Source organism: Protopterus annectens, chromosome 2.part1, assembly GCF_019279795.1.
Source record: "Protopterus annectens isolate FY-2018-M chromosome 2.part1, PAN1.0, whole genome shotgun sequence".
Lineage (NCBI taxonomy): Eukaryota > Metazoa > Chordata > Ceratodontiformes > Protopteridae > Protopterus > Protopterus annectens.
Window position 1 is genome coordinate 968600779 of NC_056729.1, and position 144179 is coordinate 968744957.

Sequence of the window (144179 nt, forward strand, 5' to 3'; positions counted from 1 at the left end):
CTTTACAAAAAGGGAGGGTATGAATAGCTAGTAGTAACAATAAACATCTTTTCAAAATGGGTAAAAGCAATTCCTACTACAACTTTGACAGTATAGGCAAATGCAAAAGCTTTATAAAAATATTTTCTGTTTTTGAAAATGGCCAAAAAATGAGCAAATGTGTAAGACCAAAGTGTCACAGTCTAGGTAACCGCCAAAAGGGCAAGCATACATTCAATTCTCACAGCATAAAGCAAATAAACAATACTGCAATAAAATAATGCATACTACAGGGGGAAAGGGCATGCTTTCAATTTTACATTAACTGTGCAAGCAGTACTGCAAAAGGTACTAAAATAAAGGTCCAAAGTGTTAATACCAAAAACGCATTTTAATGTTTCAAGTAATGAAATTAGCAGGCTTCAGTTTAATGCTCAAGTTTGAAAACTGGACTGAGTGTACATTACAGCCATGTATGTACGAATGCAAAAACAATCTGTACAAGCAAGTGCATTCTGTACAGTATATAGTAAATGGTTTATCTATTTAAATAGAGTAACAAGTCAAAGCCTGACATTTGTGACGTGTTTTTTTTAAAACAAAACTGCACTGCACTGCCTTTGCAATATAGGACATCACTGTATAAAGTCATATTCAGCAACTGCAAATACAGCTCATAACTGGTAATGCTTGTTATCATTGTGTTGACAATATAAAACTGTGTTAACTTGCTGTATCAAAAGAAAACTGAAGGTTTTGTTTTCCAATGTGTTTCTAGTTAATAGCGATATAACTTGACTAAAATGTACATACTAATATAGACAGTTTTGTATTTAAAATAAAACAGAGGGAATTTATAGAGTGATAAATATGTTTAAAAAATGTATAAATGCATATGCACATCTATTTGCTAGTTAGATGCATATACACATCTGTTGCCATAATATATGCAGAAAAAATATAGTTAGTTAAATACATGTATTTCTGTTTGCTAGCATACATATGTCCTGGTACAGCTTGAGACTAGCTGAATGTTCAGTGTCTGGAACATGCTTCAAGGACTATAGATAAAAATGCAGCTGCGAGATAAGGCACGCAGCATTCAACACAGACATCTGCATTTCATTTGCATCATTCTGAACATCAAAACAGAGGGAATTACAATAGACAAAATAGAACACAAGACAATTTCAGCTGTAAAAAGCATACAGCATGTACCTTTGGAAGGATAACATTTAACACAAATATAACAGCATGGTTAGCTAAACAAGGTCAGGCATACATAAACGTAGAGAAAAAAAATCAAAGACTGACATAAACATTTCAGTAAACAGCTCTATCTCTATTAGATGTTGTACATTACCTCAAAAATGTAACAGTTCTGACAAGGGATGACATCGTGCAAAAATGTCACAGTGTGTAGACAGTAACACAAACTGACAAGGGAAGACATCATGCAAAAATGTCACAGTGCATAGACAATAACACAAAAATAAGAATAAACTCAACAGGGGAAGAAAAAGGTATGATTTCTACCAATACACAAGCTTTGGGAATTTGCCATAGAGAGCTGACAGCACCTGTGTTACATGCTTGTAGATCCGAAAGGAAAATGTAATAGTAAATGTGTATTAACTGAAGCAGTTTGTCTCCGTGTATTTATTGTACTTAGTACAATACAAGTAGACAAAATTGCCAGCACCAAATACAGTGTAAATCAACAAAATAGGCTAATAAGTTAAATACATAAGTATTTATTTAATATAACAAACAACCTAGACCGGTTTCAGCCAACAGGCTTTCCTCAGTGGGAATGAAAGTAATAGCAAATAAGAAGTGACAAACATATATATATATATATATATATATATATATATATACACACACACACACACACACACACACACACACACAGATATATATATATATATATATATATATATATATATATATATATATATATACATATAGCATGAGTCATCCAATAGGATTCTTCCCAAAGTGATCTTCCCAACATTCAAATTGTTTCCTGTATGGAAAATAAAAAGAGAATATAAAAGTTATACAATAAATCAACCGCATAATTACTATCCATTGTAATTAGTAAAAATTAAAATAAACATATAATATTGTTATAAATGATCATTTAAACCAGGTGAAAACAAAGCACCCAGTTTAATGATCCAATACTTCTCTTTTTTAGTGAGAATTGAATGCCATCCTTGTTTATTGGATCTATCACCAAGAATTCTATCTATGATGCTGAACTGGAATCTGGCAGAGTTGTGTTGTATACAGTGTCTAAATAAGACATTGGTCTCCCTCTTGGTTCGTATGTCGCTACAGTGCTCCGACATGTGTAATCAGGGTGGTCGTGATGTCTGTCCAACATAAAATGAACCACATATACATGTTGCAAGGTACACCACTCCATCACGGTTACAATTGTCAAAGAATTTCATGTCAAAAATCCTGTCAGTGTTTTTGCTGGTAAAGTGTTTCAATGTAAAAATATATGGACATAATGAACAGTGACCACATTGGTAGGTACCGCATAGTTTGTCACCTGTCATGGTTAGTTGATGGTGCATTTCTCCAGCTGAACTGACCCTTTTAAAATATGAAAAAAATAATCCAAGTGTCCTCCCCCTCCTGTATCCATACTTACATGCATCACATATCCAGGGTGTAAGCTCCTCATTGGCAGTAAAAATGTTCCAGTGTTTGGACATAACATTCTTAATTAGGTTGATGTTGCATCCAAATGTTGTGATACTTAACTTTCTGGATGTGACTATAACCAGAAATCCAGATGACACTCTACAAAGTAAAACTTTTCGTAAATACCCCCAGTACAACAACTTACTACATGCAACAAGCATGCATCCAAAGCACATCATCCGAAACATACCCAATTCTCAGTTCCTCCAGATTCGTAGAATTTGCTCCTCAGAAAAAGATTATGAAAAATCCCAACAGGATCTGGCCAACAGGTTTAGAGCTAGGGGTTACAAGGAGCATGACATCCGGGGTGCCCAACAAATTGCTACCAATTCTACCAGAACCACCCTTCTTAGATACCGTGATAAGACTCACATTGAACAGGATGAATCTATCCGGTTTATCACAAGATTTGGACACAACATCAACCTAATTAGGAATGTTATGTCCAAACACTGGAACATTCTTACTACCAATGAGGAGCTTACACCCTGGATTGGTATTGCATGTAAGTATGGATACAGAAGGGGGAGGACACTTGGATCATTTTTTTCACATTTTAAAATGGTCAGTTCGGCTGGAGCAATACACCATCAACTAACCATGATAGGTGACAAACTATGGGGTACCTACCAATGTAGTCACTGTTCATCATGTCCATATATTTTTACATCAAAACACTTTACCAGCAAAAACACTGACAGGATTTTTGACATGAAGTTCTTTGGCAATTGTAACAGTGATTGGGTGGTGTACCTTGTAACAGGGGCATGCACGAGAGCTGCTAAAGCTACTCTTGCATGGACAGCATCATGGTATGCAAATTACTTCATTTGTTGCTGAAAGCTAAGCAAATGAGGTACATTTGCAATTCAGGAAACACTAACCTGTCCGTGGAAAATTAGTGTTATCTGCAGAAATGTACTCCATTGGTAACGGAGTACCGTTCTGCAAATAGCTAAAAGGAGCTATGACAGCTCCAAATAAAGGATGCATACAGTTGAGGAAGCATGCCAATGGCCAAATATAAATCCATTGGCATTTATAAATGTTTAAAAATATTAAAATCTAACTTTTTTGTCCCCGATCTCCAATGTTGAAGCATAGCACAGCACTGTGCAAACGTGCAGCACTTAAAAAAACAAGAAAATAATTTAAAAATAGCCAAAAATAGGCATTTTCACTAAAAAGCTTATCCTGCCATGCAGGTGAATGGCAGGCTGAAGACAACATGGCCACTGAGTAGTGGTTGCTAAGGGAGGAAGCTCAGTGTGAGAGATGTAACCATGCATTAGTAGGCAATCCTATGCAAATGAGGATAAGGATAGTGAATCCCAATTTTCCCCAGCATGTGAGCCATGTCCCAGAGCCATGTCCCAAGAGTGTAAGAGTAGGAGTAGGTGAGTAGTAGAGTAGGATATAGGTGACATCATGAGGGTGTGTGTCAGAAAGGCTGTAAACTAATTGGAGCACAGTGGCTTGTGTTTGCCCTGAGTTGCTCAGGATTGCAAGAGGTGTGCCTACAGATGTCCTATTTGAAAACCTGAAACCAAAGGTGCACACTGTTAAAAGATCAGAAATTTCTTGCAAACATGCACACAACATGTGCGCTAGTGTGTGCACGTGTGCACGTGTGTGTGCTTGTTTGCACTTGTTTGCACGGCGCTGCCCCGGGCGGAAACAGAAAGGGAAAAGGAAGGAAAAGAAGTAGTAAGAAGTTAACCAAGGAGAACTAGCAGAGCTGCCAGTTGAAATATATCAGAATCAGCCAATTACACAGGCAGCAGACTATCCCAGCCCAGCACTTTAAACTCTGCAAACAGCATTCCCACCTGTTTTTCCCAAGAACTCTGCAACACTGCAGTATACAAAGAGGGAAAGCTTAAAAAGCTTAAGTCAGACAAAATGTTAGGGGCTGCTCTTGCTATCATAAACCAACATGTGCAAGGTGCTGAGGGTGGTGATGTTGTGAATGCTGCTGAGCAACCCACAGTGAGGAGACGGAGAAGAGTGTACAGACCCAGAGTAACCTACCAGGGGCTACATGAGCTGGAGATAGTGGAGCACTATAGGGTGGACAGATACCTCCTGCAGCAAATTGTTCAGCTGTGCCGGCCACGCCTCACACGCAGAACCAACAGAGGGGAACCCATCCCAGTGGACACCAAGGTATGTGTTGGCATAAGAATACTAGCTACAGGTACCTTCCAGAGAGCAACTGGTGATATGATGGGGATTTCACAGGCATCAGCATCCAGGGTTCTCCACCAGTTCCTGGATGCCATGTCAGCACATGTCGGTGACCACATATATTTCCCCAATTCCCGTGAGGCATTGGCCAGCAATATGTGTCTTTTCCACCAAATAGCAGAATACCCTGAGGTAGTGGGTGCAATAGACTGCATGCACATATGCATCAAAGCACCACCCGGTGAGTGGGGTAGGGCCTACATCAACCATAAGGCCTTCCCCTCCATCAACTGCCAGGTCATATGTGATGCCCAGGACATAATAATGAATGTGTGTGCTGGTTGTCCTGGAAGCTATCACGATTCCCACATCTGATGCAGCTGTACCAGAGATTTGCCAATGGGGACATCCCTAATGGTCACCTAGTGGGGGATTCTGGATACACACTGGAGCCGTAGCTGATGACACCCATCAGAAATGCACACACACCTGAACAAGAACTCCATAATGAGGCACACGAACAAACAAGAAACATAATTGATCGTGTGTTTGGGATGCTCAAGTCACGGTTCCGGTGCCTGGACATATCTGGTGGAGCCTTGCAGTACTCATCAACTACATGTACCCAAATTGTTATGGTATGTGCCATGCTACACAATATGATCCTGTGGAAACAGCTGCAGCAGGAACAGCATGGGGCCAAACAGCCCCCCACCATTGCCAAGGCCTGCACAGGCACAGCGTGACTTGTAAGAGGAACAACCTGAGCCTGCCCCAGTAGGCAGAAGGAGACATGCCCAGTATGCCGTGGCCTTGGCAAAAAGGCAATGCATAGCACATACACTGACTCAGTAGGAACCCTGGAAATGACACCTCTCTCTGACTCGCACATACAGTAAAAGGGATGCCTAACTTGACACTATCTGTTTTCAAACATGTATAGGGAGTGTACTATGTGCATCCAACATAGGCAGCCCTGCAGCACAACCTGAGGCATGAGTGCCCTATTTTAAGCAATATAAAGTACTGCTAAGCACATTTTACCAGTATTGAGCATATTTAAATACAATTGCGCGTAGCTGCGTACCGCTCTAACCAGAGCAACGTCGGGCAATGTTGGGCAAAGTCGGGCAAAGTTGAGCAAAGTCGGGTAAACACACTCACACCTGCTTTACTGTTCCTTAACCAGTCCAGTCTGCCCAGCAGAAAAATAAAAAGCAGTGACAGGGCTCGAACTCAGGATACTGTGCACTACAGTCACAATACTGAACCACAAAGCCATTACAGCATTTCACTGGTGCAGACACAACTTAAATCACTCACACATACCAGTTGGGGGGGGGGTTACATACCTAACAGTTACAGCCAGCAGGACAATTGTAGACAAACGCAAACACAAACAAATGCTGTATCATGACCTCTGAAGAGGCATATGAGTAACCTCCCCCCAGGCCTATGCAGACAGATAACAGAAGGCCAGGCAGTGTGATGTGGGTTGGGTAGGCTATGAAGTCACAAACTAATATGCATATAATTGGAAGCTAAGGTCTGTAGTACAGTGGTATGCCTCAAGCGAGTATGATAGGCAACAGTACAGACTGAAATGGAGTACCTGACATATGTAGGGGGAACACAGTATAATAAGCCAAAGATGGATGGGCAAAGATGTGTATAAGAGGGTGACCATGACAGGGAGCCATCCAGGACTGTTCCACCCAGCACACATCCCAATGGCACAAAAGACATGAGGTGCACATCTCACCCACTGTACATAACATCCGCCAGTATCTGTAAGCATTACAGTGTATGTGGTCCATGTGCCTGCTGTACAACATGACTGTACAATGAAGTACACATCTACTATCTGTAGACATGTACCTGTCACATAGGTTCATAGGTATGTAGTAGACTATCTTCACGAAGGCATATATTAGCCTAGGCAAGTTGTGCAGCTTTCAACACCCCATTGGGTAGTTTCCTAAGCCTTAGTTCTAATAGTTAGCACCCTAAGCCCCTTTCTAGTGAGGCTGCTGATGTGATGCCTAGCATGAATTGTCTGTTTCCCATCCACTCATCAAGGTTCCTATTGAAGAGTGTCAGCAAGGGGCTCTGTCTGATGTACATTGGGACTCTGTTCCACAGTAAGGCAAGTGTCTGGGATGGTACTCTATCCCACCAGCAGGTTGTATTCATTGTTGTGATGAGGTTCATATCCCTGGAGTGTGTAGTGTGACTCAATTTTGTTATCCGCAGATGGAGCATGTTCAACAGTTATGTGTTGGACATGGGTCTGTATATTAGGCTGAGTGTTCCTCTGAGTAGGCAGTACGCAAAGGAGAACAGATTTAGTTTTACCAGTTGTGTTGCATAACACAACTGTTTGAGGTCAGTAATCCTCTTGGTGAGGTACCTCTGTGGTCTCTACAGCTGCTGGATATGCTTAGTTGAGTACATCCAAAATGGTGCATTGTACTCAATGATGGGTCTGATGACTTAAGAGTAGAGGGCCATCACTACCTCTTCTGATCCTGATGCAAACCCTTTGTTGATTAGCTGGGCAGCATAGGATTTCCTAATTACTTTGGCAACATGGTTGTCAAAGGAAAGATGATTATCTACTTGTGTCCCCAGATCCCTTATTACCTTGTCAGTTTTTAGGGGGTAACACCTATGTGGTACTTTGTGGGTACTTTGTTTTCACCAAAGGGGATTACTATGCATTCTTCCACATTGAGCTTGAGGCCATGATTCTGACACCACACATCTGTCTCATAGAGTCCCTTCTGGAGAATATTTGTGTCATCCGGGGAATCTATTATGGCAAACACTTTACAGTTCCCAACAAACTTAGTCAACCACAACCCTCCTGTGTTGGCATGTACTTTTGAGAAGTCTATACCAAACAGGAGGGACCCCAGGACTGAACCCTGGGGAACACCAGCTGTTACCGGTGTAGAGTCTGACATGTAGCCAGCAACTCTTAATTTGTGGGATCTATCTGTGAGCCAGTTTGCAATCCATCGTGTGATGTATGGATGCATGCCCAGGTTGGTGAGTTCATCTATGATACCTGACTGGGGAATGGTGTCAAAGGCCTTAGCAAGGTATAGGTAGGCTGTGTGGAGCTCATTTCAATCATCTGTAGCCTGGGTAACTGTCTCAAAGAAATCCACCCAGTTCAGGAGGCGTGATCTGCATTTGATGAAGCCAAACTGGGTGTGCTCAACTGTGTGAAGGTTCCCAATGTCTTTATTGGTGACTTCCATTATGATTGGCTCCATTGCCTTACAGATCAGACTCATCAGGCTCATAGAGCATGAATGCCAAGGGTCTTTTGTGGCCCCACCCCTGTGGAGTGGGAAGAATGTTGCTGTGCAACATTCTATGGGTACATATCCTGTAGAGAGGCTGTAGAGAGAGGTGTAGGTATCCTTGATGAATATGGATACATCCCCACTCTATGTGCTATGATCCAGGTTCTGATGCTAGAATGTATGGAATGAGTAGTATCCTGGTAGTGCTGCTGTGCTCTCTTGAGCCTTGAACTAGGTTTCTGTTACTGCACAGATATCAAAATTCTCCATACTGAGAAGTGCCTCGAGTGTGTGCATTTGGAGGCTGAGACTTCTGGCAATGAGTAGCATTTAGATCACTATGTGGTTATTTGTGTTGGTTATGGGGTTTGGTTTGTCCTGAGTGACCAGTGTTCCACACCTGAAGTCAATGCCTCATTGGTCTGATCTGACCATAAGCTAATTACCCTACATATCCACATTCTGCCCTCACCCCCATTAAGGAAACCATGTTAAACAAATTTCTCCAAAGCCAACTTCATGCTTCTTAAAACAGAAGTGGTGAACTTCAGGATACCCATGCAGATGGACAATACAGTTACAACTACTGAATCCTACACAATTGCATCTTATGAGCACTTACATGAGTGCATGGATCGTGCTATCCCAAACAGAACCAAGACGCTATCCTCCAAGAAAATGAAGCCAATCTGGTGGTCCCCTGCCATAAACAAACTGTACAACAGAAGGAAGAGACTGTTGCAAAAGAGTGTAAAATCCCATGAGTGGAGGAGCTCCCTGGTCAGCCTCAGTAAGAAGCTGCAATCCCTGATAAAATTCTCCAAAGCTAGTTATGAAAACAAAATCGCCACTGATTCTAAAGATAACCAAAAAACATTCTATAGCTATGTCAAGAATCTCAATGGCAACACTCAGATCTGCTCTGAGTTACAGCACAATGGCACTAAATATACAGACCCAACTGATATTGCCAACATCCAGGCAGATAACTGTACCCCCCTCTCACCCATGAAAGAGCCCATCTCTATACCGGAAGAATGCAAAGTTGCTGTTATCATGGCTGCACAGGTAAAAACCACACTCTCTAAAGCCAGGAACACAGCATCCATGGGACCAGACAACATCCCAGGCTGCATTCTACATGAACTACAGAACGAACTGGCACCACACCTAAGTACCATGTTCAATCATAGCCTCACCTCAGGCTTTGTGCCTGCTGAATGGCGCACAGTGACGGTTATCCCACTACACAAGGGGGAGCCACCACGGACCCCGGGAACTAGTGCCCCATTAGCCTGATGAGCCTGGTCTGCAAGGCCATGGAATGTATCGTCATTATTTATTTATTTTTTTATTTATTTAACATTTGTTGACCGGGAATGTCCGACTAGGTTCCACAGAGCCTGTTTTCAGTGGAGGCCTGGGGAGAAATGCTCCAGATGTCATGGAACTTATAAACAAAGACATTGGTAATCTCCAAACTCTGGACCACAACCAGTTTGGGTTTTTAAAAGGCAGATCATGTCTCCTAAACCTGATAGACTTCTTTGAAGCAGTCACCAAAGCCATAAACAAGGGTAAGGTGGTTCACACAGCCTATCTACATCTTGCCAAGGCTTTTGACACCATCCCCCACTCTGGAATTATAGATAAATTCACTAAACTAGGTATAAATCCATATGTCACAAGATGGGTTGCCAAATGGCTCACTGACAAAACCCACACTGTGAAAGTAGCAGACTCCAAATCCGACTTCAGACCAGTGACAAGTGGAGTCCTGTGTCCTGTCCTGACTGGTATATACTTCCCTGAAGTACAGGCTAACACAGAAGGTCTTTGGCTAATGAAGTTCCCAGATGACTGCAAACTAATTGCCATAATCGAAACTACTAACGATGTGGACATCCTACAAAAGGGCCTTACTGAGACAGATGCCTGGTGTCAAAACCATGGCTTCAAGCTCAGTGCCAAAAAGTGAATTGTCATCCCCTTTGGTAAAAACTCTGTACCCATGAACTACAACATAGGCGGTAGTATACTTAACACTGAAAGTGTGATGAGACACCTTGGGACACAGGTGGACAGTAGTCTCTCCTTTGATAATCACATTGCCACAGTAGTCAGGAAATCATTCTACATGGCACACCTCATCACAAAAGGTTTCTCATGCAGAAAAAAGAGGCCATTGTTCCCCTCTACTCATCACTCATTAGATCAATTACAGAGTACAATGCCCCTTTTGGTATGTACCTCACAAGACATCTGCAACAACTGGAAAGCCCGCAGAAATACCTCACAAAGAGGATTACAGGCCTCAAATACATGCCCTACACAGACCATCTCAAAGCACTCCAGCTTTACTCTGTCGCATATCGCCTACTCAGAGGTGATCCCTGCCTAACATACAAAGCTATGTCAAACATAGAGCTGTTGGACATGCTCCACTTAAAGTAATCCCAATCCCTCTGAGCTTCGGCTCCAAAACCCAGACCAAAATACAAAAGGAGGGGGTGTATCCATTTTCATAAAGGATACCCACACCTCCATGTTAGTGATGCAGCACAAGGCCTTGGAGACCATCCAAGTGCAACTAACAGTGGGCAAAGCTGCTTATCAGATCGTAGCCTGCTACAGATCACCTACCTTGTCTCAGGACCCTCACTCAGCATTCCTGAGAACACTGGAAAATATAAAGGTCCTACCAGCACCATGATATTAGGAGATTTCAACTACACAAACATTGACTGGGAGAATTACTCAAGTACAAACTCCTTTGCCCAATGCTTCCTAGAGTTTATAAACTCAAAAGCCCTGGAACAGCTGGTCACCATGCCCACTAGAGGTGACAACATACTGGACCTGATCATCACCAACATGGGGGATCAGTGTTCCACACCAGAGATAAACCCCTCGCTGGTAAGATCAGATCATAAAGTAATCACACTGGACATCCACATCCCGACCCCACCCCCAGTCAAGGAAACCACTGTGAAAAACTTTTCAAAAGCAAACTTCACACTTCTCAAGACCAAAGTGGAAAGTTTCAAAGCCCCCTTGCTAAAGTATAATGCTATGCAATCCGCAGAATCCTTTACAAGTGCATGCTATGAGCATCTACAGGGATGCATGGATCGAGCCATCCCAAGTAAAACCAAGACTCACTCCTCCAAAAAGAGGAAACCAGTCTGGTGGTCCCCGGCCATAAATAAGCTATACAACAGAAGGAGGAAACTACTACATGATAGAGCAAAATTCCAAAAAGGAAAGGCATCACTGATCAATATTAGCAAGAAACTACGATCGCTCATAAAATCATCCAAGGCCAGTTTCAAAAGAAAAATTGCCAAGGAATCTAAAGATAACCACAAAGCCTTCTTTAGCTATATCAAAAATGTAGGTGGCAACTCTCAGATATGCTCTGAGCTACTGCAAAATGGCAAAAAAGACACTGAACCAACTGACATTGCCAACATCCTGGCAGACAAGTTCAGTACAAACTTCACCCCCCCTCACCCCCAAAAGGGCCCGTGTCCATCCCAGAAGAATGCAGAGCCCCAGACATCATGGACATGCAGGTAAAAACAGCCCTCTCCAAAGCTAAGAGGACAGCACCAGTGGGGCCGGATGGTGTCCCAGGCCACATCTTACACAACTCTAAAAGGAACTAAACCCTCACCTAAATTCACTGTTCAGACTCAGCCGTACCACAGGCTATATACCCAAAGAATGGCATACAGCAACAGTCATCCCACTCCACAAAGGTGGTGCCACAACAGAACCTGGGAATTATGGCCCTATAAGCCTGACCAGCCTGGTCTGCAAAGCTATGGAGCGAATTATCATGGAACTCATAAACAGAGACATTGGAAACCTCCAGACACTGGACCCTACCCAATTTGGCTTTGTTAAAGGCAGATCCTGCCTCCTAAACCTAGTTGACTTCTTTGAAACAGTTACCAAGGCCATAGATGAAGGGAAGGTAGTCCACACAGCCTACCTGGACCTCACTAAGGCCTTCAACACCATTCCCCACTCTGGCATCATAAACAAGCTTACCAGCTTGAACATTAACCCCTATGTCACGAGATGGGTGGCCAACTGGCTCATGGATAGAACACACATGGTCAGAGTTGCGGGTGCCATGTCTGACTCTAAACCAGACACAAGTGGCATCCCACAGGGCTCAGTCCTGGGACCCCTCCTGTTTGGTATATACTTATCTGAGGTACAGGCAAGCATGGGAGGACTATGGCTGACCAAGTTCACAGATGACTGCAAACTGGGGGCCATAATCAACTCTCCGGCTGACACAGACATCCTCCAGAAGGGTCTTACAGGGACAGATACCTGGTGTAAAAACCATGGCCTCAAGCTGAATGCCAAAAAATGCATAGTCATCACCTTTGGAAAAAACAAAGTGCCCACAAATTATCACATAGGTGGTAATCCACTAGGTACGGAAAATGTAATTAGGGACCTGGGGACCCAGGTAGATAGTAACCTCTCCTTTGATAATCACATTGCCAAAGTGGTTAGAAATTCCTTCTATGTAGCCCACCTAATCATGAAAGGGTTCAGCTCTAGATCAAGAGAGGTCATTGTGCCCCTCTACTCATCACTCATTAGGCCCATAATAGAGTACAATGCCCCATTTGGTATGTACCTTAATCGGCACATGCAACAGCTGGAAAGACCACAGAAGTACCTCACCAAGAGGATCATGGGCCTCAAAGAGATGCCCTATGTAGCATGACTAAAGAAACTCCAGCTCTACTTGGTTGCTTACTGCCTGCTCAGAGGTGATCTATGCCTGACGTATAGGGCCATGTCCAAACCAGATTTAATGGACATGCTCCACCTCAAGAAAACCAAATCTCTTAGAGCCACATGCTCCAGTGAATTAACCTCAGCACAGCAATAAACAGGACATGCTGGAGGGAAAGATTCCTGTCCCAGAGACTTCCCTCTCTCTGGAATGGAATCCCAGTTTATGTTAGGCAGAGCCCCTCTCTGACTCTCTTCAAGAGGAATCTTGATGAGTGGATGGGAAATCGTAAATTTACCCCTGGGATCACTTCAGTGGCCCTGCTAGACAGAGGCCCAGGAAACTAATTTAAAAGGGAGTTGAAAGTCAACACATTCTGGCTAGGCTTATAAATGCCCTTGGGCAGATAGCCTAGTGCCTACCTATGAACCTATGAACCTACACGCTCTAGGGACCTAAACCTTGTCACCACAATAAACAGAACATGCTGGAGGGATAGATTCCTGTCCCAGAGACTTCCCATACTCTGGAATAAACTACCTATCTATATCAAACAAAGCTCCTCATTAGCACTCTTCAAGAAAAATCTTGATGATTGGATGGGAAATAGGAAATTCACCCCGGGGATCACTTCTGTGTCTCTGCTCGACAGTGGTACAGGAAAATAAATTTCTTGGGTGGCAAAAGCCAGGGTACTTTTTTGGCTGGGCTTGTATAGGCTCCAGGGCCGATAGCCTAGTACCTACCTATGAACCTATGAACCTTTGAGCCTTGCGTACAAAAGGTAATATGGGGACAGCAAGAGCCTTGGCCAGTATTCAGAAGCATAGGGGTGACAGGTGCAAACCATCTGTAGCGAAGCAACGAGGCTTGTCTATCATGTCATCACAAGCAGACAGAGACTGGATCCCCTTTGAATGACACCAGAAGCTCAGACAATTGTTGAAGTTTATCGCATTTCTGTTATATTGCAGTATCATGTAGGTGATGCTAAGATGCTACTCAAGGTCAGGGTCATACCAGCCTGGGCTACATGATCATAGAGCTACTATATATCTCTTGTCATGTTGCCCTGGGAGATATGTCTCAGATCATTCACACTGACATGGACAAAGAACACGTCATATATGTAAATGTTCTGGAGTGATGTAAGTGCTTGTGTTATGTGGTGGATCATAGCACCTGACAGACAACTGACAGTAACCTTCCCCTTCTCCAGCCGAGTGAGTGGAACATCTGTGTGCCTGACTATGAAGTCACCTATTACTAGTGTGTTGTGTATGTTGTTTTGCCTTAGGGGCTGTTGTGAGGCACACTACTTTGGTGTATTATGTGTTTTCTGGTGTGTGCTTGGAGGTGCACATTGCTTGCTTGTCTGTTTAGGAGGACACTCTCTCTTTTTCAGATTAATATTTGTAGTCTCCAAGTATGGTAATGTGTATTTATGTGTGTGTTTTGCTGGTGCTTATATTGTAGGCCTATGTGAGACAGTTGGTGTTGTGGTTGCATGACCCTACTCCTCCTGACTGTATTGTACAGTATTGGGTTGACAGAGCTTAGCCACCGGTTTGGCCCTGTGTGTGCCAGCATATTGTGCATCAACCCATATATGATATGGACATGGCCTATGCATACAATACACTCACAATACACCTAGTATGATAAGCCTGCTGAGGTTAGCAAATGTGAAAAAAACCTTTGGGCAAACTGTCAGCAAGTAATGTCTGTATTGCACCCTGAAACTCCATATTGCTTGCTGAAGTGTAAAGACTTACTTAGTTTGAACCCTGCACTTGCCAACTGTGTGTGTGTGTGTGTGTGTGTGTGTGTGTGTGTGTGTGTGTGTGTGTGTGTGTGTGTGTGTGTGTGTGTGTGTGTCTGTCTGTCTCTCCCTGGGGATAGAGCAACCTTTTTGGTGACAACTCACACCCCTTAAAAGTGGTATACTCATCTTTGTCAAGTCTGATGATGTCACCATCCTACAAATATACCTGTGGAAAGGTGAGATCCCAGTAATGTGTATAGTGCGTCATGTAAATACGTACTGCTGTAGTATCATAATGTAGTTAGGTAGGGGTTTGAATCCTGTACTCGCCGAGTGTGTGTGTGTCTCCCTGAGGAGGAGCAACCTTTCTGGAGACTACTCACACCCCTTAAAAGTGGTATACCCATCTTTGTCAAGTCTGATGATGTCACCATCCTACAAATATACCTGTGGAAAGGTGAAATCCCAGTAATGTGTATAGTGCGATGTGTACTGTTGCAGTATCATAATGTAGTTAGGTAGTTTTTTGAATCCTGTACTTGCCAACTGTGTGAGTGTGTGTGTCTTCCTGGGGAGGAGCAACCTTTTTGGAGAATACTCACACCCCTTAAAAGTAGTATACTCATCTTTGTCAAGTCTGATGATGTCACCATCCTACAAATATACCTGTGGAAAGGTGAAATCCCAGTAATATGTATAGCGCATTGTGTAAATGTGTACTGACAAAAAGCAATATTTCTGCCACCTCCAAGACAACCACCAGCATAATCCTAAAAAATTCTGGGCTGGGTTTAATCGCCTCCTTCACCCAGGAAAATCCACCACCCCCATCCCTGAAAAACTTCTGGGTAATGATCCAGGACATATAGCCAACACCTTCAATTTATTTTTCACTGAGACCATCCAGTCCCTCGCCAATCAGCTTACCACTTCTCCCTCGGCCACAACCTTAACTAAAGACCCAACTCAACCCTCATTTAACCTACAACCTACATCTACCTCCTATATTAGAACCCTATTGAAAAAACTAAAACCAACCACCTTAGCGGCTGACTTACTCCCAGCCAATTACCTGCAATTGGCATCTGACGCCATTGCCTACCCTGTTTCAATACTGATTAACCGGTCCATTTCTGAAGCTTCTATTCCTTCAATCTGGAAAATCTCCTATATTATTCCTCTGCATAAAGGTGGGTCCTCTACTGACACATCTAACTACAGACCAATAGCTATACTATCTCCGCTAGCTAAGATCTTGGAACGCCATGCTCACAAACAACTTATTTCCATCTTCACGTAACAACCTTCTCTCTAACACCCAGCATGGCTTTCGCCCCCATCACAGTACAACCTCTGCCCTTCTCTCCTTTGTTGACTCAGTCAACCTAAACCACAACAATAATCTTATAACCTCTGTGTTATTTCTAGATCTATCAAAAGCTTTCGATATGGTCAATCACAAGCAGTTGATTCACACGCTGGAAAACTTTCAACTTAGCAAACCAACCATAAACTGGTTTACTGACTACCTCTCTTGTAGGCAACAGGCAGTCCAGTGGCAAAACACTCTATCAGACCTACTTCCAACTAACATTGGCGTTCCCCAAGGATCTATCCTTGGTCCCCTCCTCTTTTCCCTATTTATAAATGGTCTACACTCGATCATTCCCAAAGCCACATGTATTCAATACGCAGACGATTCCACCCTAATCTGCTCGGATGCTTCCTCCCAAAACTACAAATTGCTACCCAAAATTGCTTCTCCATAGTCGAACAGTGGTTCTCAGAACTAAAGCTTTTACTTAACCCAACCAAAACCAAATTACTTCTAATTTTCCCCACATCAATTCCCTCCCAAGGAAAAGAACCACCTAGTTCCAACAGCCCACCCTTCCATGTATCTTCTTACAATGGGACCATAATCGAACCTGTCTCCCACACTAAACTATTAGGGGTGACCATTGATAACAAGCTTAAATTTGATACCCATGTTAGTTTGACTATCAAGTCAGTCAACATGAAACTTGGGTCTATGTACAGAATTAAGAACTTCCTAACCCCACACACCAAACTAACTATTGCCAGGACCCATCTTCTCTCCACACTCCTTTATGCATCCCCAGTATTTTCCTTCCTTAACAAGAGAGAACTCAACAAACTATCTACAACCTACAACCATATAGCCAGATTCATTACAGGTATGCCCTATCGCACCCATCACTGCCAAAATCTAAGGGCATTAGAATGGCTAGAGCTGCCCAACATTTTCAAACTAAACCAACTTACTGAGGTTTTCAAAACGATCAACCACCCAGAAAGAATCCGCTCACTAAATAAAATATTCACCCCTACTCCAACCTTATATCCCCTGCGGTCATCAAACAGCCTACTTGTTCAGACCATTAAATCCCACAACTCGGGAGGTGAAGCACTCTATGCTAATTCCATTGGCAAATCCTGGAATGCCCTCCCAAACAACCTAAGGCATATGACCTCTCCTCACCAATTTAAAAAACACCTCAAAGATTTCCTAAAGTCCCAATGGCTATGCCCCTGCTCTAATCCAGACTAATAGCAATCCCCCTATACCCACCTAATCCTCTACCTATAATGAAGCTAAGCTTGATCTCCTTTTCCTAGTTTGCAACATTTCTAACCAACATGTTTAACCTGTTCGATTGCTTTATTCTTGATTGTAATAACAACCATTTAATCTCCATATGTTTACTGTTAAACTTCCTCTGACTATATCTTGTATGTTATAATAATTTGTGCCTTTCTTATGTCTCTGTTTTAATTCCTCTGATTTGAGTTTTTGGACTCCCCGGGCCTCTACTGAAAATGGACATATATCCAGCTAGACTAGCCCGGTCAACAAATGTAAAATAAAATAAAATAAAATACTGCTATAGTAGCATAATGTAATTAGGTAGGGGATTGAATCCTGCACTTGCCAACTGTGTGTGTGTCTGGAGCAACCTATTTTGGAGAATACTCACATTCCTTAAAAGTGGTATACTCATCTTTGACAAGTCTGATGATGTCACCATCCTACAAATATACCTGTGGAAAAGTAAAATCTCAGTAATGTGTATAGCACGTCGTGTAAATGCATACTGCTGTAGTATCCTAATGTACTTGCTGACTTTGTGTGTATGACACTGTTGTTCAATGTTGAGGGGGTTTTGATTTTTCTAGTGTATGACATATCACAATGACAACTGTATGTGCATTACACATGTAAGGTAGCTGTGGGGCAAAGCCACATACATACACGTGACCTCAATTATTTCATAGGTGGGTACTCTGCTTTCTCCATGAATGCATCTGTTATCTTTGCCAGAGCATGCTGGCACTTTCCAGACCTTAGGTCACTTCTGTATGCTAGTGACAAGCTTAGCCACTGCAGTGATCCCTGGGCTACATCTTCTGTTTCACATCCACTCAGCATGGTTTCTGTTGAAGAGTGTGAGTGAGGGTTTATGCTTGAGGTATATTTGAATCCTGTTCCAAAGCAAGCAAAGTCTGGCAAAGATGACTAATCATTATAGGTGTGCAACAACCTCTGTGGATCTGCATGCAAACCCTTTATTGCTTATGTGCTCCACAGAGGGATTTCCAAAACCCTTTGGTAATGTGATTATCAAAGGAGAGATGACTAAACACATGGCTCTATGTTATCATTAGTACCTGTTCCACATTTTGAGGGCTACTACATATGTTGTGCTCTGAGGATACTTTGTTTTCTAAAAGTGGATAACTATGCTTTCTTTGGCTTATAGCTTTACAGCATGAATTTGACACCAGGTATCTGTCTCTATGATACCCTTTTGGTGGATGTGTGTGTCATCTGGAGAATAAAGTATAGCTCACAGTATGCATTTTCATCAAACGTGGGCAGACATATCCCTACTGTGTTTGCTTGTACCTAAGAAAGCTTATGCCAAACAGGAGTGGTCCCAGGACTGAGTGCAGGTGAATATCACTTGTTACTGGCATATAATTGTACATGGAGGCTGCAAATGTTAGTGTGTATCCTACATCTGTGTGTCAGTTGTCAATGCATCATCTAACAATCGTTTATGGTCAGTCTGTTGAGGATATGTATAATACCAGAATGTGGGATGGGTATGAGTTGCTGGTGAGCTATAGCTTGGCTCTGTGGACCTCCCCTCCCTCACCTATAGCCTTGTTAACTGGCTTGAAGTCTACTAGGTGAAGGAGCCATGATCTGGCCTTTAGAGAACCTAAGTGGGTTTGGAGTAGTGTTTGCAGGTTCATAATGTCTCTGTTAATGAGTTCCATAATGCTGTGCTCCATAGCCTTCCCGATAATATTTGTCTGGCTTATAGGGCGAGAGTTTCCTGTTGTAGTTCTACCCTTAATCAATTTATGTTAACATTTGCACTGGGTGTGACGAGGGTGGACAGATTTAGGAATAAGTATATTAGTGGGTCAGCCCAGGTTTGAAGGTTAGTAGACCAAGCCAGATAGGCAGGATTAAGTTGGTTTGTACATGTGCTGAGGTGGGATGCAGAGTACATTGTGAAATAGATGCTAAGGATAAAGTCGCCAGGTAACAGGAAAAGAGGAATGCCTAAGATGAGGTTTATGGATGTGGTGAGAGAGGACATGCAGGTGCATGGTGTGACAGTGCAAGATGCAGAGGGCAGGAAGAAATGGAAACAGATGATTTACTGTGGCGACCCCTAATGGGAGCATCCGAAAGGAGAAGAAGAAGATGTTGTAGCTCAACCCTTGTGGACTGTGAACACCATTACTGTGTGTCATTCCAGAAGTATGTGACCTGTATAGAGGCTGCATCTGGACAGAGTGCTTAGGTGAGTGGTGACTTCATATGTCAGCTTGTGTATGACACAGCCAGGGACACTGTCCAGTACCATTGCCACTGTGGTTTGGACTTTGGTAAAGAGATGTTTTAACTAGAGTGACTGAGATTCACCAGGTTTTACATTCTTCAGGTCTGGAAATGTGGCCCTTGTGTAACGACAGGGTGGTGAAATCCGCATTCAAACTGTCTGACAAGAAATTGGTAATGTCAGTCAGATAAGTGTACTTTGTGACCATTTACATTAACTGTGACCCAATCTGAGATTTCCCCTGTAGATTATACACAACACTATAGAAAGCTTTAGTGTTGTCTTTGGAATCCTTGCCATTTTGTATTTTGAAGCTTGCCTTGTATGTTTATTGAGGGATTGTATTTCCCAATGATACTGACCAGAGAGGTTATTTCTTCTTGGTATGCAACTCTTTTTTGGTACAACTTTACACCTTCTATTATATATTTAGTTTATGGCAGGGGTCGATAAGACTAATGCACTTTTACTGTATAAGTGAGAATTTCTTGTGTTTGTGATAGCACGGTCCAGGCAACCCTGTAGGTGAACAGTGTGCATTACTAAAGGACTATGCAGCTGGGACAGTGTTAACCTTAGTAATGCAAACCAATGACAGCAACAACAGCATCACCCACAGCACAGTGTCAACCCATGTCATACACACACATGCGTACTCAAGTTCCAAAATGTGTATAGTACAATGCATACTGGCCACCAATAGAAACTATGGAGTGTTAACACCAGCCAATACAGGGCATGTCATCCTGCTCAATTGTCCAATATGCATGTAGATGCAGACAGTGCACCTCCACCATGTTCACAAATGGACACCTGCAAACCTGTGTTGCACACACCCCATACTTACTGTCCACTGTATAACGCATGCTGACACAACTACACACATCAGCCAAGTGGCACATGGGCAAACAAAACACAATTGGAATAAACACTGGTGAAAACAATACAACATTGCTAATTACAGTTTAATGCATCATGCCTGCTCAGCTACACCTTCAGTGATATAGTTACACTTTACTGCTGACAACATGCTACACATCCAACCATTGCTATACTTTATTAAAGTCACCCTGTGCATCAGCACCATGTTAGCCTGTTCCTGCATCAATGTTACAGATGACAGGAGGTGGCACAGGTTTTATCAAATGCACAGGGTGTGTTGTTGGTTTGCCAGAGGCCTACACTGAGCCATACAATTGACATGTGTGTGTGAGTGAGTGTGTGTGAGGGCCATGAGTACTGTTATGGGCCAATGTTGATGTAATGTGTGCGGGTATGTGTTTGCCCTAGGTTTCTAGTTTATGTGTGTATGTCTGCATGCACACAGTTCCACCATCTGGCTGCCATATATGGGGATTTGTGAGACAGCTACAGACTGTACCTGACAGGCTTTACAGATTACCGTCTCTGGCCACTGATACAGAACCTGTGCCTGGCAGGGGTGCTACAGACAGTATCAGGTACTAATCCAGATTGGGTACTATCCGAAGAGGTTGACATATGTCCACTGGATCCAGGTCCCTGCTGGGACTGGCCAAAGCCACGTGCATGTGATCTGCTAGGACGGTCTATGGACAGCCCCCCCAACATTGCTGGGGCTGGTACTGGCACTACTGGAGCGGCTGTGACTTGCTGGATGTCCACGTGACCTCCAGCTGCTGATGTTGCTGGCATACATCCACATTGACGTCTCAACCATCCCGCATTGTCCTAACACATGGACATGACATTGTGGAGGACATCCAATTTCTCACCCCAACGTCTATCAATGACCTCAGTGTAGTTATGTATGGCACCTGCTAGGTAACGGATACTGTCATTTACAGAGGTGTTATGAGCCCCCTGTGCCCTTAGTCACTGTCTGGTGTACCACTCCATATGTGTCTGTGCCTGCATGATAGCCTAGAACATGTGTGTGGTTGAAAGAGGTGTGGCACATCTGCCAGTGGCATGATGACCAGCAGTGCTCTAATGAGAACCCCTGGGCATCTGCCTATGTGGTACCATTCCAGACATCTGGCTATGGCTGCTGTGTCCTGATACATGTGCCATAGATACCACACTGTCCTGGCCAGTGCCAACCGTACACTGTCCTTCAGCTAAGGGCAATGGTGATGATGGATGTACAGGCAGTATGACTGTGTGCATGGATGGGGTGGAGACTTGTCTACTGTCAATTGGTGGCCCAACAACAGACACTGACAAACCTGCCTATGCCTCAACACACCTATCCTCATCATCACTGTCTGTCTCAGTGACATCAGGTTCCCTGCTGTACTGAACCAGCCCCACCTCGGCACCTGTGAGAGGAAAACAGGAAACACACTTTAAGACCTAAACATGACTTCATGCACACATGCACACATGCGCACATGCACACATGCACACATGCACACATGCGTACATGCGCACATGCACACATGTACACACACAAAAATACACTCCTCCCTAAATCAGACACACACAACACCAGCAATCACAGAACATACACATAGCTGGTGATGGTGGGTACAGTATGACAATCAAAACAGTCATATCACACATGTCAGCATGCAGGACATGTGTTGCTCAACAGCATGCAGTGCAAGTGTAGTCAGTCCTTGTTACTAACAATATACATGGCTTTGATGCATGTGTTTTGTTATTAGGTGATGGCCCTCCCCTTGGAACACAATGCATACATAGACACAACATTGCTGTGCAGGTATTCATAACCCTATAATGTACTGTGCACCATAACTCACAGGTGTACATACCATTTCTGGATGTGTATCTGTGTGTCAGATAGGTATCCAATGCTGATTATAGCCTCTGTGTCTTTAGCAAATAATTGCAGGCACATTTGTAGCACATGCATGATGAGTATTCACACAACATCATCAGTGGTGCATGGATAATTGATGGAACACCATTCGGCCACATACGCAATGTACGGTACTTATGGTGAGTGTAGATCATATTGTGGACATACCAGTCTCATCCATGACATGGCATGCTAAAACACAACTGCATATTTAAACACTATACATACCCAATGTGTGTCATATGACCTAGCTACTCAATAGCATCACACGACATATATGTGTCAGTTGTGCAAATGGTGATTAGTATGCATACTGTTTAGAGGTGCATATGTGTGCACACACGCAACATTAAGGTGTATAGCAATGAAAGCTATGTGTAGTACTATGGTTACAATAACTGGATGGGGTATAGTACCATAGGACATCATCATGAAGCATCACGCGGTCACTCAAGGCTACAAATGTTTCCCAAATCAGCACTAATCATGCTGTGCCGGAACTGTACTACCTTGGCTGAATTCACCATTTCAAAACCAGTTGTTACATGAGTTTGTAAAGAGGCCAATAAGGAGCATTCCCTGACATGAATGTGTAGTGTGTTGCAGAGTGTTTAAATGCCCCATGATACGCCTCTACCCCTCAGGTATATTATGTGTAATGTGTGGATGAGATTTTGGATACTGGAGTGTGTCTTTACAGAGGGTTTGGGAATCCTTTATGTGTAGCATGTTAAAATGCTCTGTGCATGACATAGATGTATATGTTATGTGCATGTTGAGTATCAACTGTGCCTATCCGATGGTCACTATAGTCTAGCCACATTTGTTTGAGATGGTCTGGGTATTGCATGTGTTTGAGGCAGCTAATCACATTAGTGAGATGTGCGTGCTCTTACACCAAACATGCATAGCATGCATTATGGGTAGGTGTGTTACATGTGTACATGGCCTACACCTTAACTATGACATGCACTTTTTATTTACAATAATAAATGTAGAACACACTCATCAGCATCTGTCCACTGCCTTGATGTCACCCCAGAGGGACCTACATAGAGATGAGACAGTTTGTCAGTGGCCACAACCATGGCATTGCTACTGTGTGTTTGCAATCTTACAGTACAACAACAGTTTACATTCACAGGGCTACAGATTTTGTTTGAAATGATCAGTATTGCACAACAACAGGCTCCACATCTTTGAACGACACACTCCACATCTTACATATGCATTATCTACCAATACAGATAACAGTGGTCTACAGATATGCCATGTTACCTGCATGCTCCATGTGTGCTTGCTGGGTGGCTCCAACCTCCATCATGGTGTATGTCTGCTGCTGTTGTTGTTGGGCAGGTGCTACCAGGCTCAGGAGCAGCTCCTCCACTCTGGTGAGGGGGGATGAATATTAACACCACCTCCTGTTGCAAGCTGTTGTCTATGCACATCAGCAGCACGCTGACGGACATGTCTGAGAAGATCACTGCAGTGGTGGTGAACCTGCTCATATGTCCTGTTATGCAGGCCTACCTCATTGACCCTGCGGACAACATCATGCCACATTGCAGTACGCTCCTGCTGGTCCTGGCTGGTTCATGAGAACATGAGACGGTAGTGCTGAATCATACTGCTAGTAATGATATCATCTTCAGCACTACTGTAACTGGGGTTCCTGTGATGGGCCATGATCCCTGGAAGACATAAATACAAAAATATGTCTGAGCAAGTCATATGACACATTTAACATTATACAGTACAGATATCACTGAACTGCCATATATAGCAACGTATAAGCTAACCGAGAGTGAAAAACTGCAACTGCCACTTATCACTGCTCACCCCACAACTGCTTGAAAATGCCTTGCTCACTGTCTATCTAATGAACCATGTTCTGCACAGCAACAAAATAAAATCACTATATAAGACTATACAAGAGTACCTGGCACACTGTATGCAACACGATGCACCACCTAGCCACAGCAGATATACATCAAGCTGATGTGTAAAGAAATATATCATCCATCACAATCAGTGTAAGGTCCAGTAAATCTATTACTATTATACCGCACAACTTGTTAATGGAAAACCCGTGGCCAAACTATGTGCACAATTGGGAACATAGGTCGCATACTGCTGTAGTACACTATGAATGTTGCTAGATATGCAGTTATATCTTTTACCACACATATGTCAAAGGACATGTTACAGACATATCCACACACACATCAGACATAATTACAGGACACAAAGGTATGACAACCCAGATAAGCTTTCAGTGTGTACTATACAGTACAGTGTGTTAGTACTTACACAACCTTAATCTTGAGAAATGTAATCTATGATGAATACAGAGACCACACAAAACAGTGAATGCAAGCAATGTGGACATACACCATACTTTGCTGTACAGGCCCAGACCTTCAAGTAGTACTACAGTACACACATGATTTGCATTCAACATGGGTACCAGTCAATAATAATAGATGTAGTGCTTTAGCCTCCAATGACACACCCTAGTTAAAACCAAGGGAATTAATCACACTGTATGCAATAGCACTTGTTCTGCCTAGCAACAGAATACACAGCTTTTGTTAGGATCAAATCAATGACCCATAATACCATGACTTAAACAGTTTCCCACTAAGCTATCACACAGATACATATCTTTGACATATTCACAATTATATTGACCATCACAGTCAGTCAACAGTACAGAGAATCTATTGCAACAAATAGATGTAGGTGTGTATGAGTATATATAACTATATATATATATATATATATATATATATATATATATATATATATATATGTGTGTATATATACATATACACATCCATTGGTCTACATATACATATATATGTAGGCACATATACATTTCACCTTTTATAGTGAAAATTATACAAAGGATGTAAGATGTACAGTAATGTAATAAAATCGCACAGTCTTGGGATAAATGCATTGAAGGTGTTTACAGCCCAGGTAGCTTTAGCAGGCCTTACTGGCTTCAACATTGCAAACTGAACAAACCACCCACAGTGTTTAACCACCACATGTCATATACCAGCACTGCATGCTGTCTTGTTTGTCACACACTAAAATCTACATACAAATATGGGCATACTAACCTTCACCAACATATATATCTCCCCCCTTCACAAACAGTTGAAATATGTCCCCTGCTCTATGCACATATACAGATGTGAATATATATGACACATATATATTTCTCCATATGTGTGTGGCATACACACACAAGGTCCACACTGTTATAAGTCCCTGGACTTCACAGCTGAACTGTTGGGCCTTGCTGCAACACAAACAGATGTCACATATGAACACACACTAACATTAGGGAGGGTATATATGGCAGCAGATGCTAGATAAGCATACTAGACTGCTACAGCAGTTGCTAATGCTAAGCTACACTTTAATATGACTGTCATGCATGTGTTGTTCTATCATACCCATGTTTGTATAATGTCAGCGCTAATCCCCCCAACAGCCATTGGCCACAATACTGTACAGAACACAGATAACATGGATCAGATCTTTGACATTTAATGCTGAGCTACACATTTCACAGGTATGTCCCACTGCCCACAGGTACACACAGTATTGTCCATAGCAGTAGTTAAGCAGAACATCTGTGCATAAAGAAGTACTGCTACCACATATGAATGGTTCACATTATGTAGACTATTCTTCAATAACATCGACTACATGCCAGTAAATACATATGTGTCACATACCTTTCCTTTGTATGATTTGGTAATATTTCTTTTTCCTTTTCTCTGTCTCTCTCTCTCTGTCTCTGTCTCTCTGTCAGTCTCTGCAATAGAGTGATTGAGTTTGTTGGCAGCAATTGCAGCCTGCTTTTGCAGGAATTTGCACATGAGCATGTGATGGCCTCTGCACCAATTAGTGGCCACCATTTGCTAATTGCATGCAGCCTGCTGTGTAGTAATTGCAGTAATCACTGTCATAGCAATCCAGTACTATAAATTGCTGACTGATGTGGACGTGGCCCTTTCAGCTTTCCAAGATGGAGATCATCCTTGTTTGCTGGGGACATCATTGTTTAAGACAGAAGGTTAAGCCAGGGGTGTAGCCAGAGATTTACATTTTGTACTCAGACTTAATGTTGATGTTTCCAGTACCCACTTGTCAGTGTAGAAATGTACTCACCCCTCAAAATGCTACCCCAAGATACATGGAAAGATGTACTTTCTTTTCAACTGTTACAATTAACTGCCATACAAAGCTAGTTATTGAGATGTATTCCTTTGGCACAAAAAATTGTTTGTGAACTGCTATACTGTGAATATTCATTTACTCAGTTCTAAACAGTTTGTGCTTTTTTGGTGCTGACATTAGCACAAGCTGCTCAGAAAAACTAGACACATTTCAGTACTGTGAGCATGCTTACCTACATCCTTGGCAGACCCTGCACACACAGCTATATTCTGCATTTGGGTAGGGTTGCAGAAGTACAGAGAGTGTAAGTACTATTGTGTGGATTTTATCTTGCTGGACTTACAGGGTTGCTGTGTACATGTTAGTTTATCAAGGCAAGTAGTCTGTCTGTGTAACTCCCAATTGTGGACCTATCCACATGATAGCCAGAGAATAGCCTGTTATTTTTTGTCTGTGCACCACACAGGTCTTTTCAGCAATAGAGCAATGGCATTCTTACAGTTGGTTGCTACCAGTACATGGCTACATCCATTTGTATTTCAGTGTTGTATTCCTACATAAGGGTATGCTTCCGAAACTCCTTCCAAAGCTATTTGCACAGTGTGTAACAGCAGAAAGGCTGATATGCCTCTGTGTTTCTGCCTCTGCCAGACCTCTCAACCACTCAGGTGCATATTTGAACAGACTCAGGGAAAAGTCAAGAATAAGTCAGGGAAAATCAAGGACACCTTTAAAATACTGGTGCCATTAAGTTGAGACATTGAGAGAATCAGAGCATATGAATTAATACACCTTTTCTGAAGTAAAAGAAGTGTCTAACTCTTAATTATTGTCATTATTCATTAAGTGTAATTCACCACTTTTCTGGCCAAACTCAGTAGTTTTTGGAGGGATTCAGAGGGACAGAGCTACAATTTGCTTCAAAATCAGGGACATCCCAGAAAATTAGGGACAGTTGGGAGGTATGGCCTCTGCCCTAAACAGATATGCCAGTGTTTGTCCTGCTGTGATACTGTGTGGGGTTGTAAAGTGATGGCGTAACATTATTTCCTGCTAGAATAGCTGCTTCTCTTATCACAGTCATGTAATGTAATCCCACGACAACTGTTGGTCAACATCCACAGAACAAATTGTGTGGTATGGTATTCCTATTCACTCATTCTGATGAATGATATATTTAAGCACCAACTTGATGTATATCTACCATGGCTTAGTGGTACTTCATGTTGTGTAGTGTGCGTAAGGTCTGGGGTTTGAGACTTACAGAGGTGTTTTGTTTTGCTCCTGAGCAGAACAAGGGCCCTCACATACAGAGTGACTAAGGCACTTTTAAGCAGTTGTAAGTGGGTTTGCACGGGTTTGTTCATTGTTGCACATTGCTTAGCCAAGCACAAACAAGCACAAACTCGGGGAAACCTGCCAACTACTGCTTAATAGTGCTTACTCCTGCTAATCCCCACACTCATTTCTTTGAAAGAAAAGAAAAATGGGGAGATAGGAAAGTGGTGAAAAAGGGGCACAAAGAGGGAAAGACAGTAGAAAAATAGCTCGGGATGTGCAGGACAGGTGTAGGGAAGGTCCATAGCTTTCCATTTCTTCAACAGCAACAGCTGTGCATATGCAATAAATTTGGAGGTAGATATGAAACCTTCAACCCCTGAGAGAGGGGTGAGGACAACAACGTATGTTGTAATGCCAGTTAAATAACATTTCATGTGTCCAGTGGACATGTGTTCAAAATGGGCAGCTATGTATGGGGCGTAATTTTTTTTTTTTTGGAGCAGAGTGCCCTTTTTTTTTTCAGGTGAGAGTGGAATGTGGGGTAGGGGAAGTAGGTATATTTGGGGAGGTAGGTTGGGAAGGTAAACAGACAAGACAAACAAGATGCATACAGGGGCAGTATATGACACATGTGGTGGGTGAACACCTTTGACGGGGAGAGATGTTTGGAAATCGCAAGCCCATGAGTCCCCAGATGGAAACAGTGGGACTGAGGTCCCCAACCATGGGCAGTCACCACTGCACCTTCATGGCCCAGATGGTGGCTGTGCTGGGGGCTGTGGAGGAGGGGAAGGCTAACCCGGGAATTGTGCCACTTGGGCCTCAAGCTGGTGTAGAGGTTCTGCAACAGAACATTCAATCTCTCTATGCACCACAGCCCAGACCGTTCGAAGGGTGATAGGTGTCCCTCCTCTGCCCACACTTGCACGGGGGGGCTGAGCCCCATCACCTGCAGCGCTTCCACCCAAAGGTGGCACAGGGCCAACGGTGGAGGAGGTCCCAGTCTGGGCACCAGATCTGCTGGTGCCATGGCCAGCTGAGGTGAGACAGGTGGGTCTGCTGAGACCGGCTTTCCCATATGAACTATGTTTTGGAGAGTTTAATAAAGATATGGGTTAGTAACAGTCAACAGCATTCACAATTAGTTATAACAGCATGCAGAAGTATTCCCATTAACCCAACACACCAGATTTTTAACAGTTGAAAAGCAAGCATAACACATGCATATATAGAACAATAGTGGATATTACAACAGCATGCAGGTTGAATTGATGGCAACAGGCCACCAATATTGTGGTAGTTTAACAGGGCACATACATAGAAATAAATGCAAATATTTATAAACCAATAGGACATATGTCCCAACAGATGTTTTGAGATTACACATCCCGACTGAGATGTGGAATTGCATTTTGTATGCACATACAGTAGGGTGGAAAAAGATAGCTCAATTAACAACTTATATATCCTTCTAGTTTTCACTAGATTCCTATTAACTGCAGTTATATGTCCCTTACATGTATTATTACACTACCCAATGTCCTTATATTGTGCAATCGGATTTTGCCAGATCATTATATACTTGAGCTGTATCTTACATACAAACTGTCTAAGATGCAGATGCTACTGCAACATATTTTGAGAGTTGCTCACACACACTACTGCTAAGATGGTACACTGACAGATCTACTTTCGTATAATTATTATCTAGATATGTTCAGGCGAAAGTATCAGTTATATGTTAACATCTCCCTACATTTCTGGCAGCACACTGACATTTCTGGGGAACTCAATACCAAGCTACTCATGTGCCAGATTAACCTGTACATGCTGTTCATGAACCAACAGTTGAGGGCTGTAAATATGCATACAAGCTACTGACACTCTCTTCATCCACGTTATATGGGCCTACCCAAGTGTGGGTTGACACTGCTTAATACAACACTACTATTTGTAGAATGCAACAGTACAATAACCTATCAAAGAAAATGACACAGACGCACTCCAGGAATTATACATTTATTAAAGGATTATTACACCTTTATTTACTGGGTTAAAACACTTTTCGAAGGCTCTCTCATTTATTTTATATAACAGTACATGCAGAATAATTACTAACCTGCCTGATGATGCAGCCTTTGCAGCCTATTTTCATGGGCTTGCTGGTTCATAGCCCAGACAGCTGCAGCTGTGAAGTAAATGCAGTGATATTGAGACATACCTATCCATAGTATAGACAAGCATAACAATTCTTAACTACTTAATACAATGGCTACTAACTCAGTACTGGGGCATTAGGCATTGCATGGGATTCCTGAATCCACTGGTCCAGTTGATCCTCCCTACATCGCTTCAGGTCAGAATAATGGTGCCTGACCTGCTCACCAATCTGAGGAACACCAATGGCACTGGTGATATCATGGGCAAGACTGTTTCCTCATGATTGTGGACAAGGAGCCAAACCATTACTTTGGACTCCTCAATGCCCCAGTGTTGTGCTCTAAATTGAGTGCTTTCTCCAACACCAGCCATGCTGATTGCATAAGGAAGCTACAACCAGTTATAGCAAGTATCCCCACCTGTGGAGCTTAAATATGCCTCATTTCCCACACTTTTTTGTGATTGGCCAGTTTTAAAAAAACTCAGCTTTAGGCACGCCTACTTAGCTGATGTCGGCAATGTTTATAATTCCTTTGATAGATATGTGTCTGTTGAAAGCGCATGTTTATGAAATCCTGTCATGGCTTAGTGGTTAAGTACTGTGCCTATAGTGCACAGTATCCTGAGTTTGAGCCCTATCACTGCTTTTTATTTTCTTACTGAGCAGACCTGACTGGTTAAGGTACAGTAAAGGAGGTGTGGCCATGTTTAAATGACTTTGCTCAGCTTTGCCCGACTTTGCCCAACATTGCTCAGCGTTGCTCGACATTGCTCAACGTTGCTCGATGTTGCTCGATGTTACCCAACATTGCACTGGTTAGCGCGGTGCGCAGCTACATGCAAATACTTTGTGATTGTGCTGGTTAGTGCGGTGCGCAGTTATGTGCAAAGACATTGCGCTGGTTAACACGGTGCGTAGCTATGAGCAATTGGATTTAAATATGCTCAATACTGGTAAAATGTGCTTAGCAGTACTTTATATTGCTTAAAATAGGGTACTCATGCCTCAGAATGCATAACCATTCCACCTTCATATATATATATATATATATATATATATATATATATATATATATATATAATTCGTTCACTACTACATTTAACTTTTCAATGCTTTTTACAAAACTTATTCATAAAAAATGTCAGGAAATATTTTTGTATACAGATTTCTAACAGAAAATGGAACGTGCTGTAGTGGGATTCGAACCGGGAATGCCTCCTCTTTGTGCGAAGGCTCTAACTACTACGCTATCACTATTTTGATTAATTTGCATATATTTTTGTTATTATCCTCTTCTGGTGTCTAAGCTGCTAACTGTAGCTAAGCAATGGGCAAATCTGCGCAAACACGTGCAAATACGGGCAGCTATATCGGATGAAATAAAAAAAAATAATTAAAAAAATCTTTCTATTTTTAATTTTGTCAGTTGTTTAACATATAGGGGAGTGTAGTGTTACATTGTGCACATGTGAGCGGACTCACTCATGTAACTTGAAATTGTGGCATTTCTTTATTGCAGGGGTGTGGATTTATGGACTGCTCGGCAGTCCGACACGCCCCCTACACTCGTCCACACTCCATGTAAGCTTTAGAGTTGAGGCAGCGCACCCTCATTAATATGCATGGCACGCTGCCATCGTACTCTTAGACTGGCGCTTCCGTGTAAGACTAATCTAGTCTTACACGGAAGATTAGTAAATCCTGGGGGCTGTCTTTTATGTTCAGTACTGTAACAAGAGAGCAAAACCTTCTTGACATGATGGAATGAAGTCTAAAAGCTGTTGTATGTTGTAAGACAGTTTCAATGAGGCTCTCTCAAACACAGTCAGTGAATGCTGGCAATGATCCACCTTTCTCTGCTACATCTGACACTGAGCCAGTTACATTTGACATAATTCTCCAAATGCAGAAAGTTAGCATAAACCCCTAAGACATCAGTGCCACAGTAACTTTTCCCAAATGGCTATGGAATTTTGTCTGTCTGCCCACAAAGCAAAAAAAGGACTATTTTGAACTAACGAATAATATAGATGTTTCATGCTCAGAAGGTGCAGAGAATGACCATGATACGGAGGATGAGTGAAACCTGTTACATGAAATTACCTGCTCCTATCATTCAGAGGCTGTATCCTGCTTTGAGAGGTACTGCATATGGGCAGAATCTCAGTAAGATATTGGCCCAGTGCAACTCCTTCTGCTGAGGCAGCTGCAACAAAAAAAAAAAAAAATACAAGCTGTACACACATAAAAGCAGCAGATCATACTGGAATTTCTGTCATCTTAATTTTCATATGTGCTTCATACATAGGAGTATATTTGGAGGCCTGAATGGAGAGATGGAATCAGCAAGGGAAGGAGTGTGTAGTATTGCTGAAACTGAATTCATCCTCAAGTCTTGGGCAGTACCTTCACATGGTGGATGTTGATTTTACAATACCTAACCAGAAACACTGACAGCTTCATAGGTTCATAGGTGTTTACTAGGCCACAAGGGCCTTTTTAAGCCTAGCCATGCATCCCAAATCTCTGACAAGTTCTGGTACCCTTTAGCCACTTGAGATATGAAACATTTACAGGTTACCTGTGTCCATTAGAGACATAGGTGAAAAGCCTGGGATGAATTTCCTTTTTCCCATCCAATTGTCCAAGTTTCACTTGAATTGGGTTAGGGAGGACTCTGCTTCACATGGATGGGGAGTCTGTTCCAGAGAAAGGGTAGGCTCTGGGATACATACCTGTCTCCCCAACAGATCCTGTTTATGCCACAGGCAAGGTTTAAGTCTTTAGAATGAGTAATTCTACTACTGTTTTGTTTTGTGGATATGCAGGAGGTCCATCAAAGTGGGGTCTGAAAATGCCCTGTATGCCAGGCATAGATCTCTCCTTAACAGCCTGTAGGAGATAGAATACAGGTATAGGGCCTTTCAGCAGTCTGCATAGGATGTTTTACTTATGTACTGTTTTCTTTTAGTGAGGAACCTTTGTAGACATTTTAATTGTTGGATATGCCTGGTTAGGTACATACCAAAGGGGGCATTATACTCAATGATAGGTCTGATGAATGCTGAATACAGTGGAACAATGACTTCCATGGACCTGGCTAGATGTGATACCTTTGTTTATGAGTTGTGCAACATACAATGATTTCATCACTACTGTAGACATACGATAGTCAAAGGCTAGATTACTGTTTATGTGTGTCCCTAAGTCCCTGACTACTGGGTCAACTCTAAGGGGTGTTTTGCCAGTATGATAGTTACTAGGGGTGGATGTCTTCCCAAAGGATACTATTATGCATTGCATGAAGGTCATGGACTTTGTTTAGTATACTTCTGACATTTAAATTTAAAATGAGGAGCATGGATTTGTCTCGGTGGGTAGGAGGTAATCATTTAGGTTGAGGGTTGGGGCTCCTAGATTTTGTGGGCCTGGGTTTGGGTGTATATCACTGCAGCTAATGAGTTGGGTTATTGGGTAAAAATATAGTTTGAGTAGTTTGTTTAGGGTCTTAAAGTTCTTTATAGTTGTTTGGGACTGGTAGTGTGATGGCTGCAATCTGTGTGCATAGTGGTGAATAAAGAAGGTTTGGTAGTGATATGGGACTAGGTGAGTAAAAGGGTGTGTTGTAATAATGTTAGTAGAAGTAGTTTTTCTTGGAATGTGGATAAAATTAAGTTGTTTTTGGTGGTTTGTGATAGAAGTTAGCAGTGGGAAGGTGGCTCTGAGACCAACTGTTTGTCTGTATCAGCCCTTCCTGGAGAACATCTGTGTCCATGTGGGATTCAATAACAGCTCCTAATTTGCAATCTTCTGCAAATTTAGTCATCTGGAGACCATTGTGATTGGCCTTAACTTCAGAGAAGTAAATGCCAAAAAGGAGCAGTCCAAGGACCAATCCCTGAGGGATTCCACTCATGACTGGTCTCTTTGTAGAGGTGGACTCCCCAATTCAAACTTCCTGGGGCCTGTCTGTGAACCAGTTAGATATCTACCGGATGACATTTGGGTTTCTACCTAACCTTTTGAGTTTGCCAACAATGCCCAAGAGGGGTATTGTGTCAAATGCCTTGGCCAGGTCAATGTAGGCAATGTGAACCATTTTGCCCTCATCCATTTCTTTGGTGACCTTCTCAAAGAAGTCCACCAGGTTGAGTAAGCATGGCTTGCTTTGATGAAACCAAACTGGGTCAGGTCCAGTTTATTATTGATCACTTTCATTATAATTCTTTCTATGGCTTTGCATATAAAACTGTGAGATTTATGGGTCTGTAGTTTTCAGGGTCTGTACATGGCCCACCTTTGTGCAGAAGGATGACTGTTGCTGTTCTCCTTTCATGAGGCACAAAATCTGTTTTGAAGCTACAGTATAAAATAGCAATTCCAGAAGGCCTGATAGGTCATGTTTTATGCTATTTAGAAGGCATCCTGGAATATTGTCTGGGCCCATTGATGCAGTGTTCTTGGCATTAGAGAGAACATTAAGGACCTGTTCCCTAGAGATAGCAGAGATAGTTATATTTGATGGTATTTCCTGAGGGAAAGTTGAGGGAGGAGAGAGTGGTAAAGCTGGAGCTGAATTTGTTCACCAGTAGGTTTGCTCTATCTTCTGGCTCAGTATAGGTGGCTCCATGTACAATGTGCTCTGCACACAATTGTGTATTGTTTTTGAGGTTGCAGACATAGCTAATGAATGCCTTATGATAGTCCTTGGCCTGGAAGGCCACAACTACCTCAACTTTGGCTTTGGTAGATTTTATTTATCCTTTGAGTTGATTGTTTAGTTTGATGAGAGTGTCTTTATCCTGTTGGATGCTGCACATCCTAATTTTGACATAATTTTCTTCTTTCTGTTATGCAGCCTGTTGAATTTGTGATTCTACCAGGGTGGATCGTTTTTTAAGTTAGTTCTGTACTTCTTCCTGGTGGGTACAGCTGCCTCTACACAGCTATTAACATGCTTGTATAGTGTTTCTGTGAGCAGTTTTACATAGGCAGCAGTATTCTCAAGGTTTATGATTGCTTGAAGTTTTGCCAGGTTATCAATTAATAGCAGGAAGTTAGCCTTAGCGTAGTTCCTGAATATTCCAGGGTTAGCTGGGGGTCCAGGTTTTATTTTTACTTCAAAGGAGAACCATTTAATTATCTGACTTTACCAGGGAAGACATTATACAAGGAGGTATGCATCACTCTTCCATATTAGTTTTATACATTTTATTTATTTATTTATTTATTTGTAGTTTGTTGATGGGAAAGTCCATTGGGCCATACTGAGCCCATTTTCAGTAGAGGCCCAGGGAGAAAAGCTCCAAGTACATTCAAAATTATATTGCCAGTTAATACAAGAAAGTATATGCAAAAATTTGAGCAGTTAGTACAAAAACAAATAATACTGGCAGTCAATACAATTATAGGAGAGGAAGCTCCACGTACAATACAAAATTTGTTGGCAGTTAATACAGTTATAGGAGGAAGCTGCAAGATACATACACATTTATTGGCAGTTAATACAATTATTATAGCAACATGTTGTAGTGAAAAAAAAGAGATGTTACATAAACCTAGTGCTTGAGAGATATGGAGATTAATTACAAGAAAGGAATAGGAGAAGTTTAGGAGGGGTGAGAACAGGAACATTCCCAGGTGGAGGAGAGATAAGAGTGTAGAAGGGATTTAAAGGCAGAATGATTTTGGGTGGTCTGAATATGGGGAAGAAGCGAGTTCCATTTTTGTGCAAGAGAGAAGGCTAATGGAGATTGGCCTGGAGTGCGAAGAGGTTTGTGCCGTTCAAGTACGTTATGATTGTTGGATCAAAGAGAACGGCAAGGATGGTGCATTGTGAGAGTGGAAGGTAATGAAGGGCAAGGACTGAAAATGAGCTTATGGGCAGTGGAGTGTTGAATGAAAGACAGATGATTAGGGAGTTCTAAACAATTCAGTGAATGTAAGGAAATGCAGTGGTGAGACAAAGATTTGGAATTTGTAGCAAACTTAGAGATGTTATTGTAGCAGGATGCCAGCTTAGCTTTGAGGGTACTTTGAAGGTTGGTAAGAATTGGGAATCCATAAAGGAGGGAGGGGAGGAGGTAAGTGGTGGAGAGGGTTAGCCTGGTTGAGGTGGTTAGGTAGCGGTTATGGCAATAAAGCATACCTAGCTTTTGGTGGGTTTTCTTAATGTTGTCTTGAATGTGTATGTCAAATTTTAAACTAAATTAAACTAGTACAATACAGCCAAACAAACACATTTGGTGTACAAACAGAAACAAGTGAAAAGATTCATTTGGTGTACAAACATTCAGTGTAAACAGAAACAAGTGAAAAGATACATTTGGTGTACAAAGACAAAAAACAAGTAAGCCCAGGGATATAATTGGAGTTAGTGTTAGCCCCACTGTGCTTGCCCTCGCTGCGCTCGGGCTTACTTCGCTCCCCTCCCTGTCCCCTATTACCACCCGCCCCCACTAGTGCTATATTTCAACTAAACTTAGTCACTCCCCTCATGCTAACTACCAATCAGTGAATCTGCCCTACCCCTGTACCCATTTCCTTCTCTTCCACTATTCCACATCCTGTAAAGCACAGTCTTCCATCTAACTACCTTACAATCACAAAAAACACCTCTCATCATCCACCACACCCACCCCATCCCAAGCAGATCTCTCACTCATGACCAAACCCAACCAAATCATGCCCAAACTACCCAAACCCACATACATACATACACCTCTTACTATTGCTCCTAGGTGTAGCCACCTTCCCACTGCTAACTTCTATCACAAACCACCAAAAACAACTTAATTTTATCCACATACCAAGAAAAACTACTTCTACTAACATTATTACAACACACCCTTTTACTCACCTAGTCCCATATCACTACCAAACCTTCTTTATTCACCACTATGCACACAGATTGCAGCCATCACACTACCAGTCCCAAACAACTATAAAGAACTTTAAGACCCTAAACAAACTACTCAAATTATATTTTTACCCAAGAACCCAACTCATTAGCTGCAGTGATATACACCCAAACCCAGGCCCACAAAATCTAGGAGCCCCAACCCTCAACCTAAATGATACCCTACTCCACCGAGACAAATCCACGCTCCTCATTTTAAATTTAAATGTCAGAAGTATACTAAACAAAGTCCATGACCTTCATGCACTGCTGTCCCTTTATCAACCTGAGATAGTCATACTAACAGAGACTTGGCTTAAACCAGGCAACCACAACAATAAAATCACTCCACCAGGTTACAATATACTTTGTAGTGATAGAATAGGTAAAAAAGGGGGGGGGTTGCTATAGTGTATAAATCTCACCTCATCCTTGAGAAATTAGACATAACAACCCCAGACATCGATAAAGTTGAACTCACTCTAACAAAACTAAATCTTAATGATAGTAAACACATCAACATCATAGGATGCTACATCCCTCCAGGCAACAATATCCCCATTACAGAAAAACTCCTAGAATGGATATCTAAATCCCTCCCCTAGGAAAGCATAGTATTAGGAAACCTTAATACTGACTGACAAAACTGTTCCAGTCATAACTCACTCTCCCATATTAACGTACATGGCCTAACCCAACTCATCACTTCCCTCACAAAAACAGACAAGAGAACCAAACACCAATCCACTCTAGATTGGATACTTGTATCCCACCCATCACTGATATCTCTAGCAAGCCACATTCTTACTCAGATCAAAATCACCACAACTGACCCAAATATCTACACGCCTAATTAGAAATCAAAAACACTTTAACCATTCCAACATTATAAACGACCTACAAATGTGCAACTGGACCCCCCTAAAAAACTTACCTCTTGAAGAAGCTGTACTATATTTCACTACTACCTTCTTAAACACCCTTAACCATCACACCCCCTCCATAACAACAAGAATTAAAACTAAATATGCCCCCTGGTTAACCCCAGACACAAAATCCCTCCTCAAAAAAAGAAACAAGGCCTGGACCAACTACCTCAACAGTAAATCCCAATTGAACAAACAAGTATACGTTGAACTACGTAACAAAGCCAAAAAACTTACCAAAACATACAAAACATCTTACTACCAAAAGTTACAGGATAAACACAGGAACAACTCACAAAAATTTTGGGCAGCAATTAACTCTATTCTACAACCAGGTAAAACAACTACCCCAAACCCAAAAATAGATAACCAAGAAGACATTCCCACTCAATTTAATAAATACTTTACAGAAACCATCCAGACCCTTGCAAACAACCAACCCTATGACAACATCCCCATCCCTGCAAATCCACCCCCCACCACAACTAACAATTGCCCCAAGTTCAGCTTCCACCCAGAACCAACCAAATCCATTGAAAAACTACTCCGCAAGCTCAATCCAACTTCTGTAGCCACAGATAAATTACCCGCTGAATACCTCCACCTGGCTGCAGAAGCCATATCATATCCTGTCTCCATCCTAACTAACATAGGTTCTTAGGTAGGCACTAGGCTATCAGCCCAAGGGCCTATGTAAGCCTAGCCAAGAAAGTTATTTTCCTGTGCCACTGTTGAACAGAGACACAGAAGTGATCCATCCCCAGGGTGTATTTCATATTTCCCATCCACTTATGAAGATTTTTCTTGAAGAGTGCTAATGAAGAACTTTGTTTGACATAGATGGGTAGCCAGTTCCAGAGTATGGGAAGTCTCTGGGACAGGAATCTATCCCTCCAGCATGTCCTGTTTATTGTGATGACAAGGTTTAGATGGAATGGGATTTCTTTAGGTTTAGCATGTCCAACAGCTTGAGATGGTTAGTGTAGAGCATTTGTTTGAGGCCAGTAATCCTCTTTGTGAGGTACTTCTGTGGCCTTCCCAGCTGCTGCAGATGTCTTTCCTGGATGAGAACCCGAAGGACTTCCTGACTGCTATGGCAATGTGACTATCAAAGGAGAGACTACTGTCCACCTGGGTCCCAAGGTCTCTTATCACACATTGACACCAGGCATCTGTCTCAGCGATGTCCACATCATTTGGGGACTTGACTATGGCTTTCAGAGAAGTAGATACCAAACAGGAGAGGTCCCAGGACTGAACCCTGTGGTATTCCACTTGTCACTGTTTTCAGGTCAGATTTGGAGTCTGCAACATTTACAGCATGGGTACTGTCAGTGAGCCAGTTGGCAACTCATCTTGTGATGTAAGGATTTATACCTAGTTTAGTGAGTTTAGCTATAATTCCAGAATGGGGGATGGTGTCGAAAGCCTTGGCAAGGTCAAGATAGGCTGTGTAAACCACCTTACCCTCATCTACAGCTTTGGTGACTGCCTCAAAGAAGTCGATCAGGTTCAGGAGGCATGATCTGCCTTTCACAAACCTGAACTGGGTGGGATCCAGAGTTTGGAGGTTACCAATGTCTTTGTTTATGAGTTCCATGATGATACGTTGCATGACCTTGCAGACCAGGCTCATCAGGCTAATAGGGCGATAGTTCCTGGGATCAGTGGTGGCTCCCCCTTTGTGGAGTGGGATAATTGTTGCTGTGCACCATTTAGTGGGCATAAAGCCTGATGCGAGGCTATTATTGAACATGGTGCTTAGATGGAGAGCCAGTTTGTTCTAAAGTTCATGTAAAATGCAGCCTGGGATGTTGTCCAGTCCTATGGATGCTATGTTTTTGGCTTTAGAGAGTACAGCTTTTACATCTCTCTGAGTGTATAGTACCCAAAATATCACATATCATCCCTCTACATAAAGGGGAACCTCCCTGAAACTCAATAACTACCGCCCTATAGCCATAGTACCCCCTTTATCTAAAATTTTAGAGAGGGTAATGCACAAGCTACTAATGAAATATCTCCTAGAAAATAACCTAATAGCAACACAACAACATGGCTTTAGACCCTTCCATAGCACCTCCACTGCACTAACAGAATTCACCAACATTGTCAATACTCACAGAAACAATGGACTCCTTGTATCTGCCACCTTCCTTGACTTGTCCAAAGCATTTGATATGGTTAACCACAATAAACTCCTTCTTTCACTAGCAACTCTAAACCTTACCACCCCTGCCATCTCCTGGTTCAAAAACTACCTAGATGGAAGGAAACAAGTTGTTATGTGGCAAAACCAACTCTCCCCCTCCCTACCAGTCTCCCTAGGAGTACCCCAAGGCTCCATCCTGGGGCCACTTCTTTTTACCCTTTTCACCAATCAGCTCCCAAACAGTATTCCTAAAGCCTCAATAGTGCAATATGCAAATGATACCGCCATAATATGAACAGCCAAATCAATGGACATCCTTCACTCCCTAACACAAGAATGCTTTTCCCTAGCAGAAACTTGGATTACAAAGCAAAGGCTCATTCTGAACCCAAGTAAAACAAAGCTAGTACTCTTTAGCTTGCACAGAGCCACACCTCCCACTGATTCTTTCTTCATCTCCTCCTTTAACAAGACCACAATCATCCCCACAAATCATACCAAATTCTTAGGGGTTGAAATAGATAATCACCTTAGATTTGACCTACATATTTCTATAACCATAAAAAAGTACATAAAAAACTTGGCCTGCTGTATCGTAATAAAAAATTCCTCACTGACCACTCCAAAACTACAATAGTGAGGACTCACCTACTATCCACCCTACTTTATGCCTTCTCCGTGCTTACAAATCTCCACAAAACTGACCTAAACAAACTAGATAGTTGTTATAATAACATAGCCAAATTTGCTACAACCTCTCCCATCAGAAAATATCACTGTGAATGCCTAAAAAAACTCAATTGGCTAGAACCACCACTGCTACTTCAATTCAATCAACTATCACTAGCCCACAAAATAATACATAACTCTGAAAATACCCCATACCACTGCTTTGACGCCTACTTTTTGGCATTTTCCGGCTTGCTAAAGTTTATATCTGTAACAGTAACAGTACTTGGAACACATTTAGAGCCTGTTTACTGCATTTCCTGTATTGCACTTAATTTAAAATTGTTTTTTTCTCTAAAAACTGCATTTTACCTGATTTTGGCCTAGCACTCAAGAGTGGGGTCATTTATTGCACTGTTGTGATTATTTTGCTGCTTGTGTATCTCTGCTACCTTTAAACTACAACAAAACGAAAAAAAAAAACAAAAAAAATCTTGCTTTTTTCCACTTTCTGAAAGTTAAGAAAGTTCAGTTACAGATTTGCTGTTCTGAACTGTTTGGAAGTTTCTAGAAGGCCAGTGCTTGCTTGGGCTAAAGGGAAGTCTCTGTGTTCACCAGTGGGAGTGGTTAACACTGAACAGCCAGCCTGTCCCTGGAGGAGTGGTTACTACCTAGAAGCTGTAGTTTTATTGGCCATTTTGGGTCAATTCTAAACTCCTTGATCTCTCTCTCTTAAAACCCTACAACTCTCTTTTTGCGGGGTTTTGCGCACTGAGCAGTGTTGGGCAGCGCCGCCTAAACAGGTTTAAACTATTCCAGGCTCCACAAAGTCTGCTCTTCACTTTTTCCCCTTAGAACTGTTCAAACTCTCAAAGTAATCACTCTATTCTCTTTATAAAGCCCTGAACTTGCTCAGCTCTTATAAGGAAACACTAACTAACTAAAGCACTACACCCTCCTTGACTTCTCATAAGTATTAGACTCCAGATTGGTCCTTCCTGATCAAGTGAAAATTCAGTTCCCTTCCCTAATCTGATCAGTAAAAAAACAGTTCCCTATACTAATCTGGCATGTCCAAGAGTCAGTTTCAAGGTTACTCTCCAGTCCAGCTGGTGAATCTGGGAATTTTGAGGCAATGTTACAATTGCCTTATGTACACAGACAACCCTCTCCTCCTTCCAACAAACTCTAATACATGTGAGAGATGCAGTTACACAGCAAAACTGGAGGCAGAGCTCTCTCAACCCAAGACTGGCACAGTCAGTCAGGAGGAAAAGGTAACCACCCACACCACAAATCCAGTCTCACACAGACCTATTGCATCTGCATACCCAACACATAAACACACAAAACATACTCGGAGGCTCTAAATAAAAATCTGCCTAAACAGCAAAGACCTCCTAAGCAGATATCCAAGCAACAGCCACCCCTCAACAATACCCACAAATCACATATCTCACAAAATCAGTGTGCCTCACAGTCACAGCCCTTAAGGCCAAACAACACACCAAATACACTTGTTATAGGGGACTCTATTGTCCGGCACACTGACGTCCCACTCACCAGACTGAACAGCTGCCTGTCGGGTGCCAGGATCCGCCACATAATGCAAGCACTCAGGTCACTCCAAAGCAAGTACAAGTATGACTCCGTCATTGTCCATGCTGGTGTGAATGGCCTGAGATGTACCTCCCTGGACTACATGAAAAGAGACATAGAGGAGCTCTCTGACCATGTAGCCCAGGCTGGTATGTCCCTGACCTTGAGTAGCATCTTGCCCTCACCAAGAATGATGCCACAGTATAAAGACAAAATGATCAGTTTCAACAATTGGCTATAATATTGGTGTCAATCAAAGGGGATCCAGTGTCTGTCAGCCTGGTATGACATGCTCGACAAGCCACGTTGCTTCGCTAGGGACGGCTTGCACCTGTCACCCTTAGGCTTTCCTATACTGGCCAAGGCTCTTGCCACCCCCATAGTGCCTTTTTTAGGCAAGGCTCAAAGGACAAACCCACCTCCATAGACAACCCAAAGATAAAAAAACTAAAGGTAATGCCAGAAGTCTAAACCTCAAGATGCACGCACTCGAGACTCTCCTCAGTATGGAGAAAATCGATGTCTGTGCAGTAACAGAAACCTGGTTCAAGGCTCCTGAGAGCACCCCAGCACTACCAGGTTATAACTCATACCATGCGTTTCATCCCCAAAACTCGTACCGAAGCACAAAAGGAGGGGGGGTATCTATATTCATCAAAGATACCTACACCTCCAGGTTAGCGGCACTGCACGAAGCATTGGAAACCATCCATGTGCAACTAACAGCAGGCAAAACTGCCTTTCAGTTTGTAGCCTGCTACAAAACACCCTCCCTATTACAGGAACCCCACTTGGCATTCCTGAGAACACTGGAGAATATGAAGGTCTCTCCAAACACTATGTTATTGGGTGGCTTCAACTACCCAAACATTGACTGGGAAAACTACTTAAGCCCAAACACCCCCGTCCAACAGTTCCTTGAATTTATAAACTCTAAGGCAATGGAACAACTGGTCACCACTCCCACAAGAGGGAACAACATATTGGACCTGGTCATCACCAACATGGGGACTCTATGTTCCACACCAAGGTAAACCCCTCATTGGTAAGATCAGACCATAAACAAATTTCCCTGGACATCCATATCCCGTCCCCACTCCCAGCCAAGGAAATCACTGTAAAGAATTTCTCAAAAGCCAACTTTGCACTTCTCAAGACTGAGGTGGAATCCTTCAAAGCCCCTGGGTCAGAGGATAATACAGCCCAATCCGCAGAATCCTTTACAAATGCATTCTATGAGCACCTGCAGGAATGCATGGATCATGCTACCCCAAATAAAACCAAGACTCACTCCTCCAAAAACAAAAGACCGGTCTGGTGGACCCCGGCCATAAATAAGCTATACAACAGAAGGAGGACGATACTACATGACAGAGCAAAATCCCAAAAAGGGAAGGCATCTCTGATCAGTATTAGCAAGAAACTTCGATCCCTCATAAAATCATCACAGGCCAGTTTCGAAAGAAAAATTGCCCTAGACACTAAAGATAATCACAAGGCCTTCTTTAGTTATGTCAGGAACATGGGTGGAAACTCCCAGATATGCCCTGAATTGTTGCATAATGGTACAAAATATACCAAACCTACATACATAGCCAACATCCTGGCAGACAGATTCAGCGCAAACGTCTCCCCCCTCCCCCCCCAAAGGAGCAAACGCCTATCCCAACTGAATGTAACCTCCCTGACATCACAGATGCACAGGTGAAAGCTGCCCTCTCCAAAGCAAAAAACACAGCATCTATGGGACTGGACGGTGTCCCAGGCTGTGTCTTACACGAGCTCCAAGAAGAACTGAACCCTCACATTAAGTCACTGATCAAACTTAGCCTTACTACAGGATATGTACCAAAGAATGGCGTACAGCTACAGTGGTCCCACTCCACAAAGGTGGTGCCACAACAGACCCTGGAAACTATCGCCCCATAAGCCTGACTAGTCTGGTCTGTAAAGCTATGGAGCGTATTATCATGGAACTCATAAACAAAGACATTGGGAGCCTCCAGACACTGGACGCTACCCAACTCGGCTTTGTTAAGGGCAGATCTTGCCTCTTAAACCTAGTTGATTTCTTTGAAACAGTTACCAAAGCCATAGATGAGGGCAAGGTAGTCCACACAGCCTACCTAGACCTCGCAAAAGCCTTTGACACAATACCCCACTCGGGCATCATAAATAAGCTTACCAGCTTAAATATCAACCCCTATATCACAAGATGGGTTGCAAACTGGCTCCGAGATAGAACCCACATGGTCAGAATCGCAGTTGCCATGTCCGAATCCAAACCAGTTTCAAGTGGCATCCCACAGGGCTCAGTTCTGGGACCTCTCTTGTTCGGTATATACTTCTCCGAGGTTCAGGCTAACACGGGGGGATTGTGGCTAACAAAGTTCGCAGATGACTGCAAACTGGGGGCCATAATCAAATCTCCAGCTGACAGAAGCATCCTCCAAAAGGGTCTCACAGAGATGGATGTTTGGTGCCAGAGCCACGGCCTCAAGCTAAATGCTAAAAAGTGCATAGTCATCCCCTTTGGGAAAAACAAGGTGCCCACAAATTACCACATAGGTGGTAATCCATTAAGTATGGAAGAAGTAATTAGAGATTTGGGAACCAACGTAGATAGTAATCTCTCCTTTGATAATCACGTTGCCAAAGTGATTAGAAAGACCTTCTATATAGCCCACCTTATCACGAAAGGGTTCGCATCTAGATCAAGAGAGGTCATTGTGCCCCTCTACTCGTCACTCATCAGGCCCATAATTGAATACAATGCCCCTTTTGAGATGTACCTTACCCGACACCTGCAGCAACTGGAGAGACCCCAAAAGTACCTCACCAAGAGGATCATGGGCTACAAACAGATGTCCTATGCAGCTCGACTAAAGAAACTCCAGCTCTACTCAGTTGCTTACCGCCTACTCAGAGGTGATCTATGCCTGACGTACAAAGTCATGTCAAACCCAGAATTAATGGACATGCTCCACTTCAAAAAATCCAAGTCCCTTAGAGCTACACGCTCCAGGGACCTAAACCTCAGCACAAAAATAAATAGGACATGCTGGAGGGACAGATTCATTTCCTAGAGGCTCCCCTCACTCTGAAATAGAATCCCAATTCATGTTAGACATAGCCCCTCGCTGACCCTCTTCAAGCGAAATTTGGACGGGTGGATGGGAAATCGCAAATTCACCCCTGGGATCTCTCCTGTGTCCCTGCTAGACAGAGACACAGTAAACTAATCTTAAAAGGATACCTTCTGTGACCCACTTTACAGAGGCACAGTAGGCTAATCTAATAGGGAGGCGGAAGCCAAATACACTCTGGCTAGGCTTATAAATGCCCTAGGGCAGATAGCCTATTATCTACCTATGAACCTATGAACCTACAAAATCTTTTGCAACCCTATACAACTACCAGGCCCTTGAGGTCTAGCACACAAAAACCTCCTCAAAGTAGCCAAATATAACAATGAAGCTGGTAAGTCTGTCTACAGCCACTGCATAGCAAAAACATGGAACTCCATTCCTGCCCACATAACTGACAACAAACCCCCATCACAGTTCAAGAAACTTGTTAAAACTCACTTTCTGAATAATCTACTGTGCTCCTGTATCCCCCCTGGGTAATGTTTCATTAGAATACTTCAACTAACTTAAGTAACTCTACTAAGCCAAGCAATCATAGTACTGTACCCACTTAGGAATTTTAATCTACTGCTCATCCCATCTCTCCAGGAGTTAGGAAAAACTACCCCAGCAATGTTGAGCTCTCCATAATCAACTAAAACCATGCGAAGACATATTGTAAATCAATTTGTTATCCTTCTCAACTAAAACCAGGAGAAGACATATAGTGAATCAATTTGTTATCCTTCTCAACTATAGCGAACATCATCTGCTCTCTCGGAACCTTATTCTATGTATCTCTGCTTTTACTCTGATAGTAAATCTATCACAGGAATCTTAAACTTAGGAATATCGTCTAAAATTTAATATTATATTGTAGAGAACGAATGTATCCTATATGTTAGTTAATATGTATGTCAAAGTCTCGTCTGTGGAAATTGTGTGTCAAACGTCTGTCCTTAAAACTATGTTTTGTAAAAAATTGTTCTCTTGGAGACTTTCTCCCTGGGCCTCCACTGAAGATGGACTTGTAATCCAGTTGGACTCTCCTGGTCAACAAATGTAAACTAAATAAATAAAATAAATAAATAAATACAATTTTAGCTGTTCATCAATAAAGACTCCGAGAAGCTTGGTTTGAGGGACTAGTTCAATGGGGATCATGTTTTGGCTTTTTATAATGAAGGACTTTTTGTCAATTGTGTAGTTCTTGATAGGGGAGAAAATCATAAGTTTAGTTTTAGTTGCATTAAGGGCTAAATGGTTATTTAGCATCCAGGTCTCAGTGCAACTAAAGGCAGTCTGTGTTAGTTACATAAGTTTGGAGAGAGAATCAGCTGAGCAGATGATAGAAGAGTCATCTGCGTATTGAACAAGTTTAGCATTTGGGATGCAATGATGGAAGTCATTAATGAAGATATTAAATAATAAAGGGCCTAAGATCCTGTGAGGGTATCAAAGAAAGAAGAGGTGGAGTTGTTTCATTTAACGGACTGTTATCTGTTTGAAAGATAACTGGAAAACAAATTTAAAGTTGGAGAAGAGAGGTTAAGGTATGAGAGCTTTGATAGTAATAGGTTATGGGAAATGGTATCAAAGGCTCTTGATAAGTCTAAGCCAGAGAGGATACAACATTGCCAGAGTCTCAGGTATGGTTGACAATGACGAAGAAAGATAAGAGGGCTGAGGAGGTACTATGGTGGGGTTTGAAACCATGTTGTGTAAGGAACAGGAGGTTATTGTCTAGGGGGAAAGAAAGAAGTTGTTGGTGAATACATTTTTCAAGTATTTTTGAGATAGGGGAGAGTATAGCTATGGGGCGAAAGTTAGGGATGTCATTATTGTTGCCTCCCTTGTGTAAGGCGATGATGAATGCCTTTTTCCAAGGGAGGGATGTGAACCTATGAACCTATAAGCCATAATAGTGAGCTGTAATAAAGGGCAAACCTATGTATGGCATGGATAGATTCCGAAAAAAAAAACATTTGACAGCATCTCACATTCCTGGATTATAGAAGGTGTACAGCTGTATGTAATCAGTTTCATAGCAGATATGAAACAGTGGCAAAGAACTTCACAAATGTGTTACAATAAAAGACAAATTATTAACCTAAGGATAAAAATCCAAAAGTGTAATATTCCAAGGTGATTTTTTACACCACTGCTATTTTCCCCTTAACCAATTAAGCTGTTTACTTAATAGACTAGGCTCTGATTGTAGCTTTACTTCCAGAAACCTGCATTGTTCAACATCTTGTCTACTTTTTGTGGATTATTTAAAATCACATAGTTCATCAGATAAGGATCTGAAGGCACACCTACAAATGTTTAAAACTTCCTCACACAATAGAAACGTGATGTTTGGTCTTGATAGGTGTGCAAAAGCAACATTTATATCACGAAAGCTCCAGCACTAAGAAAATAGCAATCTAGGACAAGAACGTAATATAAAGGAATTTGAATAGCAAGGTGTGTATAAATATTTGGTAATAGAAAAAGGATCTGCTAATAAAGTACAAACAAATGAGAACAAAGCTTAGTAAGGAATACTTCAGAAGACTTCAGCTAACATTTAAAACTCCTTTGACATCTAGAAATAAAGTTCAAGCTATGTATTGACTTGCTCTTCCTTTGGTGTGATCGTCTGGCCATAGAAAGCATTGGAACAGTTTGACAAGAAAACAAGAAAAATGTTTCATGCTTATGAAAATGAATATACAAGCCAGTGCTTCACAACATTACATAATTCTTGATCTGAGGGAGTTATGAACCTCCTTAAAACTAACTATATATATATATATATATATATATATATATATATATATATATATATATGAAATGTTAGGTCTGCATACGTATTTGTTGTCATCATCAGATCCAAATATAGTGAAGGTTCTAAATTACAATGAAAAAAGTCTAAGATCTTTGCTTGGTATATCAGAAGCATTTCAGAAAGGAGTTGGAATAAAAATCAAACCTGAAGCAAATGAGAATAGGCAGCAACAATCAGTGACAAAAAAAAAAGAAAGACCATAAAGAGCAGGACCCATAGAAAACAAAAGAAAATTGGAAACTCCACAATTATAGTGGCAAGTTTAAAGAAATCCTGCAACAATCATATGTTGATAAAGAACTACTACATGGTTAAGGAGAGGTAAAAAGTTAATAATAGCAGCTCAAGATAACATACTTCAAACACATTAGTTTACAAAGTCCATAGAAAAAGTGGGAGATACAGGTAAATGCAGGTTCTACAGGTAGTACAGAACTAGAAACCATTGCACATCTCATTGCTGGTTGTGATATACTCATGGCTGAGAGGCCATATACTGAAAGGCACTATGTAGTCAACTGCTGCACTGGGAATTTGTGCAACCACAAATACATGTATGTATGTATTATTTTTATTTTATTATATTTATCCTTTGTTGACTGAGTTAGTCCAATTAGGCTAGCAGCCTCTTCAGGGGAGAGCTAAGGTGATCTTTGCACTGCTAGGGGAAATTTGTCCAGAACATCTGGGAATTTCTCTTACTCTTTTCCAAATGTTTTTTGGGATTCTTCACATCCACCTGAGCTGCCACCAATTCTAGCAGATGGGGCCTGGGTTTAATATTTCATTTGAAGGATGGCACACTCAGAAATGCAGAACACCCTAACGTTGCATTGCAGTCTCAGCAATATATCTACCCTGTGTAGTAATAGAACCCACAGCCTTTTGCACCAAAGGTGAGTGTACTACCTGTTGGGCCACTGATACTGCATACAATTCATGTATGTATTTGTGTACCTGACCAGGGACATGCAACAACTAGAACATCCACAGAGGTTCCTCTCAAAATGAATACTGGGTGTAAACAGCATGTCCTGTGCAAATCACCTCAAAGCAGTATCTCTATACTCTGTTCCCTACAGACTTTTGAAAGGCAATCTATGCTCGTCATGCAAGGAATCTTTGGATTCCACTCTAATGGACCTTTAGCATATTCACAAAACAAACAGCCTCTAGGTAAATCAGACATGTTGGAGAGACAGTTATGTGACTCAGAGAATTTCCCTTTTCTGGAACAGGCTTCCCATCCATGTGAGGCAAAGCTCTTCACTAACCCTGTTCAACCAAAACCTGGACCAGTGGTCCACAGCTAAGTTAAAACTGGAATACCAAATACAGAATTGTTTGCATTTCAATGAAGGATATTCCATTTTTAACTCAACCATGGGCTACCTAGTATTTCCTATCTTATTATTTTGTAGTACGTATTTTACAGTTCAGTTTTTATTAGTGAACTAGGTACACGGTGTAATGCAAGGACTGAGCTTCACACCCATCACACTGCAAAATTTTTCCTTGGTTTATTCATCAGTTTCAAAGGCAAACTATTACACAGTAATCATTCCAGTTTTAATGATTATCATACAAGTCATTACTTGCAAAGGAAAGCTTTTTTAAGTTATGAAGCCTGTCTTCTTGTGCATTTCTTGTACATAACTTGGCAGTATTATTGCTTTCCTCTTGTTCATCAGAGCACCATTATTAAAAACACATTTGTTGTCCTCCTCAGCAATCAACTAAGCAAGGTTGTTTTGTACTTGAATCAAAATTTACCTTGCCAGTCATATCTCAAAACAGATAAAAAAGCCCACAGGAAACTGTCACCTGCATGGCATTAGATCATGCCTGATAGTGGAAACTAGGCAAGAGCTACGCTTGGCACTATTAGACTAAGTGACCTTTAACAAATGGGAAGTACTATCATATCATCATATATCAGAATTTGTCATTTGCCTCCCTCACTACTGTCACCATTACACAGCCCTTTCTGCAATGAATGGGTTGAGCACGAGGCCTACTGAATTACATACAATTAAAATGAAATCAACAGTTACTGTACAGTAACAAATGCTAACAACGTCTGTCCTATTAGTAGGTCATTCATGAATAGTAGCAGCCAGATTGCATAGTGTATAGCATTTATTGCATGCTTAACAGTTTTTGAAAATAATTGACTTATTTTGTGTGACGAAATGTGCTAAAACTCCATTTGTTTTAATACAGTAGGTGTATTTAACATGTCCTAAGATTATATATAGTATATATTTTGTTAAATAACTACTTTATTTTTCAGAATGCTTACATGGTTAATAAATGGGTCTACTTTAGATCGCCGAAAACTTAAACTCTCGAGCACTCACATGAGCGAAAATGCAGATATTCGATATTCATTTTTTTGGATTGCAGTACAATGGAGATCGGGATATTTGCCCTTTCCTCACTGTAGTGCAATCTCGAAGTTGGAATATATATTTAGCGGGGGGGGGGCACAGCTCCCCACAATAGCGATTTTGAGTACCTGCATATTCGCTCATGTGACCGCTCGAGATTTTAAGTTTTCGGCTATATAATATAGACCCTAATAAATACATATTTAGTTAGTTAGTTATTGTTTAAGCCTGCACAGTAACTGCTAAAGCAGCTCATGTCCTCAATAGTCATTTTACAAAAGAAGGCAGAAACGAACTATGCACCTAAGGAAAGAGACTTCATTGTGGCAGTACCTAAGCTCAGTAACAACTATCTCAAAATCAGACAGACTGAATGACGCTAGTCTGAGACAGACCTAACAATCTGAGATAGCATATTTTTTTTGTTCAATGGCAGTACAATTACATATCTAACAGCCACATTAGGAGCAACTGGCTAACATATGCTTATCACAAGGTGACCTGGTATTACATGATTAACACAAACTTTGTAGAGTGTATATATTTTGAAAATGGCACATGCCTGTAATGTAAAAATTATTAATCACCACATCAACACCAACATTTCTGTATATATTTGTATATGATGCAGGACCAAGGATAAACCTAGAAAGGCTGTTATCCGTCTTCTGTCTGGTCCTGGTAAGTTGCCCATCCTAGTGTACTGTATTTTAGTGTACTGTTTTTGAGCTATGGTTATTTTGTGTGATGGCAAACTCACTCTTTGCTGTGGCTTATAAAAGGTCTGAATGTAAAGGCTGAATGCTATGACATTTGCCAGCTAACTGCATATACTTGTATTTCTGCTGCTCATTACTGTCTACAAATTATGCACCTTACTTATACAATCCTCTTATTTAGCCAGACAGCCAAAGTTGTTACCCCTTTACTGCATTTGCTTTACTGTTTCATTGTGCCTACATTTTCATTTTACTGAAAAAATGATCAACATTTCTGAAATGTTGTACATTAATTAGTGCATTAACACTGCATTTATATCAAACATTTGTTGGGAAGGTTTCTCAAAAAGGCTCCCCTGAAAGCAAGCTCAATACTCATTGGTGATCCACTTGTCAACAAAATGAACATATAACCATAAATAAATATCAATTTACAAACCAGAAAAATGAATCCATTTTCTTTATAAGCTAAACTGTTCATAGTTTTCATTATGGAATTTCCCTTGCATATCCACAGTCCCTGTCTGCCTTCCCTCACCATCATTTAATATATATATATATATATATATATATATATATATATATATATATATATATATATATATATATATATTCCTATCTATGTCATGCCTATACATGAAGAAAGCATAAAAAGCTGTTGGTGTTGGGGGAGTCAGTATTAACTGATTATGGTTTCAGTGACTTCCATGTTTCTTGCATTCAACTTAGGTCATTACAAGCAAATGAAAAAAGTTGTCTAGAAATATCAGGAATGTCTCTCCACATATGATATCACTACTGCACTAACCGTGTTTATATCTGCTGTGAACTTGGTACACAGTGTGCCGTTACTGAAAACAGATTGAACCAGTTCTTCTCATGCAAAGTACAACCATGATTTTCAAGACTTCTGATTCAGACATTGCACAGATACAAGCAGGTATCTGATTATTATTCTTAGCTATCAAATATTAAGTTCATTCATCTGAAACAATTTTAGATGGTAGATGGAAATTAATTTAAGCATATCTTAATAGGTTCAAATATTCAAATGTCAATATATATGTTCCTGTCGATATTTCTGAAATAACTTTTGGAATTGCTGGTTAGGTAAAATGTAATCATTCTTTTTGAAATGTTGTACTTATATTTTGATAATCTTGAGTCCTGTTATACACGGGACCTTTGTCAGATTATCTAGCTCATACACATTAAAGAAATTGGCTTGGTTTCAGTCTGGTAATCTTTATGAACATCAGTGATTGCATTTTTTGCAAATCTGTGCTTGGTGATCCTGTACAGTAAATGCAACAATTAAATCTTCCAAAGTGACAGTGGAATGTTATGATTTAATTTTTCCGTTTCTCTTTTTTTAACTCAAGTGGAACAGGAATGGTGCATGGAAAATATCATAAAATATCCAAGCATGATCCATTGGATCCTACAGCAGCCGAACTAATAAAGTGATACATAACTGTTGTACATAATGCAATGTTATGTTTATGTATGTAAATAGCCAGTGATTACATGATGCATAAACATCAATGAGCTGAGCTGCCCCAAACTGATAGTGCAGTACAACACAGAGAAAGCTAACAATAACCCACCTGTGTGAATATCTATTGCTCTGCAAGCCAGCTTTTGTGAAGGAAGAGGTATGTACATGGTAGAACCCGCATACCCAATCCCATACATGAACACAAACACACACTCACCTGAGTAATTAATGTGCAGACATCCCTTTAACATAAATGCAAACATGCAACACTCAGTACTGACAAATAATGTCCAGTACATAGCCACAAAATGCAACTTAGGAACACAACAAAACATCAGTAACAGATGTAACACTGCAGCAGCCTATGTTTCTAAAGAATACACTGGAAACCATGGAACTCTCTACCATATCATATACATTGTCCCACAGTGTTTGTGTTCCCTAACCACTACATACATTTGGATATTAAACTTACAGGCTGATAAAGGAGGCATATGACTGTCCATTCAAGTTTATTCCTGAAATCCAGGAGCAGGTGACAGCTATTTAAAACAAGGAACACAACGTGCACTATGAGAGTTTTGCAAGCATCAGTTCTAACCAATTCAATGTTGTATTTTGATGAGTTACTTATGTTACTAACCAGGCAACCTTAATAACAGGTTAATGAGGGATGGTATTCAAGTATTTATGAGAAATTTTATGAAGCTCTGCATATCATCTTGTCAGTGTTGTACATCTCTACCATTGCGGAATGCAACTGAACATAAAATAATCTGTCCGAATTTACACACACTCTCCCATTTACAGTGTGGTTGCTTATGGAGAGGGAACATGCAATTTTCCCTTTCAAATGACTCCAACCTAATAACAGTTCATACAGAGGAAGGCACAAAGTTGGATGTGTGTGTGTGTGTGTGTGTGTGTGTGTGTGTGTGTGTGTGTGTGTGTGTGTGTGTGTGTGTGCGTGTAAGAGTCTGTGTGTGCTTGCACCACACATCAGAATTTCTATGCTTATTTCATAAAGAATAGATACACAGGTCACTGATTTATAACATTCTATCCAGCAACATAAAAAATGCCCACAGCATAGACAGATGCTGTTGATCCAGTAGTTTTGAAATACCATGGTAGGGAGTGCAGTGACACACAGCAGCTGTCTTCTCCCATACTATTCATCTGTCACCAATACGCCAGCTATGCTGTGTCATACGGCAATATTTCTATAGTATTTTGTTCCAGCAACTTTACGTATCTATGTGTTGATAAACCAGTGTTTTTTATCCCTTAATCCACTATATATATATATATATATATATATATATATATTTATATATATATATATATATATATATATATATATATATATATATATATATATACAATTGTGTGGGCCCTCTCAACACCTCCATGATGAACAACTACACCTCCTCATCATGTCAGTCATTATAATACTAGACTAGTCCAAAGTCACACTGACAGACCTGCTTTATCACCCACCACATTGATGTTCCTGGACAGCTCACTATGTTTCAGTCACACAACATGCTGGTAATCATCAATGTTCAGTGGGCACTACTCACTCCACTGTTAGGTTACACTGATATTAGTCCATGCTGCATGGACCAGTATCTATGAATCCAGTTATCCGCCATCTGCTTGTTGTGATGATTTTCAGAATATATATTTAATTATTATAGCCAGACACTTAGAAGATAATTCACAATAGATCACAGTGGCACAGTTTGGGAGTGAGGCAATCTAATACTCAAATACGTTTTATGCCTGACATATCATGTACTGCTATCTACACTGTAGAATAATACATGAACTTTCAACAGCATTTGCATGCCAGCCTAGAGACAATTAAGTCAATGTGTCTAATTGCTAAATTAGAAAACTTCAGTATAATGTAATTTACCATTGTACTGCCTATAATGGTACCATAGACTGCCTTAACAAAGCATTGAGAACACATTCCCCCCCCCCCAGATTTATTGGCAGACATTTGGCCACAGATAACACTGTGACATCTGGTTAATATCCCACCAGGCTGCCACCAGTAATGTGATGTCTGGTTAATATCCCACCGGACTGCAACCAATATGTGATGTTCCCCACTTAAAACCTGGGTCAGCAATTAAGGATCCTCAATCCTCACCACGGACTCCAGTGTGGGAGCATCATGGAAAACATCTGTGCCCAGAGCATGCAAGAGTAAAATTCCACAATATCCCTTAAGAGCACAACAGGAACACACTCTATTTCCTGGGACTGGACTGTATACCTCTGTCCACCCCAAATGTAATCCCTTATCATAGACCTCAGAGCAATGTGTTCTAGTTTAAGACCTCTGACTCACTCACACTCAAAATAAATGTAAATCTCACACACTCTAACACTTATGGGAACCCTCACACAGATTTCCAGGTGTGTCCCCTCCCCAGTACAAATGGTAAATGCTGCCACCAGAGTCAGACAGATCTACATGTCCTTCAAAGGGTGATCAATTATTAAAAATTAAATATCAAAATAAATGATACTTTTGACCAGAAGCAGGCAGGCATTCAAGGTGACCTGGGGAGTGTCAAACAGGTATAAACATTCTCTAATCTCTAAAGAATGCACTGATTGCCCAGCCACAATATAAAGTAATGATAAACATTTAATAATAAGTAAAATGATTATTAAAAACATGTAACTCAGTAAGTTTCCATAAATACCAGAATTCAATCACGAAAAATATAAAATTATACTGTAGGATAGAAGTCCATCATTTTAGAAAATCTCTATCTAAATAACTTAACTTTCCTAATCTAACTAAAGAATACTGTCCCTGATCTAATCTAAAATATAACAGCAATGCAAAAAAAGACTTACAGTTTTTGTGAGTCCTTTTTCTTGGGTATCTACTACACAACACTGTAACTGATTGCAACTCAACTAACTGTCCTTCAACTGACTTCAGCAGCCTCTTTCCTAGTCCAGGTTAATAGTCTCAACTGTCTTATTTTAAAAATAACAATCAGATGTTTGAAGAAGTTATTTTTCCTGTCAATCATCTGTTCAAATAATCACATAGCAACCAGGAACATTCTAATGACATCACCTACTGATCAGCTGATTCTCCACAGACAGCTTGTACTTTAGAATTTCCCTCACAAACATGTGCAATTAGAAATGTATCAAAACACTGACAGGTTCTTTAAACATTTTGTATAAACAGGGAAATACTCAACATTTTAAAAACATATTTACATTTTCACAATTAGACATGCTGGCATACAATACAAGTTAATCTGAGAATATACACAAATCTCCAGCCAGACATGCTAACACAGATGACAGTGTTTTCATTTTCTTTACAAACACCATTACCTGTAGGGTAATGATTATCAAATCTGCTTAACATGCAGAATGTCCTGGGCTCAGTCTCCAATGAAAACAACAGTCTGGCAGTCATTGCAGAGAACTAAACATCTAACTTGTTAATGAGCTGCGTCCTGTGCTATGGGTACATACATACATACAAATATTTCAAGCATGGGCATTAATGCCCTTCTAGCATGACAATGTACCAAAACATCTGTTCCCATAATAAGTGTCCAGGCTGTTGTTAACAATAACTAAATGAGTACTTACGTTAATGTAATTTGGTAGGCTATTCCTTGCATTAGCTGCTCTCTCAGGGAACCAGTTAGTACACTTCTCATTCCAATAGAATTTTCAAGTCTATATTAGTTCATCAAAATGTCTATTCCAAAAATACCTATTCATCGACACCTGTTTAGCGAATGTCCTTTTACTGAACATCCAGATCAGCAAACTTTTTTCCCAAGGAACTGAGTTAGTTGGTCAATATGTGGAAATCGTCCTTTTTCCACCCACTGTAGTGTGATCTCAGAATTGGTATATATAAGTAGGGGTGGTTTGGGGGGTGTAGCTCCCAATTTTGGTGGGTTTGTTATACTGCGGTGTGTATCACTCAGTATGTTGGCCTACTAAATTAGAAAATGTTCGCTGATATGTGCATTTGATAAAAGAGTAGCTCACTGAATAGGGGTTGGTGAATAGGTATGTAAGGAATTGGAGTTTCAATGAAATAATATAGACCCAAATTTTCTGCATAGGTTGTCTGATGATTCTCTACTGCTGTTTGATAACCCCAAACATTCACAGGGGTAGTTGTCTCTAAATGTCCTATATAACTGAACAAGATCTACTATTAAATATCTATAAGAGACACCACACAAGTTCAGATATTTTAGTCTTTCATAATAAATTAAATTTTCATATCTGTGCATGCCCTTGGTATATTTCAGCTTTCATGTTTAATCATGCTTGTTTTCTTATAAGGTTTCCATATTGCTATTTTGTAGTCAAGCTTGGGTCTAATATAATTAACAAGCAATGATGTCATCATTTCTGATATCCTAGACTTTATAAATCTTTTTACACAACCTATAGTTCTGTAATTATCATTAATCAATTGGTTGATATGATTTGAAAAATTCAAAGCTGGATCTACCGATATACTCAGGTACTTAAATGAATTTACAGTTCCAATCACTATGTGCTGTATTAAATATTCACCTTTCAATTTATGTCTCCCAAATATCATATGTTTAGTTGTTTGATGTATTTATCAGCATGTTATTATCCTGTGCCCAAATGGTCAATTTAGTCAAGTTCTTTTGCAGACATGCCCTATCTGTAACATGTAATCAGTTTACCCAATTTTAGGTCATCTGCATACAGACTAAAAAACACCTCAGATGATAAAGATAGGTCTGAAAGATACAATATAAACAAGAAAGGGCCTAAGACAGAGCCCTGTGGGACACCCTGACTGTAACAAAGAAGTTTACCTGTCTAATTGCTGTTTATAAGCCATGCAGCTATCTATCTTATCAAGAGTAAAGGAATACCTAGTTGTTCTAAATTATTGATAAGTATTGTGTATGACTGTCAAATGCTGAAGATAAATCTATATAAATTACATCACAGCACAATTTGTCATTCATAGCTACTACTATATTGAAATAGAACATTGTGTTACAGGTGGTAATAGATTTTTGACATATGCATGCAGATATATGGTTTCAAGTCCCAACCTTTCCATTTCTTACAATAACTTATGCAATATTACCTTCTCCATTATGTTTTCCACAACATGAAGGTAGGCATAAGGGTCTATATGACTCTAGGTTTGTCCTACTCTCCTTTCCCTTAAAGACAAGTTTAATAAGTGCATGTCTCCAGTCTTGAGGAATCCACCCTTATTTATACAACCTAGTAAATAATAGATATAATGGTATTATAAGTTATTTCTGAAGTGTTCTCAGGTAATTAATACTAATTATATGTTCTTCCTGTGCTTTACTTTAATCCAGTTTGCATAGTTCTCTTTCAATATGATTAAACTTGTTTCCAGTATCCAAGGTTACCTGGATGTCACTAGAACAACTTATTACCCCCTTTGTGAAGCGAAAGTATTTTGCAAAAGATTCTGTAAATATATTTTATGTTGTGTCTGACAATACATTTTAGAATCGACACAGAGTTTATCAATTTGTATGTCTTTACTCCTTCCACATCTTAAGTATCTATAAAATGGTTTGCTATCATGCTCAATATCTTTACATAAATATTCTTCCAATTTTTCTTGATCTTGTCTCATACTATGCTTAATTTGTTAGTCTAGCTTATTTCAGTTTTTAAAGTTGTAGTTCAACCTCTTTTCCATTTTCTATATTTTTGCCTCTCACCTTAATCAGGTATCTTTTTCTTATAGAGATAAATCCCCTCGATGTTGTATGCCAAGATCCTGATATTAAACATTTGTTTTTATTTTTTTGCACTCAGACAATTTCTATTTCAAAACTTTTCATATTTCTTCTGCAGTTTTTCCACTGAACACATTACTCCAATTAATTTTACATAGTGACAGTTTTGCTTCCATATAACCTGTAATTAATCATCTGTGCATTAGTTTAGATTTCCACTTGATTGAATTAACTAGCAACAAATTAAACTTTCTAATCCCATGAACACTGCACATCAATGGTGGTAAAACCTTACATGAAGTAACAACAATTTCTTTAGGAACACAAACAATGTTTAGTATGTTCTGTTACCTGGTATTTTTTTTAATAACCTGATGCAGTTATTGTTCCTGAGCATACATTGTGAATAATTTCTATATTAATGTTGCTGAATCAATATTATTCCAATCTGTTTCTGGTAAATTTAAGTCCTCAGCTAATATTATTCTTTCCTCCTGTGTTTCATGTAAGAAATTTATGAATTCCGTTAGGTCATCAGCACTTGACTTTGGTGGTCTATACACTCCAAGAATTGCTATATGTTCCAGGGTTGTCTTTATTGTCACAGTTACACAAGCTATAGTATTGGTGTTATCACCGAACATGTAACAATCACAAGTCTCATGACTATCTTTAATCCCTGTCATAATGCCTCCACCTGATTTTTTGTTAGCATGTCTGTTACAATAAAAACATCTATATCCTGACAGAACTTTCAAGTCATTGTTCTTTAACCATGTTTACATGGTTTGAATCGTTCCACCTTCACATCCCTACTATGTGACCTTGAGCAAGTCACTTAACCAGACAATGCCTTGGGACAATTGTGAATTTGGACAAGGCTGCTTAATGGTCTCCTGGACAGCATGTTTAGTAATGACATGTGAACTATTGATTTAGAGTTCTCGAATCTTTACAGAGGTCTCTGAAACTGGTCCCTGCATTCTTATGGCAGGAATTGCTCCCTAGCACCCATAATAACATTCCTCTAGCTATAGATCAAATTACCCCTGCTAGCTTTGCAGTGCTACCTTCTGTCTAACGTGGTAGTCAGTCAAAGTCCTTGTGAATTTCCTAAGTGTTGTTTTTGGCAACATAGCTCATCCACACTACTATCTCCATCTATCTATCTGTCTATCCATCTGTCTATGTATCTGCTCATGAATTATGACTCAGTATTTTCAGAGTATATGGCCATGTTCTTTTTTATTTCAATCATTGCAAGTTAAGATATGAGAAGCTGCATGACACTACTAGTTGTTTACATACATGAAAAATTTGTCAAAGATGGAGAAAGATTCTAGACTGAAACTAGCCCCATAAATATATTAGGAAAAGATACCAGAGTGGATTTGGAAAGCCATAACAACACAATGAGATCAGTAAACAAAAATCTTTCCATCAGTAAAACATCCAAAAAGATATTCTCAGATTGAGTCATATAATGTCAACCCTTGATACCATAAGTATGACTGAGATCATCAACTGATTCATAAAAATATGAAAGAGAAATAGCAAACGGCAACAAAAGCAAATATGTATCAGTGAAGCATGCCTGCTTTTCTGAGTTCATTTTATAAAGTCAAGTGTAGGAACATTAACTGTTCTTGGTGATATCTTGAATTTTATTAGATTAATGATTAAAATACAGATACTAAGGTTGTGATATCACATATGACGAAGGTTGTTGTTTGCATAGGGCAATTTGTACAGTAGAAATTGCTTTAAATAAGCATTAGACAATAACTACTTGAGTTAATAATGATCAATACCAAAATATAAAAAAAGAAATAAAAAAACATTCCCACTGAAGAGATAGATACTTCCTAATAAACATACCTTACTGCTTTGACATATAACAAATATCTATTAATGGCACTGCTTTGCCTGTTGCTTACTGTTCTTCTGTTTCTGCATGTGGATCACACTACTTCATTTCCTTTGAATTTCTCTTTGTACCCACCTACATTTGTGTTTTTCTATAATGAGGGAAACATATAAATGTATAAATTCACTGAGTCAGTGCTGAAGAAGTAAGGACCACTAGTGATATACTGCAGGGTCCTTTTAACTTCCTATAATTAATTTTGCATAATGTTTATAAGGAAAGATATTACTTTATTTATTTACTTGAATTGTTTAGTGGGGTAGATCACTGATCGGTTCTGGTCAATTTCAGTCTCAGCCTTGGGTCAAAAACTGATCAGAGAAGAATACAATATATGCACATTGGCATGAATTTATATTCCACCTAAAGCTGCTACAATAGAGCTTAAGAAAATTCTGGGAGAAATAATCAGCTTTCAGCAGGGAATATTACTTATACGTGGGGACTGGAATTTGATTTGCAACAATAAGGATGTATCTGGGAGGTCTAAAAGGGAAAATATAACAAAAGAGGGTAGATTTTTGAAGAAATGTATTAAAATATTTGGCATGGAAGATGTAAATTCAGTAGCTGGAGTTTGGAGAGATTTACATATTATTCCCCAGGGTATAAAACCACAGGCTAGGCTAGACAGAAAATTTATTTCACAAGAACATGTGCATTTAATTGAAAGTTTTAATATCCATCCAATAACTATTTCAGATCATGCACCAATAATGACTAAAAATAACAACATAGGGTAATGAATTAAAAATGAGACACTGGCATTTCCCTGTGTATCTGTTAAAAAGAAAGAAATGTAAGAAATGGGTAGTGGAAATTATTCAGAGGTTATTAAAGAATACATAAATTTCTTCTGAAAATATAGCTTGTGAATGAGATAAAATTGAAGTGGAGTTTAAATATAGGGTGGAAATAAAAAAGCGATATCTTTAAGAAGAAGTAATAAGAGTTATTTAGAGGGAATGATGATGGTTAAAGTATTGCAGAATGTGGGGAATCACACTGAAGAAGAAAAGGCACAATTGCAGGGTTCTAAAGAAAAAATACAGGACTACCTTGATAATATGTGTGATGATGTGAGGTAGTGCCAGATATGCCAGGAGGTGTAGGGCAGTGGATGTGTAACATATGCCTGCATAGCTAGCTGGAGTATTGTAAAGAATTATATGTCATTTGTACATCAAATGGATTTGTACAGCTGCTTATGTTGAAAATGTATTTGTAAAGTTGCATGTGTTAAAAAAATGTACCAACAGTGGGTCTTGCTGGCCTAATGGTTAAGGTGTTTGCCTTACAAACACAAGGTGCAGGGTTTGAGTCTCACAAAGGATAATTGGCTAGGCTTAAAATGGATCACAAGAGCAGTTAGCTTAGTACTAACCTATGAACCTATGAACCTATGTCAGACTGTATCGTAACTGTTGAAATGAATATATTGCAACATAGGATACTGAAAGAGAAGAGGTTAATCTCAGTCCAGCTAACTTTGAAAAATAACCTGAAATAAATGACTTGGTATAAGCCATAATGACTGCATCTCACAGGTCTGAACACAGCCAGAGACACAACATCTGTGAAAACAAGGACTAGGAATCCTGCTACATTGTCCTTAGTGGTGAACTAATTGCTAACCTGGAAAGGTGGAAGTGTTGAAATGGTCGTATAGCTTCCAGATGCTGTAATACATCTTAACAAAGCTCTATGTATGTATTGTGACACATGTGCAAGATCTTGGCTTAGATTCTAATGAAGCGGGTAGTGTGGAAACCACAGAGTCAGGTGACCAGATGTGATGTCATTCTGTAATCCAGCACTGAAATGATGCTTTAATATTAAATAAGACAGAAGTCACTGGGCTGTCTGCTTGTGAAACCTGACAAGAAAGATCACTCACCCACATAACCTTGCTTTGCTCTATTAGTAAGTAGGAAACAGTAATTCTATAGATCAGTCAGGAAAATATAGCGAGATTACTTAAGCATTATTTTTCTGTACCTGTGTAAATCTTCCCATATGTGTTATTTTTAATATTTCCTGTGACTGAAACTCTGTTTATTTTAAATAGATATTCAGTATTTTCATGTTTTTTATTATTAATTATTAAATATATTTAAACTTTTCATTGTGGCTGGTCTTTTTAGGAAATACATATTTAACCTTTGAGAGTACTTATATTTATTTAGTGACGCTGTGGCATCACGGTCCAGAAAGTCTTGCTGTTCGGTCAAGATTACCATTGGTATTAGTATTGATTTCACTCAGTATAATTGGAAACCCTTAAGAGTAGCCTTAGTGTAGGTCAAAGAGTCTGTGTGCCAGCTACTTGGAACAGGGACACAGAGCTCATTCGTGGTCAGTGTGGATTCTTATTTGAGGCCTGGAGACAGAGAGAGAGAGAGAGAGAGAGAGAGAGTATCCAGCCCCAGGACTGGAGTGTGCTCCCTGTGTGCTCTTAAGGGAAATTGTGCTTGGTGCAGAGAGCTTTATCTGAAAATACTGCTTATATCTATTTTTGTTCCAAGTGAATGTCCTCCACCACTCTCAGTGGTGAAGATTGATGCTCCTTGATTACTGGTCCAGAGGAGGAAGATCACAATATGCATAAGTTTAGAAAGATTGCTGTTAATTATTTTCTGATAATAGCTCCATAACACAAAAACTTTTAGCACAATGGTTTAGGCAATAGAAAGTAGAAAGGTCTGTTTCCAAACTTAAGGAGCCTATAGCAAAGAAAATAACCAGAGATCCTGAAGAGGTATTAGAATATTTCAGATTTTTTATGAAAATCTGTATAAAGTAGAGATATGTGGAAATCAAGAAAAGGTACAAATGCAAATGTTTATGGGAGAATTAAATATGCCAAGGTTAGAAGTAGATAAAGCTAAATTACTAAAAACTACAATAGGAGGTGATGAGATAAAAATGGTGATGTGTAACCAATCTACAGGAAAGTTCCCAGGAATAGATGGTATTTTTGTGGAAGTTTGGAAGCTAGGAGGGAAGAAAGTGCTAAAAATCTGGAAGGTTTTGTTTAACAATATTTTAAAAAGAGGAGAAGAACCAACATCCTGGAAGAAAGTGGGGGTGGCTGTAACACCTAAAGATGGTAAAGACCCATCACATCCAGCTTCATACAGGCACATTTCAATTCTAAACAATGATTGTAAAGCGTTTATATCTATAATGGCTAAAAGAATGGCAAATGTGATACCAAAATTGATAAATAAGGATCAGTGTGGAGGGAAATGTTTGAGAACATTAATAGAGCACTATGAAGATGGAAGCAGAATGTAAGAAAATACTACTGTTGATGATACAGAAAAAGCATGCAGCAGATTAAATTGGGATTTTATGAACAGGGAAATAGAAGCATTTGCATTCCCCTGATAAAATTATGAGGTTGATAAGGAAAACATATGAGGAATTGGACGCAAACATTAAAGTGTGGGGGGGGGATCCTCTCAGATAAGTTCTGTTTGAGCAGGGGAACCAGGCAGGGGTGTCCTATTTCTCCTTTGTTATTTGTGTTATCAAATAAAATAAGAGACTCAAAAATTTAAGGATATGATTGGTATGGTAGTCAAGAAAATTTGTCTTTATTTGCACATGATATTTTATACCTGATAAAACCAAAAAAAAAAGGATATTTCAGTATTATGGAACATTCTGAGACTGTTTCAAATCTTTTTGGTATACACAATTAATGAAGATAAAACAAAGATAATAGCTATAAACTGTGTACCCAAACACAAATTGGTTCAGCAATACCCATATTTATGGGAGCATGATAAAATGAAGTACTTAGGAGTATGGATTAAAAAGGATTCTGTTATGGCAGCTAAGCATATGTGGGAAGAGACTAAACAAAATATAATACAAAAACTAAGAAACTGGAAGCTCTGTTTTATCGATATGGATAAGATATAAATAGTGAAAATGTTTTTAGTCCCTTTAGTTTTATACACAGACCAGGCATATTTTATCAACCAGAGGAGAAATTGTGGCTAGCAATTAATAAAGAATTGAAGGATTTTATCTGAGAAGAAAAGAGGACAACAGTCAAGTGGGATAAGCTGATCCTTCTAATAGAACAAGATGGTTTGTGATTACCTGATTTGAAGGGATATTTCAGAGCTACACAGTTAGGGTGTATATACATAGCACAAGCAGAAAGCTATAATTCAAAGTGGAAAGGGATGATGATGAAACAGGAATGAATCTCAAGAAACAAGGAGAGACTGGGAAATTGGATAGAGATCCTTAAGAAGAATAACAATAACTGTACAGAATATTATAAAGTAGCAGAAAGTATTCTAAGAACTAAGCCAACACATGGATAGAGAAAAGAGATTCTGCCAATAGGGATGACTGCAATTAGTGATACATAGAATAGTCAAGAGGGGCTGGAATTTACTGGAGATAATGGACAAAGGAACTACAGTGTAGGGAGCAAATAATTAGAGAAGGAAAGATAATATAATGGGAAGAGGCCAAGAATCCATTTGGACTGCAGGATGGAAATTGTCTTCCCTATCAAGGATTGATATCAAGAGTATAGGCAAACAAAAAGAAATAAGGGGATTCTAAGTGAAAGACCAGCACTGGTAGAGTTTTTTATTATAATCTAAAACAGAAGCTGCAGTTAAAAAAGGGATCATTAGTAGGGCATATAAAATATTGCATGATAACTATAGGAATCAATCAGAGGAGGTTAGAAAGGACTGGGAAGAGAGACTGGATAAGCAATTCACAAAGAAACAATGCGGGGGGATATATGTATCCACCCACCCATCCACAACCCCTTTTTTCCCATTTTAACACACAGGGTCAGGGTGTCACTAAAAGAGTGACAATCATCTAGAGCCAAGATTCACACTGCTGGGTGTCTAGCCCTGTTGCAGAGGGGGATATATGTGGGTCTCCCATATATGTAACAAAGTCTAGAAGATTTAGGATTTTTGCTTGGAAGTGTGCGCATAGGTATTTCTATACCCAAAGCAGACTCCAAAAATGTTTCCTAGGTAAATTGCATATGTAGGAGGTGCAGTGGGGAGGAAAGAGGTAATTGGGAATGGGTCCCTATCAGATGACCGAATATTCAGAAACTCAAAATTCATATGGTCGAGACCATATGATTAAGTTTTTGAAAACTCAAAGCTTTTGAATGGAGATAGCGAAACAGTGCAGATCAGGAAATTTACCCTTTTCTTCACTGTAGTATGATCTTGGATTTAGTATATATAATTTGCAGGGACTGTGGGGGGGGGGGTGTAGGGGGGCTTGCCTCCTGCAAAATGTAAAAAAGGTAGATTTTTGTGTTTTTTTATTTTTGATGTTCAAAGTTTTTGGAAACTGGATCATATGGTCTCGACCTTATGAATTTCAAGTTTCTGAAAACTTAATCATCTAACAGATCCTTGGGAACATATTGTTTTGGAGGCTGTAATGAGCTGGCAGACTTTAAAAATTCCATGCAGACTAATCTAACAGAAACACTGGGGAAGCAAATTGATCCAACTAAGGAAATTATTTTTTGAAATATGATACAGAATTGCCTAGACATTTATTTATTTATTTATTTATTTATTTATTTATTTATTTTACACTTGTTTACTGGGATAAACCCCATTTTCAGCAAAGGCCTGGGGAGTAAACCTCCACATAGTAATAAAACACAGAAGTGAGACATAGTCATGATTTTTACACAATCAAAAAAACATGGCATAGATAGTTATTAAAGTACAATACAAGGAATATTAAAACACTTAGAGTTTACCCAGACACAGCTAGATATAGTAAAGTCTTCTTGAGTTTAGTTTGGGTCTATGTTATATCATCAAATGGCCACATTGTCGACTAGCATTCTCATCAAAAATGCAGTTCATCAAACTATTCTGACTGAAATTGCATTACAGTAGGGATCAGTAAATTTGCCCTTTTCCCCACTATAGTGCGATCTCAGAGGTGGTATATATAATTAATGAGGGGATTTGACAGACTGTATTGTCGATGAAATGCCATTTAATGATGTGGCCATTCAATTATATGATATAGACCCATTTAATTTTGGTGGCAAATTATATAGTAAAAAATGGGAATTGTGACAACAATACATGCAGAATAATGTTTTGGAGGAGGAATGAGGTTAAAGTGAAGACGGGAATTGATTGCCCTTTGTAATGTTTGGCTAATGATGACTGGATAGATTATAAGTGATGTATAATGTTTGCAACTGAAAATATGTCAATATGGTTTGTTTTCATTTATTTAAATGTATGATTGCCTATGTCATAAGTGATACTTTAATAAATGCATTATTTATTTTATTTAACATTTGTTTACTGGGAAAGTCCGACTTGGAACAAAGCCAATTTTCAGTGTAGGCCCAGGGAGAAACACTCCAGGTGTATGTCTTTGTAACTTGGGAGGAAACCAGAGCACCCAGAGGAAACCTACAAGTATGTAGGGAGGACATACCGACTCCACACAGAAGGCACTCCAGCCAAGAATCAAACCGGAGAACCTCTTGCTATGAGGCAACAATACTACCACTGCACCACTGCGCCATCCAATTAATTATTAGCATTAATTTATAATAAGTACAAAAGTTTCAAAACATTTAAGAAATTAGAGTAAATAAATTAGAGATATGAAAAAGAGCAAAGGATCTTAGTGGTTGAGTTAGGGAGCATATGAGTTAATGAAGATTTAAGTGATATGGAATACAAACTATAAACTTTATGAATGGGAACTATGGTGCAATAAATTGCATACTTATCCAAATAGATTGGGCAATATCCTCAGTGTCCCACATAAGTCTGCCCAGGATCTTGTCAGCAATTTGCATCACATTTTTAACTTTTCCATTAATGAACATGCAACTGTAAAACATACAAAAATCTGGCAAACATCCCTTTGGTAGAATTGCAAAATTAATAAGATATGCAACAGAATAAATAAGTGAAGGTCCCAGACAGAAATTCCACGGGACTAGGCAATACACCTAGCATGTTCTTAGAAAAAAGTCAAGGAAAAAATTAATCATTATTGTTTATTGAAGAATGTGGACATATTTTAACCAATGTCATCAGGCTGTAATGACAGCAATTCACAAATGTAGAAATAAAATCAGATACAACCAATTTTAGATCCATTATCTGGCCAACAGCTTCCATGAAATCATGGAGAGATTCATAACGGAGCTTACCTAGAGTGCAAAGTAATACACAATATGTACTTCTGCTAAACATGGAACAGTACTGATATGGTAAGTAAAGGGGCAAGATTCATTAACAACTACACAAAGCGTAGTGATCATGTTGGAGTTGTGCAGCACATCCAACATGACAGAGTGCAATTTGATATTCATCAGGCAGTCTTACATAATATGAAGAGCTGCAAAACAATGGAAAATGGCAGAATATGTTAATTAAAGCATAAAGAGCCAAAGTAAATCCTAATTAACCAATCCAATATGGTTGATCTATTCAGGAAGATATAAAACAATGATGTACACTTGGTGAAGGCTATTGCAATGTACACCGAAACCTTTTGGAATGCAGGCACTATTACACATAGAAAAAAATGTTATGGGTTGCTGCTGCTATTATTATGTTGTATGTCCAACAGGCTTTAAATCAGGGTGCTGCTGCCAGACCTTGGGCAAGAATTAGAAGAAGGGTGCTTAGACCCAGTTTGACATGTTATGGACTGCATGAAGCAGAAACTCTTGTCAGATACAGGGTGAACAGGGAAACACTGGAGGAAATCTGCAACCTCGGCCACCCCCATCTCACGCCCAAAGGAAATCATAGATAACCCATCCCAGTGGCAACACAGATATGTTTATCATTATGTATACTAGTTATTGATACTTTTTACTGATCAATAGAGTATATCTTAGGGATGTCACAGGCATCAGCCTCTAGAATATTACATCAGGTTTAAATGTAATGCTACTACATGGAAGGCCCAAGGGATCATCTACAATGTCTGTGCAAGTAATCCAGGCAGTTTCCATGACTCACACATATAGCACACTTTTAATCTCTATATCAGGTCCACACAGCCCCACTGAGTAAGGATACAATGAGATAAATGCTCAAACTAGGAATATCATACAATGTGTGCATGGTTTTCTTAAATCAAGGCTCCAGTGCCTAGAAACATCAGAAGGTGCATTGCAGTATGAGCTGGGCACTTGTGCTGAAATACAATGTGTGCCATGTTACACAGTATCATTCTCAGGAAACAGATCCATCAAGGACAGCAAAGAGCAGGACTACAGTTTTAAGGATTACAGGCAAGGCCTGCAGAGGTAGCAGATATGGATGAGGACTCTGAGGGAGGACCATCAGCTGCTGATGGCGCTGACAGATGGAGGCATACACAGTTTGCCTTGGCATTGGCTAAGAGGCAAAGGATAGCACACATAATCACTACCTAGGTCAAAGCCTAAGATCCCCTTCACATGCAAATAGGAAAACAGATGGCTGTCAAACTCTGCAACCTTTACCTAACCATGTAATGGCTGTGTTTTGATAGCTTCAGCCAGTGCAACCCCCAAGGACACAATTCATACCTGTGGTAATGATAAGGAAGTGTGGAAATCGTAAAGAAAAAAAAGTTATATCAGTGATTTCTTTCATATCAAAATATGTAAATGCCCTATGACTACATACAAGTTAGCCTGCTCCAATCCAGCCTCTCAAAACACATAAAAAGAAGATTATTTTGAACTCAAGTTTCAGTACAGATTGTATAATACCTCTGTAATGCAGATAACACAGGTTTAAACTTTGTACTATAATTCTACATTAACAATTTAGCAATTATCAATGCAGCATTAAAAAAGTAACATCAGACTGTTATAACTAACTTATTCACTGCCGTGGAGTTTAGTCTAGGAGAAACATACAAACAGAACACATTTTCCATTTCTGCAAACACATATAATAAAACCAGACTTCCCTACATACTTATAATGCCATCATCTGCAAAAAGTGTGCAAACAAGAAATACAAATTAATACATTCATCATATAGCATCCGGTAGCATAATTAAAGAAATGTAGAAATGATAATGGCAAAAGTAAGGGATAAATATAAATATTTTTAAAATTATATAAATAGTTTTCATCAGACACTGAATTACACATATTAATGTTACAACAAAACCATTATTTCAGAAATATCAACATATCTTAACAATACACTAATGTAGAAAATAGTTAAATATCCTGAAGTCTTGCTATTCTACCAGTATTAGCTCTGTGTTTCAAAACAGTCTCCAAGCTATGATTCAAGGGCATCAGCTACATGATTACCTTTAAAGAGTGAGCCCTGTGAGCACTGTGAGTATGAAAATGAGGTGTTAAATTATTAGTACTCCTGAATACCAAAATCTGCACTAACTGTAGGGAATGTAAGCATGGTGTAAGGTTCCACATGATTATATGCATATACCCTATCAATTCAGGGCAAGTACTGAGAAGTGTTAGCTGTTAATGGCTTTCATGTGTCTCTGATTACCTTGACAGTCTCCCTTCTCTTATATACACCAAGTAAGTGTGTGTTAGGGAGAAGGGACTTAGAAAAAGTTTGCAAGCACATTGATTGATGTATAGGAGATCTACAGTCCTAATACTTCAATGTTGGATTTTTCATGTTTTATCTCATCTTATATAATTTGTGTGGCACTTAGCAGTGGAAAAATCACTTTCACAGTTTAAAGAAAAAGATGAAAAAATTAGTTTAGGCTGCAATGGATCATGCAAACCAGCCAGACAGCATTGTGTGGCCAATAGCACTCAGGATAGCACTCAGGGAAGAAAGTACACCTGACAGGTATCTTTCTCTGTGGCTCAAGTTGTAAGTGCAGTCAGCTTATTGATGGAGTATATCTGATGCAAAGTTCAACTCCACTGACATGATACCTTTGCAGAGGACTGTCTGAATATATATTCATGATATTATAGTGCTGCTGTTTAAAAATCAACTGTTGTCACTATAACTAACAATATGTGATCATTAGTCTGCCCACTGTGACATAATATGTCACTAACTACAAGTCTGATAATGTGCTCCACTATGTGCATGTCTAATGTTGCAAGAAGATGTAAGAAGGAATAATTGTTCACTTGAATGCACTTCTTGCTCTAGTCATTGCTACATATACCCATGCATAGCATTTCATTCACTATCTGTAATTCCCCTAACATATTTTACCCTTCTAATGTCTTTTTTATTTGGTCTCCATTTGGCACCATGCAAACATGATTCATTACTTGAGGAAAAAAGTGAAAAACTTACCCCAGGATTCAGCAAACACTGCACGGTGTGCAGGAATAGTGCAATAGCTACTGCAGGCAATATGGCTGATGTGCAATCCAGGAATGAGTTCCTCCTGCACTATTCTTGCATGGACACAGCCCCTGCATGTTAATTACCTCATTTTCTTGTGAAAAACATGCAAATGAGGTGAATTAGCAATCCAGAAAGCAGGCAGGCATCCATGCAGGAATAGTGTAAACTGCAAAAATGTATTTAGCCAGTAGCTGAATACATTTCTGCAAACTACAAAACGGAGGCATGACAGCTCATAAACAAGCATGTATTATAATGGTTAGGCATGCCAATGGCCAAATATATGGCCATAGGCATGAAAACTAGTTTCAGATTTATAAAAAAATGACTTTTTTGGGCCAATTTCGGATGTATAAGCATAGGGCAGTGGTGTGCAAACAGGATCAACCCAAAAATAAGAAAAAAGCTGGAAAAAACTTTTAAACCAAAATCATAATTTTTGCCATAATAGTCAATGGCATGCATAACACAACAAGACCATAGAATAGTGGTTGCTAAGGGGGATGGCTGAGTGTGAGTTTTGTAATCATGCATTAGCAGTCAGTTCTATGCAAATGAGGGGAATGATACTGAATCACAGATTTCCCCTCAGTGCTAGCTTGCACCTAACCGTGTAGATGCAATAACACCATGGTCTAAGCCTAAGAGCTAGATGATCTCATGAGGGGGGGTGTCATGCTGTAAGCTTATTGGAGTTCTGTGGCCCGTGTTTGCCCTTAGTTAAGCACAACTAAGGAAAGGGGTGTGTCTGAAGCTGCCTAGCAGTATTTACATTGCCTAAATGGGTGTACGCATCACACACTGGGTTTTAAACAAAAAAACAAAAAAAAAAACAAACAGGAAATAGCAGTGCCATTTACATCTGAGCACTGAGTTTGTGTGGCTCGCCTTGGAGCTTAAACAGGAAGGCAATGGGAAGGGAAAACAGCAGTAGGAAGGTAATCACGGAGAACTAGCATAGCTGGCAGGTGAAATGTATCAGAATCAGCCAATTACACAGGCAGCAGCATAGCCCAGCCCAGCCCAGCACACTACTATAAACTATGCAAACACCTTTCACTCTGGTTTTTCCCACAAACTCTACACCACTGGTGTACACAAATGGGGAAATTTTACCTAAGAAAAGCAACAAAATGATAAGGGCTGCCATCACTCTCATAAATCAATATGTGTAAGAGGCTTAGGGTGGTGAGGATGAGAATGCTAATGACCAACCCACAGTCAGGAGAAGAAGAGTGTACAGACCCAGGGTAACCTACCAGGGGCTACATGAGCTGGAGACAGTGGAGCACTATAGGGTGGACAAGAACCTCCTACAGCAAATTGTTGAGCTGTGCCAGCCATGTCTCACACACAGAACCAACAGAGGGCAACCCATCCCAGTGGGTACCAAGGTATGTGTAGGCTTAAGAATATTAGCCACACGTACCTTCCAAAGGCCAACTGGGGATATCATGGAGATCTCACAGGCATCAGCATCCAGGGTACTCCACCAGTTCCTGGATGCCATGTCAGCACATTTCCACAAGACCTATGAGGCGTTGACCAGCAATATGTATCTCTTCCACCAAATAGCAGAATACCCTGAGGTAGTGGGTGCTATAGACTGCACAAGCATATACATCAAAGCCCCACCTGCTGAGTGGGGTAGGGTCTATATAAACCACAAGGGCTTCCACTCCATCAACTGCCAGGTCACATGCGATGTCCAGGGCATTATAATAAATGTGTGTGCTGGAAGCCCTGGAAGCTATCACGACTCCCACATCTGGCATATGATGCAGCTGTACCAGAGATTTGCCAGTGGGGACATCCTATATGGCCACCTAGTGGAGGATGCTGGTTATGCACTGGAGCCATGGCTGATGACACCCATCAGAAATGCACATGCACCTGAACAAGAACTCCATAATGAGGCACACGCACAAACCAGAATCATAATAGAGCATGTATTTGGGATGCTCAAGACATGGTTCCAGTGCCTGGACATATCCGGTGGAGCCTTGCAGTACTCTCCAGCTACATGTACCCAAATTTTCATTGTATGTGCCATGCTACACAATATGATCCTGTGGAATCAGCAGCAGCAGGAACAGCACGGGGCAGGGCCACACAGCCCCCCACCATTGCCAAGGCCAGCAGAGGCACAGACTGACTCAGAGGAGGAACAACCTTAACCTGCCCCTTTAGGCAGAAGGAGGCATGCCCAGTATGCCCAGACTTTGGCAAAGAGGGAACACATAGCACATACACTGACACGGTAAGGACCAAGGGGATGACACCTCTCTCTGACTCAGACATACAGTAAAAGGGATGCCAAACATGACACTACCTGTGCTTAACCATGTATAGGGAGTGTACTATGTGCATCCAACATAGTCAGCCCTCCAGCACCATCTTCAATACTGGCACAGCCACAAGGTACATCACACTCCCTATCAATTGCTGAATGGAGTAGTATGTTCTGCCACTTGTATCTATGTTACAGATGTGAGCATGCAAGGGAATCGGGTGGCTGAATGAGATGGCAACAGATAGTAGACATCTATATGGGCAGCATGAAATCCATAACAAATACTGGTGTCAACATAGTAGGCAGTACTAGAGAAGGTGACAAATCCCACTGCAGAACATGTGGTGGGCCAAATGTGTGTCCATAGGACACACACATGCATGTCAGTGAGGCTCACATACCCAACAACAGTCTCAGCCAGCAGGACAGGTGTAGATAACCACAAAGAAAGTCTGTGCTAAGGTCTCCGATTGATGCCAACAGAGAACAGCCCCCCTCCAGACCTACCACAGACAGATTACAACAGGTCAGGCAGTTGGATGTTAGTTCTGAAGGGTTAGAAGTCTGAAACCGAAATGTAGGTCAATAAAACCTAAGATCTGTACTACACTGATATGCCTTTAGTCTGCATGATAGGTCAGAATACAGAATGAAATGGAAGCCAACAGAGTACCAGAAATGCCAGTACAGTCATAGCAAATGTCTACAGTTGTCAGGTGTCACAATCCTACATAGAAATGTAGTAACATGTATATGTGGGTATAATAACAGTGGAGCACAGATTACCTGAGCTGGCCAAATTAGCAGAATAGTATGTTGCATGTGTACAATATGCAGGGCTCTGTGTGTTAGTTTGTTGTGCGTTGTATATTTTGTGGAAGTTGTTACATGTAGGCATGGAGGGTTGTGTCCCAGTGGCCTTTGGCCAGTACTGTTGATGACAGAGCCAATTCTTACAACTGCAGTGCCAAACACAATGCATCCCAGCAAGACCCAATCCAGCAGTAATCCACACTAATTGTTCAGATGTAATATCTGTCACCATCTGAAAGAGGGACATGGCATGAATGTGGGCCCAGACATACACACAGTACACTGATGGAAGTACCCTAGACAGAGTATATAAAATGTAACTGTCAAATGGACACACCTTTGGAATTGAACATACAGGTTAGCAGAACATTAGTTGTCTGTGTAGTATGGAATACTGATGTAATCTGGCCAAACACTGGCATAACACAAAAGGCACAGTTATGAAGTACTGAGAAACTGCTGATGTCCCCGCAAAAGCCAGCATAAGGGGAATGCCCCATGTATATCTGTGAGTCAGCTGCAAGAAGCTTCCATAGCACACATGCCCTCAGCTCACCCCACCATCAGCCACAGGTTCATCACAGGTCATATTCTTGCTGTTGGGAATGAGTACAGTATGACCCCCACTTCTGTATGGGAATACCCACAGAATGCAGCATGTTGAAGAGGTGTCCTATGCAGGTATGCCCCTAGCTGTAAGCAGCACCCTGCCAACATCCACACCAATGGATTAATAAGGACAGAAACTATTGCCATTAACAATGGGTTGCTAAATGGCTTACTGATAGAACCCACACTGTAAAAGTAGCCGACTCCAAATCCAGCTCCAGACAAGTGACAAGTGGAGTACCTCAGGGTTCAGTCCTGGGGCCACTCTTGTTTGGCATCTACTTCTCTGAAGTACAGGTCAACACTAAGGGACTCTGGCTAACAAAGTTTGCAGATGACTGCAAACTGGGAGCCATTATTGAATCCCCAAATGATGTGGATACTCTACAAAAGGGCCTTACAGAAACAGATGCTTGGTGCCAGAGCCATGGGCTCAAGCTCAATGCCAAGAAATGTATTGTTATCCCCTTTGGGAAAAAAACATGTATCCATGAATTACCATATAGGTGGCAGTACACTAAACACAGAAAGTGTGATAAGAGACTTAGGGACACAGGTGGACAGTGGTCTCACCTTCGATAAACACATCGCCACAACAGTCAGAAAATCCTTCTATGTGGCACACCTCATCACAAAGGGCTTTTCATCCAGAAAAAAGGAAGTCATTGTCCCACTGTACTCATCCCTCATTAGACCCATTATAGAATACAACGCCCCATTTTGTATGTACCTCTCAAGACATCTGCAACAACTGGAAAGGCCTCAGAAATACTTCACTAAAAGAATCACAGGCCTGAAGCAGATGCCCTACACTGACCGCCTTAAAAAACTCCAGCTATACTCTGTCGCATATCGTCTACTCAGAGACGATCTCTGCTTAACATACAAGGCCATGTCAAACCCAGAGCTGTTGGACATGCTACACTTAAAGAAATCCCAATCCCTCAGAGCTACATGCTCCAGGGATCTAAACCTTGTCATCACAATAAACAAAACATGCTGGAGGGATAGGTTCCTGACCCAGAGACTCCCCAGACTCTGGAATAGATTGCCCATACATGTCAAGCAGAGTGCCTCTTTGGACCTCTTCAAGAGGAACCTTGACGATTGGATGGGAGAAAGGAAATTCACCCCAGGGATCACGTCAGTCGCCCTGCTAGACAGGGGTCCAGGAAAGTAAATAATGTGGGAGGAAATAGCCAGGGAATTGTTATGGCTAGGCTTGTATAGGTCCTAGGGCTGATAGCCTAGTACCAACCTATGAACCTATGAATCTTGCACACTTACCCTGTCACCCCAGGGGAATCCAGTGGCTTGCAGCCTGGGACTGTAGGAGTGACAGAATGCACTGGCCTGCAACAGATGCCCTGCATCACTACCAAATGTCCTACAGTCCTCTGTCAAAGGCCTGTGTCTCACCCGTACTGCCAATCTATGTTATTGCATAGAGTCCCAAATAGTGACATAACACAGTCCACAGAACACAAATGCAAGGCCATGTCGACAAATCCCTATAGCATGCCCACCATCTGTCACTGCATGGACTGTGGACCAACCCCTAAATACCACTGGGATGAAGGAATAAATATAGGGATACTTATCAGATACTGCTTGCATAATGTTAGGAAGAGGATAGAATAACATAGGGGTATAGAAGCATGGATGCCATGGAGTGTGTGAAGTCTGAAACTCTGATGTGTGCCCATACTATCCCTGCCTGCAAACCCAGGAATGGCTGGCTAGAAACCTGCTCATAAACCACAATGTGAAGGGGCACTGACCAGATATATGAGCCCTGTCTCTGGGTAACCTATGTGAATCTGTACAGATGAGAGGTATGGCCACAGCAGGATATGGCCATTCTGTCACGTCAATAGATGTACAAGCAGGGGATCCTCAGCCACCACAGTAACAAGGTACTGGACCATTTACACAGACTCATCAGCAAGTGTCTGCAGCTCCTCCTCCAAAATGGCATGAGTCTGCAAGAATATGTAGGCTGCAGACCACAATACTGGACACAGCTTCATTCATCTTGTATTCCCCAGGAAATTACTGTGAGCAAATATGTATATCTGTCAGTAGTTGATGACATAATACATCACAGTGTAAAACAGTACATATGTCTGAATATCTCTGCTAACACCAAAACCATGTAGCACAAGCAGCACAGACATGATTAGTTGCAGTATCCCACTATCCTTTGCCCATTTTGACTCCATATTGTCTACCTATCTACAGATATCCTGCAGAAACAGGTTGCTAGCTGTATGTGTAGAACACAAATGTCTGCACTGGAGTACAACCTACCTGGAATGGATTCAAACATTCATTACAGAAGGTCATACTGGGAATGCTCCCACACTGAAGCCCATGTCTGACAACAGTGGAATACACATATCTGTCAGTTGCAGATTTTTGTGCACACACACCACATTGTACACCAGTCATGCTTTGCACACACGTCGGATAGGAATACACACATATATCCAAGGACAACACACTATAATAGGTCAAACATACACAAACAGAGATGTGTGGAAGAGAGAGACAGACAGTGACAAAGAGCTTCCCATCATGAGGCCTGTCCCACCCACCGCACATCCAATTGGCCAATATCACATGATGTGCCGATGTCTATCACTGTAGACATTTGCTTCTGGTAGCCCTCAGCACTATAGTGTCTGTGGTGCTTGTGATAACATGACAGTACAAGTCATTATTCATCTAGCAGTCGTATACACAGTCCTGTCAAATGTAAAGTTGTGTGTGACTGAGTGTTGTGTGTGTTTCCAGAGGAATGGTTTATGGCCCATTCACACACACTGCACTCCCCATTACCCTAGTTTATGCTAGCCTGCTGATGTTCATCACCTTGAAATACACCTTTGGACAAAGATCATCCCTCTAAGCTCTGTGTAGTGTGCAATAACTGTGTAATGCTATAGCGTAACATATTAGTTAAGTAAGAATACTAATCCAAGACACAGCAACTGTGAAACTGTGTTTGTGTGTGAAGTGATCAATGATTTTGAGGCCATTCACAGACACTACACTCCCATTGCCATTCTTTAGCAAGCCTGTCATTCACCTTGAAATACCCCTTTGGAGAAGGACTAGCTCTGTAAGCTCCATGGCATGTGCGACAACTGCGTAATGCTGTAATGTACTAGTTAGGTAGGAGTTCTACTCCCAGATGTGGCAACTGTGAAACTCTGTGTGTGTGTGTGTGTGTGTGTGTGTGTGTGTGTGTGTGTGTGTGTGTGTGCGTGTGTGTGTGTGTGTGTGCAGAGTAATGCTTTTAAGGCCATTCACAGTCACTACACCTCCCATTGCCCAACTTTAGCAAGCCTGCTGATGTCAATCACCTTGAAATAGCTCATTGGACAAAATCCAGCCCTGTAAGCACTGCGGTGCATCCAATAACTGTGTAATTGTACAGTGTGATGTACTAGTTCGGTAGGAGTTCTAATCCCAGCATGGCAACTGTGAAACTGTGTGTGTGTGTGTGTGTGTGTGTGTGTGTGTGTGTGTGTGTGTGTGTGTGTGTGTGTGTGTGTGTGTGTGTGTGTGTGTGTGTGTGTGTGTGTGTGTGTGTGTGTGTGTGTGTGTCTAGAGAGAGTAATGCTTTTGAGGCCATTCATAGTCACTACACCTCCCATTGCCCCACTTTAGCAAACTTACTGATGTCAGTCACCTTGACATACCTCCTTGGACAACATTCAGTGCTGTAAGCTCCATGGTGCATGCAATAACTGTGTAATGCTATAGTGTGATGTACTAGTTAGACAGGAGTTCTAATCCCAGACATGCAACTGTGAAACTCTGTGTGTGTGTGTGTGTGTGTGTGTGTGTGTGTGTGTGTGTGTGTGTGTGTGTGTGTGTAGAGAGAGTAATGCTTTTGAGGACATTCACAGTCGCTACACCTCCCACTGCCCTACTTTAGCAAGCCTGCTGATGTCATATATCTTGAAATACACCTTTGGAGAAATACTAGTCCTATAAGCTCCATGGTGTGTGCCATAAATGCAGAACAATGTGGTAGCAGTAACTACATACCTCTGGGTTTGTATTTCATCTGTGGAAATTGTTTGTGTGTGTACCTCACAAATTTTTGTCCCCAGTTCAGCCAGCCAACAACCACAGATAAAACCAGTAATGTAAAGAAAACAAACACTGGCTGGTGAAACTGGATACAAAGTTTAATTAGCACTTTCGTCTATTGATGCACTTGACTTCTTCAGATTAAAACAGGAATTATTCATACATCACTTCCTTTTATAGCCAGGCTAAGTCACATGTCATTAAAGCTAAATGCACCTAAAAATCACTCTTGTTTTAGCTATTATACATAGCTAAATTTCACCTTATAAAATGCATTAAAACCATACTTCTTTATTTACATATTGCATATAGCCCATCAGCCCCCATCTCAAAATTAAAATAAAGTGCAATCCAAAATACATTTCCAAAAAAAAAATCATGTACTTAGAATAAGCAAATGTTACTGTGTGGAGGTTGCTTTGATTGTGTAAAGACAGGGTGGATTGTGGGGTGGGTTTTGCTAAATTATTATAGTGACGACCTACTATATGTCACAATGTCCACCTTACAAGGACAACAGATGTCAAACAGCAGAGAGCCTGGTGTAGACAATCCATAGCCCTACATGTGACATTATGGATTGGTGAACAATATAGGCAACCCTTGCATTACTCAGAGAATACTCTCCACCCATGTCTCATGCACAAACACAGTTGGCTAGGCAACAACTACTATATTGGTAGTTCCCTGCATATAGCACACAGATAGTAACCACAGTGTGATTGCAGTGGACTACATGCCTGTTGACCACAACACTGCCACTGACATCAGAATGTACTGTGATGTGTAACATCTCCTGACTGAGTGCATGTTATCCAGTAAGTAAAAGGACATGGCACCCTGTTCCATTCATGCAATAGGCAAATAAATGCTTACAGTGTCCTTTGCTATGCTCCTCACTGGACACCTGCAACAACTGCAAATGTAACCCACAAAGGGAATACCATGCCTTATACACATGCCCTGCATGGACAGATGCCACTACTTCCACTGAATACCTATATCATGCTGTCAATGCAGGTGCAGGCACTACCTCAGTTCCATAGCCAGGTCTCACCACATTTGGTCAGGAATTACACATCAGATGATAGCAATCTGTCCACACATCATGCCCATAGACCCCAAGTACACTTCCACACGTCAAAGAGCATGTATGTGGGACATGTGCACAACCCAGACACTGTCTGTGTTATGGAATATAGATCACATATATGGCAAACATTGCACAACACTGGCCACCTACAATAGTAACCCAGATGAGTGGATGGTAAATACAATACCCACCTGTATGAGCCAATCTAGGAACTGCACCCCTAAGCCACATTGGAGACCATTATCATGCGGTCTGATGCCAAGGTATTCCCTTTGCCTAGCCTTGTACAGCCTTCTGGAACAGTCAGCTACTACACCATCTGTGAAGCAATGAACCCATGCATGTCAGTACTGGCAAATGTCTGTGTGTGTGTGTGTGTGTGTGTGTGTGTGTGTGTGTGTGTGTGTGTGTGTGTGTGTGTGTGTGTGTGTGTGTGTGTGTGTGTGTGCAGATTAATGATTTTGAAGCCATTCACACTCACTACACCTCCCATTGCCCTACTGTAGCACACCTGCTGATGTCAGTCATCTTGAAATAACCCTTTGGCCATATATCAGCCTGATAAGCTCTGTGGCACGTGTGAAGTGAAGTAAATACTGTGGGAAGAAATAGCCAAGGAATTGTTATGGCTAGGCTTGTATAGGCACTAGGGCCGATAGCCTAGTAGCAACCTATGAACCTATGATAACTGCACAATGCTGTAGTATAGCAAACTAGTTATGTAGGAGTAAGAAATAGCCAGGGAATTGTTATGGCTAGGCTTGTATAGGCACTAGGGCTGACAGCCTAGTAGCAACCTATGAACCTATGATAACTGTGCAATGCTGTAGTATAGCAAACTAGTTATGTAGGAGTTCTAATCCTGACCCTGGCAACTGTGATAATGTGTATGATTCCAGGAGAGAGTGTGGTTGTGTCTTCCTTGACACCTGATTTTGTGGATAGTCACAGGTGCTACACTTCCCTTATCCTTCCTTTATCACTGTTGCTGAAGTCACTCACCTTCAAAGATACCTTTGGACAGCTTTCCAACATGTAAGCTCCATGGCACGTGCAATAACTGCATAACAATGTAATAGCAATACATAGGTAGAGGTTTTAAACTCAGTACTGGTAAGTGTGTGTTTTTGTGTGTGTTACTATTGTGCTGTGTGGATGTTGGGATGATTGTGTAATGGCAGGGTCCATTGCAGTGTGGGTTTTGCCACATCATTATATTGAGGAGCTACATGTCCCATTGTCAACATTACAAGGCCAACATTTTCCAAACATTGTAAAGATTGTTCTTGACAATCCTCAGCCATAAATGTGTACAGCTATGTGCAATTACCATGTGACAGTATGGATTAGTACACAATATAGGCAACTGTCATAATGCCCAGATACCACTCTCCACCCATGGATAATACACAAACATGTTTGACTCTTACTCTCCTACCTCCTTCCTTTCTTACTTTGTCTCTATCTGTCTCTCTCACTCCCTCTCTGGTGGATGTGGAAAAGTACACCTGCTTTTCTTAGGCAGCAGCTTGAGTTTTGTAAGTGATGCTTATGATAAGCGGATGGCTTCTGCACAAATTGCAGTCCCCCCACTAGCTAACTGCATGTAGAACAGATGTGGTATCATTCATATAGCCAATTGCATGTAAACACACTCCTATAACTAGACAGTTCATGTGGGTGTTGGCCCTTTTCCTTCACTGTGAGCAGGACTTAATGTGGGTGTTTGACAAACAGCATCACAGAGGATAGTTGGATATACCTCTTACAATATACACTGTGGAGACAAGCCAACAAACAGAAGGGGGATGTTCCAGACATGAGGACAGAATGTAAGTATTGCTCTTCTACATTTGAAGTAATGTTGGTTTAACAGGGTTTGTGTGGATATGGCTGTTCTACATGATTTAATATCTGTTATGACAGTGTTATGTGGTTGATGAAACTCTCACCTGGAGGGCTATCTGCAGACTGGCCAGTGTTTGGAGTCTTACATGTGTTGTTACTCTCACATTTCCTATATTTAGAAATGCAGTAGCATACTCTAAGGATTGCAGTCAGTAAATGGTGACATCAATGTGAGTTACTGACTTCATATCCCTCAGGAGACATATACCACAAAAACCCTGTTACACCAGTAAATGTATGGGTTTATCAGAGCAACATGTCAATATTGGCTCTGTGTTTGTGACTCCAGCAACAGCCTGTTAATGTTTGTACATATGTCATGCAGTAAGAGGTGCATATATTTAGTACATCATTATTTACTGACATCATACCTGATAACAAGCCAGTGAGGTATCAGACTGCTAGACATGTTATGTATAGTAGGCCTTATATTTGAAGACAAAACCTGGACATTCTGTTGTAGTGTGTACAGTAGTGAGGTCTGTGTACTAATGTTGATTATTGACAGAGTGTGTATTGTGAATATGTACTTTGGCCTGTGTACAGACTGTGGTAGATGTCATTGTTCTTAGTCCTGTTCTATCTGATGTTGCATGCTGCTCCAGTGTATGGTACCCTATCAGTGTACATGTTTGTAGGGCCAGACCGACACATGTCCCATACCACAGTCAGGCATCGAAATACACTGTGTATTGGCCCAGTATATGAAGATTTAGTGTGAGAGTGGCACATATGAGGATGGGGTTGTTCACATAGTCCATATACTGTAATATTAAGTACGCTTACCATATGTGACTGTGGCTGTGTTCAGATTGGTTGTGGGTATGCACTTTCACACAGTTGTCTGTTACTCCATACTGTTACATGCTTGTAGAGCCTGCTATATTTACAAGTACATGTGTATCCCCCCATAAGAAATATAGGCCAGTGTTGTGGCAGCTTGTCTGTAGTTTGCACAGTGCTTTGTGACATGTCTAGCAGCTCAGTGTATTTACCCAGTGTGATGTTATGTCCAGATATTAGTCAGATGTACTTGTCGGGCCACCATAACTGTTGTGTATTTCTGACAGAGCAGTGGGATGCTGTAAAGATGTATGTCACTAACTAGTGGATAGTATGTGGGCTTGTGACCTCTGCTCCCGTGGTTATTATGTCTCAGAACAGACAGGAGTGTGTGAATGCGTAAACTGTGTGAGCATATCTATTCCAGTATTTTCATTATATCCCCATTTACATGGCTGTAAACATCCACTTGGCCCACACGTCTTGCAATAAGGAGTTCTGTGTATAGCTCTGGACTGAGCAGTGTGTGTCAGACTGTCCATATTTATTGGTCATATCTGTGCTGTATTCCACAGGATCATTACTGTGATTTGTGTGGTACTGCACTATGATGATCTTATGATGCCTGTCAGTAACTGATGGCATACATGTCAATATCAGATGTGACTTCCCACACAAAATTTCTGTTAAGACAGCCCCTGGTACAGTAGCAACATTCTACATTTATACCTGAAAAACTTACATGACATCCCCTTGCATGAAGAGGTTGTGACTATTGGTGCTGAGGTATGACTCCACTGCATGTTATGGAAATATGTTATACATATATATATATATATATATATATATATATATATATATATATATATATATATATATACACACACACATATATACAAACACACACATATGCATACACACACATATATATATATATATATATATATATATATATATATATATATATATATATATAGAGGTTTACATTTAGAAAGGCGATTCACACTCGGGCGAACAGAAAATGTTCGAAAGGCTGTTTGCAAAGCTTGCAAATGCTGAATGAAAAAAGGTTCGAATGTGCAATGAGCGAATGCACAGTGACATTCGCTCATTGCACATTCGACATTGTGGGGCGGATTACACTATAGTGGGGTTTGGAAAATGGTCCCTTTCCCCACTGTAGTGCGACCTCAGAGTTAGAATATTAAAGTAGGGGTGTGGGGGTGCAGGGGGGCTTGCCCCCCTGCTTTACACGTCTTATTTTATTTCGTTCGACATTAATGTTTGAAAAATAGTGAATCTGCTATTCAATTTGATGTTTTTCGAACATTAAGGGCTTTTGCTGTTTTCACTTTCTTGGTTACGAGTCTCTCATATGAGCATCCGTACCACTGTGAATCACCTTTATAAAGGTAAACCATATATATATATATATATATATATATATATATATATATATATATATAAAATATACACATATATATATATATATATATATATATATATATATATATATATATATATATATATATATATATCTACCTGAGAAGGCCGAAAGCTCAAAAAAATGACAATGAGATAACCGACACCAGAAGAACGAAAGTGCAAAAACACGAAAGTTGAAATGCCTGACAAAGCACAATCCCGACAGTAAACAAACATGCTCGCAACTGCCTGAATAACCAGTATGGAAACAATACAAGCAGAGTAGTAACTGCATTAGACAACAATTGACATTACAGCAGGTGCTAGTCATTAATTAAATCAACCGCCAATGATAACAATCCTGAATGCTAAAAAGTACACCCCACCCGATCATTACCGTGCTATGCACTGAAGATACAATGGTGGATACTGACAAAGTACCCCCAGGACAGTTAGGAAAGACATACACAACAGTGAAATTGCAAAAGGGGAAGGATATGTTAGTCATAGGCTCATACCTGTACCACCTTGAAAGATCGCGACACAGCAAGAGGTACTGGGCATGCAAATACAAAATCCCTGACGTTTGTAGAGGCAGAGCTGTAACTACACTAATGCCAGATGGCAATATACTTATAAAGTCAGCAGCGCACGACCATGCTGAGGATCCTGGTGAGCTGCAGAGATATGTGATGTATAGTGACCTCAAACGTAGAGCTAACTTAAGCAGGGACACACCTTGTCTAATAGTGAAGGATGCTATAGAAGCTACATCCCTAGATACGATACACTGTGTTCCCCATAGATGGGCCCTATTGCAACAAGTGAACCACATTAGATGCCGGAAATGTGGAATCAGTCCTAGAGATGATTTGACCCAATTAATTATAGACTTCACCAAGTTCCCTCTAAAGTCCGGTACATTCATACAAAAATCAATGTCAGACCCTGCTTCTAAAACCACTGCTGTGGTGTTTACCACGGTGGATAATTTGCACATTTTGAGCCAAGCTACAATCTGGCTCATGGATGGTACATTCTTTCCAAAGGGTGTAACCATCTGACAGTTATATAGCATCAACGCATTGATCAAGATCAGCACACATAGTAAAGCTGTACCTCTACTGTATGCCCTGATGACAAAGAAGTCACTAAAAAGCCTATAACTACTTGTGGTACAGTATATTCTACTTGTTGTCAAGTAATGGATTTTCTGTGCAATTGAGATTTGTTCTTTGTGACTTTGAAATAGCAGCACTTGAAAGTATTAGGTTAAACATCCCTGATGCTCAGTCAAATGGCTGTTTATTTCACTTTGGCCAGAATATCTGGTGTAAAGTGCAATCATTACGGCTAGCATCAGTGTATAAAAATTCACAGGAATTTCAAATGGCTGTGAAATCACTAGTTGCATTGGCATTCCTAAAGGAAGATGAAGTACAAGTCACATTTAATGGATTACAGGCAACCTTTCCCACAGAGGGTAAAGAACTCCTGAAATACTTTTCTGACTGGTATATACATGGTAGGAGGAGACACTTTCATACTAAGACTACTACTTCAATGAGATTTCCTCCACTCTTTCCGGTTCCTTTTTGGAATGTTAGTGATCTCAATGAGTTGTGTCTGCTGCAGACCTAGAACACAGTGGAGGCATGGCATAGGAGGCTGAAATGTCTCCTAGGCAACAGAGGAACCAACCTGCGGTATCTGTTACTGACATTAGTGTGAGAACAAGACCGGGTAGATGAGCTCTGAATTCGGATGTCGACAGGTTGCGTACCCTCTCCGAAAAACAGGAAACTAATAACTAGACATCAGCAGTTTCAGAATGTATTACAAAGTAGAGAGCAGTATACACCTGTGGAGTTCGTGAGAGCCATTGCGAGGTTTTTAAAGATGTGATTAGTATTGCCAGCGAAACTTACAGTACATACCGCCTGTGCGTTCCTTTCATCTGCTTTTGATTTATTTGCTGCACTTTTTTAAATGGCAGTATATTGTGATGCCGTAATTTGACTTATTAAGTATGTTTCACTCGTGTGTACAGTACACTCTGCATGGATTTGGCGATGTTTAGAATGTCTGTGTTTTTGGTGTTGGGATTACTACTTGTCGAGTATTTGCTTTGTTGGGCTTCTCATGTCATTTATCTTGTTGTCATTGTTTTGGGTTTTCGTCTTATCAGGTAGACCCATATATATATATATATATATATATATATATATATATATATATATATATGTATATCTATATACAGATAGATTTATATATGACCATATATATAACGCAATATACAGATGTATATAAATACATATATAAATATATATGTGTATGCACATGTATACATATATCTACATGTGTATGTATATATATATATATATATATATATATATATATATATATATATATATATATATATATATATATATATATATATATATCCTTGTTATGTGCACACATGAGTGTTATATTTATCTTCACAGACATATCCCACTATATTTATCTGATATGTGTTTATATAGGTATAACAACATACTGATTCAACAATATGTCCATTAACATGTACTACACAATTGTAGAAGTCAAAACACCAAATGTTTTCATAGCTGTGATAGCTTAGTGGCTAACTGCTCTGACTATAGTGTACTGGGTCCTGGGTTCAAGACCTGCAAGGGCTGTATATTTTGTTGCTAGGCAGAACAAAGGCTGTTGGATATAGAGTGGTTAAGGCAGTTTTGAGCAGATTTAAGTGGGTTTGCGTGGGTTTGCATGATGGTAATCGGTGCTAACGTATGGTTAAATGTATAGGCACTCAAACTGTTTCAGCTTCGTTTATCAGTGCGCAAATCTGCTTAGCATTTATATTGCAGCAATGTTGAAACCTGCTAAGCATGGCTCAGCCTGGGTAATGAGTGATCACATTCCAGTCTGATAAAATAGCAGGGTAATGACATCTTTAATAAGTGTATATAATTCCATGTACATAACATGTGTCTATGTGCTGTCATTAAAGTAGCAAGGGGTGTGAGTCTACTATCTGGGAACCTGAGTATATATATGGCTTGTACAACACTCTTTTCCATTTGAATGTGTTTCATACAAGGGTAGTGTCCCAGGTTATATGCAGTCACACTATCATGCAGTGTATCATTATGTTACTACTGTTGACAGTTCTTTCCCAAATAAGAGTATATTGCAGATTGTAGTACTGGAACCAAACACCCCTGCATGCAAAGATGGGCTATGAGTCCTGACTATCATGTTCTTGGTGTGTGAGCTGTGTTTCATTAAGTATTTGCTACTGGATATTGATCTGACATGTGGATATTAACTGTAGACTACTGTGTGTATAGGACATATCATTGAGGGCTGTTGTCATGTAGTAATGGCATACCTATCAGTGTTAGACATCTGTCTGTCAAAACATTCATCCTAATGCATAACCAGTTGGCTAGCTGATGTCTATCTGTCCTCTGTACAGATGTGCAGATGTCAGGTATCCATCTTGACTGCTTGCAGGCAATCTATGCTTGAATGACACTGACATGTCTGCCCGGCTGTGTTATGAATGCCACAGTTAGGAATCCCCACCCTGTATGCACCACATGACATGGATACCTCAACTACACTACCACAGTCATCAGAACATGCTTGGGTACAGGTCTCCAAGACAGACACTGACCATGTTATGTAATACATGTTGCCTACATATCAGTTGGAGCACCTCATTGGCCCTCTACAAGATGCAACCAGATGATTGGATGTTGCATTTAACTCTCACCCTGAGGATAACTCACGTGGCATCAGTTGATAGATGGCCTGCTGACAAATGTCAGGTGGCATGGTACCACTGTTCCCACATCCCCTACTCTTCTCATCTCTCCATGGACAATATCCTGGTACACACCTAGGAACACCTGCACCTATGGACCCCAGTACTGACAAATGTGTGCATTACTGAGAATAACAGTGTCTGTGTGTTTGTAAATCTGTAGTTGATAATACCCTGAGGGCATTCACACCGATTACACCCCCATTGCCATAGTTAGATATGGCTGCTGCTGTAATGGACATTACACGTACTGTGTTACACTCTTCACCCTATGGGCTACCTGGAGCTTGCAGTACCAGTACAACACTCTTGTACAAATTAATAGATAGGCATGGGATACCCTCTAAGTCCTGGTAACTGTGTGTATGTGTGCAATTGTGTATATTTGTAGGATACAGCATTCTGAGGCCACATTCTTCTAATACAATACTCCTTGGCATAGAGTATAAGGGATAGTGATGTTGCAGACCACAGAAAAACTATGACAAAGCATCACCCTACTATCCCTGTGGCATGTGCAATAGTTGCATATCCCTGTAGTAGCACTCTTGAGATAGACAAGGAGTTCTATTGCAGTCCTGGTCAATGTGTGATTGTGAGTATGTCAGAGTATTATCATGGGTTTCAGTGAGTAGAATATCCAATGTGGGGTGTGGGCGATGGGTATACTGTCTTTACACCATGATACACAGTACAAGGTCCACTGTATGGGGACCACTCTCACCATCAACCATGCAGGCAACTGATTACACTATCCAGCCCAATGATGCATGTGCTGTGTGCAACTTATCTGTAAGAGAATGGACACACTGACAAGGTAGTTAGCACTGATAAACCCAGGTCTCTCAGATGTGTGTGTAACTGTTATGAGTTTGTCAATGTGTATATGACAGTATGTCACACTATGTATTGTTCATAATCAACCAGTACATCCCTCATTACCATACTGTACAAGGCCTGATGATGTTCTTCACATAACAAGTAACCTGGGACACACCTCATCCTAAAAGCTGTGTGGTGTGTCCATTTAAGGCCACACACATTACTAGCAATACGTACCTAGGTAGGGGTTCTACTCTCTGTGTTGCCAAGTAAGAGTGTGTGTGTATGTGAAGGGATCTACTTCATTTTTCAGAAAATACGTGTCCCAGGAAGTCATCTGTCCAAGAACTGACTGTCAAATGCTAACATTTCACAAGTGTCTTCTTGTGGAAATTCATTCCATCAAAACTAGCAGTAAATGTGCAAATGCCCTCTTCCCAACTGTATGGCTATACAGCAAAACTGGGGTTGGTATATATAGCTGAGTGTGGATCTTGTGCACACAGCCATCATCATAGCAGTTATTGTTGTGTGTATCCCCCCACTTAGTCGGCTGTAATACTGTACAGTTTATGTTAACAGCTTAAGTAGTTGTCAATCACACTATCCACTGCTCTACAACACAACACACCCTCCAAAGGGTAGGGCTATGCCACCCATGCCAGCACACCAAGCTGAGGATTGCACTACATTGAGGAAGGGGACATATACCCTGCCAGTACTATCGTCAATGATATTAAACTAGCAGACTGATTATTTCCCAATGTGATGTTGTGCCTATTCTGTCTTGGTGGAATTACATAGGCTAAAATATGTTCCCTGCAAAAGTATATACATCCATGTGTACAATATTATCTGTGTATTGCATCAACACCAAAGCCTGTGTGTGTGTGTGTGTGTGTGTGTGTGTGTGTGTGTGTGTGTGTGTGTGTGTGTGTGTGTGTGTTATACACAAACATGTGGTATGTACCATCCAGTACACTTACCATTGTCCACTGTAGAAGCCCTGCTGACATCAGCCACCTTGCACTCACCTGTATACACCCTTCAGACCTATCAGGCATGTGGCACATGCAGTAACTGTTATGCAGACCTGTGTCCAGCTGTACCCAGGATATGGCACAGGCAAGGTGTCACCACAATGCCATACCCTTTGTGGAAAACAATAGCAGACCAAAATCCTGCTAACAGATAGACACCTACAGCACAAATAGAATACATTATGTAGACCAGAGTCACTCAGTGTTAATAACAGCTATAATGCATCATGGCTGGACAGCTAGACATCCTGACATGTAAGCATTAAACTTTAGTGCTGAAAACATGTTAAACAGCATTATATTGGTACACCTTAGTACAGTCACCCTGTGCATCAGAACCATATTAGCCTGTTCCTGCATCGATGTTATGGATGACAGGGTTGTGGCACAGGTATCATCATATGCACAGGGTGTGTTGTGACATTGCCAGAGACCTTGACTGAGCCATTTTTTTGACATCATGTGTGTGTGTTATGGGGTTTCATTATTAATTGGGCTGTACAGATGTGATGTGTTTAGGCATGGGGTTGCTCTAGCTGTGTTGGTGATGTGTGTGCGTATGCATGCACACAATTCTGCCATGTCACTGCCTATACAGGGGTTTGTTGGACAGCTTCAGACCATACCTGGCAAGGTATGCAGTTCGCCGTCTCTGGCCACAGACGTGAGAACTGTGCCTGCCAGGGGTTTCACGGGCACTACCAGGTACAAGCCAAGATATGGTACTCTCCCTTGATGATGACATATGTTTGCTGGATCTGGGTCCCTCTTGGGACCAGCCAGGGCCACAATCACAAGGCCTGCTATGTTGTGGTGTGGACAGTGCACCCCTGCAGTGCTGGTGCTGGTACTGCCACTACGGGAGCAACTCTGACTTGTTGCACATCCACATCAACCTCCACCTGTTGGTATTGCTGACCTACATCCACATGGCTGTCACACTACTCCAACCATATGCTCAAGCACAGACATTGCATGGTTGAGGATTCCCACCATCTAACCCAATCATCTATCCAGGACCTCTGCAAAATAACAGTGGGCATCTGCAAGATCATGGATGTTGTCAATAAAAGCAGAATGAGTAGCCCTCCGGAGCCTCAGATCTTTTCTGTTATAATGTTCCATATGTGCCTGCACCTCCATGATGGCCTGAAACATGCATCTGGTGACACTAGATGTGGCACTTTAGCCAGGGGCATAATGACCAGTAGCCCTCCTATGAGCAGCCCTGTACATCTGCCTGTGTGGTACCTCGCCAGGCATCCAGCTATGGCTGTTGTGTCCAGACACACTTACCATAGTCACTACACTGTCCTGTCCAATGCTACCACCCGCCAACTGTCCTTCATCTATGGCCACTGGTGATGGGGTATGTAAGGGCAATGTGACTGTGTGTGGGGATGGGGTGGATAACAGTGGGATGTCAAACGATGGCACAGCTTCAGCCCCTGAAAACCCTGCCTGTGCCTCAACACACCTATCATCATTGTCAGAGTCTGTATGGACAGTAACATCAGTTTGCCTGCAGGAGGGACCCTGACCCACCTCACCACCTGTGTGAGGAAAACAATAAATGCACTTTAAGACCTGTATGTCATTGCTTAACTGTACACACACCACACACACACACACACACACACACACACACACACACACACACACACACTTACAGGTGAAGTTGCACAAAGATATTGCACACAAACCTCTCATTACCCATCTGTCAACATGCATGACATATGGCACTCAACAGCATGCACTGCAGCTATAGTCAATCCCTGTTACCAACATTATACATCTCTTTGATGCATGAGTTTTGTTAGTATGTGATGCCCCTTCCCCTAGAACACACTGCACCCATGTACACAGTATTGCTGTGCACCTGTTCAGCACTCTCGCATGTACTGTGCACCATACCTCACAGGTGTACATGCCATTACGTTAATGTGTAAATGTGTGTCAGTTATGCTTGCTCTGCTGCTCACAGCCTCTATGTGTTTGTCTAACACATACCTAGGATGATATGTGGACAGATGTCAATAGTGAATGCCTGACGTCTGATTTGCAGATCTCATCAGCAGTGCATGTATGAGCAATAAAATACAATTACACTGACAACCTTCAAAGCTTACTCTGGCTATGAGGAGTGTACACACCCTTAATGACACGGCATCCTCTTCCCTGATATGCCATGGGGCAACAATACTGCATTTATTAACATTATACAAACCTGATATGTGACATATGACCTGTGCAATCAAATGCAGTAACAAACAAATGTGTTAGCTGTGCAGATGCTGATTAAGATGCATACAGTATGTGGGTGCATAAGTGTGCACACCCTCAACATGATGATTTGTTGCATCAACTGTTAAGTGTAATACAGCTGTCACTATTCCTGGAAGGGGTATACTAGCATGGCCCATCTGCACTTGCCAGTATTTGGTCACTCTGCCATACAAATGTCTCCCAACTCTGAAAGATTGCAAGGTCAACTCATGTGCACAGCTCTTGGAGGTCACACAGTGCCCTCACTATTGCTGTGGAGTCAGGGTTATGTCTGTCACAATTCATGAACTTGACTGTGTGCAGAAACAGCCATTCTTAGTGAGCTTTGGATGTCTGCTTCAGTTCACTGTTGTGTTTCAGGATGACACCCCACCCCATCCTCAGCCATTTTGCAGATGCTTGACAACTATGTAACACACATGAGTGTCATTTTGCAGTGTCCCAAATTCAGAACACCATGTGTACCGGCCTAGTCCTTGCTAATGAACAGCAAACATACAGGTGTACACTGGCAATAGCAAGGTACAGATGGGGATGATGGGCCTGAGGTGGAGTGAGGTGTTGCTTGTGCAGCACATGTATCTTAATTGATACTGTTTGTAGGTTTTGAACTTGGTCTCGATACACCATTACACATTGCAACACATGCTGTTGGTAGACTTTTCATGTTATGCATATGCTACCTGTAGAGAGCCCTGGCCCTGTCCCATCTGATTACCATAATCCATAGGCCACACTTATGTAGAGTCCAGGTGATTGTCGACACAAGTACTGCACAGCCATTACTTATTAGACATTCCTGCAACTCCCTCAGTGTTGCAGCATGTTTCTAGGCAGCCTTCATGACCAGTTTGCAACATGTGTCGTCATCTGTCTTGGATGGCCATCTGTTTATTCTCTACATTAATATTGTCCCATACTTCCTTGACACATACATGACTATCTGCACTGTGTGCCATGGTATATGCAATGGTGAGGTAAGGCTACATGTCCGACTCCTGCATGCTACCTGTTGGGTATGGAATCCATTCCATGGCTTGTAAGATGTGTGCAAGCCACGGCTGCCTCTGTTGCAAGTGAGTGGGCAAATATGATGGACATACATCTTAGACAGCAGACCATTTCTTGGTGTGACATTGAGGACCTGTACTTGCTGGAAGGTGCATAATCATGAAGAGTAAATTATGTCAGTACCTCAAAAGCTGCTTCCACAATGTTATTTGGAGTTTGTGCACACATATGCTTCCAGTGTTTGTTAATGTATGTATTCCCCATATTTGCTGTTCTAACATAGGATTCCATATTACAGATACAGTGCTCATGTTAGGACCACTTTACAGGTTGTAAGGGTTGTGGAATGTGGTATTGTGATATGCCGTTGTGTAGATCTGTAACAGTTGCTATTGTAATAGTGGTATATACACTGTATAAGGGTGATGATTCAAACATGGTCCTATTGTAGGCCATTTGTCCCACCATAATGTTCATCTCTGTGCACACATCTTGCAATGACAGGTTGTTAGTTACATTGCAGGACTCTTACATACCCTTCACATATGCCACCATGGTATCCACTGTGATGCAGTGCAGTTAACAGCAGCAATAAGTGAACATGTACATAATGCATTATGGGTAGGTGTGTTAAATGTGTGCATGGCAAAAAACATGGCCATAACATGGTCTGTTTCTTGGCAAACTTGAACAAACAAAACCATACTCACCAGCTACAGGCTGATGCCCCAGAGGTATACCATAGAGACCTACACAGTTGTGTGAGAGATGTGATGTCAGTAGCCACACCTGTTGCACTGGTACAGGGTGAGAACAAAATTTCAGTACATCAATAGTACAAACCCACAATGCTACAGATTATGCACATCTGTTCATTACTACACTGCAGCAACAGACTATATACATTTTATCTCACATATGCATAATTAAACTTTACAGATGCATATGGATAAGCAACAGTGGTCTACTGATGTGCCCTGCGGCCTTACCTGCATGCTCCACATTCATTGTGTGGGTAGCACCCACCTCCACAATGCTATCAGCTGGGCCTTGGGTTTGCTGGAGGGCAGGTACCACAAGGCCGGTGAGAAGCTCCTCAGCATGTGTCGGGGGAGTTGGATGGCATGATCCCCCCCCTGTGGCTAGCTGGTCTCTCCTAACTGCAGCAGCATGCTGACGGGTGTGATGGATGAGGTCAGTGCACCAATGTTGGACCTGCTGATAACTGCAGTTATGCAGGCCAACATCATTTACCCTGTGGATGAGCTCATTCCAGAGGGCAGTCCTCCCCTGCAGATCATGGGCTGTACGGCCAAAGAGGATGTGATGGTGCTGCACCAGGTAGTAGATAATCACATCATTTTTCTGGGGGGAATAAACTGGCAGCCACATTCTAGACATGGTGCCTGAAAGACATAAAGAGGAAAAAAGATCTGAGGACCTCATACTGCTAGGATATAATAGTTGTTAATTGACATCCCTGTCCCCCCCACCATATCTGCAACAATAATCTGAACACACAACTTAACAGGTATATTTACAGCAAACCTACTGTTGGGACATATATCGTATTGTACGACAAATAGTGCAATGTGTTTCTAGTCATGTTCCATGTTGAAACAGTATCATCAGTGGCCTGTTGCTAACATTGTCACATGCATGCCATTGTAAGGGCCACTATGGTTCCATATATGCATGTGTTCTGTTTGCTATGTGACTGCTCTAAATCTGGAGTTTTGTGTTAATGGGGATATCTATGCATGCTGTTAGAAGTAATCCTGGATTGTGTGGATTATTACTACCCACATATGTTCTATAACTGTGAAACAATAGCATGTTTGGGAAGCCTGTTCCCAGCAGAACCACCTCTCACACCTCATCTGGCCATGTTACCAGGCCACAACACATCTGGGACCCACACCAGGGCCTCATCATCTGCTGGTCTTGCACTACCTTCAGGTGGAATCATCTAAAGGGGTGGTGTTTGTTCCCTCCCTGGGAGCACACACAGACAGGATCCTATCACCTGAAGTCAGGTCCAGAGTCTGGTGCATAGGGAGCTCCACAGAGATGTGGGGGATGTGCTACACCACCTTAAGGCCCTCAGTACACAATTCCTTCCTCCACAGCTGCACTGTCCTGCCTTGCTACAAAACAGAAGGGTGTCATATCTGGACACAGCCTAACATTAGCGGGGGTAGATATAGGGACAGATTGCAGGTAAACCTATTACAAACCCATGAAGATATGCATGATACATTTCACGTTAACATGACTGTCCTGAAGGTGGTGGGGTCTGAAAATCATGAGTCTATCATAACTTCATTACTTCCACCTCCAGCTATTTGCCACACTAATATACATGTCTTGAGGTACAGAACACACACTATGATGGCTTACATTTTGTCATTCAGTGCTGTTCTGCACAGTTGACATGTATGGCCCACTGCCCACAGGGCCAGATGCTATGTCCATAGCAGATGTTCAGCAGGACATCATTACAACAACAAGCCTTGATGGCACATAGAAATCTTTTCCACATCATCTATCCCATTATTACAGACCAAGTACTACATTCAATTACATGCATATATGTTTCACATACCTGTTGTAGTATTGTCCTCTCATCTATGTACACTTTATGTGTCCCTTGTTTTATATAATTTTATTTTGGTTTGTTTTATAGTTTTATTTCTCTCTCTCCACTACAGGGATTGAGCTGCTTTGAATAGGTTGCAGCACGGATTTGGCGACACAAATGATTTTCTAACCACTTTGGCAATGCGATTATCAAAGGAGAGGTTACTATCTACTTGGGTCCCCAGATCCCTTATTACGTCTTCTGTATTTAGGGGGCTACCACCTATGTGGTAGTTTGTGGATACTTTGTTTTTTCCAAAGGGGATGACTGCACTTTTTGGCATTTAGCTTGAGGTTATGGTTTTGACACCAGGTACCTGTCTCAGTGAGACCCTTTTGGAGGATGTCTGTGTTAGCCAGAGAGTCAATTATAGCCCCTAGTTTGCAGTCATCTGTGAACTTGGTCAGCCATAGTCCTCCTGTACTTGCCTGTACCTCTGAGAAGTATATGCCGAACAGGAAGGGTGCTAGGACTGAGCCCTGGGGAATGCCACTTGTAACCGGTTTAGAGTCAGACCTAGCTCCTACAGCTCTTACCTCTTACCATGTGGGTTCTGTCCATGAGCCAGTTGGCAACCCATCTCATGAAGTAGGGGTTTATGTTCAGGCTGGTGAGCTTGTCTATAATACCTGAGTGGGGAATGGTGTTGAAGGCCTTTGCGAGGTCTAGGTACGCTGTGTGGACCACCTTTCCCTCATCTATAGCCTTGGTTACTGTCTCAAAAAGGTCCACCAGGTTTTGGAGGCATGATCTGTCCTTAACAAAGCCAAACTGGGTAGGGTCCATTGTTGGAGGTTTCTAATGTCTCTGTTAATGAGATCCATGATGATGTGCTCCATAGCTTTGCAGACCAAGCTATTCAGGCTTATAAGGCAATAGTTCCTGGGGTCCGTTGTGGCTCCACCTTTGTGGAGCGGAATAACCATTGCTGTGCACCACTCTGTGGGCACATAGCCTGTGGAGAGGCTGAGTTTAAACCATGAATTTAGGTGAGGGGTTAGTTCATCTTTGAGCTTGTGTAGGACGCATCCTGGGACACTGTCCAGTCCCATTAATGCTGTGTTTTTGGCTTTGGAGAGGGCTGTTTTAACCTGAGTGTCTGTGATTTCAGGGGCACTACATTCTTCTGGTATACTTATGGGCCCTTTTGGGGGTGAGAGGGGGGTGAAGTTTGCACTGAACTTGTCTGCCAGGATGTTGGCTATATCAGTCGGTTCAGTGTATTTTGTGCCATTCTGCAGTAACTCCAAGCAGATCTGAGAATTGCCACTTAGATTCTTGACATAGCTAAAGAATGCCTTGTGGTTAACTTTGGAGTCCATGGCAATTTTTCTTTTGAAGCTAGCCTTGGATGATTTTATGAGGGAATGTAGTTTCTTGCTGATACTAATCAGGGATGTCTTCCCTTCTTAGGATTTTACTCTTTTCTGTACTAGTTTCCTCCTTCTATTGTATAGCTTGTTTATGGCAGGGGTCCACCAGACTGGTTTCCTTTTCTTGGAGGAGTGAGTCTTGGTTTTGTTTGGGATAGCACAATCCATGCATTCCTGTAGGTGCCTGTAGAGTGCATTAGTAAAGGATTTTGCAGCTTGGACAGTGTTATCCTTTAGCAAGGAGGCTTTGAAACTTCCCACCTCAGTCTTAAGTAATGTGAAGTTTAATTTTGAAAAGTTTTTCACGGTAGTTTCTTTGACCAGGGGTGGTGGTGGAATGTGGATATCCAGAGTGATTAGTTTATGGTCAAATCTAACCAGTGAGGGGTTGACCTATGGTGTGGAATACTGGTCACCCATGTCGGTGATGACCAGGTCCAATATGTTGTCAACTCTGTTGGGGGTGTTGACCAGTTGATCCAGCGTGTTTGAGTTTATAAATTCTAGGAAATGTTGGGCAAGGGAGTTTGTACTTGAGTAGTTCTCCCAGTTAATGTTTGGGTAATTGAAATCACCCAATATCAGGGTGTTTGGTAGGACCTTTATGTTTCCCAGTGTTTCCAGGAATGTGGAGTGGGGGTCCTGGGACATGGTGGGTGATCTGTAGCAAGCTATAATTTCAATAGCAGTTTTGCCTATTGTTAGTTGCACGTGGATGATTTCTGAAGCATCGTGCTGTGCCACTAACCTGGAGGTGTGAGTATCCTTAATGAATATGGATACTCTCCCGCCTTTTGTGTTTCGGTCCGGGTTTTGTGGCTGAAATGTATGGTATGAGCTGTAGCCTGGTAGTGCTGGTGTGCTCTCTGGAGCCTTAAACTAGGTTTCTGTTACTGCACATATATTGATTTTCTCCATACTGAGGAGTGCCTCGAGTGTGTGCATTTTGAGGTTTAGACTTCTGGCAGTGAGTAGCATTACCCTCAGTTTTTTGTTACTTGTGCTATTTACGGCGGTGGGTTTGTCTTTTGAGCCTTGCCTAAAAAGGGCACTATTGGGGTGGCAACAGCCTTGGCCAGCATTTGAAAGCCTAAGGGTGACAGGTGCAAGCTGTGTCTAGAGAAGCAGTGTGGCTTGTCGAGCATGTCATCCCAGGCTGACAGACACTGGATCCCCTTTGAATGTCACCAGAAGCTTATCCAATTGTTGAAATTGATCATTTTTTCTCTATACCATGGTATCATTCTTGGTGAGAGCAGGATACTACTCAGGGTCAGGGTCATACCGACCTGAGCTACGTGATCAGAGAGCTCCTCCATGTCTCTTTTCATGTAGTCCAGGGAGGTATAGCTCAGGTCATTCACACAACATGGACAATGACAGAGTCATATTTGTACTTGTTCTAGAGTGACCTGAGTGCTTGTGTTATGTGGCGGATCCTGGCACCCGACAGGCAGCTAACAGTAACCTTCTCCTTGTTCAGCCTAGTGAGTGGGACGTCAGTGTGCTTGACTATAGAGTCACCTATTACTAGTGTGTTGGGTATGTTATTTTGTCTTAAGGGCTGTGATTGTGTGGCACACTGGTTTTGTGAAGTATGTGTTTCATGGTTTGTGTTGGGGGGGTGAAGGTTGATTGGATGTCTGCTTTGGAGGTCTCTGTTGCTTTTGCAGATTTTTATTTAGAACCTCCGAGTATGTTTTCATATATTTATGGGTGTTTTTTGCCGGTGCTGGCAGGTTCATTCAGACACACTCATACATATTCTAATATTCCTCTTCTGCATTTTGTACCTTGTTTGCTACTGACATCTGTATTACACAGCAACTGGGAATACTCCATTGTAACACTGGCAGCCTGACACTGGCATTTATTCCTGAATTTTACAGCACAATTATATATACAGGTAGTACTAACATTACTATAATTTTGATTTCTTACTGCTAATAGTAGTGGGGGGCATGAGTCTCAACATTCTGGGACCTCTCTACAGCAGCTGTATGGGGAGATATCACACATTAATCACATCTGCACAGTCACACATTGAACTTTTTCCATACTCAGTTAGAGAAACATAAGACTGCATACTTACAGACAGGTGGGACATGCTGTGCTCTGGCTTCTTGGATCCACTGGTCCAAGAGTGCACCCCTCCTCCACCTCAGGACATTATGGTGGTGAAGTACCTGCTCACCAGTCTGGTGTATGCCAGTGGCACTGGGGAGATCACATGCAAGCTGGTCCCAGGCCTCCGCTTTATACTGCAAGCCCTGCTACTGGCCCTGCAGCAGCCTGCCATCATGGTTTTTTACTAGGAGCCCAACCATGACCCTGGACTCCTGGATGCCCCAATGTTGTGCTCGGAAGCAAACACCTTCACTGACACCAGACATTTTGGTCCTGTGTGAGCAATCCCAAATGGTTATGGCTGTATTCCCACCTGTGCAGTTTAAATAGGGCAGTTTTCCTGCACTTTTTCTTGATTGGCCAGTTTTAATATGCTGAACTATGCTTAGCTCCATGCAAATCCACATAGCAATGCTTGCACCAGGTAAGCAGAGCTGAAAGCTGGTATGCAATGCTTACACTAACAAAGCATTGCTTAAATCTATTTTTTCATTAAATTTATAAATTATTTTTTACATTTATATTTTACATATTTCCACCCCTACTGTGCGATACGTGAGCCATATAATTGACATCTATCATTCAAATTCCTTAAAAAATAATTTGGCAGAGGGGGGATTTGAACCAAGCATGTTCTACATGCTATACTATGGCAGTATCACCATGCTACAGCAGCTTGATGACATTTTCTATCACAGTAGCACTTGTCTAGAAATTTCAGGATTTCAACCAGGCTAAGCATAGCATTGCATCGTGCAAACAAGCTGTGCACTTCTTAAATTTCGGATTTATTTGATGAAAAAAAAATAGCTTACAGTTTTTTTAATTTTCATTGCTTTCCTTTTGCCCTACTGCTTCCATGCATGTAGGGCAGGAGTGCATACATTTGGGGGTGTGCACTTGAAGGCTGCTGCCTTCTAGATATTTGTGTTTTATTTTGATTTTTTTTCAGTGCCCACGGACACTGAAATGTTAGCTACTTACATTTCAGTGTCTGCAGACACTCATTTGCTATATAATATTAGAGCCAGGCTCTAATATTATATAACGTGACACTCATCTGTGTCACAAAGTGCCGTACAGCACTTTCTGAGTGAAGGGGGAGTGTTACATGTGCAGACACTGCTGACACATGTCCCCTGAGCTTGCTCTTGGTTCGTGTCCATTTAGATTAAATAGCAGCTTGCCTTCATGCATATGCAAGGCACGCTGCTATTCTAAACGGACACAAACCACTCCGTGCAAGAATAGTCTTATTCTTGCATGGAGCTTCGTGAATCCTGGGATTAGTTTATGTTCCCTTAGGTAGTTCAAAAATGCCTTGCAGCTTTGCACTTCTGACAGCACAGTGGATAGTAATAATTCCAGAAAATGTACTTGCCATGTAATTTTCTGTGTTGTGCAAAGTCTAACTGAGGTGAATGGACGAAAATAAGCCACATGAGGTATTGTTTGAATCCTGTTTACAGAACACCTTGCCATAATTCTCAACATTATCTTTTTAGTCATTATCCCTTTTAAGGTATATTTGCTCTCAGCTTGGCATCACACAAACAGGGTTCACTGCCTAAGGAAAAAAGTGAAAACAGTTATATTAGTCTGCCTTAAATAGCTCAAACAAACCTGGCACTCCTGCCCCTCCAACAGGGAGAGGATTTTCTTCAGATGCACCTGACAGATGTCAAATTTTGTGCTACAAAGTATAACTAAATAAATAAGGCATATGAAGTATTGTCTGAATCTTGTGTAGAGATCACATCGCAATTTGTCACAATATGTTTTTTTTATTTACCTATATTTTAAGATGCATTAGCTCTTCGCATGGCAGTGTGCAAACAGGGTACATACCTAAGGAAAAATGGTTAACATTTAGTTTAATCTGCTTTAGACAGCTCAAACATGCCTGGCGTCATTGTAAACCATGTGCCCCCCCCACACACACACACACACACACACAACAGGGAGTGTACTTACTTCAGTTAATGTACCTAACAGATGTCAAATTATGAGCTACAAAGTGAAACTAAAGTTAACTGAGAGAAATAAAGCATTGTTTAAATCCTATTTATACAACAGTTTGTTATTATCCACAATATTTTCTTTTCCATTTTTTCCCATTTTAAGGTACATTTGTTCTCTGCTTGGCAGTGCATAAATAGGGTGCACTACCTAAGGGGAAAAAAGTGAAAAATGTAAGTTTAGGCTGCTGTAGGTAACTTAACCACACCTGGTAACACTGTGCTATCTTCAGAACACTATAGTACTAAGGGGAGAAATTTTTCCTGTCATAGAGCTATTTCTGTGGCTCAAGATGCAAAAGTAATAGCTTTTTAGAAATAATACAGGCCATTAGGGGTTCAAATCGAGCTACAAGTTTTTTGTTTTAAAAGGGTGTAAGAAACACATATTTCAGAAATTTTTGAATAGGACTGTAACAGTAAAGAAAATTGATAATGTTACACCTGTTTCCTCCAAGCACTGTATCAGTAAGCCTTGCATACTGAAATGAACTTTTTAACAGATATGACTAATGTTTCACATATATGCACAACCTAATGTATGCCCACCTTCCTAGACATGCAAAAATCACTTGTATATGTATGATGGCCACAATACTATTGTAATCGTTATGAGCATCACATATCCCAACTATAATTTTAGGACCCTTATGTTTCTGAAGTATGTATGTAACATAAACTGGCCTGTCCTGCTCATCATATTCAACTGCATCCATGTGAACCATATTTATTTGTAGTAAGAATGACTTTCACATAGGAATGCATTCCAAAGCTGGATTAAAACACACACATACAAGCCTCTCTGAAGTTCATCTGCATTCATTCAGATATCAATAAATGTCAAATTTCCATGTTGCAGTTTTAGCTTTCATGTGGCAATGTTATTTAATACATTAAGTTGCACATTTTGCCTTCTTTATCCCATAGGTTGAATTCCCATCTCTTACAATAATGTGTTAACATTAGATAAGCCCCAAACTGACAATATGTAAGAATTCAGTCACTTTTCACCTTCCAAAGTGCAACGCCCACAGTAAGCATTTCATTGTTGAACACTAGAACCTGTTATAATGGGTGGAGCATCACAGATAGCACAGCTTAATGCCATGTTTCACACCTTTACTGATATGCACTGTATGTAATACCAATGTATCTGCCAAGGAGTCTATCTGCTTACAATTGCTCAAATGCAGTTGACAAGGCTGTGCATCCATGTACAATACTGGTAACATGTGAGATCTGAATTAGATGCCAGTTCAGACATAGTTTGTAAGTTTGACTTTTGCAGACATGGCTGGTGAGGAAGAGGATGGTGCTAAATGTAGAGCACAAAGGTAGGATGTTGAGAAGTCCAGGATTTTGTGGCAGTCTTCATTAAGTGCTACATCTGTAAGCTGCTGCAAGAGGATTGTACCATGTCTCTGTCTCTGGCCAAGGCTTGGAATAGCTTAGCCAAGGCTGCTCCAGTGCAACAGGCATTGCATGCAATGTGGAACAAAGTCCTCACCACTATAGTGACCTTAAAAAGTGCAAGCAGGACCCCCCAAGCTGATGGGAGGAAAAATTAGGAATGTGAACACCTCCCATATATGTAAGTATAATGACCCGTAATCTGTCTTTGATGTGGCAGTAATATAGCCAGCCAACGCAATTACTCATTATGTTTTCATATATATTTATTTTCTATTTGCTCTCTACAGCTGCAGAGGCGATTGCTGTAAACAGTGAAGTGTACCAGGAGAGACTGACTTGCCTCAGAGAGGCACAGGGTAAGTATAAATCAAGTAAAAATTAAAGGCATAATATTATTTTTATTCCCTCAAGCACTAGCATCTAAAGCAGGCACACCTCATCATTCATCTCAAGCATGTATGCCTTCCCCAGTAAGTCTTGCTGCTTCCATTAGACAATTGGAATATCAACTTTACTGTATGTAGGTTCAGGACTCAGAAGTAGCATTTTTCTTTTAATTGATGATTATTTATAAGATCTTGATAACAGTCTGTCAGGAGGAATTACATTATGCACCATAGTTAGAATGCATAAATCCAATCCGTTGTAGTAAAAAGGCAGCTGTGTCTTATATCAGATCAGTGATATTTGTTTATTTATTAACACATAAATACCATTCCATCATATAGGGATGTTGCAAAGGTGCACTGCAATAGTAAATTATCAGAGTTGTTTATGTAGTGTCAAATAAAAGTTTGTTTAAAGAATGCAGTACTATTCCATGACATGTATCTAATTATCTCTTATTTTTTGTCTTCTGCCACCCTTGACTTTTTGAGGGATTATAACTTATTAACAAGCTGCTGTTTGCTTAACTTGCTGATGAAAATTAATCAAAAGTGCAGAGAGATACACCAACCACTGTGGCAAAGCCTGCCTTATGGCCACAGATGGCAGCACACACACCCAGTACTTCAGGGTCACAACCTGTCAATCCCTGCTCTACCTGCTTCAAGTCTGTCTAGTAGCTCTGCCCTAGCTGCTGGTGCAATGGTACCCTACAGGAGCAGTAGTAGTGGAGGGGACAATTTTGCCACCCAGCAGGAGTTGACAAGGCTGGAGGATTTAATGGAGAAGGGCCTCAGTGGGCATTGTCAGGGTTGAAATGGTTTTGGGGCACATTGCAAAGATGATACCTTGTCTGTTTCTAACTCAGGGAGCTACTGAAGGAGACAGTGATGACAGTTCTGAGTATGAGGACTAAATTCTCACTTTTCTCATGCTGGATGTGGATGCACTTCCTATGTCCCCTACATTTCCCATTCATGGTGCCCCCCAACCTTTTTTCTCTACCACCATCTCTGTTTGCCTTGTATGTCCTGTACATCTGTGGATGATTCCGAACCTACCGTACTTACCTGACTCTCTCATTCCTAAGCACATTTCCTAACATTCCTCTCTCTCTCAATAAATAAATACAAAACGGGCACGTGTCCCACAGAAAAATTACACCCCAGGCATAGATCTCCACTTCACATTTGTGTCTTCCTGACACAACTGATTTGGTCCAATAGACCATACAACATTTTTCCATTGCTAGCACCTATCTCTGGTGTGGTGACTCTGCATAGTCATGAAATTGAGTGTACAATTGTACATTGATGTTGTGAAGAAGTAAAACATTATGGTGCTCTCACCACCCTCCCACAAATTCCCGTATTCTTTTTCTTATGTGCTACCCTCTCCTTGCCACACCCATTTTCACCACTGTCCTATCCACACCTTTTCACACTCTTAATCTTGACAAAAAATAGATTAACACTCCACACGCACACACACACACACACACACACACACACACACATACACACACACACACACACACACACACACACAGAAATAGCCCATGAAAAACTTTCACTTTATGTCCTTGCAATTGCACAGAGTTTGGCATAGCACAGCAATGTGGAGTGAAAGTGAATGCTGCTTAATTTCTTATTACAAAAGCTGAAGGTGTTATTTTAATCTGCAGTGGTCAAGTTACTGTCACACAAATGTATTTAAATCTGCTGCACTGTGGGAATACAGAGTAAAGCAGTAATAAAGACAGTATTGTGGAACAGTTACTGTAACATTTACTAGGCTGCTGGATGTACTAATAAGAGTTCTTATGTGGCATGCTGAGATAATTAGTCTGTAGACTATTTTTTTTGGTATAGTGTCATGTATTCAATTACAGCTGCATGCCAGTTTATTACTTCATGACAGTTCATATACCTAGCATATATTTAATTACAAATGTCTGTATGTCTTTACATATAACAAGTCAGTAGCATAATACTGCAACAGTGCAAAAAAGCATTTTTTAAAAACATTGTAGCCCCAATAGGGAGACTTAGTAAGCCAACCTTATCCTAGTTAGGTATTCATGTTTATTGTACTCTCCCACCCTTATTTATACCCGCAGCAATTGATTTATTTTATAGAGCAGGGCAGATTAATGATTATTTAATAAATAAGACTAAAACACCATACATATGTTCCTACATGTCCTACAAAACATAGTTGCGCTGTTCCTCTCTGCATTTGTCTCTTTCTTCCTTCCATAAGTTTTCAGTATGCTACAAAATAGTTATTTTAATGCTGGGAAGTACTAATTTCTTTATAGTGTGATAAGCTAATGCTCAAATGTGTTGAAAGATTTTTTTTAATAATGGCATGGGTTCTTTTCCAGCCATTAGCTAAGTATTAATTACTGCTTTTGGTTTAGTAATTTACATGTGTCTGTTGGCTACATATTGTTGTGAGCCATCATTATCCTTCTTCAGTGATAATTTACATGGTGTCTGCCTCAGTTTCACCCTGACAATGTATCTTCTCCCTTATGTATCATAATTCTTCCACCTCTGCAGTTGGGCAATGGTTGGCACCAGGCAACAAATGCAACTAACGCTAAATGGAAGTACAATGCTTATAGCAATATATTTTAATTTGATTGACTTCATCCACATTAGTCAGTCTCACTTTGCAGTGCTGTGCTAAGCTACAGTTATTCACTGTACTCTAAATTTAAACAAGGTGAAGACTTGGATGTATGGATTACAGTGCTGAGTAGGTTAATAAAGATGATTACATACATTTATGTTTTCAGAAGTCCACTGTCAACACAATATATGAATTTCTGCATATTATGTTAAGATAACACTCAAGTGTAAATTAGTTATCAGCATGCTGAAAATGTTCTGATACATATAGATGAGAACATGTTTCATGATGTTTTGCCAGAGAACTGTTTCTGTACATATTGGCTAAACCCCTTTACTTAGCACACCATTATCCTGCTGCTACACTAATCTGACTGCTACCTATTGTGAATGCTGTCTTGTAAAGGTATTTGTGCCTAAATTAGCACAGAGTAACCTAAAGTACTGCTAACTACCATTGTAAGCTCAATGCTTCAAGATATGATTATGCATGCACTAACTCTTTGCCATTAGCAGTACTATTCAGCTTAGTGGCACTGTGCTTAAACAGCACAAGAAAAAAGTGGAGACCAAAGAATCATAGTTTTCTGTTGCAGAAAGCATGTATTTATGTATTACTGTTCCCCAGAGCTGATCATGAGTTTGAAATGATGTTATTAACTTAATTAATTTTTTATGTTTTATGAACTAAGGTCTGATATACAGTGTTTACAGTTGCACCATGTTACCAGCTTAGTTGACCTATTCTCACCACATCCATCACTGTCTTTCCACGGTATACTGTCCTATGCATGACTTCCATGTTTGTCTCATCAATGCATATAGTGCAAGGCTGAGACAATACAATTGTAGAATCATTCTGACATGATGTCACAGGAATTTTTGATTGATAATGCAGTGGTGTGCAGCATGTCAATGCCCCTCACAGTAACATAATGTGCAGTAAGAACAATATCTACATTGCAGTATCAAGGTATGTCATCACATGTGACAATCATACATTGTCTTGTGCACACTTATGCATTTGTTGCGTGACCTAGGATGCACAGTACCATCTGTTCCAAGCATTGAATTTAACAAATATTCCAATATCCAAGTTCACATAGGCATCTTCTGCTGTGGAGCTTATGATTAGTACATTGCTCTCTAGGTTTTGTAAGGTAGATAGGTAAGAGGTTCAATATCCAGCATAGAAGGTATGCACGTGTGTGTGTGTGTGTGTGTGTGTGTGTGTGTGTGTGTGTGTGTGTGTGTGTGTGTATGAGAGACACTGTGTGTATCCCTTGGTGGTATATCCACCATCCTTGAAAATAATGCATTTAACTGTTCTGACAGATCCTTTGTTCCTAATATTACAGTAACATCCTCTCTTGCACACACTTAAAACATCATCCTGACAAAAGTGCAATCTCTCCCACAAGAAACAAACTTCTCCTGTGGTGCTTGCACGTATTGCAGTGCTCTTTAAATTGTGTAAACTAGATAGGTAGGACGTTCAATACCTGTCATGGAAAACTTGTATGCTTGTATCCATTCATGTGTTTCATAGAGTTGCTCTCTCCATTTCCCCTGCAGAGGAGATGTTTACATGTCTACACAGCTCTCTTGTACCTACTTTTATGGAAACATCCTGCATGTCACATTGATGACGTAATCCTGACAGAAGTGCATTCTCCTCCCAAAAGTCAGACTTCTTGTGGCACTAACAACTAATACACTGCTCTCTAGATTGTATAAACTAAATAAGTAGGAGGTTCGATACCCACAATAGTAGAACTGTTTGCATGTGTGTAGTTGTTTAGAGTTACATGAGCATCTATTCATTCAACCTATACTCCAGATACATTTTTAAGTGCAAAGATGACTACACCATCCCCTAAGGCCACCTCTGACATCTACAACATCATTGATACACAAAGGTGTAACTATGCATACTGTTTGCAATGTAATGATTAAAATGCTCTATGCATTACATAAAGGAAAGTCTGTTTGCTTAGGCAATACTTATGCCTGCAAATTTGTACTTTAATACTTAAAATCACAGTGTCATAGGTTGAATGATAGTCAATTAATGTTTTTAGAGGGGAAGTGATGTAAACATTTGTTAAGTGGGAAGAAGTAAGAGCATTCCCATTTTTCAAATGTCAGTCTTTTTGTATGGCTTCAATAAGAGCACACAATTACAATGTTATATTGTCTGCCTACACCCCTGGTTCAACACATTGATGAGGTTATTGTTTTGTAAGTTAACTAAAGCTATTTGAATGTCAGACATCTCCTGTGGTGCCTGTGTTCATGACTCTATTCTCAATAACATGTCAATAGTGGGTAAGATGTTTGACTACAGTAGTACTTAACTTCTGCAAGTGTCACTGCCACTGCAATCATAATTGTTTTACACTCATATGTAATGGTAACTTCTATTAACCCTGATTGGCTGTAAAATTAATTTTACCAGATAAATCTCCTTGGCAATACACTACTGATGTCATCCCTTCATGGATGTGATATCTCTCAATTGCATTCAGTATTCTCCTATGGCTCTGTCTGCTGATAAAGTTCTGTATAGATGTTATAAGTTGTTAGATAGTTTGATTCCATTACTGCTTCAATAGTTTGAAGCACTGGCAACATTATACCAACTGATCAGTGAATTTCAAAACTAGAATGCAGACAATGTTCACAAACTAGCAGGAGACTTCAATCAGGCCATTCTGAAGTCGGTTCTACCACATTGCTACCAGCACATGGATTTTGCAACTAGGGGTAATAACGTATTGGATAAGGTCTATACCAATGTCCAAATAGCATTTAAGGCAGTGCCACACCCACACCTGGGAAACTCAGACCATCTCTCTATAATGCTAGTTTCAACATATAGACCATTATTAACCAGAGGGAAGCAATCCAAGAAACAATTAGAGATATGTCCAGAAGGATCAGTCTCAGCACCTCAAGATTGTTTTGAAAGCACATCTTGGAACATGTTCAAAGAGGCAGCCACTGTAAACCAGCACATCAACCTAGGTGAGTACACATAGTCTGTGATGGGATCTTATCAAAATGTACAGATAATGTAACAGTCAATAAGAACATCACCATATGGGCCATCCAGAAACCCTGGCTTACAAGTAGAGTGTACAAACTTCTGAGAGCATGCAATGCCACCTTTAATTCATGGGATAAGGATGACCTTAGGTTAGACAGAAAATTCAGAGTCACTTCACAGACCTAAAAAAGTCTAGGTGTCTATGCAAGGAATTCAATCCATAACAGACTACAGACCCTCATCTTCTCAGTGTAATGACATCACTGAATTTTCTCAACAAGTTCAACATATATTTTAGCCATCTTGAGGAAAAGAACAACACTGCAGCAACAAAAGTCCTTACCAGCCAGGACAATGAAATGCTCTACCTCAACCCAGCTGATGTCTGAAGGACCTTACACAGGATAAACCCAAGGAAAGCGGCTGGACCTGACAACATTCCTAGGTCAAGTAGTCAGGGGCTGTATTGATCAACTGACAAATGTCCTCACTGATATCTTTAGCACCTCTTTGAGTCAGGCCATCATATCCAAATGTTTTAAAAACACAACCATTGCCCAAGATGTCTCCACCATCAAGCCTCAATAACCACTGCCCCATAGCTCTCACCTCCACTGTAATGAAGTGCTTTGAAAGGATGGTCAAGGATTATATAACAGTAGGACTTTCTGTAACTTTTGATCCACTCCAATTTGCATACAGCTCTAATCGTTCCATGGTAGATGCTATTTCATTGGTACTTCACTTATCTCTGGCCCACCTGGAAAACAAAAACTGCTAATGTGCATATGCTATTCATAGACTTCAGCTCTGCCTTCAACCCAATCACCCCCCAGCATCTAATAAAGAAATTGGTACAACTGGGTATCAGCACCCCACTGTGTAATTGGATACTAAAGTTCCTCATAGACATATATATTCCTCAGATTGTGTGTGTTGGCAAGAATACCTCAGATAGCATCATTATAAACACTGGGGTACCACAGGGCTGTGTCTTGAGCCCTTTGCTGTTCACTTTGCTGACCCATGACTGCACTGCCAGGTACAGTCCAAATCACATAATTAAATTTGCAGATGACTCAACAGTTGTGGGTCTCATTAGCAATGATGATGAAGCAGCCTACCGAGAGTAGGTTAACCAACAGATTGTGTGGTGCGACAACAATAACCTGGGATTGAATGTAAACAAGACCAAGGAGGTAATTGTCGGCTTCAGAAAGAACCATGGAGTGCATCTTCCACTCACAATCCATAGAGAATTAGTGGAGAGGGTAAAAAGTAAAAGTTCTTAGGGGTACATATTGCGGAGGACTTGTCATGGTCCATAATTACAAATTCCATTGTCAAGCAGGTACAACAGCACAATTTTCTTCAAATAAGGAGAAGAGCAAACCTTTTACCTCCTGTTTTCATAACCTTATACAGGGGCACTATAGAAAGCATCTTGTCAAAAAATCTTTCAGTATGGTATGGAAACTACTCTGCTTTGGATTAGAAGTCTCTCTAAAGGGTGGTCAGGACCTATACTTGATGTCTCAGCAGAGCCACTAAAATAGTCAGGGACTATACTCACCCTGCCCATGGACTGTTTCCCTTCCTATCATCTGGCAAGCGCTATCACAGTATACAGTGCAAAACTGCTAGACTCAGTAAGAGCTTCTTTCCATAGGCCATCAGTCTACTCAGCTCCACTAATAACATGCATGATGATGGCCATCAGAGGTAGCAGATATCTGTGTTGAGGAGAACTCATATTTTTGTGCAATAACTCAAATGTTAGTCTCAACTCATATTTTGGTGCAATAAAACAACTGTTGCGAACTAGCATTCTTGTGCAATACTGATAACTGTTGGAATTCTGTGCAATGATATACTGTTTAGATTCATAAAGTGTTTTGGGTGTTATGTCTGGAATGGTTTGCTGTGATGTAGTAATTTCTGTTGTAATGCCACTTGTGATGTTTTGCAAATTGACTCCAAAAAAATGAAATTTTGTTCAGTTTGCACTGTTGTGTGAAGTTTGAATGACAACAAAGTTTTCTTTGATTTTGACTTTTGACACTGTTTACCTCACAGCTACCTTACGTATCCTTAAAATTATGGGATAGCGTTACGGTGGCAATCTGTGACACTAGCAAATCCTACTATCATCAGGGAAAACAACATTTTGTCTACACACTGATAACATACTGGCAACATACCTGCAGTATGTTGCATTTGGAGTGTGCATTCTCCTGTGTTGTGTTATTTTGATAGTGTGCTTTGTACAGTGTGCTACTACAAATGTAGAATGCTGGAGTCCAGTTGTGCATGTGTTCTTCATCCTCAAATTAGATATATTATTCTCCAAACACATATATGATATGTAGCTGCACAGGGTGCACTTCAAAGACATTGTGGCCTAAATGTCCAGCTTATATACAGTGGTGATGTCATTCATTTAACTGTGCACTGTCTCAGATGTGCCTCAACATAGTAATGTACTGCTTGTGTTTCAGCCAATGATATTAAGTGATCTTGGGTAGTTATTTGAAATCCATCTATGCTTTTAAAGTGAGGTTTCTGTGTTCTGCTCAGGTGGCATAATCATTGTCTAGACCTGGTAGTCTTGTTTGCGTTTTCTGTGTTTATGGCAGCCACTTTCTGCTGATAGTCTGTCTTCATTATTATTAAGAGTAACAGGGCCTCCTGACCTTCTGTAGTACGAGTGATTGGGTAATAGCAGGGAATGAGTAGTAATCTGATCTTCTAACTCTTCCATCCTTACTGGTATATAAACCCTGTGTCTTGAAAAAGGTTGTGCTTGTACTTATCAGGCTGTGGATGGTATTTTATTACTGAAACTAAGCAGAAATTCCTTAAGATTCCAAGAGCAGGATAAGTTATTTCTTACAATTATTTCACTGAACTGCACTTCTGAAATGCATATAATTGTGCTATACAGTTAATCTACTACATTTTGTACTGTTATAAAGCTTACTGTTTTATACTGTTTTAACTATATTTTTCATTGCTTGGTACTGTTTCATTACTCTAATTGCATGTTTACTGAATTATTTAACTGTAAACTACTTTTTCATACTGAGAATTGTATTTTCTGTTCGTGAGTGCTCTATTTGAGCTTTTCTGTGCAATTTAGATTTTTTGAGGTTTCTGTGTTCTAATCTAGTCTGTTTACAGTTAAAAACATTCTGTAGAGTCTGCTTGCTCATTGATCTGTTTTAAAACTTTCATTTAGTGGCTACAGTTAAGAACTGTAATAGTGTGCATTACTATAATTGCATTTTTATTTAATTGCTAAATTGTAAACTGCTTTTTCATACTGAGACTTGTATTTTCTCTCTGTGAGTGTTCTTTCTATGCTTTTAAAGTGAGGTTTCTGTATTCTGCTCAGGTGGCATAATCTTGATAGAGGCTAACTGTTGTCTAGGCCAGGTAGTTTTGTTTGAGTTTTCTCTGTTTCTGGCAGCCATTTTCTGCTGATAGTCAGTCTTCATTATTATTCAGAGTAACAGGGCCTCCTGACCTTCTGTAGTATGAGTGATTGGGTAATAGCAGGAAATGAGTAGTAATTTGATCTTCTAACTCTTCCATCCTTACTGGTATATAAACCCTGTGTCTTGAAAAGGTTGTGCTTGTATTTATCAGGCTGTGGATGGTATTTCATTACTAAAATTAAGCGGAAATTCCTTAAGATTCCAAGAGCAGAATAAGTTATTTCTTACACTTATTTCACTGAACTGCACTTCTGAAAAGCTTATAATTGTGCTATACAGTTAATCTACTACATTTTGCACTGTTAAAAAGCTACTGTTTTATACTATTTTGACTATATTTTTCATTGCTAGATACTATTTCATTACTCAAATTGCATGTTTACTGAATTACTTAACTGTAAACTGCTTTTTCATACCGAGAGTTGCATTTTCTCTTTGTGAGTGCTCTATCTGAGCTTATCTGTGCATTTTTGATTTTTTTGAGGTTTCTGTGTTCTAATCTAGTCTGTTTACAGTTAAAAGCATTCTATAGAGTCTGCTTGCTCCTTGATCTGTTTTAAAACTTCCATTTAGTGGTACAGCTAGGAACTGTAATAGTGTGCATTACTATCATTGCATTTTTATTTAATTACTAAATAGTAAACTGCTTTTTCATACTGAGACTTGTATTTTCTCTTTGTGAGTGTTCTTTCTATGCTTTTAAAGTGAGGTATCTGTGCTCTGCCCAGGTGGCATAATCTTGATAGAGGCCTACTGTTGTCTATACCTGGTAGTTTTGTTTGAGTTTCCTGTGTTTCTGGCAGCCATTTTCTGCTGATAGTCAGTCTTCATTATTATTGAGAGTAACAGGGGCCTCCTGACCTTCTGTACTATGAGGGATTGAGTAATAGCATTGACTGAGAAATTATTTGATCTTCTCACCCTTCCATCCTTACTGGCATATAAATCCAGTGTCTTGAAAAGGTTGTGCTTGTATTTATCAGGCTGTGGATGGTATTTATTTGCTGAAACTAAGCAGAAATTTGTTAAGATTCCAAGAGCAGGATAAGTTATTTCTTACACTTATTTCATTGAAATGCACTTCTGAAATGCTTATAATTGTGCTATACAGTTAATCTACTACATTTTGCACAGTTATAAAGCTTACTGATTTATACTGTTTTAACTGTATTTTTCATTGCTGGATACTGTTTCATTACTCTAATTGCATGTTTACTGAATTACTTTACTGTAAATTGCTTTTTCATACTGAGAGTTGCATTTTCTGTTTGTGAGTGCTCTGTCCGAGCTTTTCTGTGCATTTTTGATTTTTTGAGGTTTCTGTGTTCTAATCTAGTCTGTTTACAGTTAAAAGCATTCTCTAGAGTCTGCTTGCTCCTTGACCTGTTTTAAAACTTTCATTTAGTGGCTACAGCTAGGAACTGTAATAGTGTGCATTACTATAATTGCATTTTTATTTAATTACTAAATTGTAAACTGTTTTTTCATACCGGGACTTGTGATTTCTCTTTGTGAGTGTTCTTTCAATACTTTTAAAGTGAGGTTTCTGTGTTCTGATCAGGTGGCATAATCTTGATAGAGGCCTACTGTTGTCTAGACCTGGTAGTTTGGTTTGAGTTTCCTCTCTTTCTGGCCGCCATTGTCTGCTGATAGTCTGTCTTCATTATTATTGAGAGTAACAGGGCCTCCTGACCTTCTGTGGTACGAGTGATTGGGTAGTAGCAGGGACTGAGAAGTAATTTGATCTTCAAACTCTTCCATCCTTACTGGTATATAAACCCTGTGTCTTGAAAAGGTTGTGCTTGTATTTATGAGGCTGTGGATGATATTTCATTACTAAAACTAAGCAGAAATTCCTTAAGATTCCAAGAGCAGGATAAGTTATTTCTTACACTTATTTCACTGAACTGCACTTCTGAAATGCTTATAATTGTGCTATACAGTTAATCTACTACATTTTGCAATGTTATAAAGCTTACTGTTTTATACTGTTTTAACTGTATTTTTCATTATTAGATACTGTTTCATTACTTTAATTGCATGTTTACTGAATTACTTAACTGTAAACTGCTTTTTCATACTGAGAGTTGTATTTTCTGTTTCTGAGTGCTCTATCCAAGCTTTTCTGTGCATTTTTGATTTTTTGAGGTTTCTGTGTTCTGATCTAGTCTGTTTACAGTTAAAAGCATTCTCTAGAGTCTGCTTGCTCTTTGACCTGTTTTAAAACTTTCATTTAGTGGCTACAGCTAGGAACTGTAATAGTGTGCATTACTATAATTGCATTTTTATTTAATTACTGAATTGTAAACTGCTTTTTCATACTGAGACTTGTATTTTCTCTTTGTGAGTATTCTTTCTATGCTTTTAAAGTGAGGTTTCTGTGTTCTGCTCAGGTAGCATAATCTTGATAGATGCCTACTGTTGTCTAGGACTGGTAGTTTTTTTGAGTTTCCTGTGCTTCTGGCAGTCATTTTCTGATGATAGTCTGTCTTCATTATTATTGAGAGTAAGAGGGCCTCCTGGCCTTCTGTAGTATGAGTGATTGGGTAATAGCAGGGACTGAGAAGTAATCTGATCTTGTAACTCTTCCATACTTACTGGTATATAAACCCTGTGTCTGGAAAAGGTTGTTCTTGTATTTATCAGGCTGTGGATGATATTTCATTACTAAAACTAAGCGGAATATCCTTAAGATTCCAAGAGCAAGATAAGTTATTTCTTACACTTATTTCACTGAGCTGCACTTCTGAAACGCTTATAATTGTACTATACAGTTAATCTACTACATTTTGCACTGTTATAAAGCTTACTGGTGGTGGTGCTGCGGTAGCATTGTCACCTCACAGTAAGACGCTGTCCGGTTTGATTCTCAGCTAGAGCGTCTTTTGCATGGAGACATGCATGAATGGGTGTACCTTCATTGAAGGTTGTGTATCAGGGCTGGTAACTCGGCACGTAAAAATCAACTACCAATCATTAGCGGACCCGAGTTCCGCTGTGACGACCCCTAACCGGGAAAAGCCGAAAGACACATCATAAAGCTTACTGTTTTATACTGTTTTAACTATATTTTTCATGCTAGATACTGTTTCATTACTCTAATTGCATGTTTACCGAACTACTTAACTGTAAACCGCTTTGTCATACTGAGAGTTGTAGTTTCTGTTTGTGAGTGCTCTATCCGAGCTTTTCTGTGCATTTTTTGATTTTTTGAGGTTTCTGTGTTCTAATCTAGTCTGTTTATAGTTAAAAGCATTCCCTAGAGTCTGCTTGCTCCTTGATCTGTTTTAAAACTTTCATTTAGTGGCTACAGCTAAGAACTGTAATAGTGTGTATTACTATAATTGCATTTTTATCTAATTACTAAATTGGAAACTGCTTTTTCATACTGAGACTTGTATTTTCTCTTTGTGAGTGCACTAGCTATGCTTTTAAAGTGAGGTTTCTGTGTTTTGGTCCGGTGGCATAATTTTGATAGAGGCCTACTGTTGTCTAGGCCTGGTAGTTTTGTTTGAGTTTCCTGTGTTTCTGGCAGCCATTTTCTGCTGATAGTCTGTCTTCATTATTATTGAGAGTAAGAGGGCCTCCTGGCCTTCTGTAGTACGAGTGATTGGGTAATAGCAGTGGCTGAGAAGTAATTTGATCTTCTAACTCTTCCATCCTTACTGGTATATAAACCATGTGTTTGAAAAGGTTGTGCTTGTATTTATCAGGCGATGGTATTTCATTACTGAAACTAACCAGAAATTTATTTAAGATTCTAAGAGCAGGATAAGTTATTTCTTACACTTATTTCACTGAACTGCACTTCTGAAAAGGTTATAATTGTGCTATGCAGTTAATCTACTACATTTTGCACTGTTATAAAGCTTACTGATTTATATTGTTTTAACTGTATTTTTCATTGCTAGATACTGTTTCATTACACTAATTGCATGTTTACTGAATTACTTAACTGTAAACTGCTTTTTTATACTGAGAGTTGTATTTTCTGTTTTTGAGTGCTCTATCTGAGCTTTTCTGTGCATTTTTGATTTTTTTGAGGTTTCTGTGTTCTAATCTAGTCTGTTTACAGTTAAACGCATTCTCTAGAGTCTGCTTGCTCCTTGATCTGTTTTAAAACTTTCATTTAGTGGCTACAGCTAGGAACTGTAGTAGTTTCCCCACCCACTCTCCCGAGTGTTGTGATGTTCTTATACTTGGTGGCTTTGCAGTTGTTCGCCCATACTGTATATTTGATCTGTGACAGTCCTCCCAGTCTAGTGTCATTAGTTCATTCTATCTAATAGAGAACATTTGTATAGGCCAACCCACTCAGATTCTTAACCTTGAATTAAATTCTGTTCCAGCTTTCTCCATTTCCACTTTACTGAAAAAAAAAAATACTGAAAAAAAATTCTAACCTTGCTTCCCCCCTTTCCTTTAACAAGTCTTGTCCAGATACAGATTTGCTGTATCCAGGACTTTTTGTAAGCTCCTGAGCTCCCCCCACGTAAGTAGGGTTAAACTATTCCTGGCGCCATAACGTCTGCTCTTCAAATTTTCCCTTGCAACTAACCAGCTTTTTAGTTTTAGCACTCAAATCTGTTTCTTTGAGCTCAGCACGTTTTCAGAACTCGTAAGCACTAAATAAGCTACAAATTACTACAGCACTCAACTTTCCTCACTTGTCTAGAGGAAAACAGTTTTTAGTACTTAATAAATAAGCACTTATCCAGGCATGTCTAAAGGTCAGATCCTGGTGTTTTCTCCTGTCTACCTGATGAATCTGGGCATCTTGGGACAATGCAACAACCCTCTCCTCCTACCAGCCAACACTACGACCTGTGAGAGATTCACCGAAGACTTGACTAGACAGTCAAGAGGAGAAGGTAAACACTTGCACCGCACCACACTCATCACATAGTCCCTCAATACCTACACCACCAAAACACACACACAGAAGCATAAAACACACATCTACATTCATGGAGGCTCGCAGTAAAAATCTGCCCAAACAACCAAGACCTCCAAAGTAGAAATGCAAGCAACCTCCACCCCCAACACAACCCAAATAACACATAGCCCACATACTCAGTGTGCCACTCAACTACAGCCCATAAGGCATAACGTACCCAACACTCTAGTCATAGATGACTCCATAGTCAGGCACACTGATGTTCCACTCACCAGGCTAAACAAGGAGAAAGTTACTGTGAGCTGCCTGTCAGTGCCAGGATCCGCCACATAATGCATGCACTCAGGTCACTCCTCAACAAGTACAAATATGACTCTGTCATTGTCCATGTTGGTGTGAATGACCTGAGATGTACCTCCCTGGACTACATGAAAAGTGACATGGAGGAGCTCTCCAGTCTTGTAGCAAAGGCAAGTATGACCCTAGCCCTGAGTAGCATCCTGCCATCATCCAGAATGATACCACAGTACAAGGACAAAATGATTGATTTCAACAACTGGCTAAGGTTCTGGTGTCATTCTAAGGGAATCCAGTATCTGTCTGCCTAGGATGACATGATCGACAGACCATGCTGCTTTGCCAGAGATAGCCTGCACCTGTCGCTCTTGGGATTATGGATACTGGCAAAGGCTCTTGTCACCCCTATACTGCCTTTTTTAGGCAAGGTTCAAATGACAAATTCACCACCATAACAGGTACAAGCAAGCAAAATCTGAGGGTAATGCTACTCAATGCTAGAAGTCTAAACCTCAATATGCACTCACTCGAGGCACTCCTTAAAATGGAGAATATCGACATCTATGCAGTGACAGAGACCTGGTTCAAAGCTCCAGAGAGCCCCCCTGCATTACCAGGCAATAATTCATATCACACCTTTCGGCCACCAAACCTGGACTGCAACACTAAAGGTGGAGGTGTGTTCATATTCATTAAGGATGTCCACACCTCCAAGCTAGTTGCTCAGCATAATGCATCCGAGATTATCCAAGTTCAACTAACTCTGGGCAAAATCGCAATCCAGATTGTAGTTTGCTACAAACCCCCCACCATGCCCCAGGATTCCCACTCCTCTTTTCTTGATACACTGGAAAATATTAAGGTACAACCCAACACCCTAATAATGAGTGATTTCAACTACCCCACCATTAACTGGGAAAACTACTCGTGTACCAACTCTTTTGCTTAATGTTTTCTGGAATTCATCAATTCAAACGCCTTTGATCAACTTATCCACACCCCCACCAGGGGCAGCAATATACTAGACCTGGTCATCACCAACATGGGCGACCGGTGGTCCACACCAGAGGTCAGTTCCTCATTGGTCAGATCTGACCACAAGCTAATCACCCTAGACATCCAAATTCTGCTCCCACACCCCCATTAGGAAAACAACCGTAAAAAATTTCTCCAAAGCCAACTTCACGCTTCTTAAGACAGAAGTGGCAAACTTCACGACACCCATGCAGACGGACAATAGAGGTACGACTGCTGAATCCTATACAAATGCACTTTATAAGCACTTACATGAGTGCATGGATTGTGCTATCCCTAACAGAACCAAGATGCTATCCTCCAAAAAAGGAAGCCAATCTGGTGGTCTTCTGCCTTAAACAAACTCTACAACAGAAGAAAGACATTGTTGCAAAAAAGAGTAAAATCCCACGATTGGAGGAACTCTCTGGTCAGCCTCAGTAAGAAGCTGAGATCCCTCATAAAATCCTCCAGAGCTAGTTATGAAAACAAAATCACCACTGATTCTAAAGACAACCACAAAGCATTCTATAGCTATGTCAAGAATCGCAATGGCAACACTTAGATCTGCTCTGAGTTACAGCACAATAGCACTAAATATACATAACCAACTGATAACTGCCAACATCCTGGCAGATAGGTTCAGTGCTAACTTTACCCCCCTCTCACCCCCTTAAAGACCCATCTTTATACCAGAAGAATGCAAAGTTCCTGTAATCACGGCTGCACAGGTAAAAGCCTCACTCTCCAAAGCCAAGAACCCAGCATCCATGGGACCTGACAACATGTAAATAGATAAATGTACCAGGAGTCCTCACCGCTAAATATACAAGGTTTAATGACTTTAAGCGCGATATTAACAATACACTTTTCGTCGGTTCAAATAACCAACTTCTTCAGAAGCATTCAAAAACGTTACACAATCAAATATAGGACACAGCCTTAAAATACTTCCACATACTGATTTACAAAATCAATTGATTAATTAAGTTATTCCACCTGTTAGTGGTTGATAGTGTTTTAACCAAAGTACACAATTGATGGTATTAAATGACCCTCTCATATTTTTTGTTGTTTTTCTTTGTTTTTCTTTGATATTAGTCGCTCCAAATCCAAACTAGGTACAACAATTTAGGTCAGCCCTACATATACCACTGTTAATTGTGGGTTGTACAGGAATACGTGTTTTCATTTTAAAAACAAATTCCTAACACAGGAAGTCACAATACAATACGTTAGTCTAGGTTCTAGGTTAAATGCAAACATGTTTCTTTTTGACCACACCAATACAGTCAATGCAGTAGTTAAAACACTTACCACCTATAACGGTGGTAATTTTACAGTCAGGGTCGCCCCTAATATCTATCGCATAACTCAATTGGCATGACCCAAATAGTTTTACACTAAAAATTTTTTAACTCTTTTAACTGTTTACAGAGTGAAACTTGATCCCTACCCTATTTTCTAGTTACTCAAAATCACTTGTTAAACACATCCATAGTTACTACATGAATTTGATAATTAATTATAAATTTCAAAAGGACAACATTGTTAAAAATATGTAGAAATTGATAAGAATTATTTAAAAGTAAATGTTGCACGAAGGTGATTTTATTAAAACAAAAAGTGTATATGTATATATGTGTGTCATTAGTGAGAGTGTATTCTTAGCATTGATAAAAGTCGGAAGGGTGACCATCAAGGTTATTGGGTGTTGCAGTTGAATTGTATAAACACCTTTATCTCATGTCAATGGTGGTTTCAAAGCCCTATATTAATGTTCAAGTGGGTTCACCTCTCTAGGTTCTTTAATTTAAGGATACATGAAATTGATGTCATTTCATTTATACCTGGTATCTGGGACCTGACAACATCCCAGGCTGCTTTCCACATGAACTACACAATGAACTGGCACCCCACCAAAGTACCATGTTCAATCATAGCCTCACCTTAGGCTTTGTGCCCATTGAATGGTGCACCATGACAGTTATCCCACTCTACAAAGGGAGGGCCACAACAGACCCTGGTAACTACCGCCCCATTAGCCTGATGAACCTGGTCTGCTAGGCCATGGAACGTATTATCATGGAACTCATAAACAAAGACATTGGAGATCTCCAAACTCTGTACCCCACACAGTTCAGGTTTGTAAAAGGCAGATCATGTCTCCTAAACCTGATAGACTTCTTTGAAGCAGTCACCAAAGCCATAGATGAGGGTAAGGTTGTTCACACAGCCTATCTAGATCTCGCCAAGGCATTCAACACCATCCCCCACTCTGGATTTATAGATAAACTCACTAAATTAGGTATAAATCCCTATGTCACAAGATGGGTTGCCAAATGGCTTACTGACAGAACCCACACTGTGAAAGTAGCAGACTCCAAATCAGACTTCTGACCAGTGACAAGTGGAGTACCACAGGGTTCAGTCCTGGGTCCCCTCCTGTTTGGTATCTACTTCTCTGAAGTACAGGCTAACACAGAAGGTCTTTGGCTAACAAAGTTCACAGATGACTGCAAACTAGGAGTCATAATAAAAACTCCTAACAATGTGGACATCCTACAAAAGGGTCTCACTGAGACAGATGCCTGGTGTCAAAGCCATGGCCTCAAGCTCAATGCCAAAAAGTGCATTGTCATCCCCTTTGGTAAAAACTCTGTACCCATGAACTACAACATAGGTGGTAGTGTACTTAACACCGAAAGTGTGATAAGAGACCTTGGGACACAGGTGGACAGTAGTCTCTCCTTTGATAATCACATCACCACAGCAGTCAGGAAATACTTCTACGTGGCACACCTCATCACAAAAGGTTTCTCATCCAGAAAAAAAGAGGTAATTGTTCCCCTCTACTCATCACTCATTAGACCCATTATAGAGTACAACGCCCCTTTTGGTATGTACCTCACAAGACATCTACAACAACTAGAAAGGCTGCAGAAATACCTCACAAAGAGGATTACTGGCCTCAAACAGATGCCCTATGCAGACCGACTAAAGAAACGCCAGCTTTACTCCGTTGCATATCGCCTACTCAGAGGCTATCTCTGCCTAACATACAAAGCTATGTCAAACCCAGAGCTGTTGGATATGCTCCACTTAAAGAAATCCCAACACCACAATAAACAGAACATGCTAGAGGGATAGCTTCCTGTCCTAGAGACTTCCCATACTCTGGAACAGACTACCTATCTATGTCAAACAGAGATCTTCATTAGCACTCTTCAAGAAAAATCTTGATGATTGGATGGGTAATAGGAAATTCACACCAGGGATCACTTCTGTGGGGTACAGGAAAATAATTTTCTTGGGTGGCGAAAGCCAGGGTACCTTTTTGGCTAGGCTTGTATAGGCCCTAGGGCCAATAGCCTATTACCTACCTATGAACCTATGAACTTATTACTGCTCAGAGTATATTGTGTGAGAGTTATTTCGACCATACATGTCACTAACACTGTTGTCATGCAGACTGGCTTTGTACACATATAGATGTCGAGCCCTCTTACTAAGAGCAATGACAGTTTTTCACATACAAATGCTTTATTCAGAAAAGTGATGACATTGGCTTCCATTTTCCTTACATAAAAAATATGGGAAGGGTTATCCTCTGGCATGGGGGAATGAGACAACACGCTGTCTATTGTTTATATACTACAGCAATCACAGGCACACATATCCCTTGCAGGAAGAAGCGACCACGAACTAAATCCAAAACTGTATAAACAACAAAGAATATAAACTGGAGAAAAACAAGAAACATGTTTAATTAAGGACAATACCTTTCCTTCATCAGACATCTTGCAATTTAATTAAATCTACCTTATATAACCTTATACTATTAATTAATCACCATCAATTAACCAATAAGAAAAATAAAAGGAAAAGCAACGTTTTACAAGTATGCATAATCAAAACAATGCGCAAACCTTAACAGCTACAAGCTAAAAATACTTGATCATTTGTTCAATACACCATTAGCTTCTTCATTTAATACCAATTAATAAATTATTGTTAAAAATCCTCTAAATTATTTAATTTTAATACATAGAAATATATTCCTATATATTAAATTAATAAATTAAAGTAAAATACTGTAAACACTTTCACGTTCCCCTAAGACAAAAATGCAGCGAACACAAATAACGGACAACATCTATAAAAAATGAAAAATTAAACAACGTATGCAGAAACATAATTTGAGATGGTAAAAACTCACTATTTGGTTATATATATATAATTAAATAGGTTGACTTAATTGTATTATATTAAATACAATCTATAAAAAACATTATTAAATATGCTAACCAATATTAAATATTAGAAATATTAAAATATTATAATATAATAATGAGTTAATTCCAGTTCTTTGATCAGTGTACTAGAATCATTTCGTACACTATTGGTACATCTATTTTAAATCTCAGCCAGCTCATCTCTTCATAGCTAATTTTCTAAGTATGCATTTCAAAGACATAAACTCATTTAGCCCTGGTTGCCATTGTTCTAATCTGCCAGCATAATTCTTGGATCTCTAAATTAAGCTGCCATGGACCACCCCTAGGATCAAATGGCACTTGCCATAACACTATAAACTTGAAATTATGATCTGGGTTGCGTTCCAAATGCCTTGCTAGGGCATTGGTAATGTCCTGCTTTTTAATAGCGTACTGATGTTCATAAATACGCTGCTTTAGCTCCCTCTCGGTTTTACCTATATAGAATGCACAACATTGCTGACATATAGCTGAATAGACAACAGCTTTTGATGTACATGAATATCTACCTTGAATTTTAAATGTATTGTTTCTGATACTCACTTGGTTCTCAGTGTGTAGAAACTTACACTGACGACATGCCCACATTTAAACATACCTTTATTTTTAACATTACCAGTTTTAGTATGACGCTCTAAAAGCGTTTTGATATTGGGACCCCTCCTATAGGTGATCTTTGGTTTATCACCTAACAATTTGCTCAAACCAGTGTCCTCTAAAATTAGTACCCAATTTTTATTTAATATTTCTCTAATTTCATAACTATCTAAACTATAAGTGCACAGGAAACTTGTTCGAAAATCTTGGGCAACTAAACAAGAAGCATCACAGCCTAGACTATTTTCATTTCCTTCATTTTCTAAATCAATTTTGCTCAAAAGGGGCTTAAAGTGTCCTGACTTTCTCTTATCAATAACTTCTAATGAAATTTTGGTTATTAAGGAAGCGGGATATCCTCGTTTAATAAACATTGATTCTAAAAATGAACATTCATCCAGAAAGTCATTTTCATCAGAAATCATCCTCGCCGCCCTCACCATTTGGCCTTTTATGACCGTTTTTTTCTGATGGTGAGGGTGGCAACTTGTGTAATGAAGAAATTAATTTGAGTAAGTGGATTTCCTATAAATTGTGCTCCTAAACTTGGCCCTTTCGATGTCCTTATGTATATATACATCCAAGAAACTAATGTGGTTCGGTTGTATTTCATATGTAAATTCGAAAAAATCGGTAAAAGCCAAAATAGTGGAAATAAATACTGGAACTAGCTCACTGGGTCCTTTCCAAATTAAAAACATGTCATCCTGGTAACGAGTATACCAGGTGACATTATCCCTAAATAAATTGTTGTTAAAAAGAAAAGTCTTCTCCCAGTGAGCCATGACACAATTGGCAAAACTACCTCCACATGGGGAGCCCATGGCTACCCCTGTTTTTTGGAGGTAGATTTGCCCCTCAAACCACATCAAATTATTAGTTAAAACTAATTGGAGAAGTGTTTCCACCAAGTAGATACTATTTTCTTTCATTTTTCGTTCATGCATAAAATCCCTAATCCATTCCAATCCTATATTTTGTGGTATCACCGTATACAAATCTTTAACATCTATAGTTAAAAATAAGTAGTCATGTTGGAAAGGGATCTTTGCTAATTCTGTCAGGAAGCTCCACGAATCCTTAGAAATTTGTCTTTCCCCTTGAATTAGAGGTTTTAAAATACTGTCTACATATTTGGCACATCCGTAGGTAATCGATCCTCGCCCATCAACAATGGGCCTAAAAGGAGGTTCGATAATATTCTTGTGAATTTTCGTGCCAAATAGTGCTGGGATCTCAAAATTGATAAATAATTATACAAATCCATGTCGATAGAGCCTTCCAAGAATAACTCTTGTAAAACAGACTTGATTTTTCTATAGGCTATATTAAGCTCATTTTGACTTACCAAATCATAGGCTGAAGTGTTAACAAGTGTTTTCAACCTTTGCACATAGGTGTTCTGATCCATTAAAACTAAACCACCCCCCTTATCTGGCTTCATTACTCTTATATTACATTTATGTAATAAGAGTATGAAGTCGTGTTCAAAATTATCAATATTACTTTTAACTTTCCTATTTGTATATATATTAGAGCTTAAAGTTCTTAAATCAATTTCGCTCATTTTCTCAAACAACAATAAATTTGGATGAAGGGGAGGGTTAAATAAACTAGACACTCTCAAAAAGTTAGAAAAAGAATTGGACGGTCCCATGAGGGCATTAAGGTTAAGTTCTGAACAAACAATTTCAGGTCTAGAATAGTTTTAACTGTGTTCATATGAAAATCAGGCACAAAAGTAAAGCCTTTAGAAAAAAATTCTACAATATCTTGAGGTATTTCTAACACAGTAAAATTGTAAACTTGAAAGTCCCCACTAAGGCTTGTTAAAATGTAAGGGCTACTATGATACAGTTGATCTAACGCCTGTGTTGGTTGCGTTTGTTCTACTGGCGACCACGATTGTTGTTCTGATTCGACCATCTCTGCTGATTGTTTTGGCCCTTGTGGAAAACCTGTTGTCCACTTGTTCCAGGTTGATTATCAAAATCACAATCATGCTGTTGTTGTGCAGCTATATTACCTTGATTATACATGACATTTTGAACATTCCTATTATTGTTAATGTTATTATTATATATCCTTTCGCTTCTACGAAGGACAGGCCCTTGGTCTACAATCATATTACTTTCTCCAACTGGGGTCGTGGCATTAGGCTGATATTTGTTATGTGGTGATTGCAATACCACTTGGTTGTCAACAGAAGGTTTATGAACTATGGGTGGTCTAGGATAAGCTTTTCCTTCTCGATATTGATGCTCATCCCTAATGATCTTTTTCTTTTTACCGTTCAAAAGTTTAATCATGACCGCTTCAATACTAGTAAAAATACGCTTATAGTCGTATTTATATCTAGGGAAATCTACATGCGATTTAATTGCATGTTCTAAGATTTCCAGCTCACTCCTTAATGTAGCAGTTTCCGTTTTATAATGATTAATTAAAATACTTATAAACTCGAATCCTTGTTTATTGAATAGTTCCAAAAGATTTTTATGGAAGTCCGATCCTTCCTCAAGGCCTACTGGATACCTCCATTGCCTCAGACCCTTTGGAATTAATTTCTTTGTTAAACACTCTTCCAGGTATGAAATTTCTAATTGGAGCTTTCTACACCTAAACAATTTATTGTCAAACTCATTAATAGTTGTAACAATGTTACTCACCGGTGCCACATCTCCTTGAGCTGCAGTGTTCAAACCAGCATCACTAAATGAGTAAATGTTATTCAAAAAATTGCCCAAAATGGGCAGAGTATTGTTTCCAATTTCTTGAATGGGTTGAATACCATTAGGACTCAGCTCGAGTTGCATACCATTAGAACTCAGCTCGGGTTGCGTTCGCTGTCTTGTTATCAGGTTAGAAGCACCCCCTACATTCGGTAGGTTGTCGTTAGGAACAGAGTTTTGAACAATGTTGTTTGGGTCTCCCACTTCTCGCACCACATTGTTACTTAGCCTGATATCACTATTGGCCATAGAGTTCCCATTTCTTGTAAAATTGTCCATCCGCTGCGTTAAGCCATCCACACAGCTTAAGAGAACTTAAAACCTCTAATTCAAGGGGAAAGAAAAATTTCTAAGGATTTGTGGAGCTTCCTGACAGAATTAGCAAAGATCCCTTTCCAACATGACTACTTATTTTTAACTATAGATGTTAAAGATTTGTATACGGTGATACCACAAAATATAGGATTGGAATGGATTAGGGATTTTATGCATGAACGAAAAATGAAAGAAAATAGTATCTACTTGGTGGAAACACTTCTCCAATTAGTTTTAACTAATAATTTGATGTGGTTTGAGGGGCAAATCTACCTCCAAAAAACAGGGGTAGCCATGGGCTCCCCATGTGGAGGTAGTTTTGCCAGGTGTCATGGCTCACTGGGAGAAGACTTTTCTTTTTAACAACAATTTATTTAGGGATAATGTCACCTGGTATACTCATTACCAGGATGACATGTTTTTAATTTGGAAAGGACCCAGTGAGCTAGTTCCAGTATTTATTTCCACTATTTTTTACCGATTTTTTCGAATTTACATATGAAATACAACAGAACCACATTAGTTTCTTGGATGTATATATACATAAGGACATCAAAAGGGCCAAGTTTAGGAGCACAATTTATAGGAAACCCACTTACTCAAATTCATTTCTTCATTACACAAGTTGCCACCCTCACCATCAGAAAAAAGCGGTCATAAAAGGCCAAATGGTGAGGGCGGCGAGGATGATTTCTGATGAAAATGACTTTCTGGATGAATGTTCATTTTTAGAATCAATGTTTATTAAACGAGGATATCCCGCTTCCTTAATAACCAAAATTTCATTAGAAGTTATTGATAAGAGAAAGTCAGGACACTTTAAGCCCCTTTTGAGTAAAATTGATTTAGAAAATGAAGGAAATGAAAATAGTCTAGGCTGTGATGCTTCTGGTTTAGTTGCCCAAGATTTTCGAACAAGTTTCCTGTGCACTTATAGTTTAGATAGTTATGAAATTAGAGAAATATTAAATAAAAATTGGGTACTAATTTTAGAGGACACTGGTTTGAGCAAATTGTTAGGTGATAAACCAAAGGTCACCTATAGGAGGGGTCCCAATATCAAAACGCTTTTAGAGCGTCATACTAAAACTGGTAATGTTAAAAATAAAGGTATGTTTAAATGTGGGGCATGTCGTCAGTGTAAGTTTCTACACACTGAGAACCAAGTGAGTATCAGAAACAATACATTTAAAATTCAAGGTAGATATTCATGTACATCAAAAGCTGTTGTCTATTCAGCTATATGTCAGCAATGTTGTGCATTCTATATAGGTAAAACCGAGAGGGAGCTAAAGCAGCATATTTATGAACATCAGTACGCTATTAAAAAGCAGGACATTACCAATGCCCTAGCAAGGCATTTGGAATGCAACCCAAATCATAATTTCAAGTTTATAGCGTTATGGCAAGTGCCATTTGATCCTAGGGGTGGTCCATGGCAGCTTGATTTAGAGATCCAAGAATTATGCTGGCAGATTAGAACAATGGCATCACCAGGGCTAAATGAGTTTATGTCTCTGAAATGCATACTTAGAAAATTAGCTATGAAGAGATGAGCTGGTTGAGATTTAAAATAGATGTACCAATAGTGTATGAAATGATTCTAGTACACTGATCAAAGAACTGGAATTAACTCATTATTATATTATAATATTTTAATATTTCTAATATTTAATATCGGTTAGCATATTTAATAATGTTTTTTATAGATTGTATTTAATATAATACAATTAAGTCAACCTATTTAATTATATATATAACCAAATAGTGAGTTTTTACCATCTCAAATTATGTTTCTGCATACGTTGTTTAATTTTTCATTTTTTGCAGATGTTGTCCGTTATTTGTGTTCGCTGCATTTTTGTCTTAGGGGAACGTGAAAGTGTTTACAGTATTTTACTTTAATTTATTAATTTAATATATAGGAATATATTTTTATGTATTAAAATTAAATAATTTAGAGGATTTTTAACAATAATTTATTAATTGGTATTAAATGAAGAAGCTAATGGTGTATTGAACAAATGATCAAGTATTTTTAGCTTGTAGCTGTTAAGGTTTGCGCATTGTTTTGATTATGCATACTTGTAAAACGTTGCTTTTCCTTTTATTTTTCTTATTGGTTAATTGATGGTGATTAATTAATAGTATAAGGTTATATAAGGTAGATTTAATTAAATTGCAAGATGTCTGATGAAGGAAAGGTATTGTCCTTTCCGAAAGCGCTAATTAAACGTGTTTCTTGTTTTTAAGCGAATCTCCAGTTTATTGCGTCGCCATTCCTTGCAGGAAGAACATGCTGTAATGCCTTCACATAACCGCATGTCACATTTGTAATGACATTTCTACTTTGGTGCATTCATCTTGGGAAATATCCATGTTATGTCTGCTGTCAGGTGCTCATGTGTTCAACATCCAACATCATTGCTTTCTAGCATTATTGGGCCTTATACAATAATGCATGACTGACAAGTACCACAATGATAATGTGTCTATTGACATTGTGCCAGACCTCCATGATCCCTTTCATCTCAGAGATTGTTTACCACACATACAGTTAATGTAAAAAAAATTGCCTAGGTAGATTGTCATACTAGCTGTAAGACTTCTGCTGGGGTACTTCTGATTCATTCAGATGTCATTAGTCAGCAGAGTCTCATTGCTTGCTGCTCAATTCCTGATAAAGGCAACATTATATGAACGTACTGTTGTTACATAAACACCATTGTATCTAGCTAATTTTGTCTATTTTTATGTTGGACAATGATATATCATCACGGTCTGTGATTAGATGGCATTGAAATGTTTATTCAGGGCATGTCATGCTATAAGTGCTCCTGTGGCGTGTGCATTGAGTATTGGCATTGATAGCATACCTACACAGATATACTGGTTTTCACTTCTGGTACAGTGTGCATCCTACATGAGAAAAACAGCTTTTTTATCAAAGCATCAGTCATATTATAATACTCAGTGTTCTGTGGACAGTAACACGTGTAGATCATTTATGGCATTCTGACTACATCTGATTGTTTATATGCTATCCATGCCTCCTGTGTTGACATGCACACAGATTCAGTCCAGTTATTTGTGACAGCTCCTGTTGCTGTCTGAAATGGCACATGCAGTCAATTCAGAGATCTGCAGCATGCCTTGTAAAATAGGCAGGGGGTTTGAATCTGGTAACATCTGTCAGACTACAGTGGCTTACACACAGTCACAAGCCAGCTTTCTCATGCATTGTTATACCAGGTACGTCATCAGTACACCTTATATGGTATGATAGTGCTGTCTGCCCTTTAGAGGTTGTTCTTCCTACATGACCAATACACATATATCTGTGGTGCCAATGATTGTAATGCATCTTTTTGATATCTGTTCGGGAATGAGTTCCAAAAGGATGTGATGCAAATGTTTCTTGGGTCATTCCTTGCTCATATGCATTACATATTCACAAGATAAATATTCTCTGTACTGTATGTCATCCTCTAGGCATGTGTTTAATACTGCCATTGTTTCTGTTACAATATATGGCTTACTGACATATGTGTTATCCCATAAATGTGTCTGAATGTATAAAATGTAGGGTGACCATAAAAATGTGATTGGTTCACTGTTAAATCAATTTCTGTTGTGTTGCAGCTATTAAATTGCTGTTCTGTTACAGTTATTTGTAACTGTACATGAGCATTCCCAGTATTAGTATGTCATACATGTTTGCAAATTGGCAATGGCAAAACTGGACTTCTGACATGTCATCCTCTCAGTTTTGACATGGGTCACTCACGTATGCTGTTTATTAGATTGCCACGTATCATTTATATAAACACTCAACACTTGCCTATCTATTACATGCTCGTAGGTGATAAACCCCTTTCATATTCATGCCACTGTCATTTCTTTGCATAAATATGCCCATTTCTGAGTTAACTTTAAGGTCCTTTTGTTCTTGTGTATACATGGTGAGATGGATAATACATCCTATACTAGGACTGCATTCTATGTATTCATTCTATAATGTGTCTTCTGTCCTTGCAAACTATCTCAAGTCAACTATTTAATTAACAGATGTCATCATATCTACACTCCCAGTTGTTGCAATGCTTTATGTTCCTATCCACATTCATTATTATTTATGTGCGTACCTGTGGGATTGGCATTCACTATAATTATCATTATTTCAATCTTGCAAGTTTTATGTTGGAAATGCTTTTTATACATTTTCATCATATTTGCCTGTGGGATATGAGTACACATATAACATTTCACCTCTACAGCATTACTACTTAGTATATCACATTTTTGTGTAACTATTCCACCATTTCACTTCCCCTCATTCTGTATTGTTTGCCTGTAGTTGCCCTTTTTACAGCACATGCTCATACCTGAACACTGCCTACATGTGATCCATTTTGTTTACATTGTGTACTGCTTGTTCTAAGCACCTTTCCATGGCCACAAACGATATTGCTGGCTACAGAAAGGTGCTTACCTCTGTGAAGGCATGATGAGCAGCATGCATATTCGATTAGTGCTGTTGCTCATGGCACCAACATACTTATATTGTGTAGGTGCTGCATGGCATCTACGTGATTGTTAATGAATCCCAGGGAAAGTCTTGTCTTTTGAATCTTGTGACAGTCTTTGAAGAGGTAACTGAAAAAAACTAAAGAAGAACTGACAGGTCATGTTGCTTATCTGAACCTTGCCAAGGCATTAATACAATTACATGTTGATTCATATGCAATTCACTGAGTAAACACCACTTGTTAAACAACTGGACATAGCACTATGAATAATCAAATATGTCGACAAATGCAAACAATATGACATAATTACTTCAATAAAACATACTGACACTTTCCAAGATGGTTTACAAAAAGTAACACCTGGTACAGTAGAAATGACCTGTTCTTTAGTGTCAGTAATTTTAGCATCATGAGACTTGGTAAAATTGGATAAATTATGATTATAAAATAACTGTTACATCCTAAAAAGAGACACTATCATTAAAGACTTAGGGTCAGTGGTAGACAACCACTCTAATTCTAAAGAATGTGTATAGTCACTCCAGTAAGATTATTTTACCAATTAATACTTTAAGTTCTAGTTGAATGACATTGCCTGGAATGCACAGCTAATGAAACTAACACTGGCTAGGGGAAATTTGTACTACAGATTCTAAAATATACTGAAAATAAATACCGATAGCACAGAAAATCTGGCAGATATATTTTATAGCATCTTCCCAGATAACAAAATACATTTCCTATCAGGAAAAGTCAGTCAATTTACTTTAAAGATAATATTGATATGTATGCATGCCTATATGGAAAGTTAAAAAAATACATAAGCATAATTATGGCAGTTAAGCTTCTTGGAGGACTGTAGGTCATAAGATTGAAAATTGAGCGGATAAAACCTTGACCCTGTGGCATAACTATGTAGACAGAACTCACATATATAAAGGCATATACACCCACAGAGGCTTCTCACCAGCAGTATCCAGGTTACTAACACACTGCCCTGTAAAGATTAATATAAAGTCTTGTCTCTACACTCAGTCTCCTACAGATTGTTGGCAGGCAATCTGTGCTTGGCATATAGAGCATAATTACATCCAGCCCTGATAGAGCTTTTGCTTATCCACAAAAAGGGCAGCACAAGAAACACAAGATCCAGGGATTTAAAGTTTGCTTGCAACATAAATAGAACATGCTGGCGAGACAGATGTTTGGCTCAGGAGATCTCCATGTTCTGGAATAGACTCCCCACCCATGTGAAGCAGAGACCATCCCTGAGCCTATTCAGATAAAATTTTAACCACTGGATGGGAAATCACAATTTTTTTCCCGGGCTGGCCCTCACAGCTCTTATAGACTCAGACTGACAGCAAACATTGCCTAACTAACATTGGATGGATAACAGCAAACACTGCCTAACTAACATTGGATGGATAATCATAAGCTCAGCCCTGGGATGGATTGGACATAAGCCAGTGGTAAACATTCTCTAACTAACATACTTCTGCCACATAATTTTTAAGTAACCTTCAAACAAACATACCCCCTCCCATTAAGATGCACATGTTACAAGGGGCACAATTGGGTTGGGTTGCATGGCTAGGCTTATAAAGATCTTAGTGTTCATTAGCCTAGTAGATACCTATGAACCTATGGATCTATAAGGTACTGAAAGAATGAAAAATGACTTGTCAGTACAGAAGAAACAAAGAAACTTAAAATTAATAGAAAAATAATGCATTTGGAAAACAGAAACTCAGGAAAAGAAAAAAATCTGTGCAGAAGAAGGAACAACAACTAATGAGAAGAAAAGAACACCATGGCAGTTACATAAAATGACCTATCAGTGTAAAAGCAATGTGAAAATTCAACACAGCTTGCTGTTATTATAATTGTATGCAAAGATAAAGCATTGTTATAAGAAAAAGGAACATGTTATCCCTCTCTGAAGGCAATTACTGAGGCCACAGTTAAAGTATCGCGTTCAATTGAAGAGGCATTATCGTTTCACTGAAATAAACAGAAAAGAAACAAGTATACACATTGGCAACAAAATGGTGTGCATTCTGCACCAGGAGCCATGTGTAAAGTGATAAAGCTAAGTATAGTTCTGAAAGATGGTGGAATTATGATGACATTTAAATATCTAAATAGAATCAAAATAGTTAAAAGTCAATATTACATTAAAGAGAGATGAGCATGAACAAAATGGTGTAATGCTAAAATACAGGAAGGGAAAAAAAAGAATTTGGTTGGAAAGACAAAACTGGTAAACATAGGCTGTGTTGATCAGAATAAGTAATCAGAACTACCTTCCTGCTGATATAACAGATGACCAATGTAGTCTTCCTGAGGAAGTAACAGGTTAGAAACTGAGAAGGACTGTAACAGTGCACTGGAAAAAAAACGTCAGATAGTTGTTATGGGGGTAGAGGAAAATCTGTGTTGTCAAACTCCGCAACCTGTTTACTATATAGGAAAATGAATAACTTAGGTCAGCCAATGGGTTATTACCTGACATCTTAATATGTGCCTTTTATTCTTTTTTTTTTTTTGGAAACGTAAAAGCTCAAAGAGGACATGTAAGAAAAGGTAATCCTTTATATCCAGCTTTTAAAAGTGAAACAACTCCTGAAAAATATTTGGCAGTAAAGTTCTTTGATAAATTATGAAGTGTATCATAAGCAGATCTCACTTTACAAACAAGTAGTGCATATTTTCTCATGATATACAAAGAAATAAATGGAGCAAATCATTCTAAGAAGATGTTTCTACAAATAGTAAGCATTGCTTTATTGAGAATATTCATCTCTTATTGTCTATCTTCATTTTGAAAAGCACATCTACTGATATTTTATTGCAAAACTAGAATAATTGTTTTCTGTCTATACATCTCTTTTACAAAATATTCATATTCATCTTCATGTTTATAAAAGGGATTGAACTCAAGCACTTTGCAACATTTCTAAAAAGCACTAAAATGCCAGTATAACTAATAAAACATGATTGTACAGTAAACATTGCAACTTGATCAAAGGGACAGTAACTAAAATAGTTAAAACTGCTCCAAAGCGTGTTCAAATAGAAGCCACCCAGCAGTGATATCTCCCTCAGCCAGCCAGGAAATAAGTTCTTGAGGCAAAGCACATGGGAGGCAGATGCTTATATACCCATTCCAGGTCAGTAGCATGATTAATTAATGTTGATATAGACTCCTAAGGGAAAAAGGCCTACATTAGGGTAATAAGAGTATTGCAGAACTTTCCTGTGGCAATGTCTGCCAGTGGGAGAAAATATATGGTCAACAACAGTGGACAGAGAATAGAACCTTATAGAAACTCACAATCCAAAAAGTAGGATGGATAAAAATTAATAATATACAACTAAAACAAAATAAAATAAAATAGAAAAAAAAGACCAGTAACCCAGTAGAATCCAGAAGTATTTTATTCACTCTCTTAACTCTCTGATGTTTTGGCTGGAATGCCTTCAAAGGGGAATACATACCCAAAATACACTCCATATATATAGCACAATCAATTATTCAATAAAACTTCAATTAGAGAAAATCACAAGCATAATTAAAGAACTCTCCAATTAAGTTCAGAATTCATACCATTAGGTATGAGTATCAAATTTAAGAATATAGATGGCTTCTTTATATAAAAGTTTGTCCTTAAACTAAGTGTCAGTAAATTCACAATTATTATCATCCACTTTTTTCTAAAATGGTACCTTGTAAGCCCACAGATGAACCCTGATGTGCTTGGTGAAAATGAACTGCCACAGAACTAGTTTCTTTAAAGTTTTCTATATCTCTTATATGTTCAAGAATTCTTACTTTGAAAGCTCTCTGAGGCTGACCAATATAAAATGTATTACATGGACATTTAAGGGCATAGATTATACCAGTGGTATCACATCAAAAAAAACTTTTCACTGCAAATCTACGTCCACCAATATTCCCAAACCTATTCACAATATGTTTACAAACCTTGCACCTATTGCATACATAAGTGCCAAAGTTAAATCTCAAATCATGTACATTAACACTAGGTATGATAAATTTACCTTTCACTTCTTCTTCTTCTCTTTCAGCTGTTCCCGTTCCATTTCTTCCTGTCCTCTGCATATTGCTCTGTCACACCAACCGCCTGCATGTCCTCTCTCACCACTTCTATGAACCTTATCGTAGGCCTTCCTCTTTTCCTCTATAATTGGCAGCTCCATCCTTAGCATCCTTTTCCCAATATACCCATCATCCCTTCTCAGCACATGTCCAAACCAGCGCAATCTCGCCTCACTGACTTTGTCTCCAAACCGTCCAACCTGAGCTGACCCTCTAATATACTGATTCCTAATCCTGTCCATCCTTGTCACACCCAGCGCAAATCTTAACATCTTTAACTCTGCCACTTCCAGCTCTGACTCCTGCCTTTTTGTCAGTGCCACCGTCTCCAACCCATACAACATAGCTGGTCTCACTACCCTCTTGTAGACCTTCCCTTTCACTCTTACTGGTACTCGTCTGTCACAAATCACTCCTGACACTCTTCTCCACCCACTCCACCCTGCCTGTACACTTTTCTTCACCTCTTTTCCACACTCACCATTACTCTGAACTGTTGATCCCAAGTATTTAAACTCATCCACCTTCACCACCTCTACTCCCTGCATCCTCACCATTCTTCTATCCTCCCTCTCATTCACACACATATATTCTGTCTTAGTACTGCTGACCTTCATTCCTCTTCTCTCTAGAGCATATCTCCATCTCTCCAGGGTCTCCTCCACCTGTTCCCTACTCTCACTACAGATCACAATGTCATCTGCAAACATCATAGTCCACGGGGACTCCTGTCTGATCTTGTCTGACAACCTGTCCATCACCATTGCAAATAAGGAAGGGCTCAGAGCTGGTCCTTGATGTAATCCTACCTCCACTTTAAATGCATCTGTTACTCCCACCGCAGACATCACCACTGTCACACTACCCTCGTACATATCCTGTACCACTCTTACATACTTCTCTGCCACTCCTGACTTTCTCATACAATACCACAACTCCTCTCTAGGCACCCTATCATATGCTTTCTCCAAGTCCACAAAGACACAATGCAACTCCTTCTGACCTTCCCTATATTTCTCCATCAACAGTCTCAGAGCAAACATTGCATCTGTAGTGCTCTTTCCCAGCATGAAACCATGCTGCTGATCGCTAATCATCACCTCCCTTCTTAACCTAGCTTCCACTACCCTTTCCCATAACTTCAAGCTGTGACTGATCAGTTTTATCCCTCTGTAGTTACTACAACTCTGCACATCACCCTTATTCTTAAAAATAGGTACCAAAACACTTTTTCTCCACTCCTCAGGCTTCCTCTGCTTTTCCAAGATTTCAGTAAACAATCTGGTTAAGAATTCGACTGCCATTTCTCCTAAGCACCTCCATGCTTCCACTGGTATGTCATCTGGACCAACAGCCTTTCCATTCTTCATCCTCTTCATAGCTGTCTGTACTTCCCCCTTGCTAATCTGTTTCACTTCCTGATTCACTATCCCCACATCACCCAACCTTCTCTTTCTCATTCTCTTCATTCATCAGCCCATCAAAGTACTCTTTCCATCTGCTCAACACACTCTCCTCACTTGTGAGTACATTTCCCTCACTATCCTTTATCACCCTTACCTGCTACACATCTTTCCCAGCTCAGTCCCTCTGTCTACCCAATTGGTACAGTTCCTTTTCTCCCTCTTTAGTGTCCAACCTTTCATACAACTCTCCATATGCCTTATCCTTAGCCTTCGCCACCTCTCTTTTTGCCATGCTCCTCATCTCCTTATACTTCTGTCTACTTTCTTCATCTCTCTGACAATTCCACTTCTTCTTCACCAGCCTCTTCCTCTGTATACCTTCCTGTACTTCCTCATTCCACCACCAGGTCTCCTTGTCCTCCTTCCTCTGTCCAGATGTCACACCAAGCACCTTTCTAGCTGTCTCTCTTACCATCTCTGCTGTAGTTACCCAGCTATTCGGTAACTCTTCACTGCACCCCTGTGCCTGTTTTAACTCTTCCCTGAACTCCAGCTCACAATCACCCTTTTTCAACTTCCACTATTTGATCCTTGGCACTGCACTCACACTTGTCCTCCTCTTCTTTATCGCCAGCATCATCCATCAGACCACCATTCTATGCTGCCTAACTACACTTTCTCCTGTCACCACTTTACAGTCTCCAATATCCTTCAGACTTGCCCTCCTGCATAGGATATAATCCACCTGTGTGCATCTTCCTCCAATCTTGTACATCACCCTGTGCTCCATCCTCTTCTTAAAATATGTATTCACCACAGCCATGTCCATCCTTTTCACAAAATCCACTACCATCTGACCTTCTGCATTCCTTTCCTTAACACCATACCTGCCCATCACTTCCTCATCTCCTCTGTTCCCTTCACCAACATGCCCATTGAAATCCGCTCCAATCACCAGTCTCTCACCCTTGGGTACACTCACCACCACTTCATCCAACTCACTCCAAAATGTTTCTTTCTCATCCATTGCACACCCAACTTGCAGATCATATGCACTAACAACATTCATCATTACACCATCAATTTCCAGCTTCATAAACATCACTCTATCCGACACTCTTTTTACCTCCAAAACACTCTTGGCATACTGTTCCTTCAGGATAATCCCTACCCCATTTCTCCTCCCATTCACACCATGATAGAACAATTTGAACCCACCTCCTATACACCTGGCCTTACTCCCCTTCCATCTGGTCTCTTGCACACACAATATATCAAGCTTCCTTCTCTCCATCATATCAGCCAGCTCTCTCCCTATACCAGTCATACTGCCAACATTCAAAGTTCCTACCCTCACTACTGTACTCCTAACATTCCTCCTCTCTTTCTGTTTTTGGCATGCCTTCCCCCTCTTCTTCTCCTCCTTCGGCCAACAGTAGCCCAATTTCCACCAGCACCCTGTTGGCTAACAGTAATGGTGGCGGTCATTGTTAACCCGGGCCTCGACCGATCCGGTATGAAAATTTGTATTGCTGTCCGCATATGTTATTTGGCGGAGGTTTTACACCAGATGCCCTTCCTGATGTAACCCTCCCCATTTATCCGAGCTTGGGACCGGCATGAAGAAATGCAGTGGCTTGTGCATCCCCGGTGGCTGGGTTAATAAATTTACCTATCACTAAAAAAGTTTTTTAAACTTTTCCCCACCCTAAATGAGAATTTGAGTTTCTCAGTTGACCATAACTGAGACTCTCCATTACATTGCATATACTGCCAATAGTATTTCACCAAACCTGTTAGAATGTCACTAAAGCAACTATAAGTGGATACAAAATAAATGTCAGTCTGACTTCCATTATATATATTACCAACTTTTCTACACCTGGGGTGATTATCTCTCTCCCTCTTTTTTATTTTGGTAACTGTTCTATTAATAATCGAGCTACTATAGCCCCTAGATTCAAACATTGAGCTTGTTCTCAGCATCTCCTCCTGAAGTTCTATAGGGTTATTACATAACCTACTAATCCGGACCATTTCCCCATAGGGGAGGGCTTCAATAGTATGTGGGAGGTGACAACCGGAAGTTTTTAGATACTGAATAATTCCATCAGATTTTCTATGTACTTTAGTATGTAACCCTCTAAGCCCAGAAATATCCAATTCGGCATCCAGAAAGGACACTTTTTGCCCCTCTGTATGCCATCAAATGACAGATTGAATCTATTAGAATGTATATGTTCAATAAATTCCACATTCTCTTCTCCCCCATCACACAAAAAAACTAGATCATCAATAGACCGAGCATAAAATTTAATATGTTGTATATAAAATGACGATCTATATATACATTCCAGTTCGAACAACCCCATACTCAGGTTGGCATATGCAGGGGCAAATGCACCCCCATAGCTGTACCTTGTTTCTGTTGATAAATTTCCCCATTAAGTTCAAAAAAATTTTTTTCTAAACAAAAAGTTAACAATTCCAAAATATATTCTGTGGCAGGAGATTCACACATAAAAAACCTAACAGCTTCAATAAAAAAGTATGAGCAATATTTGTATATAAACTTTGCACATCCATAGTGACAAAGTACATGTTCCTATTAATTTCCACATTATTAATTTTCTTCAAAAAATCAAAGACATCTTTAATATATGCAGGTAGCAACATCACCTTAGGTAATAACATTTGGTGTAACAAACATCCAATATTATGAGCAAAGTATTTAGTCCCTGATACTATGGAGCGTCCAGATGGATTTAATAGACTTTTGTGTATTGTGGGCAAACAATAAAAACATGCAATATCAGCACCATCCACACAAAATTACTTTTTAGCATCATCAGAGGAAATATACCCCAATCTTACACCCTTTCCAATCAAGTCTAGATACTCACTAACAGCTGACCTGTACACAGAAAAAGAAACCTTCAGATAAACATTGTCATCATCTAGGTGTTTATAGCACATATCCAAATATTGGTTACATCCATAATGACAAGTTTGTTGCCCTTATCAGAGGGCTTAAAAATAAGATTCCTGTTATTACTAAAAGCTACCAAAGCAGACCATTTAGCTTTTTTTAAATTATATAAGATGTTATTAACATTCCCCAGAAACTCATGCATTTCCTGTTCCACTAAAAAAGTTAACATCTTGTACAATTATAACACTTTTTCATTGTTAAAAATAGGACTTACTTTTTGCAGAAATCATGCAAGTATCAAATATATAATAAGCATTAGGTGTTTCATCTGATGCACATGAATAAAAGCTATCCATATCTGAATCAGAATCAATATCATCTGAATCATATTTTAAAGAAGCCATCTTATCATCAAACAATATTTTAAGCTGTAGTTTCCTAATAAATCTAAAAATGTCACACTTTAACTCATGAATACATGAAACAGCAGTAGGAATAAATTTAAGTCCACATTCTAAAACAGCCATTTCACAGTCATCAAGAACATAACCAGACCAATTAATAATATATGAATAACAGTTACCATTCACCCCTTTTCCATTGTGGAGACTGCTGGGGTTGTTGCCAATGTCCATTAAATTGTCCCTCTCTCTGGCGTTTCTTGCTCTGTGGCCCCCTCATATCGGGTACTTGTGCTGTTCTGAAATTAATCACTGATATTACTCCCTGTGTTTGCTTGAAAAGGTAGGAGGCAAAGCAATCTATGACTGCACTAGTGAAGTCAGCTGACCCAATATGACAGCATGGTGTAGAATGGCAAATGCAAGTAAGATAACAGGTACAATCAAAACTGAATAATGACAACAATCTCTCACTAGAAGGAAATTATTAAAAGCCATGGCGGAGATGCTCTGTGTACAATGGCAACTGAAAAACCTGCTTGGAATGGATAATGGATATTATTATCCTTCAAGTAAAAATGCACTTGCATATACATTACCTTCTGAAATGCTGTACATAGAAATGGAATTTTTAAGGCTGTTCGATAACTTAGAAGATCATCAATGTATGACCCAGCCTTTTTCAGAATAGGAGAATGGTACTCTGTCACCAAGTAAGATGATCCGGTGTAAGGCTATACAAAACATCAAGGCAAGCAAAAAGCACACTGGTAAGGCAAAGCTGCAGTTCCCTAGAAACTGACAGGGTTTTATGTCAATTTCCATGGAAGTACAATCTTCACAATCAGCTATGGAAAACTCACACCATTTCCAAGCAGTAACAACTCCTGAGGGTGACTGTCAGACTGCAACTTTATACTTTGCAAAATACCACACATAAGCAAACAAGCTTGACAGCAAATACCAAGCAGCTACATTATGGTCATTATCAGATGAACCCTTCCAGATGATGAGACAGCTCAGGAGTCAGGTCTTATTTAGAGTTATCATCTCTATGAATATGATACTCAGGCTACCCTTCTTCAGGAACCAGCGTCAACTGTTATCATTCTTGCAGAAGATCTGCAGTCTACCAGTCGTGTTAATCATCTAAAGCTCAAATTACTTAACTAAGACTGTGGACATGACAACACATGCTACATTAATAAATTGCTCAGGGTTCAACTCCTGGATTATATGTAGAGGTGATCACCTTGAATTTATTAGTAAATCATAAGAGCTTGAAGTTTACCTTGATACCAAATGGGCACTAAAGGACCAGGTATCAATGGTGGTCAATATTTCCTGTTATTTTGTGGAGAAGGTAACCTTAATGAAACACTTTCCTCAGATCTCTGTTTAACAGTAGATGTTTTAGTCTAGTCATTGTTGGAGTATTAAAAATTCCCTTTGCATGGGATTTTATAACGACTAGGCCATATATAACGTGTTCAGAATTCTGCAGTCTGAATACCAACTGCTGCTTCTTATTGCCAAGCTATCTCACTGGTTTTACAAAGTCTGACCTTGCTGATAATTTGGTCACAAATCCACTTTAATGTTCTGGCATTAGTATATTTAGACCTGCATGATATGTGGTTCTGGGTGCCACATGAAGAAAAGAACTTCTGGTTGCTTACAGACTGACCAGAGTCCACTGCTCTGCTATTTGGGGCCACAGTAGGCTCTTAAGATTTTCAAAGGTTGTCCAGGTCTCCTTTTCAGGTATCATAGCTTCGGAAGCTTGTATAACAGTAACTAAGAGTGTTTTCTAGCCTTGCTGGAATTATTATGTCCCATAAAAACTATAATTTTTATCTAGCCCATGATCTGCATCGTATGCTCATATGTATTTATTTATTTTTTTTGTTATGTAGCACTTATATGCATATTAATAAATCTGAATTTGAATAGCAATGCTGAATTTGAATTGTCCATGCTGGTGTGAATGACCTGAGACGTACCTCCCTGGACTACATGAAAAGAGACATAGACATAGAGGAGCTCTCTGAGCATGTAGCCCAGGCCGGTATGACCCTGATCTTGAGTAGCATCTTACCCTCACCAAGAATGATGCCACAATATGAAGACAAGATGATCAATTTCAACAATTGGCTTAAGTATTGGTGTCATTCAAAGGGGATCCAATGCCTGTCAGCCTGGGATGACATGATCGACAAGCCACGATGCTTCGCTAGGGACTGCTTGCACTTGTCACCCCTGGGCTTTCGGATATTGGCAAAGGTTCTTGCTACCCCCATAATGCCTTTTTTAGGCAAGGCTCAAAAGACAAACCCTCCTCCATAGGTATCACAAGGGATAAGAAACTAAGAGTAATGGTACTCAACGCCAGAAGTCTAAACCTCAAGAGGCACGCACTCGAAACTCTCCTTAGCATGGAGAACATCGATATCTGTGCAGTAACAGAAACGTGGTTCAAGGCTCCCGAGAGCACCCCAGCACTACCAGGTTATACCTCATACCATGCTTTTCAGCCCTTAACTAAGACTGTGGACATGACAACACATGCTACATTAATAAATTGCTCAGGCTTCAACTCCTGGATTATATTTAGAGGTGATCACCTTGAATTTATTAGTAAATCATAAGAGCTTGAAGTTTACTTTGATACCAAATGGGCACTAAAGGACCAGGTATCAATGGTGGTCAATATTTCCTGTTATTCTGTGGAGAAGGTAACCTTAATGAAACACTTTCCTCAGATCTCTGTTTAACAGTAGATGTTTTAGTCTAGTCATAGTTGGAGTATTAAAAATTCCCTTTGCATGGGATTTTATAATGACTAGGCCATATATAACGTGTTCAGAATTTTGCAGTCTGAATACCAACTGCTGCTTCTTATTGCCAAGCTATCTCACTGGTTTTACAAAGTCTGACCTTGCTGATAATTTGGTCACAAATCCACTTTAATGTTCTGGCATTAGTATATTTAGACCTGCATGATATGTGGTTCTGGGTGCCACATGAAGAAAAGAACTTCTGGTTGCTTACAGACTGACCAGAGTCCACTGCTCTGCTATTTGGGGCCACAGTAGGCTCTTAAGATTTTCAAAGGTTGTCCAGGTCTCCTTTACAGGTATCATAGCTCCAGAAGCTTGTATAACAGTAACTAAGAGAGTTTCCTAGCCTTGCTGGAATTATTATGTCCCATAAAAACTATAATTTTTATCTAGCCCATGATCTGCATCATATGCTCATATGTATTTATTTATTTTTTTTGTTATGTAGCACTTATATGCATATTAATAAATCTGAATTTGAATAGCAATGCTGAATTTGAATTGTCCATGCTGGTGTGAATGACCTGAGACGTACCTCCCTGGACTACATGAAAAGAGACATAGAGTAGCTCTCTGAGCATGTAGCCCAGGCCGGTATGACCCTGATCTTGAGTAGCATCTTACCCTCACCAAGAATGATGCCACAATATGAAGACAAGATGATCAATTTCAACAATTGGCTTAAGTATTGGTGTCGTTCAAAGGGGATCCAATGCCTGTCAGCCTGGGATGACATGATCGACAAGCCACGATGCTTCACTAGGGACGGCTTGCACTTGTCACCCCTGGGCTTTCGGATATTGGCAAAGGTTCTTGCTACCCCCATAGTGCCTTTTTTAGGCAAGGCTCAAAAGACAAACCCTCCTCCATAGGTATCACAAGGTATAAGAAACTAAGAGTAATGCTACTCAACGCCAGAAGACTAAACCTCAAGATGCATGCACTCAAAACTCTCCTTAGCATGGAGAACATCGATATCTGTGCAGTAACAGAAACCTGGTTCAAGGCTCCCAAGAGCACCCCAGCACTATCAGGTTATACCTCATACCATGCTTTTCGGCCCCAAAACTTGGACCAAACCACAAAAGGAGGGGGAGTATCAATATTCGTCAAAGATACCCACACCTCCAGGTTGGTGGCACAGCACGAAGCATCAGAGACTATCCATGTGCAACTAACAGTGGGTAAAACTGCCTTCCAGTTTATAGCCTGCTACAGACCACCCTCCCAAACCCAGGAACCCCACTCAGCCTTCCTGAGAACACTGGAAAATATGAAGGTCTCTCCAAACACCATTATATTGGGTGACTTCAACTACCCAAACATAGACTTTGAGCATTAATCTAGCTCCAACACCCTAGCCCAAAGGTTCCTAGAATTTATAAACTCAAATGCTATGGAACAACTTGATACCACTCCCAAAAGAGGGGAAAACATACTGGACCTGATCATCACCAACATGGGGACTCTATGCTCCAGACCAGAAGTGTATCCCTCATTGGTAAGATCAGACCATAAACTAATCTCACTGGATATTCACATCCCGACTCCACACCCTGCCCTGAAAACCACAGTAAAAAACTTCTCTAAAGCAAATTTCACACTCCTCAAAACCGAGGTGGAATCCTTCAAAGCCCCCGGGCCTGTGGAAAATACGGCCCAGACCGCAGAATCCTTTATAAACGCATTCTATGAACGACTTCAGGAA